Source organism: Podarcis muralis, chromosome 6 (assembly GCF_964188315.1).
Source record: "Podarcis muralis chromosome 6, rPodMur119.hap1.1, whole genome shotgun sequence".
Classification (NCBI taxonomy): Eukaryota; Metazoa; Chordata; class Lepidosauria; order Squamata; family Lacertidae; genus Podarcis; species Podarcis muralis.
Window position 1 is genome coordinate 68,405,653 of NC_135660.1, and position 144,179 is coordinate 68,549,831.

A 144,179-nucleotide genomic window follows, 5' to 3' on the forward strand; every position below is an offset into this window, starting at 1 on the left:
AAAGCAGCAGTTCATACTATCAATTTAACATTGAATACTAGTCGGTGATCTCAAGGCTTTCATTCGTCTTTGTGATCTACGCCTTCCTGCCCACTGTATTAACTTGTCTGTCACTCTTCCACTTATTTGAAAGGCTGGCAAGGCTCAAAGGCCTGCTCCACGATTGCCTATTTAGCTGTGTGAAAAAATGTGTTTCAGCCTATATAAACTCACACGTTGCTATCAAGCTTTGCTAAGAAGCTCTTGGACCCCATTGCCAGGGCACTGGTAAGTGCTGCAAGAAAGCTGTCTTTGAGAAAATAGCCCATTTGTCTGAAAGCCGGGCAGGTGGGGTGTTCAGTTTCATTACCGGAGAAAATTGCCTGTATTATTTTTGCTGTTTGTTTAAATTCGGACACCCTTGTTGATTGCAGAGATATCTCAAGAGTAAAGCCAGCCGCCGAGCTGTGTCCCTCATAGCAGCACATAGTCAGCGAGAACATACAGTAGGGTGGCACTCCGGATAGAGCAACTGAAAGGAATGGACCTCACTTAGTCATGCTCATACATTTCAATGGGGCTAGTGGTAAAACTTAGTCATCGGGCTTTCAGACACAGCTCTCTCTCAGCCCTCCCTGGAGATGCCAAGGATTGAACCCAGGAGCTTCTGCATGCAAAGCAGATACTCTGCCATTTGGATCTGGCCCTTCCCCACACACTGCACAGTCCAGCTGTCATGACTGAGGGAGGGAACCTGCCGTGCAATGCTCTATAGTGGCCTGATTTCCAGTTCAGCTGAACAAGCTGACAGGCCGGCGCATGTTTCTTAATCTGGCACGGCTGCTCTCAACATCCTCCGTGGCTTAGATTGGTGTTGGGAAATCCTCGCTTCCCCTGCTTCAGTGTTCTCCATCGTTCACTGCATTGAGTGTGTCGCAGGCATGGAGGCAGGGTGCAGAGAGAGAAAACTCAAAGTACTTTTTTTTTTAAAGCCCCAAAATAAAAACACCTCTCCCCACAAATGAAATATGATGGGGAATGAGGGTTGTGTATTCTTCTTGCCTCGGGATGTTGGCAGCAGAGACTAGGGAACTCTGCCTTCACCAGCTGGGCTTGAGAATTAGGCTGGTAGGAAGGAAACTTGAGATCTGCTGCCTTCTTTCCTTCAGTTTCAAGCAGGGATGGGATGAGTCTCCCTGAGGATGTGCCTCCTCAGACACACGTCCCTCCATGATCTCATCTCTCCACATTAGATCATTTAAACTGCGAGAATAAAAGGCCACTTACAGTTTAAAGGAAGTGGGACAAGGCTTGGGGAGGGGCATGTCTTCTCTGCTTACGTGACCTATAGTAGCCCCGCCACTCAAGCTGACTGCTGCTCAGTTTTAGCACGGAGTGGCTGTGTTGGCAGCTGGCTCCATGGAGGCCAAGCTCAAGGAACCACCCTCTGAACCTCTTCTGCACAAGTTGGACTGCTGCCATCACCAACGCATCAGTCCCTCCGCTCAAACCAGGAGGTTTCTGGTTTGAGCAGAGGACCTGCAATGGGTCTCCTACAGAGGTAGCTCCCTGTATTCAGGATGTGTGCTTTTCCACGAATGGCATTGGGAAGCCCCATGGAAACAGAAGAAGCTGTTTGCTGCATCTGCTGTGATAGGGTGAGAAAGGCGGAGGGAGGGAGAGACAAAAAAAGGTAAAAGGTGGGAAACTGTTCTGTATCCCATTGCAAACAAAACAGATGCCGTGGGCCTGGGCTTACAACTCTAGAATTCAGAGAGATTATGTCTGTTTCTGTGCTCGCGTTCTCTCTCATGCACACATCCTCCTCAGGCACACTTATTCGTTTGTAACTAAGGCAGTGGTGACGTCACTAACATGCTGAGAGGATGGCAGTAACCAAGAGAAATCCCCTAGCCGTTGGGTGATGGTTGTGTAGCAGGATCCCTCCACCCTCTCCTGCTGCAGCAAAGTGGAAGAGGCTGATCTATAGCACAAGTCCAGCAGCGGCTACCCAGGTAGGTCAACGAGCAGTTGTTTGGTTGAGCTGTTTTGGAAGGATGTCCACCATGTTGGTATACAGATGTAGCTCTCCCTGTCCGGGAGACTTTGCCACAGTATTGGGGCTTTTCATGTCACAAATCCAAGAATTTGAAGAGGCAGCACTCTGCCTGGAACTGTAGCATCACTGATTAGCCCCACCTGCTCCTCTGCCTCTTCTGCTGAGGCCTGAAGAGACTTGGATGATTGGAGACATGATGAAGCTATGGATTCTGGTTCCTCATTGAAACTCCCAACCCCAGAGAAACAGCCAGGTTTCAAAGGCTGGCGTCAGCATCAGACATCTGCCAGGACCATTGCAGGGACCACTGCTGATGACCCATGTCTAGGACTTCCCTGTTGTTTTTTCTGGCCCAGAATTCTAAGCAGTGACAGGCTGCCAGATCTAGCCACCATTTTAATATCCCACAATGCCCCAATCTGGCATTACTCCTGAGGATTGTTGGAAATGTGTAGGGGAGACTAGACTGACTTGTTTCTAAATAGCTCCATATGTGCTAGCAGTAATCCTGCTTCCGCAGGTCAGAGTATCTCTGGTTTTCAGGCTTCCCTTTTGGTATGCATTGAAATCTCACACTGGCTGAGAAAGATAGGAGACTCCAATCACACAGGTGTAACCTTATCAGCTGCTGGAGTTGCCACTGCATTGGAACATGGCAACAGCCTTTAGTGAATCAGGTCAGTGAGACATCTAGGCATTCTTCCTCTGACAGTATTTCCACCCCAAGATAGAAACTTGGAGCAGATGCAGGAAATAAACTGCTGTGTGTCTTTAAACATGGTGCGTGTTTTTTTAATGTTCTCCGTTGTTACAAAGATGGCCCACACATTCCTGCAAGGTGAGTTGATTTGCCTACAGCAAATTGTTGGCAGCTATCCACCCAGCAGAGCTGACCTTTGCAGCCAAACCCTATGGAAAAGCAGACAGATATTCTGCAGCCAAATGTCTCTTTGAGCCAACAGGGTGCTGAAACTCTTTTGATAACACTCGTTTTGTCTGTGCTTTGATGGCAGTCTTACTACAGTTGACACAGACCGTAGCTTTTGTGTCCCTGCTTCAAAAATGCTCGTCTCTAATGAGATCCTTGTACGGCTAATTGATTCCATTTCTTCTGAGCTGGAGAGGCTTGCCACAGGATTGTGCAGGCTAGTGTATTAACTATGTGTGTTAACTCCTTAGGGGAAAAAATGGGAGAAGGTGCAACAGGGGAGTGTCATTCTAGCAATTATATACAGTTGTATCTTGGATCTCGAATGCCTTGGCTCCTGAACAAATTGGCTCCTGAATGATTGAAACCCGGAAGTGAGGGTTCTGGTTTTCAAACCATTTTTGGAAGCCAAACATCTGGCGGGGCTTCCACAGCTTCCTGCAGCCAATCACAAGCCACACTTTGGTTTTTGAACGTTTTGGAAGCTGAACGGACTTCCAGAACGGATTCTGTTCAACTTCCAAGGATGGGACATGGTTCCATTGGAAGATACTGCAAGCAAAACAAAGGAACAGTGGTCAAACACGAGAGAAGAGAGTAGGCTCAGTCTTAGAAGATTAGAAATGGCAAGCCAACATCTGAGATGAAAGACGGCTTGTTCACCAGCACCCATCTTCTGCCAAGTGCAGCCCTAGGAGATTGGCGAACTGTGTTCCAGAGCAGGGAGCTCACACAGTCCTTCCACATGAAATAGAATTCCTGGTGGCCCCATGGTTTTCCATTTCACTAGTACAATTTATGGGGAGGGTCATTTTTTGCAGCTTTTGTTATGCAATTGGATGTTGGAATCCTTGGCTGATATACTGTGAAGTCCCCACAGATCTCCCAAAGATCCAGATCTACCTTTTGCACACCCCTGCTATGGAGCACAATTTCAGTATACATATAAAGACAATGAGGCACAAGAGACGTCACCCTTCTTGTGAATTGAGTGTGTGCCCAAGACCATTCCTCTTCCAAGAATCTGCAGTGCCTAGGGTTTCAATGACTGCTACATAGTACTGGCTTGGCCGACAAATTAAGTGTGGAAAGAGTTTGCTGAAGACTTAAAAGTTTGCAAAGCACTCTTGCAGATTGCTTGTCTTCTGCTAGGGTGCAACTTATGAATTCTTACTAAATTGAATCATTTTAAGTTTTTGATATGGTTGATCTTGCTTTTGTATTGGGAACTGTACTTCTTTATTACATTTTCATAAATGTGAAGTTATTTTCTTATATTGAACAACAAAGTACCAAACAACGCTTATGCATGGAACCAGCTTCCCCTAGCAACAGTTTGTGCCTCCATGGGGAATTCTCACCTCTGCGGTTTGAGACAAGCCACAAACTGATACATTCTATCATTTCAACCATTGGTGACCGAAACAACAGTGTTTCGGGTGCAGGGAGAAATCTGCAATATGAAAACATCACAGCAGAATTATAGTTAATGCCCCCTCTGCAAGAAACAACGTTTTTATCATGAGCAAGTAACATTCCTTGCAAGTCTTGATTGTCACTGTTGCAAAGACAGCTTACTCTCCTAGGAATAATTCTGTTTCTTGCTGTGCAGCCCCTGATGGGCTGGGATTCAGCTAGGACTGGTGACAGTTGCTCTGCTTGAATTGTCATACAAAAACACTGCGTGCCAGTAATGAGGCTAGGTATCCAGCTACGTCCTCTCTCTTTCACAGATGCTTTCCACCCCAAACTTCTGCCAAAGCAACTTTTGTTTTGAGTATATTAGAGCTTGTGATATACGGGTGACTCAGTGCTGAAGTGAAATTGTGTATCCTTGGTCTGATCCAGGGCTTCCCAGCTGTTCTTGGCCTACAACTCCCATCATCCCAAGCTAGCAGGACCAGTGGTCAGGGTTGATGGGAATTGTAGTTCCCAAAACAGCTGGAGACCCAAGTTTGGGAAGCCCTGGTCTGTTCCATCAAGGTAGTAAACTCAGGAACACGCAGCTCATGTTACTTTTGCCTTCCTCTGTTCTATTTTGTGACCCTCCTTTTCACTACCACATCTGAAATGTGTTCGTTAATGCACAACTTGGGCAATATATCCTCCCTGATAGCTTGGATCATGAGGCAGGAATTTAAAATACGCAAATGTGCTTGTGTTACTACTTCCAGCATAGGTTGGCAGGGAAGTACTTTCAGATGATCCAAAACAGTTTTCTGTACTAGGTTTTGAATTCCAGATTACAAGCGCTGTTGTGCTCCCCAGATTTAAGACCCAGGCCCCTAACTGCGCTAGACATTTAAAGCATTATCATGCCACTTTGAACAGTCATGGCTTCCTCCAAGGAGTCATGGGGACTGTAGTTTGTTATGGATGCTGAGAGAGGTGTGGAGACGCCTCACAGAACTACAATTCCTAGAGTGGCTTAACAATCCCTCTTACCAGAGAGTTCTGAGAATTGTAGCTTTGTGAGAGGAACTGAGTTCTCACAGCTCCAAGGATTTAGTGAGGGGAGCCATGGTGTCTAAAATGACAATCATGCTTTAAATGTGTGGTGCAGATGGGGCCCCATATTGTATTCAAGAATATAATTTGGGTTTCACTGATAGAAAGCACACATTTCATCGGCTGCATCTCCAAAATCAGATAATATTCTGGACAAATCACTCATCTTTCAGCCTAAAAGCTAAAATGTTCTTTCCCAGCTGCCCTGTGTTGAAAAAATTGCCCAAAGATAACTATGATTGGACCTGTTCAACAATATCACCATGAAATATGCCAGATGTGAATAGATGTTTTTCTGTGAAAAATACACCCTCATTAGTTTCATTGTGATGAACACAGAGCTGTTTGGATCTGCAGACATTAACTGCTTAGGGAAGTGGCTGTTACAGGCCCATCTGTGGATATGAAAACATTTAGGAAAAAATGCCATCCCATTATAAAATTGACAATTTCTTTTTCCCCAGTCAAAGCAATGAAATATAGTTAGCTCCTTTTATATTCAGAGATAGTTATAGTTGGTTATGAAAATTGGGTTAAGGGGGAGGGGCAAGGATATGCTCTTCCTTAGCCCCAACTTACAAGTATCAGGAATACTACTTTTCATTACCCCAAAAGGAGCAGATATAGCATTCAGAATATGATGCCCTAAACAGAGAAGCAATCTTTAATTCTACAAACACAGTGAAACTATATGCAAAATTGGGGAAATCTCAAATGTGTTTTCCAAACCCACAAAAACACTCTTCCTTTAAAGAATCAACACATCACTGGACTGTTGGGATTCTGTTGGTTAAAGATAAAAAGGAAAAGGTTCAATTCTGCTAAATCACCCCTGCAGTAATGTCAAGAACTGTGAATGAACTTGACAAGAGCCAATCTCATTAGGTTCCAGCAGACTGGGCATCATATGTTTAAATTCTCCCCACCTTAAGACAAGAAGACACTATTTGTGATGGAAAAATAGCATTTGATAAGGAGGAAGAGCAGAGAGATTTTGAGGTGAGGGAACATGAACATTTGGTTCCCGCACCTGCCATCTAAAATGATACATTCCTAGGAGCTGGCAACTGCATGATTATCTGTATATATAGATTTGTCCTGAAACTGCGTTATTTGGCATGAAAGAGCAACTGCTCAGACTAAGTGAGCTGAAACTTAATGGTGTTCAGCGCTGGTCCAAGGCTGATTGCTTTCCTTGAGAGAGAGGTTGCAGCCAACAAAATAGTTTTCAAACAAGTTTGAAGAGAGAGTTTCCAGGGGTCTTGGGGGTTCCTTTTCATCATCATCATCATCACCATCATTTATTATTTGTATCCTACCCATCTGGCTGGGTTTCCCAAGCCACTCTGGGCAGCTTCCAACAGAGATTAAAAATACATTATCATTCCCTCTGTTACTCATACTAAGACTGTTGAGTGCTATGGCTTAGGCATCCCCAAAAGGCACCACCCAAACCCAAGAAGACCTCAACAGGCTCCTCCACAAGCGTTTGTCCACATACAGCTTTCTGGGTCATGTGGCCAACATGACTAAACCGCTTCTGGCACAATGGAACACCAAAACCAGAACAGCGCACGGAAACACCATTTACCTATTTATCTTCTTCCACTGGTGTGCTTTCGAACTGCTAGGTTGGCAGAAGCTGGGACAGAGCAATGGGAGCTCACCCCGTTGCGGGGATTCTAACCGCCAACCTTCTAATCAGCAAGCTGAAGTGGCTCGGTGGTTTAGACCACAGCGCCACCTGCTCCCTGACTGACACATGCAGAGAAAAGGAAAATTAGAGCACCTCATTTGAAATCCTATGGAGAGTTAGATAAGGTATTAACATGAATAGTAATCGCTAAAAATGCAGCTGTTATCTTAATGATTAATATACCAACTGAAATGTAATTAGATGTTAATAAAAAATATGACCCACAGCAATATAAGAACTAGACAAAAAACATCCATCAAGGAGCACAGGAAACCACTTTGATTAAATTGTATAAATTTGGAAATAATTGGAATTATTTTGGTGTTAATTGGAATCTGTATAATTGGTAAAACTGGGGGAATATTGGGTAAATATTGGAAAATTAATAAAAAATACTATTTTTTAAAAGGCATGCTCAGTGGTAATGGAACACTGACAGCAGGAGAGCAACTGGAAAACAGGTTTTAGTGATGGGATGGAATGACTAGGATGTTAAACAGAAGCACTCCACACTGCAGTGTTTTGCTGCCCTGCTGATTGCAGCACATTTTTTGTATGCAAATTTGTCTTCTGTCGTGTGCCTCCATGTAGCATGTGTATGTGATTCCCTCTAGACACCTGCACATTTTGCAGACTGAGCAGCTTCACTTTACGTCAACACACTTCCTTGACCATAAGCCCCAGCTGCTGTGACAAATGGTGTGTTCGGTGCCAGGAGCACATTACATAAGAAGCCAAAGTCCGGACAACAAATAAATAAGAAGGATATTTTCATAGTGGAGTTGCCTGCACTGCAGCTAAAGACCTTCTTCCTCCCTGAGGCTGCCAGGACAATACAGCGGCTAGAATGATCAAAGCACTCCAAGCTGAAGGAACAACTCTGCCATCTGCCGGCCAAATGAGCTTGCAGCTCATTTCTGAGATTTCTGAGAAGATGGGAATTTGTGGCTGTTGGAATGGAGTCACGCTGTGAGACAATGTGAGGGGGGGGAAGAAGTTGCAGGCAACTTGGCAACTGTTTAATGCCACTACTCCCAAAGCAGAAGCAACGATTTAACACTGAACTGAAGAAGAAGGCCTCAAGCGATTTTTAAATTGTCAATACATTCATATTTAGCAGTGGAAATGTCATACAGGTATAAATTATAGCTTTGCTGAGATCCAAATGCTGGGCCCTGTATGCCAGAGTCTGTGGAGAAGGGGAAATCCCTCAAGTCACCATGAAGGTACCACGAGATCCTTCTGGAGCAAGACTGTTCTACCTGGAACACAGTATATAGATATGGTTCGGATAGTCCACCATTTTTATTTTGAAATCTACACATTTCAAATGGTGGCGCTGTGGGTTAAACCACAGAGCCTAGGACTTGCCGATCAGAAGGTCGGCGGTTCAAATCCCCAGGACAGGGTGAGCTCCCATTGCTCGGTCCCTGCTCCTGCCAACCTAGCAGTTCGAAAGCACATCAAAGTGCAAGTAGATAAATAGATACCGCTCTGGCGGGAAGGTAAACAGCGTTTCCGTGCGCTGCTCTGGTTCACCAGAAGTGGCTTAGTTATGCTGGCCACATGACCTCGAAGCTGTACGCCGGCTCCCTCGGCCAATAAAGCGAAATGAGCGCCACAACCCCAGAGTCGGCCATGATTGGACCTAAAGGTCAGGGGTCCCTTTACCTTTACACATTGCTATTTAAAGGTGAGTGATCTGATTCAAATTTAAGCCAGATGGTACCCTCTAGATGTTAAGAGAATCTCAAACTCCTATCAGCTGCAGCAACATGATCAAGTTGGTGGAAGTTAAAGCCCAACAACATCAGACCCTCACCTGTCTTAGCTATGGCAACACAAATGCTTGCTTCCACAACTAAACTGATACCTCGCAAACACCCAGAGCTCTAATACAGCAGCCTTCAGTCAAGGAACTCCCTCCTCCCCCCACTTTCCCTTTATTTTTACAGAAATCCACACATGGATTTGTAATGGCTTTCATGAAGCTAATAACCTTGTTTTGTAGTGAAGCTTGACTTGTCAACTCTTGAAAAATCTAGTGGCTGGGCAGAACCAGCACAAAAGCTTTATTTATCAATATAATTTGTAAATCTGTAGTTACTGGGCTAAGTTTGAGGGGCTGGTCGGGGCAGACTTTGGTCATCTTTGGTAATATGGCGCCCCAAGCAAAGCCAAAATTTGGCACCCTCAAATGGATCTTCTGAATTTTAGCCTCCTTGGCTTGGCCCTCCCCTCCCCAAATCTGGTGCTGTGCTGGTTTTGGTTTGGTTTCTATAGCCCCATGCAATTTGGGACTAGTATACCTGAAATATCATCTCACCCCTTATATACCCAGTTGACCTGTGGGCCTTGCAGGCAAAGATAGCCAGCATTTATTGTTGTTGTAGTAGTAGTTGTAGTTGTAGTTTTATTTATACCCCGTCCATCTGGCTGGGTTCCCCAGCCACTCTGAGGGGCTTACATCACATTAAAAATGGTAAAACATTAGACATTAGAAATTTCCCCATACAGAGTTGCCTTCAGGTGTCTTCTAAAAGATAGTTATTCATTTCCTTGACATCTGATGGGAGGGAGTTCCACAGGATGGGTGCCACTACCAAGAAGGCCCTCTTACCAGGAGCTTCCTTCTGCACAACGTAGGAATTGGGGCTTTAGTACGGAAGCACCTGCCCTTTGGAATCCCTTCCCCTTGAATATTAGACAGGCACCATCTCTGCTGTCTTTTCAGCACTCCTTCCTTGTTCAACAAGCCTTTTAAGCTGAGACCTTTCCTAGTCTGCATCTGCATTGGAATTGCTCTTATGATGGTTCTGTTGTTTTATCACTTGTGGTTTGCTGCCCTGGACTCCTTTGGAAAGAAGGGCAGGATATGAAACAATTAAATTTATTTGTTTTAAAGAGAACCAATGGAGGGAGGAGGGGGAACTGGGTTTACTCTTTGCTTTTCTGGCAACAGTAAATGGCGTCTACCATAGACCAGGTGCTATGTTTTGGGGTGGGGACACAGCGGCACAGCAAAACTGATAGTAGGAGCCAGGCTCCTGGGCCAGGGTACTATTCACATCCCTAGTTCAGAATATGGATGTTGAAATATTTGTCCCATTCATTCTCCAGTAGCAAAGTGCTGAGGTACAGAATCAGGCCCGGAAGGCTGCAAGAAATTACACTGCATCTACGTGGAAAACCATCCAGGCTGGCTGCAGGCTCATCTAATGTGCTGTACTTCTGAAACACTGGAGGCCAGAGCTTGATTGTTTAGGTAATTGTGAAATACTCTAGACTGTATAGCAGGGCATAAATCTCCCTCACGCGGATTCAGTTCTGTAACTTGCTTGCTTCCCTAGGCTCTCTTCAAAGCAGGATTCTGGCCTACATCCGTAAACAGACACAGGCCTTTTTCTTCATCCAACATTCTTCCCATATTATTGTTTTTACAAGCAGTGCTCCCCAAAGTCTTAAAAGGCAATTTAAGATTGTTGATTAAACACAGTTAGCTCTGAAAAAGAGGATATTGCCAATAAATTGGAATGAGCTGAAGCAGGTGTAAGGTGCCTCAAGATGTAAACTTGTCTCTCGCCCCAGTCTTGCCTACCTCTCTTCCTCCCACCACCACCTCAGCTTAATCTGTTGCATGCTCATGTATTTAGTAATTACACTGGTGGTGCTGAAGAGAAAGCCCCAGAAGGGACAGCTCTGGCAAAACCAGAATGCATTGTAGAATGAGAGGGGCTCATCCACACTTCTGCTAGTCCTATGCCTGGAAAGCACAGGTCTGATGGGATTTCTGCTTGCCCTGTGATTTCTAAGGCATGGGTCCAAGCAGTTTTCTGTTTGCCTCACTGCCTTCCCCAGGAAAACATACTCTTTACTACTGAATCAGAGCAAATATTAATTTAGGGAGAGCCCGATTCAGCGGCAAAGAGCAGGTTTTCCCTGGGGTAAAACAGCGGGACGAGCAGAAGTGTGGAGGAGCCCAGAGCTTCACAAACCTTGGAACTTAGGATAACTTTCCATAAAGCCTAAGCCAGCTGCTAAATATAGGACATATACATATCCTATATACATAAACACGTAAGGCTGTCATCACACACACTTGGTTGCAGGATTTGCATGAAGTCAGGTCAGGGAAGAGAGCAACGCAGAAGGCTGGCTTTTGAATGGTTTAAGACAACAGCAGAGGTTAGAATGGGACATGGGTGGCGCTGTGGTCTAAACCACTGAGCCTAGGGCTTGCCGATCAGAAGGTTGGCAGTTTGAATCCCTGCAATGGGGTGAGCTCCCATTACTCAGTCCCTGCTCCTCCCAACCTAGCAGTTCGAAAGCACATCAAAGTGCAAGTAGATAAATAGGTACCGCTCTGGTGGGAAGGTAAACGGCGTTTCCGTGTGCTGCTCTGGTTTCGCCAGAAGTGGCTTAGTCATGCTGGCTATATGACCTGGGAAAACTGTCTGCGGACAAATGTTGGCTCCCTCGGCCAGTAAAGTGAGATGAGCGCCGCAACCCCAGAGTCGTTCGCGACTGGACTTAACTGTCAGGGGTCCTTTACCTTTACCTTTTAGAGGTTAGAATAAGGCAGAGGCTTGGATAAAGGAAATGGGGAAAGTGTGAATTTGAGCCATGGCAGAGGTGTGAGTAGTGAGCAGGGTGTGATATAGAACTCTGTGGCAGTTTCAAATAAGGTTTGAGTCCAATGAGAAAGGAGCTCAGTATTTTTAAAATGGTGGGTGCTGCAGGCCCCTTCCTGTACCTCCTACATCATCATCCATTTATCTATTCATATTTATTATTTACCTCATAAAACAATTTCCTCTAAGCGACATACAATACATCAGATCGAAAACAGAACGCAACAGAAGTGCAGTCAGTTCAGCCGTGAATCTAAACCCAGAATGAAAAGAATAGAACAAAGGCCAGCCACAGCAATAGAAATGTTTAACACATCAGAAAAGAGCTAAATGCCACCTTTTATAGGAGCTAAAGCCAGCCAACCACCATCAATCAGCAGAGACTAATGTTAAAATGATATTCAGTGATGTTCAATGGCCTGGGAGAATAGAAGACATTTTACCTGACACAATAAGGTTATTAATGTGGGTGCCAGATAATCCCCACGAGGGGCCTCCTCCTTTATAGCCTTTATACTGAGGTGGCACTCAGAGAAGAGCCTCCATTAAGGATCTTAGGGCACAGGGATGTGAATGTGGGAAGAGGTATACAGCTTTATAGCTTTATAGGTCAGGCATTGTGGAAATAAAAAATATCTGGGCAGGTAAATGGGTCAAAAGGGAGCCAGTAGTGCCGCAAGCTGAAAGAATATCTAAAACAAAAAGCCTGCTTTGGAGATCCAAGACTCTTTGTCACTCAGGCACAAGGAACATGGTGTGAACATAAAAGAACACACAAGCTGCAGCCACCTTGGCCTGGTTGGTGCCTAGATGGGAGAGTGGCTGGATTATACTGGGCTCATGTCAGCGTGGGGCCAGTTCTCTGAACTGACAGTGACCGGTGCTATTTTTCTAGAATCTCTTAGAATGTTCTCTTTTCTTGTTCTTAGATGGCAATGGTGCCCACCTGAGAGGGGCCGGAACTGAGTTCCGGCAAGTTCCGGCTGGAAAAAAAGCCCTGGCGGTGACAGACCAGGAACAAGACCTTGGGTTCATAATAGATCAATGAAGATGCCGACCCAGGGTGTGGCAGCTGTGAAAAAACAAGATTCCCTGCTAGGGGTCTCTAAAGGTAAAGGGACCCCTGACCATTAGGTCCAGTCGTGACCGACTCTGGGGTTGCAGCGCTCATCTCGCTTTATTGGCTGAGGGAGCCGGCATACAGCTTCTGGGTCATGTGGCCAGCATGACTAAGCCACTTCTGGAGAACCAGAACAGCGCACGGAGACGCCGTTTACCTTCCCGCCGGAGCGGTACCTATTTATCTACTTGTACTTTGCCGTGCTTTCGAACTGCTAGGTTGGCAGGAGCAGGGACCAAGCAACAGGAGCTCACCCCGTCGCGGGGATTCGAACCGCCGACCTTCTGATCGGCAAGTCCTAGGCTCTGTGGTTTAACCCACAGCGCCACCTAGGAAAGGAATTAAAACAAAACTGCTGGGTGAAGAGTGGCTTGGTAATATTTCAGATAAAGAAATAAAGCAATACGGATGTCAGCACATCATGTTCCCATTCTGTCAGCAGAGGCCTCTAAGGAGGGGCTGTGGCAGAGCACAGGTATGGAGAAGGTCCCAGATTCAAGCTCTTGGTACCTCATGGTGGCAGGTAAGGAGAAAGATTGGCTTGAGACCCTGAGGAGCTGCTTCCAGTCCGAGTAGACAAGACAGGGCTAAACAGTCTGACGGTACGTCCCCCTTCCAAATGTATGGAAACCTCCTCTGCATACCAAGCCCCCAGGTTTTAAGAGAATGCCGTATTATCCACAAATGACAGGCATCTGATAGCAGCGGAGACAAAAGCCAGGGAAAGGGTTATGATTTCAGTGGCATATGGCAGGTTAATGGGCTGCTGCTCCCTCGTTATCAGGATATAAAGGTTATCCAAATCCTAAAAAAAGGAAACCAATTTTGCTTCCATAATACCAATGCCTCTGTGACATGCATCATAGTAATGGGACCTGTACAGATAAAGCTTGGATGATGGGAAATATATGGTAATGCATCATTCCCATGAAGGGCTTTATTTCCTACAGAGAAGGGAGCTCTTGACAAGCAGGCTGATGTATGGCTGTGTGTGAAGGTGATATAGGTGTAATTGTAATGAGGCAGCGGCTGAGTCCCTGGGACCCAGTTCTACAGGGCTCATCATACAGCTTGCTTTGCTGGGAGGTGCAAGCACCTTTCCTTGTGGGGGGGGGGTCAGAGGTGGGGCCAGGAAGGCCATGTGACCTGAGCCTCAGGCTCAAATGGGGGGGGGGTGATGACTCTGATTTAGACACGTGATCATTTTTATTTTGGCACTTGATAAGTCTCTCAACTGGTTTTATGTGCATCAGACCAAAATGTGGCATGTACACACTCTCAGCTTAAAGCTGCAAAACTGAGAAATGTGTTTTGGTAAAATGCATGTGTCGTTCCCTCCCCCCCCCCCCCCTGTTAACTGATATGCATTTTATCATTTTAAATGGTTAAAAATATTTATAAATATTAATTTAAAAATGCCAGTTCTGATGGCATCATCATCATCATCATCATAATTTATTATTTATACCCCACCCATCTGGCTGAGTTTCCCCAGCCACTCTGGGCCGCTCCCAATCAAGTGTTAAAAACAGTACAGCGTTAAATATTAAAAACTTCCCTTAAGATGTCTTCTGAATGTCAGGTAGTTGTTTATTGAAGAAGTCACACAATATCCTGAGAGATCCCACCCATCCTGCTCACAACTTCTTTGAACTGTTGCCTTCGGGCAGAAGATATAGGACAATGAAAACACGAACCACACGCCTTTTGAATAGTTTCTATCCAAGAGCTCTGATTGCACTAAATAATGATCTCAGGGCCAGTTGCAAGAAATAGCAAGCAGGGAGTAGGAAGGAATGAGATAGGTTTTAGGTTATGTTATGCCTTTAATAGGTTATGTTATATTCTGGATTATGTTATGTTTTTATAGATTATGTCTGAATAGGATGAGAGTGTTGGAGATACGTGCAAATGTGTATGTGAACCCGGTCTTTGGGTGGGTGTTTGATTTTCGTTGTTGTGTATACTGTGTATATACGGACAATGACAATAAATTTATCTAATCTAATCTCTTTGACACCTGATGGGAGGGCGTTCCACAGGGCGGGCGCCACTACCAAGAAGGCCCTCTGTCTGGTTCCCTGTAGCCTCACTTTTCGCAATGAGGGAACCTCCAGAAGGGCCTCGGCGCTGGATCTCAGTGTCCAGGCTGAACGATGAGGGTGGAGATGCTAATTCAGGTATACAGGACCTTCAGGTATACAGGTATACAAGATTAGATCTTGATGAACTCAGATCAGCTTATTATAGAAATAAATCACTCACTTTTTTTCTTTTTTCTTTTTTGGTGCCTTACCTTGTTTTTGTGTGCCAAAAGCTGGAAGTGACCTACACCTCTGAAAGGGCCTGGCTGAGCTCAGATGCCATTGTCAGAACCATGGATTGTAGACACAAAAGCTCACTTTGTCTTGATGCTATTTAAAGAACCTCACCTAAGAGGACTGCAGTTTGAGGAGGTATAGAGAGCAAGCAACAGCTGAGGTTCATGGGAGTTGGAGCCCAAAAGGTTAGCCATCCAGATTTACATTTTACATGTATTTAGACCAGTGTTTCCCAACCTTGGGCCTCCAGCTGTTTTTGGACTACAACTCCCATCATCCCTAGCTAGCAAGACCAGTGGTCAGGGATGATGGGAATTGTAGTTCAAAAACAGCTGGAGGCCCAAGGTTGGGAAACACTGATTTAGACTTCATTTTAATTGGACATCAGGACTAAAGAGTGGGCCAAAATGCTTATGACGTAAAGGTTTGCAGATTTTGAGGAGCCATGTGAAGGAAGATTGGCAGCAACACAATGGAGGACTCTTGGGGAAAAGTTCCCAGGAATAAGGGGACAGTGTAGTAAAAGAGGGGCAGTAATTTGAGGGAGGTTGGTAATTCTGGTAGCTGAAGGTGGCAAGGATATTTGGAGGGGAGGGGAGGAAGTAGGCTGTATGAGAGACCCTTCTAACCCTTGGATCCAGCAAGTGTTGAAATATAAGCTAGTCTAGCTTCCTGTGTTGAGGTAATAGCCTGGGTGACGGGCCATTAAAGGAAACAAAGGAAAGGGGCTTCTGTATGAGATGGAAAATGGACCCCACCAGAATTTTGAGTAGGGCATGGCAGCAGTGGCGTAGCGTGGGGGGGGCCGGGCGCACCGGGCGCAACATCTGGGGTTAGGGCTAGGGGGCGCAAATCCACGGGTTAGGGGGCGCAAATCCATGGGTTAGGGGGCGCAAATTACTTGCCTTGCCCCGGGTGCTGACAACCCACGCTACGCCACTGCATGGCAGTGATGTGACCGAGAAGAAAAGCAGCAAGCTGGAGAGAGTCAGAGCAGTGTGTGTGTGTGTGTGTGTGTGTGTGTGTGTGAGAGAGAGAGAGAGAGAGAGAGAGAGAGAGAGAGAGAGAGAGAGAGAATGTGTTAGTGTTAGGAAGAGAAAGGGAAGGAGAGCCAGTATATGGGTTTGAGAAGGGGCAGGGATAAAGGCACAAGATTTTGGCAGTGGAGTGTTTGGGTATAAGGGAGAAAGCAGCGAGATGCAGTAAGAAACAGCAACTGCATTTGCCAAGGCCACAGAGGTCAATCAGAGTATGGACCAGGATTTTGACCAAGGAGATAAGAGAGTGGGGAGCCCAATTCTGCCGTGTTAGTTACGGTAGACTGAATAACTGGAGCAGAGGATGAATTCAAGCCAAGGCTTCATGCTGGGAAAACCAGTTTTCTTATAATAAATGCTGTGACATTTGATATAAGGACTCATTTACAGAATCTAGCATGTGACAGAGCTCATGTTTTTTTTTTCCAACGCAGAAGGCACAAGCATTTTCTGAGGCATAAATCCATGTGTACAGTAGGTATGAATGTCAACACAGAAAATGCCTCCAGCATTTTGAACATTCAGAGCTGACGACTGGGTAAATAGGGTAGCAACCCCACATACATCATGGAGATGATAAGTGTAACTTTCCCCATAGCTCCAGCAATGAGCAGGAGAAGCTGTTTACACTCCACTGAGCTCCACATCGCTCAGTTACTCCTTATTATATATGGTCAATAGTTATGTAGACCAAAAAAAGCATCCGATTGAAGGTGCCTGGATGATTTCAAGGGTAATCTAAATGAGGCAATTCAGTGCCTCGCTGTCTCAGTTATTTGTACATTCTCTGTCCAAATGCAAATGTAACTTGATATTTTAAGCTGTCAAACAGTTTTGTGCCTGATAAGGAACGACTGAGAGTCAGGAGGACAATGTGCTTCTGTACATATCCGATAAACAGCAGTCACTCGCAGAATCGGGAAGCTTTTTAACAGAGAACAGAAGTTATTTTTCTCTCCTAGATTATTGTTATTTTTTAATAGGTGGGTTTGTGGTGTGGGAAAAGGAACTGCAAGAGTGACTTCTTGGAAGTCATTGACTTGGGGCCCTATTGGGTTGGATCCAGATAAGTTGTCCTGTTGACACAAAGGACTTTCACCTGAACAACAGGACTTCCTGTCCCCTGTGTTCTCCCCAAACTGTACTGGGTTTTCCTCTAACCCTCTGGAGCAGATTGGGTTGGGAGGACAAAGTGAAAAGATAAAGTCCTATTGTGCAGGGAGAAGTCCTTGCACTGACAGGACAACTTTGCAAACCATTTTGTTTTCCCCTCCCAATGGAAAATTTAGGTTGAGCATATACACCATACTTTTACAGCACAACCTCTCCCCCAAAGAACCCTGGAAACTGTCATTTATCCTCCATATAGCTGCAATCCCAGCATTCTTAACAAACTACAGTTCCCAGGAATCTTGCAGGGAGAGGCATGCAAGTGTACGAAGTGACAAACCTGAGGTAAAATTGGAACAAAAAGTTCATTTGGCTTTTGCAGGAAGACAATGTCTATGGCTCATTCCCTCTGACATATTTCCCCCATGTTGTCTTTCTTGTCAGAGGCGGTGTTGAGGGTAACAGTTTCTTTCACAAAGTGTTATCTCTCAACACTGCGTTGCAAAGCACACTTCTTTTAGAATAAGATGGCATGCTTGAATACAGATTATCCCTGTTTTGCCCCTCCCTCCTTTCTTCTTCTCAGCATTCGCCTCACACTTCTGTTAAGTATATTCCTCCAACAATGTTGGTCTCTCGCAGACTTAAGAGCTTCACTTCACCCTGAAATTATTTAAGTGCCTTATGAAAACCCATACGTCAGCCCCTGGCACCAAGCCCTGCAGCTGAATTCTTACACAAATTAACTGCTTTGGAAATTTCTTATTTCCTCCACAGAATGCTGGATAATAAAAAAAAAGCCATAGTAACTATAAGGTGACTTTAAGAGCTTATCTCATTACTGTGTGAAATTGCCTCATCTTATCAGTGTTCTGTCAGGGCACTCATCACTGCTATCACATGTGTTCATTAGCAGAGATGGCCCAGCGGGGAATTCCAAAACAAATTGTTAATTTCTTCCACTGTGGAAAATGCTAAAATAGCCATGCTTCCATATTTCCTGCGCATGAATGGCAATGAAGAGAAACTCTGACAATGACAAGTCTGCCATTTTGTCCATAAAATCACTCTTTGTCATGATTTGACCAGGACCTTGACCATTTAAAAAAACAACTAAACAGCTTTGTGTGTGATCTCACAGCTGCTATATTTTGTTCTCCTCTTTATCTCCCTCATACCCCAGCATATAGATAGTTTCTAGACTTTAGTCTAGAAAGGACATCCTTTTTTCACTTTACGGAGCATCCTGTGAACCATGGCACATCTTTCAGAGATTTCCCCCCTCTCCCCAATATCTTTAAAGCAGGGCTTGCCAACCTTTTTTGGGCCCATGGGCACATTTGCAAACCAGAGAAACTGTTTTGAGCACTCCACACACCCCACAACCAAGTATTTTATAGGCTACAACGGAATGCATATGTCAAGCCTAATTTCCCATGGCTGCCCCATTGGCAACCCCTGTATTAGAGAGACCTGCCTCTCCAACCCAAAGTAATGCTGAAAGGAAGTAGAAAAGAAGAGATGAGCAATGGGAAGAAGAATCCTACCAGTAAGATTAAATGCAGCACAATCCTATGCATGTTTATTTGGAAATAAATCCACTGTGTTAAGTGAGGTGTCTTTCCTGATAACTCTGTGTAGGGTTGCAGTCTTACAGTAGGAGGGGAAAAATGTGTTCCAAGATTCACATAGAAAGAGCTTTCACATAGAAAGAGTGCTGTTATGAGACAAGAGCTTTCCCCTTTTGGAGCACTACAGCCTTCATCTGCCCCAACTGCAACAAAACATGTCTCTCCTGTATCTATCTCCACAGCCACAGCAGGCACTGTAACCTTCCAACAGTTTGACTTCACCCCCAAAGGCGCTCTCCTCCATTGTCTCCCGAGATAGACGGAAGCCAACATATGCAACAATCTATTTGTGAATTCCGTAACTGACTCCATAACTTGTGTGAAGACGTACTTTCTTTTTTTGTTAGTCCCACAACTACTTGAAAATCAATTTCTCTCTCTTCCTCTCTCCACATAGTTGATAATGTTATAAATCTCTCTCATGGCCTCCCTTAGTCATCTTTTCCCCATCAAACTATAAAGCTCTGAACATTTCTCATATGATGGATGCTCCAACTCTTTGAATCGTTTTCATTTCCCACCAATATCCTTTTTGGGACGGCACCATCTGAGAAATGTACACAGTCTTCTGACAGGTTTAGAACAATGTCCTCATATACTTGCCCACATGCAGTATGGAAGATAATAATGCTGACTTAAGGGCAATGTGATTCCCCACAGGTGTTGGAGTATCATCCCTGACCAATGGCCATGCTGGCTGGGAGTTGGGAGTCCAAGAACATTTTCCACCTTGGCTAACCCTGCCTTACAAGAGTGTAGAAAGTATTACAGCTAAAAAATGCATGTGAAGTGCTTTGAACACTTGAAACCGCTATACAGATGTTGCATATTATTATTTAATTCCCGTCTTAATAATTTCCAACATTAATTTCCTTTTGGGCTTTGTCTATTATTAATATGGCATGCCCACTCTGTATCCTTGATGGCTTTTTAAGTGGCTCTCACTCAGACATGACTCCAGATAGGCTCATCAGAGCTGTGTGTCTTGTCAGAGGCGTTTGGTAATCAGCACTTCAGGGCAAGGTCTGTGCTGGCAAGGTGGTGGGGCAGCTGATTATTTCCTTATTACAGATGATAAAGCTAACAAATCCATCAAAGCTTGAAAAATCTGCTGCTAAGTGCTTGTAGTGCCATTAACAAACTGTTCTCTTTCCTCTGTTCTTGGAAGTGACCTGTTCTGGTTGGACTATAAGTTATCTGCTGATGGCACTGCTTGGCCACACCAGTTCTTGTGATCCTCTTCAATCAGCATGATGGGGCTTTATTGGAAAAATACATCCATGTCATAAGTTTGGGTTCAATATGGTACCTTGGTTCTCAGACTTAATCCGTTACAGAAGTCCATTCCAAAACCAAAGCATTCCAAAACCAAGGCACACTTTCCCATAGAAAGTAATGCAAAATGGATTAATCCGTTCCAGACTTTTAAAAGCAAACCCCTAAAACAGCAATTTAACATGAATTTTACTATCTAATGAGACCATTGAGCCATAAAAATGAAAGCAATAAACAATGTACTGCAGTCACACAATCAATCAATCAATCAATCAATCAGTAGCTGAACTGGGTTCCACACAGTCGCAAAAACAAAAACAGATGCAAAAACAAAAACGCAAAATAAATAGCAAAAACAGACAGACCTCAGTGTGGCACTCAAGTCGCCAGCGTAACACTCAAAACGGAAGTGTGGCATTCAAAATGGAAGCGTAACACTCAAAATGGAGCATGTTCAGCTTCCAAAAAAAGTTCACAAACTGGAATATTACTTCCAGGTTTGCAGTGTTTGGGTTCCAAGTTGTTTGAGAACCAAGGTACCACTGTATTCACACGAGAGTTAACATAGTGGTTATATTAATTAGCAGTAGTAGTAATAGTAGTAATTGTTGTTGTTGTATATGTTGTATATGGGTTGCCCCAGCCACTCTGGGCGACTTCCAACAATTTAAAAACATTAAGCACAGCAGCAATTACAGTGGTACCTCTGCTTACGTACTTAATTCATTCCGGAGGTCCGTTATTAACCTGAAACTGTTCTTAACCTGAAGTACCACTTTAGCTAATGGGGCATCCCACTGCTGCCACTGCGCAATTTCTGTTCTCATCCTGAAGCAAAGTTCTTAACCTGAGGTACTATTTCTGGGTTAGCGGAGTCTGTAACCAGAAGCGTCTGTAACCTGAAGTGTACCACTGTAGTTTCTGCTCAAGCTTCTTCAGCCAGTCAGGCTCCACACACAATTCTCCAGAGGTCATCTCTAAACTCCCATCTCCATGTTTCTTGTTTCTTTTTTTTAATGTTTCTAAATTACTGCAATCCCTATAATCCATTTTGGTGATGCTCTATCTGACAGGCCAGCCTGAAAAGGACATACAAGCAATAGTGTTCTGTTATTGTTTGTGTTGGGAAATAACTGGGGAATACCAATCAGAGTTTTCTTTCAGCGGGAACTCGCCAGAACTCAGTTCCATAACCTCTCTGGTGGGCGCCATTGCCATTCTAAGAGAACAAGGGAGGCGTTCATGGTTAGTTCTGGCACATCTTTTTCTAGAAAAATAGCCCTGATAACAATTAATCCTGAAGTTCTGTGTGTGTGTGTGAAACTACAGAAGAAAATCAAAAAGCCCGGGGCTTGACTCACTTTCTAGTCAAAAGAGGCCCTGGTAGAGTTTAAAACAGAAATACATGCAATGTTTGCAAAGCATGGGAAATATGTGTTGTTGGTCCTTTAAATGTCCTGGTATTAAGGGTTAACAATTGTGCACCCCTACCCTACCCATCTCGGATTGAATAGAACACACTCTTAAGTAAGTTTAAATGCTTTACTTACAGTAACTGGATGTCTCATTCATACATCATTAAATGCTATAGGAGAAACAATACAGGCAAGGTAGTCTTGGTTACAAAATACAGATGTTAGTCTCAGACATGTAGTCTGAGTCCGGAGTCCCAGCCTCAGATGTCTGGTTAGTTACATGGTTCAAAGATGAGAGAGAGAGAGAGAGAGAGAGAGAGAGAGAGAGAGAGAGAGAGAGAGAGAGAAGGGAACAGGAAACCCTTACTTATGTCCTCCCTCCCTCAAGTGAGGCATGACCTAGCCGAGACTTCTCTAGCAATTTATAGCTCTGTGATCCTTAACCCCTCCATTTACTAACCAGCATAGATATACATTGTTAGGCTTGACTGCAAAATCTCCCCCAGTTTGCGTTCCACAACCGGTCCTCAGAGGCATATTTCCTCAGAGGCATATTTCCAATTTTAGCTATCATGGTTAATAGCCCTGATAAACCTGTTCACCATGAACTTGTTTAATTATATTTAAAGCCACTTAAACTAGTGCCTATCACCACGTCTTGGGGCTATAAGTTTCACAAGCTTATATAAACTATCATGTTGTGCCTGTCCTGAATCAATTACCAATATATTTTGTTGGGTGACCTTGAGATCTAGTGTTCTAGACTTCTGCAATTTGCCTTGGAAACATTCATGGGTGGATTTCCCCCGTTCCTGGTTCAAATAATAATTTCTTTTACAGACCTCTTGCCCCTCTGGAAACTCTTGTGAGTTGTTCTGGGGCAACAACCTTGTGTTAGCCTGGCTACAAGATGAGCCGGCAAAAATCCAGCTTATTGCCTCATTGCATTAAGAGTGGCCAAGTCCTAATTAATCTCTAGGACACAAGGGCCTCACACACTCTCCCTTCTCATTTGCCATTTGGCCTCTATTGAATTCAGTCTAATAGGTTCCAAGCTTCGTCAGCTTTGGAATTAATTAACCTCTCTGATACAATAGCTACAAAATGAAGGTGCATAATTAAATTGTGGCCTGTTGCAAACAGGAATGTCTTGGGCAGTTGATTCAGCATGTCTAATGGATGACCTTTCAGCAGAGGGGAAAACCCAAAAAACCTCAACCTGATGAGAGTGAGTGACTCTCACATACCGCCCCATCTGCTTGGCAGGCCAGATAGATTCAGGTGATCTCCCCTTTCAAAGGCTGTTCAAGCTTATGGACAGAAGTAAACCAGGCATAGGCAAAGTCGGCCCTCCAGATGTTTTGGGACTACAACTCCCATGATCCTTAGCTAACAGAACCAGTGGTCAGGGATGATGAGAATTGTAGTCCCAAAACATCTGGAAGCCTCTACTCCGCCCCAATATAATCTGGGCCAATATTGGCAAATAATGATTTTTGAAGTATTTATTACCATATTTGCCTAGAATACACACAGCTTGAGCACATGCATTTGGAGCTCCTCACAGGCCTGAGTCCATATGCAAACACTAAATCAGTCGGACGCCATCTGCTGAGTTCTGCAATGTGTAGAGTTGGAGTGGGTTATCATGTTTCGCCACTGTTGTAAACTCAGCGATGAATGTGCATAGAACATTTGGCAGACCTCCCTTATGTTGTCTGCCTCTTCTTTCCGCTTCTTTTCCCCTTTCCCCACAGGCACGCTTAATAAGGCTTGACCCTGACCATCATAACTGGGCCTTAATTTTAGATAAAAGGCAGGCTTTTAAAAGTAAATGGTTGTAGGTGTGCAACAAACCTAGTTTCCAGGCAACTAACAGAGCAATCCTACAGCCGTTGGAAAGGAGACGGAGTCCGTGGTAGAGGAAGAACTACTTCCAAAGCCCCGTTGGAAAAATAAAAACAAGATCAATCCCATTTGTTTCTGTTGGGGTGGAAATTAACTACAACTGCTTGGTGGTGTAGTTGTCAATTTTGTCAAGGGTGTTTGTGCTGGGAATGGGATGGCTTTGTGACAATGAAATTAAGAAGCAGAGACGACAATGAATTTAAGGAAGAATGGAAGATGTTTATTGCATGTATACAGAAGCATTGTACACAGTATGTATACAGAAGCATTGTACACATTAGCAGGGTTTTAAAAGTACTTGTAATTTTACAATGAATGGATAATAGTGATTTGAATATGTTATAAATTTAATAATGGACATGCAGCATGTTGACAAATAATGGAACCAGGGAAGGGACTAGAGGGAAGTCAATTTGTGTTGTTGTTGAAAACCAATAAAATATTATTTTTTTAAAAAGGGAATTGGAGGGCTTTGGAACCTGTGCATTCAAAAGCCTCCTCTGATAGGATCTTTTTTCCCATACAAACATTATCCCAGTGAACCTCTTGAACCTCTCTAAAATTATAACTCCAGAAAAGTATAATACTAGAGCAAGATCAAACATAAGAAGTTGTTACAGCCATACACAACCTAACAAGAAGAAGAAGAAGTAGTAGTTATTATTTATACCCCGCCCATCTGGCTGGGTTTCCCCAGCCACTCTGGGCGGCTTCCAACAGAATAATAATAATAATAATAATAATAATAATAATAATAATGCGATAAAACATCAAACATTAAAAACTTCCCCATTAAAAACAGGGCTGCCTTCAGATGTCTTCTAAAAGTCAGATAGTTGTTTATTTCCTTGACATCTGATGGGAGGGTGTTCCACAGGGCTGGCGCCGCTACTGAGAAGGCCCTCTGCCTGGTTCCTTCCATCCAGAGATTTCAAAGAGGAGCCTACAAGAGGTTTTGAGCAGTCTCCCATTCACTCAAAGGTCCAGAGACACACCTGCTTAGCTTCAGCAGCCTTGTTATATATAATGTGTTGTCAGAACACGCTGTGGGAATTTAGTGTCTGAAACTGTTTGGGAGCCATCTTAATTGCCACAGCATTTGTTCTTTTCCGTCAGATGCAAGGTAATAATTTGGACCATCTTTGTGGATTGAAAAGGAAATAAAATCAAGTACCGGTACTGGAAAACTGTGTGGCAGAACTATCATTTTGTCCAGTGATCACTAACAAAAAGAAATGAGAGAGAACTCAAAATTACTTGAATTCCTACAAGGGGTTAGGTACTTGTGTGTCAAAATTGCTTTTATTTTATTGGGCACATTAATCTCACACTTGAGAAAAGTATCCAAGCTGGAAGAAATCAGATATTAGTTCTGTAACAGGAGATCAAGGGAACAATACTGTGTATGCCAAGTTATCATACTTTAATGCTCACTGTTTGTTTTCGGCTTTCCTTCCTCTGGGTGGGTGTGCTGGATCAAAATTGATTTAAACAAAAATTAGAAAGCTTCACTTATATAAACATTTTCATTTAAAAATAATACTGGTTAGATATGAAGTCTGAATTTAATGCAAACTTATTATCTCCTAAAACTGAATTTAGGATTATCTTCTAAACTTTCAGAAGGCTGCTTTTTATTGTAAAGAGAACTGTGGAGAGAATACCTTAATAGCCCATGAAAGAATCAAATAATTGTAGAATTGGAAGAGACCCTGAGGGTCATCTAGTCCAACCCCCTGCAATGCAGGAATCTAAACTAGAACATCCATGACAGATGGGCATCCAACCTCTGCTTAAAATCCTCCAATGAAGGAGAGTCCACCACCTTCTGAGGGAGTCCATTCCACTGTCAAAGAAGCTCTTGCTGTCAAGAAGTTCTTCCCAATGTTTAGTTGGACTCTCCTTTCTTGCACATGTGTGCCATGTGTCTAAGAGTGTTTACGTGCCTGTCTAAGAAGCCAGAAAGTGCTGGTACTACATGTGGGAAAGGTCATAGCTTAGTGGTGGGAGCACATGTTTTGCAAAGAGTTTCAGGTTCAGTCCCTGGCCATCTTCAGCAAGGGTGGGAAAATTCGCCGCCCTGAAATTCTGCAGAGCGACTGCCAGTCAGTGCATTGAGCTAAACAGAGTCAGACCAATAGTCTGACCTGATTTAAGACAGTTTGCTATCTTGGAGACAAATTGACTATGGCATGGGTTTTCATATGCAATAGCTCATCTTATCAAATGCGTAACATAATGAAACTGGTACTTTCTGAAGGTGGTATATCATCACAGACACACATATCCCAGTCCCCAATTATCATGGAACTGCAGTTTTAATTTTCAGCTAAGCTTCTGATTCTGAATGATCATCTCATGAATTATAAAGAATGGAGAGAAAGCCCATAGCTAGAGATTTAGAGCGCTTAATGTGCTGGAAAATTAGTGCCAGAAAAACATACACAGAAAGAGCTACTGTGTTTATGAAATTGTCAAATGTTAAAGCAACTAGTTACATTTCCTGAGCAAGCATGCATTCTGTGAATATCAAATTGGGGAGCTAGTTTTAAATTTTAGTTAAGATTTGACATACACTCAAGGCCCAGTGCTTGTCAATCATTCCAGTGACTTTGCACTCATTGGTGAGAGCACTGATGAAACAAGTTTGGGTAGAAGCTTGCCTGCACTTTTCCTCATACAACCGCATATAACAGTGCTAAAAACTTTAAAAAAAAATTTTTTTTTGCAGACTTCCATTATACAAAATGAAAGGCCAGCTTTTTTTTTTTTAAAGACAGCCCTGAGGTCTCTCTTCTGTAGAATTGAGTAGAGAAGCGTCCCAGGAAGCTAAATGATATTTGGTAACAATGGTAAACACTGGAATTGTGCAACTCTGGTTGTTTGCTATTTAAAAGGATCATGAAAGCTGGAATTTGGACAAAATAAAACATCCAGCATGAAAGTATCCCTTCGTTGTTGCCATCAAATCTGACACAACACAGCATCCGCAATGCAGGGATAACTGAGCAATGCACACACCAAGAGCGTATTACGCAGTTTGCAGCACAATCTTAGGCGGGTTTCCTTAGAAGTCCCCTTGTATTGGCCATAGAATCGCGAGCTCAGTGCTAACAAAGCTTTTCTCAGCGGGATCCTTTTTCTCCGACCCGGCGCGAACCCTCAAGAGCAGATTTCCAGGTACTCTGGCTGGTTTTCTGCGCAACCGCCACAGGTTCCCTATCCGCTTATTGCCCGGCTATTCTGGTCAATACGGCACCAAACAACGCGGCTACCCCAAAGAGTTCGGTAGAGCCTCTAGCGGGCGCAATTAGGGAGATTCCAGCAGGGGCCGCTGCGCCATCGGCGCGTGACGACATCACCGCGCGCCGGCGCTTTCCTCCGCCGCTGCCGCCGCCACCATGGAATCCAACAGGGACGAGGCGGAGCGTTGTATCGCTATCGCGGTGGGCGCCATCAAGGCCGGCCAGGTCGAGAAGGCGCGTCGTTTCTTGGAGAAGGCGCAGCGCCTCTACCCGTCTCAGCGGGTCCGCGGTGAGCGGGGGCGGAGAGGGGCGGGAAGGGCTGGGGAGGCCGGCGGGGCCTATGGAAGCTGGGGAATGACCTCTCACCCGCACTGCGCGTGCGCAGTGAGCTGCGACGCCGGGAGGCACCGTGGGAGTTGGAGTCCCTGGCGGTTCTGTTCCGCGAGCGGGATACGGGCCGCGAAGCGAGTCTTGGAGGGAGACTTCCCGGCGGGCGCGGGGGGTAAGGGGAGACCTGGCTGGGAGAGTCGCCTGGGAGTCCTGAGCAGGAAGAGTCAGCCGCTGGTCCTTGCGAAGCTGGGCTGGGGAGACTACAATTCCCAGAAGCCACCGCGCCGTGTGTGGAGGGGGGGCAACACCTCATCAATAGAGGGAGCGGAATAGTATGCCCCCCCGGCCCCCATTGCCCCCTTTCTCTGCTGCTTCCTCTGTTAGATCTGACACGCTTAGGCTCCCCCCGCACCCAAACCAGTGGCTCGCTATATCTTTCCCCTAGGCCTTAGTTTGGGGTTTCGCCCCCCAACCCCCTTCATCATGGTCCCCCAGCCCTTCCCCGAAGCCCCCCGTTCGCTCTTGTATCCGCAGCAGCTGATTTCCTTCAGCCCCACAATTGAGCATCTTCCCCCGTCCCCTGTTTAGCCACTTCCTTTTTAGAAACGACGCCAAATCCATACGGTAAGCAGAAATCTGCCACCGTTGGCCCCCAGTATATCGCTGGAGATCGCGTGTGTCTCAAGTATACTAGGTTGTTATTGGTGGCTGCTGCCTTCATGCCCTCCCTGATCGTGGGCTTCAGCGAGAGTCGTTTTGCTGATCACTGGGGTGGAAGCAGGACGTTGGGCTACCGTTGTACGGGTTGCTTGGGCTGATCCTCAGAGAGAGGCTCTTTATCCTCTCTGAAATGGTGTTGAAATAGTTACACACATCCTTGCCCACTGCTTGCCCCCCAATCTCCTGGTCTCAGGTTGACCCCAACTCTTAAGCAACGTGTCCAGCTTTAAGCTAAGATGGCAACACAGAATCTTTGCTTTTTGTGGCTCTGTTTTCTCAGCTTCCTCTCTCTTTCCCCCGGATGGAGTGGTCATCTCATCTGTTCTTGCTTCGCACTTTGCCACCCATCTTTCGGAGCATTACAACTTTTCAGCCCCTTAACTTACAGCATTGTTCTATATTCTTAGTTACAGCACAGAAGCCCCTCTACACTTTACAGAAATATGGGGTACCTCTGTCTTGCACTCAGCTGCCCCCAGTCTTATTTCCCATTCCTACAATACACGTTTTTGTAGGGAGCCAAACAGATGCAGGGGACGCGGGTGGCGCTGTGGGTAAAAGCCTCAGCGCCTAGGGCTTGCCAATCGAAAGGTCGGCGGTTCGAATCCCCGCGGCGGGGTGCGCTCCCGTTGTTCGGTCCCAGCGCCTGCCAACCTAGCAGTTCGAAAGCACTCCCGGGTGCAAGTAGATAAATAGGGACCACTTACTAGCGGGAAAGTAAACAGCGTTTCCGTGTGCGGCTCTGGCTCGCCAGAGCAGTGATGTCACGCTGGCCACGTGACCCGGAAGTGTCTCCGGACAGCGCTGGCCCCCGGCCTCTTGAGTGAGATGGGCGCACAACCCTAGAGTCTGTCCAGACTGGCCCGTACGGGCAGGAGTACCTTTACCTTTAAACAGATGCAACCTAGTAATATGGAATTAGAGTTGCTGCTTTTTCTGTCTTTGAAAGTTGAGTAAACAAGTGCACTTTCTAGTTGCTTCATCTCTAGGGATAGATACACGTATTGAATTTCTGTTTGTCATACAACTGTTAAAAAGAAAATGTTGCAACCCCTTGCTCTGTTGCTGTCAATTTTGTGATGTGGAGCAGAGAAAATTTCTCATAGTGTTTTCTAACATCTATTTATTTCACCTTAGCCCTCAGACATGGAACAGGAATAATTTACAACTTTGAGAGAAAGGAAATGAATATTAAGAGACCAATTTTTAAAAGCCGTACCAAGAAAGACAGAAATAAAATAGTTACAGAATAAGGATGTATTGAATATTCAAATGTGAAATTATTATTATTTTGGCCTTAAAATATTGTTGTGGGGGTTTGGCCCTCAATCTTGCTTTAAGAAAACTAAAGCAGCTGATTCATGGAAAGTGATCCCAGCCAATTGGGAATCAGGTAGTCAGCCTATCTCATAGCCAATCAGATTTGGTTACACAGTGATGTCATGATGTTCTTCCTGTTTTCACTTTGAATGAGGAAATGCTTTATCCTGTGTTGCAGGATAATACAAACAATAAGCAAAAGAGGAGGTTTGTTTTTGCAGATGGCCCTTTCTATATTTCAGCTTAACTTTATACAAGAATGCCTGTGTGGGGATTGTGTTTACAGATTTTGGTGTGTGTGACTGGGAAGAACTGCTCGGCTTCAGTTTTTGGCGTGTACACACTTAGGATTGATGTGGTAATCCACATGTGGATGCTATGCTTATTCCTATGAAGAAGTGCTTTCTTTTTAAGAATTTTGTATGATTCAGAAAATATAACAAACTGCAATGTCCTACTGAAATCACTTCATTTTTACCTGAACTTTCTTGAAAGTCATAAGCGGTTGAATCCCATAATTCTGCTTGTGGATATGTTCCTTTCCTTTTTTGTTTCTGTCGTAGTTCCTTGGGTTGGAACACTTTTAAAAGTTTGTTTTTAACCTATTTTTCTTTAATTAAAAATGGCTCGTTAAGGCTGGACAGGAACAAAACAAAATGAAGGCTTTTGATAAGGTGTCACTTATGTCTTCTGTAGTTTAAATGTATAATTAAGTACCTAAGAAGAACTTACTAGATCACTTCAGTGGCCCATCTAGTCCAGTATCCTGTTCTCACAGTGGCCAACCAATGCCTATGGGAACTGTAGATCAATCTGCGCAATTGCTTGCAATAATGTAGACTTGCAATAAGTGCTTATTTCCCCACTGCCACCACCACCCAATTGTGAATCACCTCTTTAGGTTTATAATCCCTTACAATTTATTATTCATCCTCAGAGCTAGCTACCCTGTGAAATGGGTCTTTTTAAAAATCCCATTTGCTGATAGGGAACTCAAGCAAGGAGGCAGTGGCTTCCCTACAGCCATTAGGTCAATGGATGATCTGGTGTTTAAACTGGGGAGAAGGGGTGTCCATAGTGCCAGTGACCACTTTGTGACCACTTTGGCTCACCTATAAATGTTGCCAGAACAAATTATTGTATCCACTCTCCAGATTTGGTGCTTGTTTTGTTTTGCAAGATAAGGGTAAAGGGACCCCTGACCATTAGGTCCAGTTGTGGCCAACCCTGGGGTTGTGTCGCTCATCTCGCTTTATTGGCTGGGGGAGCCGGCGTACAGCTTCCGGGTCATGTGGCCAGCATGACTAAGCTGCTTCTGGCGAACCAGAGCAGCGCACGGAAACGCCGTTTACCTTCCTGCCGGAGCAATACCTATTTATCTCCTTGCACTTTGAAAGCTTTCAAACTGCTAGGTTGGCAGGAGCAGGGACCGAGCAACGGGAGCTCACCCCGTCGTGGGGATTCGAACCGCCGACCTTCTGATCGTCAAGTTCTAGGCTCTGTGGTTTAACCCACAGCACGTCCCTTTGCAAGATATAGAAGCTTACATTAGATTTGATACAAAACTTATTTGCACTTATCTAGAAATACTTCCTTTATTTATGGCATTTATAACCCACCTTTTCTTCCAAGGAGCTCATGGTGCATGCATGACTCTCCCCCTCCTCAGTTTGTCCCCACAACAACTCGGTAGGGTAGGTCAGGCTGAGAGGCAGTGACTGGCCCAAGGGCACCCAGTGAGCTTCATGACCCCAAGTGGGGATTCAAACCCTGGTCTCCCAGGTCCTAGTACAACATTTCAACCTCTACGATATAGAGAGATGATTTTCCCCTGCCCAAGGGTAAAGCATACAGCAGTACTAATCTGAAGGGAGGCGACATGACTGTGTTTGAGAAATTGCATAAAATAAAATTGAGGAGTGTTAAGATGTTAAGGAACCAAGAAATAGAGAATTGCAGCTGTAATCAATAAGTTAAAGAAAAAAAAGATTTAAGGAAAGTGAATTAAATAATTAGTTAATTGGAGGAGTTGCTGAAGAAATGTAAAACAAGGATGCAGAAAAGGGGAGGTATGGGGAAGTCCTGGAAATAAGGTGTATGAAAATAAGATTATGAAATTATACATGTTTATATGTTTGTATGTTCTTGTTTTGTGTATTGTTTGTTTTTATTATATGTTTGGAAAATCAATAAAAATGTATTTTTTTAAAAAAAAGAGAAATTGCATAAAATAATTGTGACTGGATTTAATGGTGATCTTTTGACTGGCTTTTGGCAGTGCCACTATGGCAAGCCTTTATTTGCTCTAAAACTGGGGAAATAGACGCATCTGTTTGAACAGTGCTATTGGGCTGCCAACTGACCAGGGCAAAAATACAGCCTGGTCTGCTCTTGCACCTCGAACAGCAGTTTGGTATTGAAAATGTTTCATAGCATGGAGATAAATATTTCCACTTGCTGATGTCTGCATATTTAGCTATAAAAGACACAGCCCAGGCCGGGTCAGATCTATAGCTGGCAACCTTAGCTTCTTGGGCCCAAGAACTTGGGGGAATTGGTGATGGATATTGATCCCTTTGTTCTTTCTTTCCTCCCAGTAGGAGTTCAGTGCTGTCCTGTGTTGAGCAGTGGACAGAGTACAGTCATCTAGCCACATGGCTGCGCTTCTTGCTGTTGTAGCCTTAAAGGCTGCTAGCCTAAAAGAGAGAAAATGAACAACCACTTAGCTTATGCTGTTTCATTATCCCATGTGGGTAACTACTACTCACTGTCAGAGGCTAGCAAATTATTTTTAATTGTTATCTTTTACATTTGTATCCCACCTTTTCTTCAAGGAGCTCAAGGTGACATTTATAGTCGTCGCCCCCCGGTCCCCTCCACCATCCATTTCATTCTCAAAACAACGCTGTGAAAGAGTGACTGGCCTAAGATTACCCTGTGAACTTGATAGCTACCTCAGATTTGTTCACTCCAACCATAGTATGGCTAGCTGGTTGGAGTGTGGTGCTGATAACGCCAAGATTGCAGGTTTGATCCCCATATGGGAGAGCTGCATACTCTCATTGCAGAGAGTTGGACTAGATGATCCTCAGGGTCCCTTCCAACTCTATGATTCTGTGATAGTAAAAGCAGGTCAAGGATACAATATCGTAGGATGAGTGATAGTACAAACAATATTACAACTAATCCAGAATGCGGCAGGTGGACTGGTGACTGGGAGCAGCCGCTAGGACTACCTAACACTGGTCCCGAAAGATCTACATTGGCTCCCAGTATGTTTCCGAGCACAATTCAAGGTGTTGGTACTGACCTTTAAAGCCCTAAATGGCCTTGGCCTTGTATACCTGAAGTAGCGTCTCCACCTCCATTGGTCAGCCCGGACACCGAGGTCCACCTCTGAGGGCCTTCTGGCGGTTCCCTCACTGTGAGAAGCGAAGTTACAGGGAACCAGGCAAAGGGCTTTCTTGGTAGTGGCACCCGCCCTGTGGAACACCCTCCCATCAGATGCCAAGGAAATAAACAACTGATGTTTAGAAAGCATCTGAAGGCAGCCCTGTTTAGGGAAGTTTTTAATGACTGATTTTTAATGTATTTTTAATCTTTTGTTGGAAGCCGCCCAGAGTGGCTGGGGAAACGCAGCCAGATGGGCGGGGTACAAATAAATTATTATTATTACTATTATTAGCAGAAGGATCTTGTTGGCATGTGGATCTTGCTAGCAGTATCAATTTGGGGTGGTTGTTCTGCTTATTATTGAACACTGTCTAGTTTGATGCTTTCTTTTAAATATTATAATCACTTTATATATTTTATTTTAATCACCAGGTTGTTTTTTTCTAATTTTCCTCTTGTCTTGTGCCCTCTGAATGAACATGAACCCACAGATACATTCAAAGCTTAAGGGGTTATTGATTTGTTGGCATAAGTAGATAAGACAACAAATGATTTCCATCAAATGGTGTTCTTTTCTGTCTGGATGTAAAAGAGTGAACATCTCAGCTGCCTAGATTTATTTAAAATAAAATAAAATTGGATGAAAGTACTGAAGCTTTTTGGAAGAGGACCAGCAAAGGAGGGGGGGGGGAAATATGAGAACATTTGGTAGTAACTATTAAAGAAATGAAAATATTGAAAGAGCGGAATAAATTTGACCCATTGCTGTGTTTTCTTCCTTGCAGTGCTGCTCGATTCTCTCACCAGGAGTGAAAAATCATCAAATGGCCATTCGCAAACCAAGGAATCCACAAACCCCCACCTTAGAAAAATGAGTGGGGACATCCCTGCAGCCAATGGAGAGGCAGGTGGGGATATCAGTAAAGGTTACACTCAAGATCAGGTAGATGCAGTTAAGAGGTAAGTGCACACATCAGATTTTGTTTGTGTATTGGAGGGCCCTGGCTTGCTATCGCAGAGTCATTTTTCAGTCACATTTGGGAGGTAAGTTCAGGGTGCAGGTGCTGACTTACAATGAATTATGGCAACGTAGTCATGGAGAGCAACATCTACGGTAAGACAGGTCTGTTTACCTTAGAAATTGTTTATTTGCATTCACCATCATGAGAATTAAGAGGAGCTGGGCTGCTTTTGCTGAAGATGCTGAAATTCCACAATAAGGACTTATTATTTTATTTGGTTCCCAAACTTCCACTCCCACAGACCACTTGAAAATTGCTGTGGGGGGGTGTCTTGTGGGATAACTTATTGGTTATGATTGTAATTCAGTAAATTACAACAGAAGAAATAGAAGACGCAATAAAAATGCAGTTAAAAAGAAACATGACTATTTAGCGTGGTGGCTGCGTCTCCCACCTGCAACCGCAAATCCACAGGCAGGCTGCGGACTACCTGAATGAAGCTCATGGATCACAGCTTGGGAACCGCTGGGGTAGACAATACAGAGCTAGATAAACCAGGGGTTTGATTAAGGCAGGCCTCCTTTTGTTCCTGTGTTACTTTGGAACTTTATACCCTTCCAAATAGCTCAGATGAGCTCCCAGGGCTGCGTACAATATATGCATCAGTGAATAAAACATGTATTAAAATACAGTACGTTAAAAGCATTATTATTCTTTTATTTATTGCTTAATGTGCAATAAAGTCTTAATGTGACTTACAAGAAAAACAACTAAAAATGTGTTTTAAAAGCATGCGGAAAACATTGTTTTAAAACCCACGATCCTAGGCAGAGACCTAAAAACAACAACATCCGGTTGTAAAAGCTGGATGAAGTAGAACAAAACCATAAAGCTATAAAAATGCAGTCAAAGTCCATCAAAACAACTTAATATTCCCATTAAAGTCTCCTAAGGAGGCGTGGGCAACGGGTAATTTCTCTCAAAGTTTTCCAAAACAAAAGAGTCTTTGCTGGCTTCTAAGAATCAATTCAAGTAAACCCGCCAAGCTTCTCTGGAGAAGTTGTGTAGCAAGGTAAAGGTAAAGGGACCCCTGACCATTAGGTCCAGTCGTGACCGACTCTGGGGTTGCAGCGCTCATCTCGCTTTATTGGCCGAGGGAGCCGGCGTACAGCTTCCGGGTCTTGTGGCCAGCATGACTAAGCCGCTTCTGGCGAACCAGAACAGCGCACGGAGACGCCGTTTACCTTCCCGCCGGAGCGGTACCTATTTATCTACTTGCACTTTGCCGTGCTTTTGAACTGCTAGGTTGGCAGGAGTAGGGACTGAGCAACAGGAGCTCACCCCGTTGCGGGAATTCGAACCACCAACCTTCTGATCGGCAAGTCCTAGGCTGTGGTTTAACCAACAGCACCACCCGCGCCCCCGTAGCAAGGATGCTAACACCGAAAAAGTGCCACCGCTTGAGCCAGACAAGCTGAGACCTATATATTGTATTAGCAGGTGGACTAGGGCCTCATTTGATGACCTTAGCACCTGGGGAGGCTGAAACGGGAAGAGGTGAGCCACAGCGGGTGGCAGGACCATTCCCAATAGAGAACCCTTATCCTTGGGAGGAGTCCATGCACACCTTTCAGCACCAGAGATTGCACACCCATTAGCCTTACAACTAGAATTTAAGCAAGCTTTGATCTAAGGGCTAGAGCCCTGTGGTTTTTTGTCTTTTATTATGGGGGTTAATTACTTGCTGGGCATTGTGTATGGTTTCTAAATTACACTTGCAATCCGCTCTTCCTCCAGAGAACTCTCAGTGGCTTACATGTGATTCCTAGATGATCTCTCATTAGAGACAGACCCCTTTAGCTTCAGGAATAGAACTGCATCATGTGGCTTCAGACTTGGGAGGTAATCCTTTACACATTTATCTCAGAGTAAGTCCAGCTGAAATCAGTAGGCCTTACTGCTGAGTAGACATGTATAGGATTGCACTGTGAGCTTCAGTTAACTTTTGGTTTCTTATATACGAAACCAGTTGTCTGTTTGGTCATTGACCTTCAGCGAGGAAGGGTATTTCTTTATACAAGGCTATTTAGTCTTTTGTGCTTTTTGCCTAAAATGAAGGAAGTTCGTCTTGAAGCCCTGAATTTTAAAGCTAACAGAACATGCCTAAAGTTTGGGTCAGGATAAAGGCAAGCTGTTTCCGAGTTTTTTTTCTTTAGCGTAATGCACGGTTGCGTCACTTGGGGGCAGCATTTTCACTGCATTGCATCTGATCTTGAGGGCCAGTTCTCTAGAAATGAACCCACAAGTCACATATAAGTCGCATACAAATTCTCATCCGTAAATTGCTTTCTTGCACTTTGTATATTTGATTTGATTTATTTATTTTTTTGTAGCCAAGCTTTGGATTCTCACCTGTATTGTAGGAAACCAGTTCATCATGTGCATAATGTGTGAACATGGTGTTCCTGTGCGTACAGACTTCCTCATTCCTTTCAGTATAGGGAGCAGACATCTTCCTGCACCAATGAATGTGCATGTAGACCTGCTTATTCCTTGGGGATGGATAGGGAAGCCATTGAGGGTAGCGGCATCTCCACAGCTTTTGTGACCATAGAAATCTATTTTAATGTAGACTTCAAATGTACAGTGGTGCCTCGCAAGACGAAATTAATTCGTTCCGCGAGTTTTGTCGTCTTGCGATTTTTGTCGTCTTGCGAAGCACGGTGTCAGAAAAGTTTTGGAAAAGCTTCAAAAATCACCAAAGTCTTTAAAAACCTCAAAAAAGGCTACCACACCGCATGCTATGAGTTGCTCCTCGAAGTCAAGTCGCAACTGTATTAACGGTGTTAAGAAAAAGGAAACAAACTTGCAAGACGTTTCCATCTTGCGAAGCAAGCCCATAGGGAAAATCGTCTTGCGAAGCAGCTCAAAAAACCCTTTCGTCTTGCGGGTTTTTTGTCTTGCGAGGCATTCGTCTTGCGAGGTGCCACTGTATCTGCTATGGACATAATGTAGGCAACTTCTGCCTGCATTACTGCTGCTGCTTAGAGGGAGAATTTGTCCTGCCACCTGAGAGCTGCTGCTTTAGATCTAGAAAAGACAGAAGTGGAGCTGATACTCTATGTCACGGTGGCAGCACTAGATGACTGGAAGCAGTGCACAGTCTGGAGAGTGAAATTGCTGTTGCAAAGGCCCTTCTTCCCCAAAGTGATTTCCATGTCATGAAGCCTGACTATTCTGCATCTTGGAGAGTAAAAGAAACATTCCTCCTGACAACAAGACATTGAGCTTTGCAGCCTCCAGACACCTCGTAAAGGGACAGGGAATATATGGCCGTTTAAGGTGGCGGCAGAACTTCTTCCCTGGTTAGCTGGTTTTGGGAGAGAGACGGGGATGCCCTGTTCCTCTTTGAAAGCTGGCGCTGGATTAGTGTCCAAGCCCACAGATCTTTTTACATGCATAGCAGCAGACTGCATACATGCAGCTCTGTGTGAGGAATCTGTGCCCCTTCCTGCTAAAGAAGTAGTCGTCAGTGAGCTGACACAGAAGAGTTTAAAAGGTTCAAATTCAGAAATGTTTGAGAAACCTTGCTTGCATCCCTTAAACACAGCTCAGGGCTGAGCCAGCTTGCACACACAACTCTGCTTCTCTCTCTTCTGGCCTTAAAGGGACAGTAGAGCTTGAAGGCTAGAAGAGAGAAATCCTGGTGTGTAAGGCAGGTGCAGCTGGCCACTTGGGATTTGCAAGGGGTCAGGTGTTGCTTGCTGTAGGTGAGTAGCAAATGGTTAAGCTGGGTAGCTGAACCTCTGATGGGGAAAGGGTGAATCGATGTCCCAGTTAATGGTGTAGCATCAATGAATGCTTTTGAACCAGCTGGGGAAATAAAACTAGAGGGCAGTATTAGTCTGAATTGTAATTTGGGGGAAATGGAAAGTTCAACTATTTTGTAAATAGGTTTTCTGTCTCTTATTAACAGCTGCTATGTGCTTTTCTCTTTACTTTTTAGGGTAAAACAATGTAAAGACTATTATGAAATTCTGGGTGTAAGCAGAGACTCCTCCGACGAGGATCTGAAAAAGGCGTACCGGAAATTAGCACTGAAATTTCACCCCGATAAGAATCATGCACCTGGTGCAACGGAGGCCTTTAAAGGTAAAATGTAGTCTCTTTTTTGTGAGCCGTCTCTCAGGACCATGAAAGTTAGTACCTTGGGGTGGCAGAGGTCAAGAGATGAGGGTTAGTAGCTTTTTGTTGGTTAGAATTAGTGGGTTTGTTGTTTATGTCTTTGCATTTAAGTCTTGGAGAGTTAGTTTAGTGGCTTGCTTGTTGCCACTCTAAACACCTTGAAAAATCCAGGGGAGAGAGAGAGTGTGTGTAGTAGGAGAGGCCAGCTTATTTGTCCCATTCATGGATCTGATGCTGAGACTTTTCTATCACATCTTAAAATTGCAGCATGTAAGCTGCATTGCACATAACAAGTTTAGATCCATTTCTTCTGCACACAAAAAGTTATCCAGCATAGGGGAATGCCAATTTAAACAACCATTTGAGGAACATGGGTGGATTGAATGAACACGGGTTTTTGCTTGTGGACCACAAATGAAAATTAAGCTGCTCATTGATTTAGGCTTTGCACATTAAATCCTATCTTTATGCAAACTTGGCAGTGCATTTTTGTACATGTGTGTTTGGAAGTAAGTCCCATTCACTTGAGTGGGGTTTGCTCCCAAGGTAAATAATCAGCCAGTTCTCTCATTAAATTAATAAAATGTGGTTTTGCAATGCACAGTAATTTAAATCCAATGAAACATTTGTCTTAGTGAAGGCACTAGAAGAGATGCCACATACTCATATATAAAATAGGGGGTGATTTCAGCATACAGTTGGCACTTCACAGTCCTAAGCCCACTTAGTAGGATGTAATCCCAACTGAACACAGTGGGCCTTGAAATAAGATTATCCTGCAAGCCCCCTTGATTTCAGTGGGAGAAAGTTACCCTTCCACTAAGGGGGGTTAAACTACCTCTCTAGGTCCTTAATAGCTTCTTTACTACTTCTAATTGTAATTGGAAATCATCATGGTGGCTGAGTTCAAACACAGCTTTAAAATCCAAAGGTTCTGGTTGGGGGGTCCCTCCTGATTTTCAGAATTGGAACTGGATCAGAGCTCTCATTTGAGTAAAATAATGGAGTAGTAATTATACAGAATACAGAATGTGTTCCCATATGTTATTGGAAAACAGAAAGCAAGTCTGTTCGGTCCCTTTTGGGATCCCAAATCTAGGCCAGTTTCATTTGACAGGAAAAGGGTCTAATTGACCCTTTGTGTGCTCAGGTTATATTAAAACTGCACTTGTCTAGACATCTGTCTAGCATCTGGCACAAAAAAAGCTCTTCAGTAGTGTGTTCTTCAGGGTGGCGAAAGGCAGGTTTCTTCACCTGTAGACTTTGTTATTATGTTTACTGAAGGCTTTACTAAGAGTTGCATGTCACAACTGGGGCATGAAGCAAGATAATGCTTTATCCTCCCTAACTGGGCCATTTTCCAGGAGGTTATCTTTACCAAAGCCCATTTCATTGCTCCTTTTACCCTCTCTGTGTTAGCACCCACGTGCCCACTAAAGTTCACCTCTTTACCTTTGGGGAATGGAAAGAGGCATGCACTCCTTTCTGGAAATCTCTTGGTTAATATTTTTCCAGATGTTAGCTGGTGCTTTAGTGTTCCTTTTCCCCAGTGATCTCTGATAAGTGTGACATTTTTTGCCTTCGGACCTTGTTTATGGTCCTCTTCTTAGGAGTGTGCTTGCAAGAACAAAATGACTGCTTTGCATAATGTAGAGCCCCTGACAGATACATCCTCAATAAAATTGAACCAGGACATAAGAAAATGTCAAGTCATAAAGGTGATCAGGATGGGGCCTAATAGCTTATCAAATTCTTGGCATACCCTGTTTGGAACGCTTGGACTTCGTTCATCATTCATGAACTCCCTTTCCAATAAAAGCAGAACCATTATGAAAAGGCAGACCATTAAAACAAGAACTTATTATAGTTATTCAATTGGACTAGTTGACTCTTGGGGTTCCTTCCAACTCTACAATTCTGTGATTCCATGAACTTAGCAAACCGGTTGCACCCATTGCATCAGTAGGCCAGATTTTTCTTTCATGCACATTTATCCTTCAGATGCCTTTTAAAAATGGAGATTTAGTAAGGGCTTTAAAATCAACTAGAGAAGGATGGAAAGCAGACAGAAGAGAGGCTGCTGTTATTACAAGTATCGAAAACACATTCTTTTAAAAGCTTGAGGCACTTCATAATGCATATGTAGGGTATATCTGCATTCACTATCCCCATTCTACAGGTGGGCTGAACGAGACCACCCACTTACTTCCTGCCTGATGTGAGATACGAACTGGGGACTTTTCCAGTTTGCTGGCTTCAGGCCACTGGCTGACATTTGCTGTCGCTGGAGGCAAAAATACGAATCCTTTCTTCTTTCTTACATTTCAGCTATTGGTAATGCATACGCAGTATTGAGTAATCCAGAGAAGAGGAAGCAGTACGACCAGTTTGGAGATGCAAAAGTCAGTCCCACACGGCACGGGCATAGCCCTACGGACTTCAACCGAGGGTTTGAGGCTGACATCTCTCCTGAAGACCTCTTCAATATGTTCTTTGGTGGTGGTTTTCCTTCTAGTAAGCCTTTTGTTTTAAATCCGGGGGGGGGGGGGAGAGAAGGTTGGGGAAATGAGGAGTCACCCACTCAGCTGGTCCACAGTCACTTACCAGAACCAAAGCAGGCCCTAGATAAGGCAAGATAACCCTCCCCCCCCCCAGTTGACCAGGGCTGATCGAAACAAAGCTTGTTGGATGTGCTAATAGAATCCAGATGTTAGAGCAACACTCGACTTTCTAGCAAGCAGTGTGAAAGACCCTTCCGCAAGGTATTTGGTGGCAGTTCCCTTTAAAGTTGAGTTGGAAAGAGACTGCTGTTTGAAGGAAGCTTCCTTTCTCTCCTGTCTAACCTTGCATGAAAATGAAAACCATTCTGACCCAATACACCCTCCTAGGTTTCCTTATCAGTGCAACCAGAACCGGCCCTACTGTTAGGCAACTGCCTCAGGTAGAGGACATTGGTGGGCAGCAGCATTCCCTGGCGGTTCCTCCTCAGCCATTCCTCTCTGTTGTTACAAGGCCTGATATGACCTTCTGCCTTAGGTATGGTGGAGGACACGATCCTGTCACTGGCGTTGGCGCAAGAGTCGCCTGCTGGCCCCGTTGGCTTCTACACATGAAATGAAGAGGGGGCGCCATCTTGTCCTTTGCCAAAAGCACCCAAATTCCTGAGCGCTGCACAAATCCAGCCCAGCACCAGTGCAGTTGCCTGCTTGGGCTGCACAGGCAAAAATGGAGCTCTTGATGAGAAAGATTCCCTCAGGGGCTGTGTTGTGCTTGAAGTACGCTTTCCCTCCCTGTAGGTAGAAGACAGGACCTGTCGCCCTCCAGGTGTGGTTGGACTTCCATCATCCCTGCTCAGCATGGCCAGGGGTCAGGGATGAAGGGAGTTGAGGTCCACCAACATCAGGGGGGCAACAGGGTCCCCATCCCAGGGGTAAGGAAAGGAAAATCATTGCTGCCTACTGGACAGATCATTTGGCCAGCTGAGTGGAAGTGCTGTGGGCCTCCCCCTCTCGTCCTGCAGAACTCATATCATAGAGAGGTGCTGTGTCTGAGGCCCAATATGATCCCCATACTTGGGACTAGGAAGGCCTTTTCCTTGGGGTCGAAATTGACTAGAGAGGTGAAGGATGGAGTGTTTGGGAGAGGTTGCGTTCCCTGCAGCATGTGCCTTGGCTCCCTTGCTTGAATCCTTTGGAATTAGTTGCCGTCCCGGTTCCTTTTCCACAGCGTACACTGTTTGTGGTTTCAATAATTGGTAGAGCTGCTGGTGACAGATTGCTTAGTCCGCGGTCATTTGCCCTCGGAGGAGCTCCTTCCCGTTCTTCTTTCCGCACTAGATAATTCGGAGGCTCTGCCATCCGCCAGCCTAAATTTCAACCTTGTAAGGGTAGCAGGTTATATAGGAAATGGTGCCGTAGGCCTCCCAACACATTAACTAGTTCTAAAGTCACTCTTGGGTTCACATAAGCAGCAGAGGAGCTGGCAAAACTGTTCCTGAACTGTACCACTTCAAAGTACAGGTGGGGGGTTGTGTGATTGAATGATCCTTGAATAAAAAAGATCTCGGCACATAGAAAGCGGACATATCAGAGAGAGGAGTTCTAGCCTTGAATTCTAGCATGTACGCATGCACACACGCGCACACACACACAGATATATATATACATATACATACAGGGTGAGTCCTTTAAAAGAGGCCCCGTGGATACAGAGTACACATGTTCCACAGGCCCTCTTTTAAAAGACTCACCCTGCATATATGCGCTTCCTATGACCTGCTACCTTCAGTTCTGTACTAGCATTTTGATCCAAACTGATGCCATGAAACAATATTTACTCAGCTCCCATTTGACAGCCTACTCTCCTAAAACATGCACTATGGTGTGATTACGCATGGGGAAAGAGCACCCCATTTTTTCTCTATGGTCCCTGGCCATTGTGGTTTTATTATTTTTTTTCCCCTGGTCACTTTGCTGGTGTTTGTGATCAACGAAGTTTGGTGTTGAAACAAGACTCTGTGGCTTTCTAAATGTTTTGCATGCCACAAAGAAAGGCTTTGCGGTCCAGGGATTGGATTAAACCACCATATCTTGCTCTAGTTTAAAAAGTTGCTGGTGCTTTTGTGCTGCCTGGACAATAGTCACTGTTAACATATCTCCGCTCCTATCTTTACCCGTGTGAAATATAAGTCTGCTGTACTGTATCCTAAAGGCAGAAAATCCCAGGCCTTTGCAAAAAGCTTTATTAGTTCCATAGCTGTGTGTTATAAAAGAAGTGCATGTTTCAATGGAAAAAGCCCTTCAGGTAGATGAGAGAAATGGATAGCGGCCCATTGATGAGAAGCCCATTGTAGGAATTCGCAAATCTTCAGGGCATAAAAACAATAAGCGTGTTGCTAATATTACAGCTTGCAGCTGAATGGAAATAACAAATGGAAAAAGCAAATGGAAAATTACAGCTTTAAAAAAATCTTTAAAAATATTTATATAGCATCAAAGCCAGTGTGTTAAATATGCACATTTATGTGTTGATAAAGACTCCTAGATGATATACAGGTGCAATATTAGGGTGCTTTTCAAAGAAAAACACACATTGGCCAAATTACATTTATTTTCAATGTTTCCACAGCACAGATCCTCGCCAAAATGTACTCCTTGAGCAGTAATGTCAGATCCAAAGGGGGCAAGCACATGTTCAGTTTCCAAAACATCCATGAACATGCACTGTTTACTCTCCAGTGTGTCTTATGCCTGATATGCATGTTGGAATTCTGAGCTTTAAAGGCACTTAAGAAACAAAAATTAGGGACCAGACTGATGCATGTACTCCTTGCCCTCCACTTTCCCAAAGCTTTTGGCTCTCTAACCTATTGTGATCCCCAGCAGGTTGCTGTTCTCTATCATAAGCTTTGGGAGGGATTTTAGCATGCCTTAGAGCCTGGCTATTGAAAGCACTAAACGTCCCTTAAAGATTGGAAAGCTCCGTAGTGGCAGATGTGTGACAGATGCAAGGGAGCCTAGCCAAGAAATCAGGAGGCAGATTTCCAGGAGCAAAGGTGTCATTGCCTGCACCAATCTTAAGAAAACCCCTGACCTCTCCCTCCTCTTTCTAAGGAGTAATTTCTGACCGGCGTGTCGGTGTCAGTTTGGTGCCAGCTCCTGACTACGTCTAGGAGACGATATGGTGAACAGGTAGCCAGAGCAGGAAAGCGGGGGGAAAGAAGCAAGGGGGAACAGATGAGACTGAGGCCGAGTGACCTATAGGGCTCTCAAGAACTGAGGAAGGGCTTTTGAGGAGAGGAGGGGGGTTGTACTTATCTGAGTCTCCCTGGCAGGCCCCACCCTTAATAGAGAGCCCAAAGGAAGACGACACAGGGAGTGCACCGTCTCTGCCTGCAGCAGGAAGCCTCCGAGAGTGGTGGAATCTGCCTGGAGGGAACATCGGGGAGAGCCACGTGAGATGATGAACCTCCTGGGATCCAGAGCCCCCCCGGCTCAGGGAGTGGGGTGGCTGAATAGCAACCGCCTGGGGATCCTTTGTCTTAAGAGCCACAAAGTGGGACATGCAGGAATGAGGGGAACAGGCTTGTAAAAGTAACACCAGGGGACACTGAAGGTCCATTTCTATGACCACTGCCCATCTTTCCTGAGCGAGAAACTCACAACTCTGTGCTGGGTGATCTATCTGCCAGGTGGCATATGCCCTGCGATAAAAGTAGAGTTGCAAATAAGACAAGGTTTTGTCATTCTTCTCTCGAGCCAAACTGCACCCATGTCAATAGCCTAGGCTATTTTTGCAGTTGTGACTTGAGCAGTTCTGCCGCTTACTTTTTGAGAAAGCCTTTAAAGTTGCATTGTTCTTCCATGCATATTTCCTTTGACGCACCAAGGGGTTAGTTGCTAAAGGATTAGAACCCTGATCGTAAATACGACCTACCTATTAGTGCAGTGGAACGCATCTTCCACACATGAGCGTAACTCAGTATAAAGTCTTGGTTAAGCTGGTTTCTCTGTTGCAGCCTTTGGAACAACCCAGCCTGTCATCTCTCCCATTATGGAGTTTCTCCTGTCATGGGGCTCTTACTATCACCTTCTAACCTGTTGCTGCACTTGTTAGGGCCTGGTTAAATTCCATTCCAGCAGTGAAATATTCCAAATTTTGCTGTGACCTTGGCCATACGCTGTCTCAGTTTGCTGACACCGTATTATTAGTTGCTCTTAACAACTCCCGCTTTCACCCACAGGTAACGTTCACGTATACAGCAACGGCAGGATGCGATATACCTACCACCAGAGGCAAGACAGGCGGGAACATCAAGGCGATGTAAGTTGCGGCCAGAAGGAAGAGAAAGTAAAAATGCTTCAAAACATACTGACCTGTTCCAGTAAAACATTGCTTCTCCATACTCCTCTGTCCCAGCTGGTTTGTTAACTGTTAATTAACTGAAAGCTAAAGCAACCCCATTGGGTTTTTGCTTTTATATTTGATTGCGATTTTTTTTTTCCAGGATGCAGCTTTCGCCCTTAGGACTGAGTTGCCAAATAGAGGACGAGTGACTACTTGTCTTCAGTTGCGTTTAACTACCAGTACAATTGCATCCTCCGATGCACTGCACTGTGTACCTTTTTAAAGTTTCATAATTCAAATGCAGAAAAGCCAAGTGCCAGGCTGTGAACTAGGATGTTCACCTCTTGCCTCTGAACTTGCTTGGGGCATTAGGCAAGAGAGACACTTTTCTCAGTCCCTGCCCCCATCTGTGGTACAGGTACGATGATGATACTGGCCTACCTTACAGCCATGTTAAAAGGCAGGTTTGGGGGCCCTGTGGGCCACCGAATGATGTTGGGCTCAGAATGCCTGCCACCCCAGCCAGTATGTCCAACAGTTGTGGATGGCTGTCCAGTGAGACTTACCAGTGGCTACTAGTTATGATGGCTGTATATTTCCTGTAGTATTGGAAGCAGCGTGCTCCGGAATAGCAGTAGCTAGGGAGCGCAAGTGGGAAAGCGCGACTGCACTCACATGTTGCTTGTGGGTTTGCCAGTGGAATCTGGTTGTCCGCTGTGGAAACAGAATGCTGGGCTGAAGAATTCCTTGGTTTAACCCAGCCTTTCTCAACCTGTGGGTCCCCAGATGTTGTTGGACTACAGCTCCCATCGTCCCTGAGCTCTGGCCTTGAGAACCGCTGGCATCAGAGCTTTCCTTGTGTCCTTATGATTGTAGCTCCAACAACATCAGGAGGGCCACATCTCCGTTACAATTATGGCTGAGATAATGCCTTCAAAATAACTTTTGAGTACTCTTAATGTGCTGTGAAAGTGCTTGGTGTTACTACCGTGGCAATGGCTGGTCTTTCAACATCAAGTCCCTCCTTTCCTCCCCTCACCCGGGGCTTGGTCTGAGCAAGAAGGATGAGGCCCTTCTGTGAATGCACATGCACTGATGACATTCCCTTCTTCCTCCCTAGGGTGGCCTTGGGCTGTTTGTCCAGCTGATGCCTATTCTCATCCTCATCATCGTTTCTGCTCTCAGCCAGATGATGGTCTCCAGTCCACCTTACAGTTTGAGCCACAGACCGTTAGTTCCCTTTACTCTTCTACACAGTTGGCTTAAGTCTTTTGCCAGTTGCTGTTTTTGTTTGATGCATTCTTTCCCCTGTGTTGCTTCTTTTCCTTTCCATCTCTTTCTCTCATGCTGATTAAACTCTTTAGATTTGCACGTGGTCAGAATACTTCAGGAGGCATGGGGGGCAGGACTCTTTTGTGTGAAACTTCCCCTAGATCAGAATCTGTCTGCACATGTCTTCTGTAGAAACCCGACTATATCTGTTATCATGAAAACGGTTGCTGTTTCAGAAAGAGACATTCTGTGGCCATTGCCCAAATGAATGTGTTACTTAACAAATCCCTTGTGTTGCTTTCCACATCGGCAGATCTTTGGTTTGGAATTTTTCATGCATTTATTTTATAAATTTTCCAAGTGACATTGGCACAAGCTTCTAGGATCCAACATGGTTTGCATGGGTCAGTGTCAGGTGGCATTCCAAGTTATGCAGGGGTTAAGAAAAAACTATTCTGGAAAAAAGCTTTTACAGGAGTGAAGAGAACCCTTCCCCTCTTCCCACAGGCTTTCCCCTGTGGTGTCAAGTTGAGGTTCTGGATTCCTGTAAGATGCTTATCAAATCTGGGGGGGGGGGGGGAGAAAACCTGTATCCTCCGTAATAATTGGCGTCTTCTCTGCCATGTGAAAGGTTTCAGTAGTTGTAACGTTCTTGAGACTATAAGCTCAGCTCAGCTCTCATGGTGCAGTGACCAAGTTGACCAGCTGATTAAGGTGCTATCTGGGAAAGAACTCAATATACTGCAAGGAGAACATTTCTGAATGTTTAGTCCATGGACTCCCCCCCCCCCCCCGTGCTTTCTCTGCCAGCCACAGGCTGGATCTGATCCTGTGATGATTGTGTCTCCTCTCTCATCTGCTACTTCCACTTCTAGAGGGAAAGGGCATCTGGACACCTGAGCCCATGAGAAAGAGGAGGTGTCCTTCTTTTACTGGTCTGTTTTGGTCTTTCCCTTCCATTCTGCCTTCCAGGAAGGAAGGGAGGGATGGCGAGGAGAACGAGATGCCACGGACGGAGAAGAGTGCTCCGTTTGGGCTTGCCCTTTGCAATGCGCGTTTCTGGCCTAAACTCCACTTGGAGTGGCTCACTGGGAATGTGCCCGTGATAGGAAGCTGTGGCGCTTATCTGTGAGATGGGATGTTTGAGGATTAGGCTGAGTAGGCAAGGGTAGCTTACTGCTCAGGGGCTCAGCAGGTAGCTCAGGTTCTGTATGCCCAAGTGAAATCTGTCTCTACCCTTATTCAGTAGGTTGGAAAACCCCAGGGATGTGCTGTTATTTCTTGGAAGATATTCCCCTGACAGAAGGGAGCCATCTGAATGATTTGGAATATGTACAGGAGCCCAAATATGTAACACAGGGAGGATGGTTAGATTTAAAATATTACCACCCCATTTTACAAACTGCAACATGGATGTATGCTACATAGATATATCACTCTAATTTTTGAGCAGTGCATTATAAGGTTGCAAAAGAGATATAATAGACACAATAGATTCATACAGTTGAAGTCAGCTATAAAATTGGGGGCGGGGGGCGGGGACTTCCTTAAAATACATGCTAGTTTGTTGGCTTGTGTTTTTTGTGTTGTTGTTTTTTAAAGAAAATGTCTTCACCCAGAATCAGAAGTAGTTCAACAGGGAGGGAACTGGTCTGATCTGAGGAGGGAGTTCCGCAGAATTGGGCCCACAGTGCTGAGTGCATGGCTTCTGCTTGATACAAGCCATGGGGCAGGGGTAGATTTTGAATGAAAATCCACATCTGCACTATTTGCTTCTCTGAGCAGCAAACGTGCATTTGCTGCAGCATCATATCAAAAGCAGTTACCAAAGTAGCATCGAACAGGAGGAAGCTAGTAGCTTGTAACACAGGCTTTTCCTTGTGTATATTTATTGGCTTCGTTGCTAAGGTTTGATACTTTGTTCCGGGTCCCTTTGTATATTTAGTGGTCTGGAAAAGGCCAGGAAAAGGGTCCGAACCCTTAAGCCTGTGATTTCCCCTTTGTGCTTAGGGCCCTTGAGCTGCCTCCTTTCTCAGACTCCTTTTATCAAACTGCATATCCTTCCCCCATAGAGATTTGGATGGAAAGCCAAATGCATCAATTCCACTGTTGGCTCATCACAAGCAAATTAGCTGCCTCATCCAAGTGGCAAACATCTTGGCAGCGATCCCATCCCCTGTCTGAGCAACTGAATATAATATAAACGCATTCTGCTAGCGTTCCGTCATTGCAGCCGCAGCAGTTATGACTGACAAATGTGCAGTGTCAGCCAGCAGGGGGCGATGCTGACTCGCCAGCTACTGCTTTGCACTAGACCCTGCTGCTGTTGGGGAAATCTGGTAAGCTGAGCTCACCATCTGTCTTGGCTGGTAAAAGGAAGTGCATTGCTGCTGAAAAGTTCAGAAGCCATCTAAATGCTTCCAAGTGATCAGTTTAATACTCTTTGTAAATCGTCACCTGTGTAAATAAACCCTTGAGAAGAACCTCTAGCATGTTTTTTTTGAAAGTCCCCCCTTAATATTTGCTACTACCCTATGCTCTGGGTACAGGTAGTCTTGCTTTTTGCATTTCCCTTGGCCTGTTGCTGGATTTTGATGCAAGGCCAAGTGACCTCACGCTCTTCATCCTAGTGTGTCTGTTGGGGGTCAGTCGGAGAGATGGAGTCACTCCACAGATGATCACTCAAAATTCCTCTTCCAGGAGTACAAGCTCTTGTAAATGATAAAAGGCAGCATTTTTTTTAAAAAAAGAAAATTGAATGTATTTTGATTTTGTTTAAAAGACACTGAAATTATACTGTGTTCCCTAGAAGAAGAAAAATGGCAACAGCTTATTAGAGACAATGTTAGGGAATATTTTCAGGAAAGCATATCAATCTTGCCAGCAGCCTATTTTAGTCTGGCCTCCCGTTGCTTTAGGGGAAGAGCAGATCTTTTCTCTTTCCAGGTGAATAATGGGACTTGAAAGTCATTTCTTGTTAGCACAAGCTGGTGTTTTTAGGGTTGGTTGCCATCAGGAAGGGTGAACCCTTCTTGCCATCAGCCATATTAAGTGAATGTCAGCTAATGGGCACATGCCTCTTCTGCTTGGAATCTATATCGGGAGTTCGCTTGCAGAGCGAAGAGGCTTTCTTGAAGATGGCTTGCCTGCCTCAGTTGGCAGCCCAGAGGTCCCAAGCTGATAAATGCGACCAAACATCTTTCAGGCATAGGGTGATAAATGTGTGGGGAGGAAATGGCAAAAGAAGGTGCAAGAGCATGCTGCTGGGTCTGAGGAGAGACTGATGAAGTCAATGACACTTTTTCTGTTCCAAAACACGTGTACTATTATTCACTTTTCAAAGTACTTCAGGGCAGTAAGTGAAATTGTAGTTGCTTAATAGATTTAGTATTATCCTGCTGGGAATGCCTCCCGTGTCCCTAGTCCATTCTGCCCTTGCAGTTTGTGTCCCATTGAGCAAGGTACTGTGGCCTGCAAGGTACTTCACAACCACTTTGGTTTTGCTAGACAGGGGGGAACAGAGGTTGTTGTTTTTTCCACCTTACAGGCCACCGTACATGGCCGAGGGTCCTGCATTTGGTTTGGGTGGGCCTCACATTTTAGCAAGACTGATCTATGGCTTATTATCTCCTTATTCAAACTAATTTGTGTTGTTGGTTTAGATCTTTCTTTTTCTTCCCCTTTCCCAGGTCGGTCGGCCATATATACAAGAGAACGACCGAACACTTGAAAGTATCTTACTTTGTAGCTGACAACTTTGCAGAAGAATACACTGGGACAAATCTGAAAAACGTGGAGAGGAGCGTGGAAGACGACTATATTGCAAATCTCCGAAATAACTGTTGGAAGGAAAAACAACAGAGTGAGTGTCCCAACCTTTGTGGAATTATATCTGGTTTTCAGGCTGGTTATTGGGCCATCCCTTAGAGAAAGCTGTCTCTCCAAGTTGACTTTTCCATTCCTAGAGCTTGACAAAGGTGTTGGAAGGTTCTGATCTAAAGAAAAGACAACCCTGACATATTTACAAGTCTGGTTCACGGAAGGACCTCGGTCCAGTGTATTCAGATGCTACAGTTTTAGACAAAGCTGATCATCATCACCTATGGTCAGCACAATAACTTTGCTGATATAATCCTCCAAAAGGTAGAGACAAAGACAGGTTCTGATGTGCTTTCAGTAACGACCAAGCTGTCTGCCCTGTTCCAACCCTAAAATAAGCTGTAGTTGCAATGTCTGAGGCAGGTGCATAGCAGTAGATGAATGTTTTTGTTGACTCCCTTACAGCTCCCTGCTCAAAGGGACTCGCTGCAAAATGGGATAGGTGATGGGAAATGTCCTCTTTCCAGAAGCAGCTAGGAAGCAAACCATCTCTCCAGTGAACTGCATGGGGAGTACCTGGGAACAAGTATTATACAGGCCCAAGGGAATAATTATGCTTGCCAGCCTTCATGACAGTTGCTTCAATGGTAATGGCTTTCTTTTGCAGAGGAAGGCTTGCTGTACCGGGCACGTTACTTTGGAGATTCAGATCTGTATCAGAGAGCACAGAAGATGGGCACGCCAAGCTGCAGCAGGCTGTCTGAAGTTCAGGCATCTATGCATGGATAACTATTGCGGAAACAGTCCATAGAGAGCTAAGTAAGAGCTGGTGATTAATGCCTCCCTCCCGTCCCCCGTCCCCCCCATGATTCTCAAGCACGGCACCATAGTCCTTATTTGCTGGCTTAGTCTAACTTATAGATGTAGGTCTCCTTTTCCATGCACAGACATCCCTTAATCAAGAAGTCACACGTAACGCCAGGACATTGGGCTTGGTTTGTACTTTGGCCTTTTGGGGTCCTTTCAGCTTCTCCTCCATAGCATTTGGGATCAAAACAAAATGACCTTGCAGCTGATTGGCCTGTCACATGTTTATATGAGAGCATCCTCCTACTTTCTCATTTAGCTGAGAATTTCAGAACTTAACTGAAAAGAAAGTGGTTCCAGCTACTACCACGGAAGCGCCGCAAGCGGAATGAGCCGTTTAGTAACTTCTCATTCCGTTGAAGGTGCTTCTCTGACATCTGAAGCTGCTCCGAGCAACTGGGCCACTTTGCCCACCTGTGATAAGCCCGTTTGTACTGCCTGCTGCCTCTTGAATGGGAAAAACGGTTCTATGGTACCAGCACAGAACTCGAAAGAACTAGGAAATTGGGGGGGGGGGGGATCTCTTTAAAGAGGAATTGCGATTTTCATTGTGTTGTTGCAAACAACCAAAAAAAGCAGTTTTTGCAGCAGCATGGTGACATCTCCGGAACCATTTGAGGAGCTGCTTGGTGTACAGATGTGGCATACAATGTGTGCAAATGAGGTTGCAGAGAACGGCAAGGATTTTATCGCTTTGTGGTGAGATTTCCCTGTAAATATTGGAATAGAGAGACATAGAGGAAATTAAAACAATACAAAACCAGCGCAAAGTTCAAAAAAGATCTGTATGAAAATATGCCAGTGAGGAGTGTATCTTCTCCTTCCCCATTAAGGCCTTAGTGCTTAGGGTCAAACTGTGTAATACTCAGAAGCGCTGTGATTGAAATTTCCAGTTTCAAAAACCTTGCAAAATTTAAAAGCAGCTGTGCCAGTACGGGGACCGAGTGGATCAGGGCTATGATGCTGTGGGAACCTTTTCTCCCCAGGCCGTTTGTCCAGTCAAAATTGCTCAACCCTGGAATCTGTTATTAGGCCAGTTAGGAAAAAAGGCAGGCACCTGCCATTTTACTCCAGCCAGGCTAATAGTAGCTTAGGGGGGTGGGGGGTAGGTTTGACATCAGAAAGGGTTAACACCCCTCCCCCTCCCCAGACAACACAACACCCAATACCATTCAGATGCCCCGCAGCTGCATTTCAATTGAAGCAATGGCAAGGAGGTCAGGAGGACAGTTTGTAATTTGACCCAGCGGGGTGGTAAACCTGTTCCTGGGCTGTACCACTTCAGAATGCAGATAGGGGTTCTCATGACTGAATACATCTCCATACAGAAAGCAAATCCCTCTATGTAGAAAGCTATGGGAGTAGGCTAGGTTCATAGCTGTCAACTTTTCCCTTTTCTTGCGAAGAATCCTATTCGGAATAAGGGAATTTCCCTTAAAAAAAGGAAAACGTTGACAGCTATGGCTAGGCTACAACTCCAGTCTGAAGTAGTTTAGTGCAACCACAAATGAATTACCGTATTTTTCGCCCTATAGGACGCACCGGCCCATAGGACGCACCTAGTTTTCAGGGGGGGAAATCAAGTAAAAAAATATGATTTCCCCTCTGCAGCTCTGGGAGCAGCGGACAGGCTGCACGCAGCCTGTGCGCTACTCCAAGACCTTCTCCCTGCTTTTGTGGGAGGTGGCGGAATTCCCCCACCTCCCGCAAAAGCCCACAGGAGCCCAGCGTGACTCCTGCGGGCTTTTCGACCAGGAGGGAGAAGGGACTGAAACGGCCAGTCAGTCCCTTCTCCCTCCTTGAGGAAAAGCCCCCAAGAGCGGTGCGCTCTTTAAAGGCTGCATGGCTCCTATGGGCTTTTCTACGGGGGAGGGGGAATTCCCCCACCTCCTAGAAAAGCCGTGCAGCCCCTTTAAAGAGCGCGCGGCTTTTGCCTGCTTTTGCGGGAGGTGGGGGAATTCCCCCATCTCCCGCAAAAGCCCACAGGAGGGTTGGAGAGTAGCGGGAAGGCGTCATGCGCCTCCCCGCTGCCCCCCATCCTCTGGGGCTGGCGATGGGGGAAGCGCTGCTTTCCCCACCGCCAGCCTCAAAGCCGGGTTGGAGAGTAGTGGGAAGGCGTCGCACGCCTTCCTGCTGCCCCCCATCCTCTGGGGCTGGCGATGAGGGAAGCGCTGCTTTCCCCCACGGGCAGCCTCAAAGAGCAGACTGTCCTGGCTTCAGCGGAAGCAACGCGAAGCCTCAGAGCGCAGGCTTTGGAGGCTTCGGGTTGCTATCGCTGAAGGCAAGGAGCCTGCATTCGCCCCATAAGACGCACACACATTTCCCCTTCATTTTTGGAGGGGGGAAAGTGCGTCTTATAGGGAGAAAAATACGGTGCCTCATTTTTGGTCAGGGTTTCGGAAGTGAGACAACTCTGTTTAACAGAACGTAGTGAAGGCACACTGGTTTTCCTGGGGTAATTAAAATGCACAATGGCTTTTCTCTAACCTGTCCACCCCCACCAAACCCTCTTCTGTATTTTGAGGCATGCATGCAGACCTCTGCTTGGGTGAACCCACACAAATTGGAAGGAAGCCTTGGACTGCATGGCTACACCTGTTGTTTCGGAAGCTGTGGACATGTTTTGGTTTTCCTTTCTTCTAGTGCTTCATGCTGTTTTGATACCTCCTCTACCTAGAAAGTGGCAAGGCCTCATTGTTGACTGTTATGGGAATTTCCCCATGTACCAAGTTGTCAAATGGCAAGACTATATATATTTAAATGTGCAGATTAGTATTTCCAGTTAGTCCAGTTTATAGGGGTGGGAGAAACTGTGGAACATGCTCTCTGGGGTTATCATTACCCTTCTAATACTGTTACTGCTTTTATTCTCAGACTCTTCAGATGCCTCAAGACTTTGGGGGAAGTGCACTGAGCCAAGGAGACTTTCTATTTAAAGAATCAGACCTTAAATTAAAATGGAATTGGAGAATTAGCAACGCACAACTGCCCTCTCTCCTCTCTCTCTCTCTCTGTGTTTCTGTCCAGCGTTAAGACTCGGACATCTCTTAGAACAGGGGGGGAAGACCATGTCTTTTTTCTGCTTCCTTCACTATCAACTGTCATATGTCTCTGAGAGCAAGCGTTGAGTTGTTTTTCTTTTAAAGCCTGGAGAAAATTAGAGAGCTTTTGAAATTGCACTGGTCACTTCGAAGAGAGTGGGAGAAATTGGAAGATCTGTAGGAGTAAAAAAGAAAAAAGAAAAAAATCAATTTTAAAAAGCAAGATAAATTATTTAGAATTAACTTATAGCTGTAAATATGTTGTACTTCTAAACTATGCAGGGATAGAATTAAATTATTTCATTATTTTGCCGAACTTCATAACCCAAGATGTGTGAATTTTAGCCTTTTCCCCCTCTCTCCCTCTCTCTCTGTTTGACCCCGTGAAAACTTTCCTACATAAAGCAACCTTGTCTGATGACACACAAGTTTTGTATTTTTTAATAGCTTGGTTTTACTGGAGAAATCGTTCCCCCCTTTTTTTGTATAAGAGAATCACTAAAATTGCTAGGGAAGTTTTTTCTACACACAATTTCCGGCCCAGTTTTGGATTTGTGGTCTAAATCCGTGACCTTTCAACAGAGGGCTTGATGCTCATAGAGCGAGGAGAGAGATTCGTCCCTTTACTTCGTTGAGGTTGCTTGTGCTTTTCGCGTGGGACTTCTTATTTTTATGTTTTGCAGTCCCTGTGTTCTCTGCCTTTTAATCAGTGTTCATTCTGGTACATGGACGTTCTTCGTGGAAACCTCCTCCTGGCCACCCCCCCACCCCCCACCCCGATTATTTCCATCTTGCAGTGGTATAAAGTTGTAAGCAAAGCTGCCTCCTTTTCTTGGCAAACAGCGACTGCTGATTTCATTCCAGGAACCTGGTGTCTGTCAGCAAAGTGGGTCGCCCCCAATACACATCCTCCATTCATACTGGTGGGGCTTTGGTAGCCCAAGGAAGGGAAGTCCAAGGCATAGCGGCCTTGTTTGCTGGCTTTTGCCCTTTATCAGTTTCTGTAAGAGAACAGGGTCTTTTTGTCAGAAGAGGTTTTGCTACAGTCTCTGTTTGCTTGAGCAAGTTAAAAGAAGGGACTGGTACTATTCCTTTTACTTGACCGGACAGTATAGTCTATTTTCCATTGGATTTTTAAAAAACAGTAACCCATTTCCCTTAGTGATGCCCATCCTGTTTTTTGTTTTGTTTTGTGTTTTTAGAAGCAGATACTGTGCTTTTAACATGACTACATGCAGCTGAGTAAAGGTTAATGCTCACAGTTCTGACGAATCTAGTTGTGTGCTCCTCCTGTCTCTGTGCTGGATCCTCCATTGTCATCTAAGGAGGAAGATTATCCTGCATTCATTCCTCTTGTGTGGAACTAAATAGGTGCTCTTGACCAAGGCAAATGTGTCCTGTTAAGAGAAGACTTGGTTACGCTGAGTTACCACTGACCACACCAGTTGGATTCCTCTCTGTTTTGCTCTTCCTTTCATCCATTGGCATTTTCTATACAGAGCATTCAGAATTCCTTCTGGAAATTCGCTTGCTCAAAATAGAATACCAGGTACCAAATGATAGGTTAGGTGTAACTGGTAAAATATCCTTTTAACTCATCCTGGTCCTTTGGAGCCGACAAACTGGATATTCATTTAAGATAAGCCACTGAGTTTGCCTTTCAATCAGTCTTGATACCTGCCATACGTTTGCCCACACTGAAGGACGGATTCGCTCAGTGTGTACTTAAAGCCCCAAGAAGACCGCCCTGCCCCATGTTGTTTTGTGATGGAAGACCTGGGCCACATCTTTGTCTAAAACCTCAGTCCTGTTAACTAACCTGCAGTGATTCCTTGAGCTCCAACCGTGTTTGGAGGGTCACCCCATTCAGCATGAAGTTGCCGACGTCTCGGAAAACGGCATTGGCAATCCCGGTGCCTACCTGTCCACAAACCTTTTGATTTCTTAAGTAGATAGATAGCCATGGATGTTATGAGCGATGTGCAATAAAAAAGCATAGATCCTGAGAGATACTTGCAAAGGCTGTGTTTGTTAATTTAGAATTATACAATTGTACATCTATAAATAAAGATTTATAACATGGAAACTGTCTGCCAGCATTTATGTCATGCAAGGGTCAAAGCAAAGAGTCGTCAACTCAAAAAGGAGATGCAACGCTAGCACTGCCCCAATGCGCACTCCTGGGCCAAGTGCCCTTACAATGAACTATGCTGAGCTGATACTTGTTTTTAGTGCTGAACACATACTTCTGCCCTTCAAGACTGGCAAAACCCAGTTGTTAGCAGCAGAAGGGATTAAGTGTCCTGCTGGTACAAACAACATAAGCCAGAGAGTTTTCTAGTTCTGAGTGAAAAGCTGCTGTAGGCTGAGCATTTTTGTCAGGCTATCTAACGAAGAACACATTTTCAGCTGCAGCAACTTTCAGCCTGTGCTGTTGCCTGATATTCTGTCATACTCTAGCAAGACTAAGAATCAAAACTCAGGCCTAAGCACTGGCTAGTTGACATTTTTGGCTAAAGCTTGCAGGAAGACAAAACCCCAAAGTGGAGCCTTGTTTACTTTCGTATAAGTGAATGCCTAGCGTTTCAGCTGCCTTTAATACTTTATTTCTATAATGTTGTAACTGACCCTGGGTGAAAGGTGGGTAAGAAATATTATGAAGAGCAATAATTTGCTATTCTGGGGGGATAACTGCATTTGATGACAGTGTTGTAAAGGGTCTGGAACCTGCCCACTTTCCCCGAAGCTGGGTGGATTGGCTTTGACCAACACAGGCCCTGCTATGGCAGAGGTCCAGCGTGTACTTAACACACAGAGCACATTGTATGGTATGGAATACCATAAAGAAGGCTCTCAACACTTCAGGGACTCAACCACTGAAGAGAAGGGTGGTGGTGATGTTTGGGGACTCCCTACTGACATACGGAGGTGGCTGTGGGGCCACACAGTCTGTTAACTTCTGACGCATGCTGCTGCATATTTGTCTGGGGCGCAGCTCATGCTAAACCTTTGAGAGGACAGCTTTGGCCCAAAGTTAGCGATAATATTCAAAGAGAATGTCCACACAGTGATAAGTAGCACCTGTGGGAAAGGAAGTTGTTGGGGGTGGAATCTGAAAGTTATTTGGAAAAATATGCTTGAAGGAGGATACCCCAAGTTTGGCAGGCCTTTCCTCGCAAAAACACAGGCCCATGCAAATTTACTTGTTTCAGCAGTGCCCGATTTAGGGCAGTGTGGGTCATCCCCGTCCCCCCCCCCATCCCCGCACAGGGCGCAGAGCCCAGGGAGTATTAGTAAAAACAACAATACCTATATTTATATGGGTACCTGCAGAGAAGATCCATAAAAAAGCAGCTGTACCAAAAGGAATTATTGTGAAATTGGGGGTGGGTGGGATTTTTGCCCTTGCGCAGGGTGCCATATTGCCAAAATCTGCCCCTGGTTTGAGCATCTCCTGAAACGGTCTCTCCTGGGTGATTTACAGATTTCCCTTGGTCTGCAACTTGCATCTGTAATATGTAGCTGATAGAGAGCTGGAAGTAAAATATATTGGCCTTTACCTGGCGCTGAGAACATCATGTGCTGTTTACTCACCTCCTTCAAGCCATTAATAAAGATGTTTAAGTACAAGCGATGGGATGCTGAGAAAGAGTGAGAGTGTCTATTCCCCAGCTGCCTGGAGCTGAAGCTGCAGGCTGTTGCACCAAGCTGTTACTGAAAAACAGGAGAAGCAGATGGAATGTAAACAGAGTGGGTGTCCTTGGCAGCAATCCATTCAATTAAAGGATGGAAAATTAGAATCGAAAACAGCAATTCTACCTACAGTTGTTACAAGGGTGGCTGGTATTAAGTTCTCCCTTCTCCCCAAAAAGGAAAGTCGTTCAGATTATCCTTTTTTGCACCAGTTTTGCTGACAGGGAAGTATGCTTTCAAGCTGATAGAGTTGCCACTTTCTTTGCTGGCAGGGTTGCTGTGCCTTTAACTGGCATGTGCCAGGCAGAAATTCATCAGGTGATGCTCCACATTAAGGTGTGCAGTGAGTGGGTGGCAAGCTCCCTTGTTTAATTTTCTGCCTACGACGCTCCTCAGCCTTCTACTGTGCACAGTATTAATGATTTGTAGAAGAGACTTTACGACCTGAAAATAGAGTCAATGCACATATTTTTGCAACCCAAGAAAATCATGCACAGACGCGCAACAACAACACCACAGGAGCCTTGCTAGAAAAGAGAGAGAAAAATGGAACAAGAGAGCCACACTTATTGTTTTATGCAGAGCATTTTAAAAAGTAAAAACTAGCCAGTGTGTTATCATCTTAGCATAACGTGCCTCACAGGGTTCTTGTGAGGATAAAATGGGGAGAAGGACAACTCTGTATGTCACCTTGAGCTTCTTCAATGAAAGGTGGGATATGAAAGCAATATAAAATAATAAATAATGTCTGATTAAGGTCTTGGGAACCCATTTTAAAGGAAGATGAGTACAAATAAAGTGGTTTGCCCCCATTTTAACCAACACTGGCTCACAGCCTTCTTTTGAAAAATCCTCACCTCCTTCCAGCGGTGTGTTCAGTAAAAAAAACAAAAAAAACAACAACAACTTTCTATATCGATGGTATATAACACCAGTCAAATTAAGTAAGATGTATAAAGTGAGTAATAAATGTTGGAAATGTAAGGAGAACGAAGGGACATTTTATCATATGTGGTGGGAATGTAAAAAAATGAAGTGCTTCTGGGAAATGATATATAATGAGATAAAGAAAATATTGAAATATACATTTGTTAAAAAACCAGAAGCATTCTTATTAGGAATTTTAGGTGGTGAGCTAAAAAGGAAGGATCAGAAAGTATTTTGTATGCAGTAACAGCAGCTAGAACTCTTGTGGCCCAGAAATGGAAACAAGAAGAAATGCCCACGATTGAAGAATGGAGAACGAAATTAATGGATTATGCAGAACTGGACAGATTAACAGGGAGGATTCGCAACCGACGGGACCAAAGATTCACTGAGGACTGGAATAAATTTACAGAATATATTAAAAATATTTGTGATAATGATATAACGCTTGTAAGTTTCCAAGAAGCTCTGTAAGAAGGTTTGGTAGAAATATTGTTTAAATAACATGGTTAGATAAGATATACATAGTGCAATATAAATGAAGAAATGTGAAGATATGTAATAATTACGGAAAATTATCAGACTTGCTGATGGAAGTCTAAAAGAAAAAAGACATGTGATGAATTCCGAATGTTTAATTGTGTTATAAATTTGTTTTTATTGGAAAATTAATAAAAATTATATACAAAAAAACAACAACAACCTTCTGAGGGCCTGGCACCACAATTTTAATTTGTGACAAGGTGTGCCATTTCGATTTCCACCCGACATCTTGGGCCAGCCCCAAATCTCTCTCTCTCTTCCATGTGGCGTTATTACGGCCAGTCACTCATCACCAGGCCCTTCAGATCTTTACTGAATGTGCGACAGAGTGTGACAGCTGACACTCATCAGGAAATTGCCTTGGGACCCCGTCCCTCGCTTTGCCTGGGCCTGGATGGGTGGAGGAGAAGCAGACTTCTAGCCTGCCTTTGTTAAGAGAGGAAATATAGCTGCCTTGAAGTAAGATGCAACTTCCTTGTTGGCCGAAACTCAGCGGGAGATGTATTAAGATAGGAGCAGAGAGGAAGAAAGCAGGCGAGGCTTGGGGTAGAGAGCTCCATGAAATAATCTAAACCTGACCTGGTGTGGAGAAAGGCCACAGCGCAGACATAATCTGGCTATGATTAAAATCCGACATAGAATATAATTGGCTAGTGGTGATAAGGGGAGCGGGGACCCACAACAAATTGTTGCAGCGTATCTCCAGCCCCAAACAGGAGTTCTGCTATTCAGCCTGGAACAAGAGTTATGTCTGGGGTGTTCATACTGGTCACCTTTTTTTTTTTTTACCCTCCCCAAATGTTTAGCACAGTATTATATGGTGCTAAAGGGCCTAGGGTTGCCCAAACATTTTATTGCATTATAGCAGGGAGGAGAGCTGGGCATGAGACCTACCCAGTGAAAACAACAAAGAATCATAGAATTTTAGAGTTAGAAGGGGCTCCACGAGTCATCTAGTCCAACCCCTGTAATGCAGGAATCAATCTAGCTTGGTGTGACTGGGTAGCAATGTTGCCATTTCTGCCCATGCACACTCGGTTAAAGGAGAGTGCCTGCCTTAGCATTCAGGGTAAACTCAGAAGTTCCCTCTAGACCACGAGATGTTTGGGCGACTTACATGCCATCCATTTAAAGCACATCCCGACACACCAAGGAATGCTGGGAACTGTAGTTTGCTGGGCGTACTGGGAAGCGTAGGAATAGCAATGAGAAAAACACCCTGTATCTCCTGCCCCAAACAGCACATATTTTTCCCACAGCAAAAACTATGGTTTATTATGATGACTGAACCGCAAACCATAGTTTGCGTTCAGACTAGAGAATGAGACCAGGGTCAAGAGGACCACATCCGCCTATGAGGGTGCTCCTGTTGGCTAAAAAAATGGTTTGGCCACTGGCAGGATGATGTCCTTGTGATTTTTGTGGTATTTTGTGCAGTGCGACTTGCCATTATTTTTATTGATTATAGTTTAACAATTGTTTATTGTTATAAGTGTAAACGGTTTAATTATTATACGCTGATATTTAATTTTACTGCTTACTATTAGATTATAATGGTAAAAAGGTAAAAGGTAAAGGACCCCTGGACAGTTAAGTCCTGTCAAAGGCGACAAAGGCCAAGGGAGCCGACATTTGTCCACAGACAGCTTTCTGGGTCATGTGGCCAGCTTGACTAAACCACTTCTGGTGCAATGGAACACCGTAAAAGAAACCAGAGAGCATGGAAACACCGTTTACCTTCCCGCCTCAGCAGTACCTATTTATCTACTTGCACTAGTGTGCTTTCAAACTGCTAGGTTGGCAGGAGCTGGGACAGAGCAACGGGAGCTCACCCTGTCGTGCAGATAAGAATCACCGACCTTCTGATCAGCAAGCCCAAGAGGCTCAGTGGTTTAGACCACAGCACCACCCGCGTCCTTCTCATTATAATGGATTGTTGTTTCAATATAAGTGGTTTATTTTAAAGTTATTGTGACTTTTTTGTATTGGATCAAATTGTTATTATTAATGTTTGACATTTTATTATGTTTTTATATGTGTTGGAAGCCGCCCAGAGTGGCTGGGGCAACACAGCCAGATGGACGAGGCATGAATAAAATTATGATGATGATTATTCTGTCAACATCTACATTGTGGAATCCTTCCAATGGAATATCCAACTGGTTGGATATTTGGGTTTTCCAAAGGCATTTTCCTTGTGTAGTAGACCCCTGACATTTGATCTACTGTTTAAAGCGTCGTATTCAGTTTTTGACTCTTCTGTGTGTTTTTAATACGGTTAACATGCTTATTTATAGCACCTTGACCACTCTGAAGTGGAATGGTGACTTTAGAAAACTCTCTCCAAACTTCCTTAAACAACATTGCTGCCCAGAAAAAAAGAAATCCGCCTATAGCCAATGTATTGATTCCTGTGTGTTGAGTGTGCAAATACCCAGAAAGCAGAGAGAGGAGGAAACGTCATCCAGACTGGGGTAAATTGATAGCCCGTGTTCTCCTGGTGCCAAGTTCCCTTCTGTTGATATGAACCACATGTAAGGCCTTGCGGAGTTAACTCTGCCCTTCCCGCACGGAGCCAACTTCTTGGAGAGCTGGAGGCAGCTCGGAGAGCAGCTGCGAGGAGCCCCCTCTCCCTCCAGGCAGGAATTTGTTTGGCAGCCCTTTGCTTTTCTCACTGGAGAGGAGCTGAATCTGCTGACTGTGTGCAGTTTTCCTCTCCCCCCTCCGCCCCAGCCACCCTGAGCTGTTGCTGCAGCTGCAGTTTAGCTTGTGCTGCTGGGTTTTCCTAAGCCATTTCCTACAACCCCCTCCGCCCCGCCCCCAACATTTCTTATCTTCGCCATGTGGGACATGAGCTACGTGCCCTCTCTGAAATCCTGAAGGGGTCTCTTCTCCCCCCCTCCTTCCACAGCTGTTCTTCCCACCATAAACTCCATGCCTCTAAGGTCCCAGGGAGAAGGCATAAGAGGGCCAGCTCCTGTTGCAGATGCCTGCCCAGGGACCTCTGCTCAGCAAAGCCCTGATGCATCAGTTTTGCGTTTTATTTTAGCATGTGGAAAATCCACTCCGCCTTGACCTGAACCATCTGGGCTTTTTGCGTCCTTTTCCTTTTCCTGGTGTGTCCCTGTCCCCTGTCTCTGTCCGTGTGTGTGTGTGTTTGCCAAACAAAATGTGGTGATGTGATTACGTTCTGCTTTAAGTGATAGAGTGTCTTAAGAGGCTTATGTTGTTTTAAAACCCCTTAAGATAAATGAAACTGCTAGTTATAAGGTTACAGAGCAGAACAAAGCATAAATATCAGTTGTGGGTAATAGGAGTAGTAGTAGTAGTAGTAATAATAATAATAATAATAATTGTTATATTTATTTCTATCCTGTCCTCCCCCTCCCCCAAACTGGGAATGTCAATTTATTCTTGAATTCTACTTCGCAGCTGATGATTTTAGCGTGTGACAAAACAAAGAAAACCCAGGAGATGCGAGAGAGTTGCAAAATGAGTTTCCATGGGTGTTTTCATTTAAAATAACGACAGGGTGATATCAGAATCAGTGAAGTGGGGTTGTCATCAAACAGGGGTGTTGTCACCCACTTACCTACCCACCCAGGCCAGGGCTTGTGTGTGACAGGCAGAAACTCAACTGGTGCTGCTTCTTCAAGGACTCAGATGGTGCAATGTCAGAGAAGCTGCAACGCATGCATTTCTTCCTGTTGTGCAGCTGTCAAAAGACACAGGGAAGCTGCAATCAAAAGTGTTGATTGTTTTTCTGGAAGAACGCTCCATCTGTCCCCTCCTGTTTCCCCAAATATATTTTTTTTCCCCGAGCACACAGCCAAACCACATTCCCTTTCTTGCCATCTGGCCTACGCAGACGGGACTATGCTTGTGTCACCCCACCCAGTAAAATTATTTTGCTCTAGTGAGAATCCCCAAATTTCTTCTTCTTCTTTTCTTATTTCATATGAACCCTAGTTAGAATTTTCAGGTGCCCAAATCAACAAAAGTCTAAAGGAAGTAAGAAAATAAAAAGCTACACCTTGGAGGAGTTGTACTGACCGACATAGAATAAAGTGGGGAAAGAAGAAAAATATAGTATGGAACATGGGGCAGTGATGTCGTAAAATAAAATACAATCCATTGAGAAACAGAGATAAGATTGTCGTCACAACCTGTGATCTACAGTCCGCAAACCACGTCTGCAAAGGTACTTGGCACCCTCAGGCAGGTTTACTGATTAAGGTAGCAAGATTTATTTGTTGCAGCATCATACCTCCTTTTATCACTCACGTAAACAAGCAGTCCTCTAGTCGCTGTCCTCCACCAGTTCAGAACTGGAATTATGCTCTGATGCAGCCTTTATAAATGTATTTTAGGTATGACTTCTTTCCCTTAGGAATGCGTGATTTCTGGGATCTCCTGATTTCTGGCAAATGGTCTAAGTTATTTATGAACTACGTTTCACTTTCTGAAAACAATAAAACAACTAAACCCAGAAAAGTTTACTGAGCCCCTAGCTTAGGCCAGCCTGTGTGACTGATGGGCTCGTTTTTTGATGCCTGCTAGTGGTGCAAACACGGGGACACGGGTGGCGCTGTGGATAAAAGCCTCAGCGCCTAAGGCTTGCCGATCGAAAGGTCGGCGGTTCGAATCCCCGCGGCGGGGTGCGCTCCCGTCGCTCGGCCCCAGCGCCTGCCAACCTAGCAGTTCAAAAGCACTCCCGGGTGCAAGTAGATAAATAGGGACCGCTTACCAGCGGGAAGGTAAACGGCGTTTCCGTGTGCTGCGCTGGCTCGCCAGATGCAGCTTTGTCACGCTGGCCACGTGACCCGGAAGTGTCTCTGGACAGTGCTGGCCCCCGGCCTCTTGAGTGAGATGGGCGCACAACCCCAGAGTCTGTCAAGACTGGCCCGTACGGGCAGGGGTACCTTTACCTTTACCTTTAGTGGTGCAAACAAGCCTTTCTGGCAAGCAACTTATCCTCTTCTGCCTGTTCACTATGTCCCTTATTTTCTTTGGAGCTGACCTCCCATGTCCCCCACACATGCACGTTCAGTGATCTGACCATGTCCCGAAATGGATCCGAACAAACTCCCTGACACATTTCCCAGTTGGCTGGCGTGCAGTGCGCCACTTGGAAGGCTTGTGGTTGCACATCCCCTCGCTAGATCAGGAGCAAGCTCAGCTGCCTAGGAGTGGCAGATGAGCTAAAAGCGATACTCATATTGCCTCATCGAGGAGCCACAGGCCAAAAGGCAAACAGCATAGCCCACGCTGACCTCTCATCAAGCTATGGCCCTTAAGCCCAGGGGTCACCAATCTTTTGGGTCCATGAGCACATTTGCAAATTGTTGTGGGTGCCACACACACCCCACAACCAAACACAGATGACAGCCTATTACAGGGGTCAGCAAACTTTTTCAGCAGGGGGCCACTATCCCTCAGAACTTGGACTATATTTTTAGGGGGGAAACTGAACAAATTCCTATGCCCCACAAATAACCCAGACATGCATTTTAAATAAATGGACACATTCTACTCATGTAAAAACACGATGATTCCTGGATCGTCCGTGGGCCAGATTTAGAAGGCGATTGGGCCGGATCCTGCCCCCGGGCCTTAGTTTGCCTACCCACGGCCTATTATATGGGCTTTGAAGCCTTATTTCAGCAGGCGGAAGGGACCCAGAGGGTGCCAGGGAAGACCTCTGCAGGCACCAACAGGCGCCAGGATGGCAACCCCTCCAGTAAGCCTACAGCTCAGGTCTCTGTTGTCTTTTTAGCCCTAAGCTTTTGCCCGTTGTGAGGTTCTACCATAAGGCATATTGGCAGGATCTCCCAAGGACATGCTCGACAGGGAGCTGGCTTCAGGCACCAAGCCCGTAGGCAGACCAACTCAGCATTACAAAGTTGTCTGCAAGTGTCACATGAAGGCTGGCAGCATCAACGCTGCCATGTGGGAATTCCTTGCAGGCGACCGCAGTGCCTGGAGACAGACAGGTTGTGCATCCATAGCAGTGGCCAGAGGAGGAATGACTGCTGGGAGGAGCGCAGAGAAAAGTAACATCATGGTGCATCTGCAGCAGAACCACTAGAGGCCTTCATGTGCCTTGGCTGCAACAAAACATGTCTCTCCCATATCGGTCTCTAGAGCCACAGCAAGCGCTGCAATCTCCCATTCTTCCATTTTCTCCCAAGACAAATGGATGCCAATGAACCCTATTGCCATACAACACAGCAGCTGTCAGGCTCCAGACATTACCTGGTACAAAAAATGTCCCGCAGCAGGAAGGAGGAATTGAGCAGAAGTACCTTTCCATATGGAAAGGATATGGAACAACTGATTGGTTCAAAATTGGGAAAGGAGTACGACAAGGCTGTATATTGTCTCCCTGCTTATTTAACTTATATGCAGAATTCATCATGCAAAAGGCTGGGCTGGATGAATCCCTAGCTGGAATTAAGATCGCCGGAAGAAATATCAACAACCTCAGATATGGAGATGACACAACCTTGATGGCAGAAAGTGAGGAGGAATTAAAGAATCTTTTATTGAGGGTGAAAGAGGAGAGTGCAAAATATGGTCTGAAGCTCAACATCAAAAAAAACGAAGATCATGGCCACTGGGCCCATCACCTCCTGGCAAATAGAAGGGGAAGAAATGGAGGCAGTGAGAGATTTTACTTTCTTAGGCTCCATGATCACTGCAGATGGTAACAGCAGCCACAAAATTAAAAGACGCCTGCTTCTTGGGAGAAAAGCAATGACAAACCTAGACAGCATCTTAAAAAGCAGAGACATCACCTTGCCAACAAAGGTCCGTATAGTTAAAGCTATGGTTTTCCCAGTAGTGATGTATGGAAGTGAAAGCTGGACCATAAAGAAGGCTGTTCGCCGAAGAATTGATGCTTTTGAATTATGGTGCTGGAGGAGACTCTTGAGAGTCCCATGGACTGCAAGAAGATCCAACCTATCCATTCTTAAGGAAATCAGCCCTGAGTGCTCACTGGAAGGACAGATCGTGAAGCTGAGGCTCCAATATTTTGGCCCCCTCATGAGAAGAGAAGACTCCCTGGAAAAGACCCCGAGGTTGGGAAAGATGGAGGGCACAAGGAGAAGGGGACGACAGAGGACAAGATGGTTGGACAGTGTCTTTGAAGCTACCAGCATGAGTTTGACCAAACTGCGGGAGGCAGTGGAAGACAGAAGTGCCTGGCGTGCTCTGGTCCATGGGGTCACGAAGAGTCGGACACAACTAAACGACCATACAACAACAACAACCTTTCCACTAATTGACGGCATCTTGGGGTCCAAGCCATTGCCTGTAGTATGACCAGCAAGGCTTTTCCATGGTTAGGAAACCTCGTGAGATTTCAGAGCTCTATTAGAATGCCACATTTCAATGGTAGTCCCTGTTGCTTGAGACCTGTCAATTTACACTTCTGTTCTTCTATGCATAGCGTCTAAAACTGCCGCTGCAATTCTGATTCCCCCCCCCCTCCTCCCCAGGTAAGTCTTATTGATCTCCGATTACACAGGGCTGGCCATGCATCCTGGAATTTGCCTCCGAAAATGGCATCCTGGATTGTTTTTGGAAATATAGGCAAATGTCCTGGAAAACTGGCAATGGGAGTTAAATTGTGCTAAAAATGCCTTTAAAAACCTCCAAAACTCAACAATTCTTGTAGCTTTTACTAGAAAAAAAGGGAAAAAAGAGCTCTGCTGGAGATATGGCAACCCTAGGTATTTAGGAACATGAAAAATGGCTGTTTTGTTTTTTTATATATAAAAAAATACATTTTAAGTTCTATGGCATCTAGGGTGGCCTTTAAGTCTGCTCCTGAACTGAACAGACTTGGCGTTGGTTAGAGAATGGTGGTTACAGCATGGTGCTGATAACACTAAGATTGCAGGTTTGATCCCATATGGGATAACTGCATATTCCTGCATATTCCAAGTCTACCATTCTATGGTTCTCAGATTCTATGATTCTCATTGTCTGCAGAACAAAGAGCCCCATGAAAACACAGAAGTGGGCATTCCTACCATAAAAGATCAACACCCAACACTGTTGCCTGCAACTCTCTGCGCTCTCAATTTCTCCATCTCTCATCTTAAAAGTGGTACCACTACGATGAGTTAATTACAACCTCAGGGTTATTGCTACAGGTGCTGGAGAGGCAGGAAAACAACCAGTGGAGATTAACATTGCAACTGACGCAGCGTGTTGCGCAACCCACATTTTAAATGTCCCGGAACTGAGGGTGGCTGTAAACCATTGTTATCTAGCACTGAATGACCTCTCAGACAGAACCTCATACTTCCCATCTGCAGAACAGGTTCGCCAGAGCAGCTTTTTGTAACTCTGACATCTCTGCTAACAAGGGAAAGGCAGGAGAAGTTTGGCTTAATGGAAGGTTGCGTAGGGGAAAAAACCTTAGCGAGGAATACCTGCTATTATTTTTGCTCACTGTATATAATTAGCAGCCAGATTGCCATCTGTCTGTGGCTGTCTGGCCAGTCACCAATCAAATTTTTCTGGTAGAATTTGTAGCATGGAATTGGAATAATGGGTAAAATTTTTGACCAATTGAATTTCTTTCTTTTTTTAAAAAAGATATTTATTGAAATTTTCAAAAAATCCAGAAAAAGAAAAAAAGAAAAAAAAAGAATTTAAAAACACTCAACGTTTACAATCCTTATTTTCAATAACATATTTCCATGACTTCCCCACGCCTCCCCTTCTTGTATTCCATTTCCAATTGTTAGTTCAACAAGTTCTTGTCCCCAATTTTTAACCTTATTATATTTGGTTCATTATTATATTTAGTTCATTTTATGTATCCAATTGAATTTCTGCCTGAATAGCTTCCACTCCCAAACAACGACCCCTTCAAAACAGGACGCAGTTCTAGCAATAACCATTCATATCAGGGATAGATAAGCAACCAGTGATCTAAAAGCTGGATGTCATCCACCAAGCCGGGTGGGGGAGATGTCAACACCCCACAGAAAAGTGTAATTCAGGTGTTTCCTGAATTCCCACACTATTTCATCGGAGAATCACATGGCCATTCTTAATCACTGTATTTAAAAAGGGGGAATTATTTAATATGCATGTGAAAATGGCCTATAAAAAAAGCAAAGTGTGGATTTAACAGTACTTCCTTTTATGTTTTTGGTGAGCAGTGAACAGGATCGTTTAATTGATAGGACTGTTTCCTTAACATGGGACAAGCCTTCTGTCCAAGTGGTGTTACGGGTGATTGCAACAGATAGGAACTGTGAAGAAATAATTTGCCTGTGTCAGCACTGGGTGGTGTCAGGGAGCTGAAAGCATGAATCCCAGCAGGATCGGGACCAGCAGTGGACGGGGCAGATCTATAGGAAGGTCAATCAGAAGGCAAAGTCTACTGCTTCCAAGCCAAGAAGTCCACCCAAAGTAGGATGGAGCAAGGATGGAACAAGGAATGGTTAGGGAAGCTGGCAGACTGACAGGAAGAAAGGGAGGGAGAGACAGGAACAAGCAAGTGGACAGGCAGCCACCCAGAGCAAGACCAAGGAGACTAGTCTGGCTCACGCCCACACAAATATCTAGTTGCACCCGGAAGCATTTAAAGACATTCTAGGTCAGTAGGAGGAAAATGCCGCCTTCTCTTCTGCAACCTGAAATGACCCATCACAAAGAGACATCAGCCTTTAAGTCTGCTCCTGAACTTCCATCACCATCCCATCAGATGTATGGGTGACACCTCTGATTATGGAGTCAAATTTAAGAGCGGATTTTAGGAAATCCACAAGCTCCAACCCCTGACTCCCACCAATTTTTAGGCAAACCATGCTGCCGCCCCACTCCAGACCTTTCTAATCACAAAATATAAGGGGGCTCTTTCTCCCTCGACTCTTTGCGACCAGATTTAAGCTTCGAATAGAACAGTACACAACGCTGACAAACTCGGCGTAACTATGAAGCCACACTGCACGGGGTATGATAAACGGAAGCTTTACCAGTAAATAACCATTCTGAACTTCATTGCTATCAAAAGCTACATCTAAAAATCAATGTGTATTTTAAGAGAACGTCCTGTGTGCTGGCATAAGCCGCAGATCTATATTGGGATCTGTTTAAATAAAGCGTTCCAATGCATCTCCACGGCTTGTTTGCCTTCCACATGTGTGTGTAAGTGAGTAAGTGAGTGTGCACATCAGGATTTTAAGTAACCCCTCACTCGAGCTGACACACACCACATGACTGTGAAGCCATGGATTCACATGTGGCACTACCCTGTGGGCTAAAATCCCATGCATGTTTCCTCAGATCTGAGTCTCTCAATTACCTGGGCTTGCTCCCAGGTAATTAATTGTGCATTGCCTGGCAGCCTTAGAGACAGCAAGGCTGGGGAACTCGTTGGAGAGCCTGAGCACCTGAGACAGTGCTTCGAGTGCTCCCACTACGAGTGCTTTCTGATGGAGGCTTAATTTTGTAAAGGGTTGTTCAGATGCAGGGCCCAGCCAGGTGAGGGTTGAAGGCCTGCCCTGTCCATCCGGCAGCAGCACCGGTTAGTTGTTTCTATGACAACGCAGCCAACTCTTTAGTCATGTGAAAGGGTTCTTAGGAGGCTTGCTAGGCCCGTTAGCTTAACAATGAGACTGGTTTGATCGCCTCAGCAGTTCCTTCTACTACAGAATCCCATCTTACTGCTATAAAATCGCAGATAGCATCCAATCCAAAAGAAAATGGGCAGTTTCATGTGTGACAAAATTCCCATACAGAAAGCAAGCTCAGGGTTGGCAGATTGCAGACTCGAAATTTCTCTCTTGGCACAACGTACACAGACACACACTCAGTGTACTTTTAAATCCCCACTTGAATCGATAAACAAGGAATCAGTGGCTTCTCCCTCTCATTCCTCCCCTCCTCCTTCGGCCCCTCTCCCTCCTGTTGCAGAAGGTAGGTTGAACAGCAGGCGGGGAACATGGCAGATGAAATGACCTGGAGAGAAAAAAGAGGTGGAAGGAGCAATTACCACAGCTGCAGCTCCCGAGTCAGCAGGGAATTGAAAGGAACCAGTGGAGTCTTTTGAGTTGCCATCTGGCCACCTTACCCAGTCATGGATAACTGCGCACATAATGTGCTGCAAATTCTATGCATTTAGGGTCCATCCATATAGAATCCACCTTAAGATTTCTCTCCACAACCTAGTTTCTTCCCCATTGCCTGGATCTAGCTTGGAAGTGTGGAATATGGGGAAGATTGCAAGAAGGAGGGATGAGGAAGAGAGGTTAATTGTTTCTCTGTTCTGCCTGCAGGGATGCCCAGATATCAATTGTGGTGCCCCTGTGCCACCCCCTTTCCTCTCCCATGACAAAGACACAATGAGGTAGGTAATTAAGAACTTTCAACTCTTTTTTGGTCTGGGTTGCCTATTGTTGTATTACCGGTGCTTCAGACCAACTTTTACAATGGAAGGACAAGCTATAAATCTTTTAAATAATAACACAGGAGTTGAATCCCATCAGTGTCATTTGGGCATGCATCTGGAATCTTTAAAAGGTTAAGGGACCCCTGATCATTTGGTCCAGTCGTGACCGACTCTGGGGTTGCAGAGCTCATCTCGCTTTATTGGCCGAGGGAGCCGGCGTACAGCTTCCAGGTCATGTGGCCAGCATGACTAAACCGCTTCTGGTGAACCAGAGCAGCACACAGAAACGCCGTTTACCTTCCCGCCGGAGCAGTACCTATTTATCTACTTGCACTTTGATGTGCTTTCAAACTGCTAGGTTGGCAGGAGCAGGGACTGAGCAATGGGAGCTCACCCCGTCGCGGGGATTCGAACCGCTGACCTTCTGATTGGCAAGTCCTAGGCTCTGTGGTTTAACCCACAGCGCCACCCACGTCCCATAATCTTAGGAATCTTAGGACCACCGCAAACGTCAAGTAATTCGTAACCTGAAAAGCTATTCCATATAGGATGAAATGTGCACGTGCAAATGTCACGCAATGCCAGTGAACCGAAGAATTGTAGAGCTGGAAGAGATCCTGGGGGTTCATCTAGTTCTAGCCCAACCCTCTTGAATGCAGGAATCTCAACAGTCTCCCATCCAGTTTGAAACCGTACCAGACCCTGCTGAGCTTTGCAAATGTTCTTGCAGTTTTATTGCTGCACCACTAGGGGAGTCGGGACATCGATTGCTCAGTCGGCAGAACATCTGCCTTGCATGCAGAAAGCCCCAAGTTCAATCCTACGCGTGGATTCGGCATGATACCCAATCGGCAAGCGCTTTCCATGCAGGCACTTTCACATGTTTGAAAGTGAACTTCTGTCTCTTTGCTTTCCCACAGAGAGCTGGGAATGTGGGCCACCTCCCTGGTCTTGCAGGAAGCCATTAAGTGGCAAATGTTCCAATAGCTGTCCCCAGCAGCTCAGCCAAAGGTCGTTCTGCTGGCACTGCGATTGTATTACATGCCCTAGGTCTTCTTATTATCCAGATTCTGAGAATCACAAACGGGGCTGTGAAATCATTCGGGGAACTCTTGGCATTCTCGATGGTATCTTTCCATTTACTAGGGAGGGCTGTTCCAGAAAGAAAACAACAACAACAACTAGGCGTTGGTGGAAATATCAGGAGGCTGACAACAGGGTCTTTCTAGGAAATTCTCAGCTCACCACTTTGCAAAATACAAATGATTTATGCCTTGCCTTGGATCCCCAATATATCTTGACAGGAGGGGTGGAGGCGGCCAAAACATTGCAATCAAAAGGAAAACTGATGGCCAGGCTCCATGCTAGCTTGAGAAATCTGTCAATGGCCTGGGGGGGGGCGGTTCTCCATGTAGCCTGGCCGGTTCTGTGTTTCTTCTGCCCCAGTTCAGATAACTTTCATGCATCGCTTCTGATGCATGAAGAGGGCGAGTGCTGAAACTCTTGATCATCCCTCATTACTAGGGCAGCTTGTGAAATCTGAGCACCAAGAAGCTAAATCCAGCTTCCTCCCTATGAGAGAGGCAATATGTAGAATTGCCCTTGGACTGAAAGTGAAGTACGATAGGAATTTGGGGGTGGAGAGGGGAGATGTTGATTTTGGACTGGGGGCCAAAGGCCACCCTTTATATTTCTAAGGACTGTATTTTCCAATGAGAAGAGAAAGGATGTGTTAGGCTTGGAAAGAGGCAAAGGATGTAACTGGATATTAGTCTCCCCCCCCTCCCCCTAGCCTTTGCCAGCTTTCCTCCAAACTAGATCAGTATTCTTAAGACTCGGTCCATGTGATGCATTGAAGATTGGGGTGGCAATCTCATTTATCCCGCGGTGCCATTTTGAGGGTTTACTATTGTGCCAAGCGAATTCATTTACTAAGGAGCACAGTGGGGCATTGCACCTATATAATCTGAATGGATGAATCTGCCTTATACAGAGTCAGACATATGGTGTGTATCCAAAACACGCTTGTCTCCTCGAACCGGCGCAGTTCGCCAAGGTCTCTGGGCCAAATGAGACATGATCCCTATCCAAGCGATTAGCAGCTACGTGAATATGTGTACTTTTAAAAACGAGGCCCTGGGCTCCCAAGCTTGTACCATTTGCCCCCTGCTGTGATCCTAGTCAGTATTGGGGAGGGGGGGCGTCCTATGTCTGCTTTTTGCACCAGGAAAAAAGTTCTCCCAGAAGAGCTTTCCTTCTTTGCAAAGGCAACCAAAACTTCTGAGTCTTCCCCCACCCATAGTTTTAAGCTGGCTTGGAAGAAATGCAGCATTTAATTAACTAAACTTTCTAAGCCCAGAGGGCTTCTTCCAAGAAGGAATTCCAGAAACGTGGTGTTCCATAAATGTGGCTGCACCACAGAAAAAAGGGCTGCTATGCATCATCACCAGACTAGTAGCGGATCTATCAAAGGCATGCCCAGCAAACTTCCTTAATATTTATTACTCATTATACAATTAAGAGATAGGACTGCTCCACGAATTATGCTTTGTCGTATCAGAAAACACCGCAGTGGTGGAGAAGGCATGTAGATTATGATGGGCATCAACAGTTGCAATTCATTGACTGGGAAGTTGCAGTGGTTGATTGTAACTTCTCAGTGTGGGCGCATGCAATGAATCACACATGTGTGCAGTCACCACCAGCAGTGATTTGCATGTGAACTGAATGTTATGTCCAGAAATGCTTTGGGGAGGGGAGTGCCACATGAAAAAGCCTTCCTTTAACAGGACCCAGTAATGTCATCTGCAACAACGTTCACCTGACCCTCTTCCAAAGTGATGTATGCCATCATCCGCCAAAGATGCTCTTCTGCCTTCGACAAAGGATGGGCAGGGGAGTTCCATGCAAAAGAATACATCTGACGTCAGAAACAGCAATATTCATAAACCAGTGAGCGGACATTTTAACCTCCTAGGATGTCCTGTAACTGACCGTTCAGTAACAAAATAACTTCAAAGGGAAAATACAAGGGAAACAGCTGAAGTTTAATGCCACGGCTCTACACATGTGATGGCTTACCCAGGATATCTTATGACTGTTGCTTGGGCAAGGTTTCCTGTCCCATTAGAGGTGATGACTCTATTATCGTTTTAACAATCACCTGCTGCTTAAAAGGTTAATGGCATGCCTATTTAGCATATAATTAAGCTCTAATTATCAGAGATTTTTGCGTATCATTGCCATTTAACTTCCACCTTCCAATTTCCTCCTCGTAGACCTGCCTATTAAGATTTCACTTCATGCATCAGACAATGTGGATATGAAAGCTTATTCTCCAATAAATGTATTAATCGTTAAGCTGCCGCAAGATTCTCTGGTTGCGAGGCTGCCCTGTGAAAAAATTTACTCCCTGATAGCTCGCAAATCAAGCAAGGGTGGTGCACAACATTATAAAACAATTTACAAAGCATAATAATAAAAATAAAAGAATCACAGAGAAGTATCATTAAAAACAGTCCCCACCCTATTTCAAGCCCATAGATTGTTTTATGGCCAAAGGCCATAGGTAAAGAGGAATATTTTCCCCTTGAATCTAAAGGCATGTAATGATTGCATCAAGCGAGCCAGCATTCCACGAACAGGGAGCCACCACAGAAAAGTCTCGTTCTCATGTTGCTGCCCTCCATACCTCCTTGGGAGTGGGGACACAGAGAAGGGCTTCGGATGACAAGCACAGAGTCTGGGTTGGTTCGTATGGGAAGAGAGGATCCTTAAGGTAGGGAGGTGACCCTGAGCCACGTAAGGCTTTACAGGCCATCACCAGCACTCTGATTTGGGCTTGGAAACTAATCGGCAGCCAGTGCAGTCGGGCCAAGATTGGTATTATATTCTCCACTCGTCTTGGCCTTGTGAACAACCTGGCAGTTCAATTTTGCACCGGATGAAGTTTCTCAGCCATCTTCCAAGGCAGCCCCACGTCTAACACATTGCAGTAATCTAACCTAGCGGTTACCAGAGCATAGGCCACAGAAGTTAGGCTACCCCTGTCCAGATAGGAGTGCATCTGGGCCACCAATTGAAGCTGACAGAAGGCATTCCATGCCACCGAGGCCACCTGGGCCTCAAGTGACAGCAATGGATCTGGGAGCATCCACAAGCTACGCACCTGCTCCTTAAGAGGGGGTGTAACCCCTTTAAAAGCAGACAGTCTCCCTCCTGAGAGTCGCCCACTAACAGTGCCTCAGTCTTAATCTGGATTGAGCTGCAGTTTGTTGGTTCTCATCCAGTCCATTACCAAGGCAAGACAACGGTCCACCAGCAATCCACTGCCACACCTTTAGCAGAGCTGTGTGTCATCAGTATATTGCTGACATGGCCTGCCATATTTCCTGAATATGTCCTACCATTGTTATAAATCTGGACTGTTATTTATGTAGAAATTACAGAAGGTTGATTCAGGCATTGCACAGATATAACTGCTCTCCCCTGTACTGGAAAATTGTATTGTGGCAGCTGAATGTATGAACATCCACTAAAGAGCATTTCATTTGAGGCAATGCTTAAGTTCTTTGTGTGATTTTAAATTCACTGATGTAAAACACCATGATGCTGCAGTGTGATTGGCTGTGACCCAGTGTCTGATGACTGTTGTCCGCATGTATGAATTGATTCCAATAATAATATAAAAAGTTATACCCATGGCATTACACCTAGGATGTTCATTAACACAAACACACCATCAAGTAATGGTCATACATGTGTCAGAATTGTCACACATATGTGCAATCATCAGGACAGATCCTGAAGCTGAGGCTCAAATACTTTGGCCACCTCATGAGAAGACTCTCTGGAAAAAAACTCCGATGTTGGGTAAGATGGCGGGCACAAGGAGAAGGGGACGACAGAGGACGAGATGGCTGGACAGTGTTACAGAAGCGACCAACATGAATTTGACGAAACTGCGGGAGGCAGTGGAAGACAGGAGTGCCTGGTGTGCTCTGGCCCATGGGGTCATGAAGAGTCGGACACAACTAATCTACTGAACAACAACAACATGTGCAATCATCACACACAATGATCTAGATCCCAGTTGCATAAACCAATTGTTTTCTGCTGCCCTGGAGGCTTCAAGTTACAAGAATGCCAACTAAACCTCAGGAATAACTTCCTGGTGGCAAAAGCTGTTCAGCAGTGGAATGGTCTTCTTCGGAAAGTGGGTTTTTTAAAGCAAAGGTTGGAGGGACATCTGCCATGGATGCTTTAGCTGAGATACCTGCATTGCAGGGGATAATGACCCTTGAGGTACCTTCCAACTCCCGGATGAGAGTCGGATCAATAGACAAACAGGAGCTGCATTAGCTCAGTTTGGGCTACCTCCCCAATAAATGGGCTTGTGCCTCCCTTCTCCATTTCTGTTCCTGGTCCCTGCATTTCTTTCTCTGCTGCTGTTTCCCTGCCAGCTCTGGGCTCCGCTTCTCTCCTTGCTAATCTTCATTGCTGCATGCGCTGCTGCTGCTGTTTTTGTTTTGTGCCTCTCTCTGGCGAGGACACATTAGCTCACCCTTTTCTCAGAAAGCTGTGGGAACAGCCCCACCCTTGTTCCCTGCTCCGCGCATGTGTCCCCAGTCGAGAAATAAACAAGCCCTTGTTATAAATGGGCAGCCGGCTCAGCTGCCATTGTCGTCACGCTGCCTCTGTGCCATGCAAGCGCTGCCGGGAGGGGAACACTCTGTCTATAAAGTGCCGCGGGAACAAATTCCATTTGGAGCAGCGGTTGCGTTGGGGCCTGCAGGGAGCAGGTCAGGAGACGGCTTCAGGCCTGCCGCCTGCGCATTCCTGGTGTTCCCTTTGCACGCTGTTGCCCGGGAAACGGCACAAAGCTCCGCTGATAAAGCCAAATGTGAAAGGCAGTCCTGCTGAAGCAGTTTCCAGTGTGGGAGCCAGGAGAGACAAATTCAGTGATAGGAGGAGAGGATCAGGCACAGTTATGGATGCTACTTGTGGATAGCTCAACTGGCTAGAGCATGGTGCTAATAACCCCAAGGTCACAGGTTCGATTCCCTTAAAGGGCAGCTGCATATCCTTCCAATTCTATGATTCTACTCAATTTGCTGAGGTGTGCTCATCTCATTCAGGGGAGATGGGAACCATTTCCAACCTCAGGCCCACATTCCCTTCGGGCAACTGAACCTCCTGAGGACTACAAGCCTGTGGTGGGCAGGGCCAGAGACCTGCATGGGTGGATCAAGGAATGCAAATATTACCTTTGCACAGCTGGTTTTGACCTAGGCACCATTCTCCATTGTTCATCCAGGCATGCAAGAAGCAGTGTCAGAGTTCAAGAACACCTTCCAGCTAGGAGAAAACACCTCAAGGTGGGTGTGGCCTGTGAGAGGGGGTGTGGCCTGGAGGGACTCCTGAGGGCCAGAGCGGACTGCATTTGGCCTCCATCCCTCTTTCAATTCCCAGCAGTCCTGCTGGGGAGCCAGCCCCACTGAATTTGCCTGGAATTTACTTCTGAGCACCTGCACAGGCCTGGTCTGCAATCTGCGATCGTTGCCGCAGTGGCCCAGCACATAAAGCATTTGAGTCTGCTGCTGGGGTGGGGTGCAGCCCAGAGCATGATCAGTCATCAGATTGCGCCTCTTTAGCATTGCACTTTGGGATTCCACAAGAATATGAATTGCCTAGCCATGGTCCAACTAGCAGTCCAACTTTTATCTCTCGTCTGATAGGGAAGCGCAGAAGCAGGGCCTGAAGGCGACCGGCTCCCCTTCTTGTTTGTCCCTGGTCTCTGTATGTGGAGACTCCATTTAGCAATCCGGGCTAACACCACATTTCTCATTAAAGCACTAAAACCCATCCTGTGATTGACCTGGAAAATCCATTTCCCTTTCCATCTACGTATCGCTTGTCCCTTCTCCTTCATTATCATCATCGCCATAAAAAAACCCAAACCCCAACAATTATACTTGCAGCATGTTTTTTTATGAGTGGTGCTTACCGTATTTACTCTATTGCTCACCTTTTTCGACCAAATTATGTTTCAAAAATTAAGGTGTGCATTAGATTCGATGGCACATTCACATTTGCCAGCAAATACTTTTTTTTTGTTTCAAGGTTCTGGAAATTGAGGTGTGCATTAGGTTCAATGGCGCATTAGACTCGAGTAAATATGGTAAATTGGATTTTGCGCTTTCCAGATCTGTAAACTCTTCTTTGGCTGGAAAACACATTCAGTTGTTTCAAAAGGCTCTCTTCTATGGCTTATCAGACTCTTAACATATTAAAACGTCCTCTATTGCAGACTAAAAGGAACTCGAAGCATCACTGGAGAAAAATGTGTGTCAGAAGAGTTCCTCACATTTCTACAGCCTGGAGTCTGCGGTATTTTTGGAAGAATCAGCATGGTATGGCCGTGTCTTCTTGGTTATTCTGGAACAGCAAGCACTTGCTACTTTTAAAAGCCAGCAATGGCCTTGTTATAAGGCAGCCTTTGCCGACCATAGGTTTTCTGCTGCAACTCCCATCAGCCCTAGGCAGCACAGCCAGTAGATCTCTTAGACCAGCTTAGACCAGAGGTCCATTCATCCCAGGGATGGCGAATCTGTGACCACCAAGACACTGTGGGACTCTGGTTCCCATCAGCCCTAGACAGCAGGGTCAGTGGTCAAGGAGATGTGGTCCACTGGCACCTAGAGGACCATACTGGTTCCCTATCACTTCAGCAAGAGACAATTTCTCCCATGCAAGCCTGAGAGCATGCAATCAATGCTCCATGGTCAATGTCAAAGAAGTCTCTGCTTGATCAGTGGGGAGCCCCTATTTCACCCACGCTCTTCCCATCAAGTGGCCTCTAAGTCCTCACAAGCAGGGCATGAAGGAGATGGTCTTCACTAGAAGTTTGTCCCTCCCTAGCATCTGGCATGCCTAGAGGTATCCTGCCCTGGTATGTGGAGGCTCCATCTAGCTTTCTTGTCTGGATACGAGATGAAGCTTCCTATTTCCCCCTCTACTTCTAGCTTCTGAACTAGAAGTTGGAAGTACAGCTTATAAATTGAACTCATTTGTATCCAACCCTTCTTCCAAGGACCTAGGTAAGCAGCCGTTTAGCTTTTTACCTCGTTAACAACCCTAGGAAGTGGTGATGCTGAGAGAGCTTGATTTGCCCAAAGCCAGCCAAGGAACTCTGTGGCTCTGAATGGAGGTTTGGTCCTCCCCCTTTCTCATCAGGTCAACACTCTATCTCCACTATTGGTACCCAATTCCCCTCCATCCACCCCATAGAAACAAACAAGCTTGGAAGAGTGTTCTCTTTAAATCAACCTTAGTGCTGTTAATGGGGCAATTCTACATTTTCACATATTGAAACAGGTAAGTATTTGTTCTGCCTAGCTTTTAGCATGTATGTTATCTACTGTGGACTGAATATTTTCTGGTTTTATTGTTATTGATTTTTTAGATTGTTTTTAACTACTCTGGGATTTCTAATGGAATGCGCTGTACAAAGGATTTAATATGTATGTTGCAGTTTCCACCCCCTGCTCCAATAAGAATCAGATTTCACTGTCATGTCTGTCTGTGTGTCTCTCTCTGTGTGTGTCCATGCGTGTGTATACTTAGGGACAGCCCAGATCTCTTCCAAAGCATTCAGCTCACTCTTCCCTGACTAATTTCATCCACCAGTGTTGCAATAGGAAGACCTGCAACTTCCATCTTCTGAACTCATTGACTCATCAACATCACTAGTGGGTTAACTCTACAATCATAGAATTGCTTTCTTCTCTGTGGGACTCCAATAAAGAAAGCCTTTATTATGGGACTGTAATGTAGTTCCATCTTTCCATTGCAACACTGGTGGTTGGAATGAGAAGAGTTCAAACTAGGGCAGGAGAAATGGAAAGCTTTGGGAAAGGCCTGGCTTGACCTCCTTGCCTGCCTGCCTACACACACACACACACACACACACACACACACACACACACAATTTCTTATTAGTCCCACTGATTTCCCCAAGGACTATGCTGTTATGGCATTGCTATGGTGGAATCTAGCATGAGTCCCATGACCCATGGGGAACTGGGTATGGATTGGCAGGCTCAGATGGAGATGAAGAATGAAGAAGCAGTGAGACAGAAGTTATGGGAACTGGGGATGGAGGACAGACGTTCTCCCTTTTGATGCCAGCTACTATAGAAGTGGGAGCAGGAACATTGGCTCCTGGGGGGGGGGAGGGAGCCTCATTGGCTGAAGAGGTCCTGGACTACTGGGGTAAAGGAGAGCAGCAGAAGCAGCAACATGGTGTCCTTGGTTCACCCCTCGAGGGTCCCCAGTCATCCTCCTGGATATTGAGAAAATCTCTCTGAAATAACCTCCATCTCACAAGAGCCAGCGTTCACATTAAGGTTACCAGACGTCCCCGTTTCCTGGGGACAGTCCCCGGATATACAAACCAGTCCCCTGACAAAATCCATCTATTTAGTAGGAAGTTGAAAAGTGTCCCCGGATTCATTGGAAAAAATCTGGTAACCTTCATTCACATACACTTGCTGCTGGAAAGATGAGCAACTGCAAATAGCCCTGAGTTTGTATATTCTGCCTCACAATCCCTAATGAATGGAATACTTTGACTTACGCATGCTGGAATTGCAATACACCCCACCCCCAAGTTGGGGGAACTACTTTTTGGAACTTCAGAGCCACTCCCGTGGTTTTTTAAGGACCCTTTCTACTTCTTTACACTGAAAAGGAAAACAAGCCAGTAGAAGCTGCACCCCCTCCCTTATTTCAGGTGATTTGAATATAGTTACAGTAGAATTAGTTTTTACTTACTTTTTGCAAGCCAGCATTGATTTGGAGTCCACATAAAGCCCATGCATAGAAACACAAGTAGCTGCTTCCACACTGTTGATATTTTCAGGCAGGAATCAATCACAGGCCAGCAAATACAGGTTGCACAACTGTAGTTGATTGGGCCGTTATCCAGAACAAACCCATCTGTGGCAAGGAAAGTGATGGGGAATTGCCCTGGAAAGTGTGAGATAGCCCTTGCTTTGATGTAAGATAATCCAATCAGGATGACTGCTCAATGAACAGGTCATCTGGAAGTGCCCTACATGTCTACCAATCAGTAGCCATTCTCTGGGGTTTGAGGCAGGGACGTTGCCTAGCTTTCCCTCAAGAAGCCAGGGAATGAACCCAATATTGTCTGCATGGAAAGCCTGTGTGTTCTACCACTGAGCTGAAGCTCTTCCCCTGCACTGCTGAAATCACCTGTGGATCTGTGCAGGCGCAATCGTCCACTGGTTTGAGAGTAAACCAGTAGGCACAAATATTCAGCAAAGCAAGCGAACGTTGCAAGACTTGTCAGCAACACACACCCATACACTTTGCCAGGGTGCCAACTTGAATAAAATATTGGAGCAGGGGCGGGGGGACAGGTAAGCCCCGCCCCACTTAATTGATCACAAGATGCAGCAGCAATGCCCATCAATTTTGGGGGCCCTTGGCCCTCTCAAATATTTTTTTTTGGGGGGGGGTGATGGTACCTCCCCAGGAGTTGGTGCCTATGCACTTTGCTGCCAACTTCACCTGCAAGTGAAGGTTTGGTGGTGGTGAGTTGTCCTGCTTATCCTTTGTAATTCTAGGGTTGCCAACTGATGAGAGATAAAGGGCCTAGTTTGCTCCGGGGCTTTTAACTGTAGTACTTAGCAGATGACTTTTTCCACAGCACTGAGATGAATCATGTCTGCATTTCAAGCCATCATTAAAAGCACAGCCACAGTTGCCCAATTGTTAGCCTACCTCAGTCCCACAAATTTGCTAAATGAGCCTCAACAAGCACACCGATGTTTAACAACTTTTGGGTGGGGGACTTGCAAACCCTGCACTCATTTAAAAGTTTCTGTAAATTGCAACACTCAGGTACAACTGAGCCACTCTCATGCGGCTTGAAAAACGTGGAAAAGTCCCAAGAAGGTAGATGTTTGAAACTCACTTACACGCAGGCATCGTTTTAGCATTGCCAGATTGCTCTGAAATACCCCACTGCATTCAGGATTCTGAGTGCTGTGAAGCAGATATACTTTATAAAGGAGAGTCCTCTGTTTTGAAGGGGTCCTTCATTCCTTCATTCATGCCTTAGGGCCCTCTACAGCAATAAAATGCAAAACACCCCCCAAAAACAATACAAATAATCATTAAAGTGCCTTGGCTGGTCAGTTCAAGTCTGCTTTAAAGAAAAGGAACCATAAAAAGGAATAGCAGAGGCTTTGATGTTGCCTAGATGTACTGAATTTCAATTTCAATTACAGTAGCTAGGTTGTATTTGGCATTAGTCATACTCAAAGTAGACTCAGTGAGATGGGCATGACAGGTCACCCTAGAGAGGTGGCCATAGATCTCCAGTCATATTTCAAAATCCGGACAGAAAAGTTTGTTGAGCTTTATTTTTGCAAAATTGCTGTGAAACAAACAATTTATATGTCTGGATTTTTATGACGTATGGCAACCCTATCTCCATTGTCTATTTTCGCCTCACTCTCTGAGATCTTTTAACTGAAGGCTGACCCTCAAGACTTTGTATATTCAAAGCACTGAGCCTCACCACACAAATGCTAGGGACAAACACGGTCAGTTTCTTCAGGTGCAGTAACTGGAAATGAATCCAAATGTGTTGCTTGCCTGTCATCACAATCAGGATTGTTGCCTGACTGGTATCACAAACACCCTTCCTGGCGAATGGGAAGGGAAGGGCTCACGTGAATGGGACTCATTCAATCCTCACCTGTTGAGACTTCGGGTGACTAATTTCCTTGCAGGGGTTTGTTTGTTTTATTCTAAGTGGCCAATGCCTTGACTCAAAATAGGCTGATGCAGTGTGGCATGACTCTCGGCTGGCCGAGCTACATTTCGATCCAAGGCAAACACACACAAGCCCCGCGGCTCGGAGCCTTCTTGTTCTTTTTTAGAAAAATCAAAATGACAATAGGCATTTAGCGTTTGTCAAAGGAGTCAGTGTTCCAAAACTACCTTTAGTTAAAGATTTTAGGATACAAGACAGCACCCAGTGGGATATATATATATATATATATATATATATATATATATCTCACAGCCTGACTCTTCACCCTCAAGGCAGTGCACACTGTTCACTGATACAGTGGTACCTTGGTTTATGAACTTAATCCGTTCTTAAACCAAAGCGTCCTTAAACCAAGACGCGCTTCCCCATAACAGCGTGGGACTCAATTTACAAAGGGAACACACTCAACTGGAAGCGGAACATGTTCTGCTTCCAAGGCAAAGTTCACAAACCAAAACACCTACTTCCGGGTTTGCAGCGTTCTTAATCTAAGTTGTTCATAAACTAAGCTGTTCTTAAACCAAGGCACCACTGTACTATGGGCTTAGCTACACCTCCAATTCCTGCCCCCCCCCCCCCCGCAGGGAAACCCGCAAACAAATGGCAACTGGGTTTGCTGTTCTGATTTACAGCAAAAGAGCAGGTTTTCTGAGGGACGGTGGCAGGCAAAGGGAAAAGTCCTTGAACCCATGCCTAGAAAGCGCAGGGTAAGTGGAAAACCCTATTTTCCCCGCCAGCGCCACTGCCACCAAGCTCGGAGAGGAGGATGAGCCAGCGTTTGTCCTAAGGGGCAGCAGCAATGGGAACATCCCATTGCTCTCTCCGTGGCCACTGCTGCTGGCCTTCTTCCTTGGGCAGCTCAAAGCAGAGAAAGCAGCCAAGAAGGCAGAAGAGAGACTGCCACCACCAAGGCCCAGCCCCACAGGACATTCTGGCTCAGGGGGGAGGCAGAGGGCAGGGCCACCCTGGGTGGGGAGAAAGGGGGAATGCAGCAGGGCACAAGGAGTCTTGATTTAAAAAAAAAATGCTTTGTGCGTCCACATCTAATCTTGCCCCTTTCATTTATTGCTGTTTACAAGAAGAAAACCTCCCAAAGAATAAAATGAAATAACACAAGAATTAAGGGGTTTTCTCACGACAGTGAAGAACATTTATGCTGAGTCCCATTGATGAAGGGGCGGTGACACTTGTCCTCTTTCTGATAGGAAATGCTCCACGAGAAAAACCGTGGGTTGAGGAGCATCACTTGGGGATGGGGGGCAGGAATGAGAAATGTCCCTGTTTTCATTTTAAAGGGTATGCCCCTTAGTCCTGACAGTCCGTAACTGACAAGAAGCTGAACTCAGAAGGAACAGGACCGGTGCAATTTACACCGAACTGAACTGAGGTGCCGCAGAGCCTGGAAGGCTTCAGGCAAGCTGTGATCTGAGCCTCTTCTCAGCAGGAAGCGACAGTGTGGCCAGGATGTGATGTCACTGATTGCCATATTGCAGGCAGAAGAGGAGTGTTTCAGTGGGACTCTACATCAGGCGACTGGGCTTAGCCCTCCCATCTCTACTACACCTCCAGGGTTACACCAGCAATTAACTTTGAATCATCAGATGACATGAACAGGCTGGAAGACTCAAGCAAGGCTGACTCAGCAGGATATCTTACTTTTTCGTGAAACCACACAGCCCCCAGAGCCAAAACGCCCCAGAAGAGCTAGCACCTAACACGAAACATTGCTGAAACAATGACACAGAGTATCTACGACTACTGCCTCCTCCATCATTTTGTGGGAGGGATACGGAATTTGCATACGAGGTTTGAAGGATTAAAGTGGACTTAAGCGCTCTGGTGCAACAGACTCCCTTTTTGAAAAAGAGAAAAGTGACAAGGAAATGCACTAAAAAGTGTGAGATAAACAACTGATTGGCAGGACAAAGTATTACCTCCACACAAGTAAATTATGACGGGTGCTGATTGTCGTATAACTTCCACAGATTAATCACAATGCACAATAAAGAATGGACTTCATATAACCTCCATGTAGGCTTTGGGCAAAGAGATCAGGACGATGAACAGCTCACCCGTAGGAGCCTTGAGAAGCATCCATTGGATTAGTCCCAATATTATAAATGTATTTACTTATTTGTTAAATCCCTATCTCACCTTTCCTCCTAAAAGAGCCCAGGGCAGACAACGAACTAATAAAACAATACTGTACATTTAAAAATAAAATAAAGATACGTTTAAAATAAAAAACAAAACACTAAGAACATCTAACAACATTTCAAAACAGTCACACACCCACACAGCTAATAATTTCAAGGTTGCCAGGAACAATATCTTTCAGCCATCAAACGACTGGATGAACAGGAACGGTTTTTTTTAAAAAAAAATCCTGAATGTTAATAATAAGGGAAGCGACAGAGAAGGAACAAATTGCACTACACCAGGGAGGGTATTCCGCAAACAGGGAATTATCACCAAGAAAGTCCTGGCGTGGGTTAACACTAACTGGGCAGCACCCAACACTACAACCACCCAAAGGGTCTCCCCTGCCAATCATAAGGTCCAAGATGGTTGATACTAGGGAAGATGCTCCTTTAGGTATTTGGGTCCCCAGCCATTTAGGGATTTGTACGCTAGTACTATATTGGGAAGGGGCGTTTCCGTGCGCTGCTCTGGTTCGCCAGAAGTGCTGGCCACATGACCCGGAAGCTGTACGCCGGCTCCCTTGGCCTGTAAAGCGAGATGAGTGCCGCAATCCCAGAGTCGGCCACGACAGGACCTAATGGTCAGGGGTCCCTTTGCCTTTACTATCGGGAAGGACCATCTGCATCTGCAAGGTCCCAGTTTCAATTCCCTGCATCTCTAGGTAGGACCAGGAGAGAACCCTATCTGAAATCCTGGAGTTGGGAAGCTACTTGAAAACCCCTTGTTAAGTGAAGTCACATGAACAACACAGCTGGAGTCAAGAGACAAAAGTCTTGAGAATACTTTACTGAGGAAACTGAACAAAACCATACACAATTTAAGGAGAAATTAGTCTTCCTTAGTTCAGGCCTTGTACATAACAGGAAGACATTCAGCAAAAACATACCACAGGAAAACTCCCTCAGAACTACAGGCCAATCAGAGCATGTGCCACCTCAGTGCAGATCATGCTACTCAGCCTGTTTGCTAAGCAACACCATCACCACCCATGGGTAGCTGAGTGAGAACAAAATCAACCCTTTACATTACAGACTGAATGATCCCTACCGTTGTACTTCCCATTGCTCCTAGGGAAGAAAGCTGGGAAATAAATACCTTAAAAAAAAATAATGGAAAAGAGCTCAGTTCTCAAGACACCCAAGTAAGATCAGAAACAGCTATGTTATTCATTTATTTCCCCCTTGTCCAGGATAAGAGGGTCCCCTGAATCTGGCAGCAAAATTGTCCACCCATAGAACGACCTTTATATAAATAATCCCTCCTATTTTAAATGCTCTACCTAGCAGACCAGATAAGCTACGTTGAACAAAAATCAGAAATATAAGAGCATTAAGTAAAGCGTCTGTTTTTTGAAAAGGACATCATAACCAATGTACTGGAATTGGAAGACTTCAGTTGGTGCAAGTTCCAGACAGTGCAGGAGAGTCAGCCTTAATGGCCTCGGGTAAAAATACGTGATGAATGTCACACTGACCATTCTGTTCAGAGGAGGGTTAAAAAAAAAAGTTCTTACTGCACCTCTTGCCTCTGTTGCTTCATAAGCTCCTGCCAGTTACAAGCCAATTCACAGGCTTCTTGTGACTCATGGGGCCACCTGGGGAGTGTTTAGAGAACCCTGACTCCTCATTATTCACTTTTTACAATTGCTTCAGATGCTATGAGCCAATGTCCAGTAAAAAAAAAAGGAGGAAATCCCAGGCTGTTCCACGTAGACAGGAGACACTCCACACACACCCCTTGACCAACACCCATTTCACACATGATAGGAATTGGCAGCTACGTGCCTGGATCCTGCATACAAGACTTAAACTCTTAGCTATTTATTAACTGAATCTATATAGCTGCCTCTAGATGGGCCACAAAGCAAAATAAATACAATATAAGACAATAAAAACTAACAACACAACTAAAGCAGGAAAACATCGCTCTTTCACTCTCTTTTCTACATATACTTCCTGTTGGATCCCAGAGCCAACTTTTAAAGCAGGATCATATTACTTTTGAAATAAAAAAAATAAGGTCTTATATATATAATAAATGTTCATAAATGTACCAAGCAAACACGTACATAAATATATAGACCACATGTCTGAAACAGCACAGGAAAACCACCCTGAAACCATTTTGACTCCCAAATTGACCTCAAATATTTCTCTGCAAGGTCAAAGGAAAATGGAAAAGCCTCCCCATTGTCTTTTCATTCACAAATCCTGTCTTAAGGGTATGCCTGTGTATGAATAGGGTGAGCCTGTGACCTGGCTCAGGAACGAAGTATTTATCATTACAAAAGACTGGCCAGGCTCCCCAGGGTATCCAGTCAAGTAACCATTAACAGGTAACCTGCCAGACAGGAGATAAACAATGCACTCAGCTTTCTGTTGTGGACCGACTCTTCTGTGATGTAGGTATGATGTTTCTGGGGGTGGTCTTGGACTCCAGGGCGGGCAATTTAAAATATCTGTATAAGGGCGGGCACACCTTTGTTCTGGGTCCTCCTCCTTTCCTGCGTGTGAGGGGAGCACCCTGTTGCAACAGTTCAATAAAGATCAAGCTTATGAGCTGCTTTGCTTCTCAATATTCTCTGGTTGGCTTCTGTTATTTTCTCTGACCGATGGAGAACCTACAAAGGACTCTATAAGGGCTCTTGTGTCCCCCAAACGGGAATAAGGGCAGATTTTTGTTTATTACACTTTAAAAAGTCATAGCTTCCCACCAAAGAATCCTGGGAACTGTAGTTTATTAAGGGTGCTGAGAGTTGTAGGGAGACCCCTATTCCCCTCACAGAGCTACAATTCCCAGATAACTCTGCACAAACTACAGTTCCCAGGATTCTTTGGAAGAAGCCATGACTTGTTTAAAGTTGTATGATACTGCTTTAAATATAGGTAAAGGCCTCAGGTGGCCCATCCCATTTTACCGCCTGAAGCAAAACAGGAATGTGCTGTCCCCTTGCTGCCCGCTTTGCCCAAGTCTCACTTACCAGGGTCATGAAGCAGCAGCTTCTGACAAGATCTCGCAAGAGCTTGTGAGATCTCATGAAACCTCACTGGAAGACGCCATCGCTGAGGTGGGTGGGCACCCACGGTGGTGCCACCCCAGAGGATTTCACCATTCAAGTGTGCTTCTACAGTCCGCCTCATGAGTGGACACTGGTGCAAGGAAAAAACAGAGAGTGCAGATGAGGCCTCAGTGTGTGGTCCTAGAAACAGCCTCCTTAAGAGGCAGATATTATTGGATTGCAGTTCTCATCATCCCTGCCTGTTGCCTATACTGGCTGGAGCTGTTGGAGGTTGTAGCCCAAAACATCTGAGAGGAAGCAGGTTGGGGGAAAGGCTGCACCTTGCCTGGAATGTCACAGGTAATTTGCCTACAGGCAAACAAACACTACCTTGGGGAAAATGTTAATATAGGAATCTGCCTTAAGTGAGAGCTGGACCATAAAGAAGGCTGATCGCTGAAGAATTGATGCTTTTGAATTATGGTGCTGGAGGAGACTCTTGAGAGTCCCATGGACTGCAAGAAGATCCAACTTATCCATTCTTAAGGAGCCCTGAGTGCTCACTGGAAGTACAGATCCTGAAGCTGAGACTCCAATACTTTGGCCACCTCATGAGAAGAGAAGACTCCCTGGAAAAGACCCTGATGTTGGGAAAGATGGAGGGCACAAGGAGAAGGGGACGACAGAGGACGAGATGGTTGGACAGTGTTCTCGAAGCTACTAACATGAGTTTGACCAAACTGCGGGAGGCAGCGGAAGACAGGAGTGCCTGGCGTGCTCTGGTCCATGGGGTCACGAAGAGTCGGACACGACTAAACGACTAAACAACAACAAGCCTAGAATGATCTTTTCCAAGCACATGCTTCACATTCAGAAGATCCCAGATTCATCCCTTAACAAAAGTGCATAAGTGGTCCGAAGTTGTAGAGGGTTGAAGACCCATAACTATTTCTTCAGTACCCAGCAGTGTCCCTTTCTCCATTGTCCTAGAACTGCCTAATTGTCATGAAAGGGGGGCTTTTTAGACACTTACGGTGCAATAAGCATTAGAATCATATAATTGTAGGGTCGGAAGGGACCCCAAGGGTCATCTAGTCCAACCCCATGCAACGCAGGAATCTTTTGCCCAACATGGGGCTTGAACCCATAACTCTGAGATTAAGAATCTCATGTGCTGCCAACTGAGCTATTATTATTATTATTATTATTATTATTATTATTATTATTATTATTATTTACTACTACTACTACTATTCTATTACTATTATACCACCATTTATCTGAGGATCACAGGGTTTTTTAGCAGTATAAAAACACCAATTATATCCCCCTTTGTGCTGATTGGCGCCAATGACAGTCAATGGAGGTGTGTCAGTCACTGAGAATTGGTTCCTAGGGTCACTCTGGAGAAAGTACATGGGAAGAACACGGAGGAGTTGTTCCACATGCTCCAAAGTTTAGCGTTTAGGAACTAAAAATACAAGGGGCTTCCATTTCGAGAGAATAGCGTGCAAGTTCCGTTACGTGCAATGGAACTCAAAGGGAAACACAACCAAAGTGACTTCAAAATAAAATATGCACAGAAAATAGCTCTCGCTGAAAGGGAACACATGGAAATCTGCGCTAATTGTTGCAACACATCCCTAATAAAAATTATTGTATGATGACAGGATTATGGTTTAACTTAGAAGTTTGCAGAAGGGCCGTGGCTATCAGGGTGTGTGGCTGTGGGGGCGTGGCTACGGCTGTGCATTTCTGAATTTGCCACTACCATCCTGTTCCTTACCATCTTCATTTTAAAAAGTTGCTGTCATATAGACTTCTGCTTGAAACCCTGGAAAGCTTCTGCCGCCAATCAGAGCACATGGTGCTTTGCTAGATGGACAAGGAATCTGACCTCACATAAGGCAAACCGTCATTTGCATGTAGCCTAGAAAATGCTGGCTCTGAGCTATAGGTCTTCCCCTTTTTTAATGTTTCAATTGGTGTTGTGTAATCATCCGCTCACACTTTTTCTTTCCCGGTACTATACGACTTTATGACGCTGTCTTACATTGAGTCACACTATTAGCCTGTCTAGTCCAGCATATTTTTTTTGCTGTAGCAAAGGGACGCTTGAGCAATTTGATATCTGCAAACTGGTGTATCCAGCTGCAGTCCCGGTACTCGCTGCATTCCTCACTTGCTTAGTGTTCTTGGCTCAAAACTACCTGAATCCTTAAATCCCATAGTGGGGTGGGAGAGCTGGGGGGGGGAGAGAATTCACATCTGGCAACCAATGTGCCCCTTTGGTTTCAGATAGTACATGGGTAGATGAGACGCAAATTTTTGCAGCCCTCTAGCACAGTGTTTCTCAACCAGTGGGTCCCCAGATGTTGTTGGACTACAACTCCCATCATTCCTAGACAGCATGACCAGTGGTCAGGGATGATGGGAGTTGTAGTCCAGCAACAGAAGCAATTAATTTAGTGTTAACTCTAGAAGTGTATATTCAATTCTGACCAAACTAAGCCTCCTTATGTATACAGTGGTACCTCGGGTTAAGAACTTAATTCATTCTGGAGGTCCGTTCTTAACCTGAAACTGTTCTTAACCTGAAGCACCACTTCAGTTAATGGGGCCTCCCGCCGCCGCCGCTGCTGCTGCCGCCCAATTTCTGTTCTCATCCTGAAGCAAAGTTCTTAACCCGAGGTACTATTTCTGGGTCAGCGGAGTCTGTAACCTGAAGTGTCTGTAACCTGAAGTGTCTGTAACCTGAGGTACCACTGTATTGTAGTTTGGTCAGAATTGAGTATACACCTCTGGAAAATGAGCTACCATAGCTGCTAGAGGTGCATGAAAATGTGTGTTCCGGGCTTTTTGGACTCATCTACCCATGTACTATCTGAAACCAAAGGGATGCATTGGTTGTCAGATGTGAAATATATTGATATTATTTTCAGCTCTCCAACTCCTCTAGTTAATGCTGCTGGTTTTTTTAAGGAGTATTCGAGGGTTCCTGGACGTTTAGAGGGTATTTGCAGGCTTCCCCAATGGTGTTTCAAATACAGTGGTGCCTCGCAAGACAAAATTAATTCGTTCCGCAAGTTTTTTCGTCTAGCGAATTTTTCGTCTTGCGAATCACGGTTTCCCATAGGAATGCATTGAAAATCAATTAATGCGTTCCTATGGTCAAAAAAAGTCCAAACAAAGCCAAATTTGGTACAACAAGAGTTTATTAAGTGCTCTTTAAAGTCACACATACTGTAAAGAGCATTTCAAAAATTGAAGGAACAATAAATTAAGTTTCTAAACATGACAGAAAAACATTTAAAAATCAACAAAGTGTACAGTACATTTTCTAAGACTCTGGGGGACAACTCGAAGAAGGTTCCTCTTCCACTCTTTGCTTCTTGCTGAAGAACCTGTCCATGGTCTGCTGCTTCATCCGCCTTTTCAGCACCTCCCTGAAAGGCGACATGACCCTCGTATCAAAAGTGTTCACAAGGTCATGTGCCACGTGCTTGTCAGGGTGGTGCCGCTGTGCAAAAGCCTGCACATCCTTCCACTTCAGACAAATGTCCCTCAGTTCTTTGGAGGACAGCCGTTCCTCAGTTGCTTCCTCCTCTTCCAGCGAGGCCTGCTCCTGCGCAGCCTCTGCCTGCAGTTCGACCAGCTCCTGGGTGGTCAGCTTGTGGTCGTGCTCCTCCACCAGCTCGCTGATGTCCTCCTCTGTGACCTCCAGGCCCATGGTCCTCCCCAAGGCAACAATGTCCTGCACCACTGTTGACTCTGGTGCATCAGAGTCACTTGGTGCCACACAGTCCGGCCACAGGCTGCGCCAAGCGCAATTCAAATTTCTCTGGCTGATCCCGTTCCAGGCCGTGGTGATCATCTTCAAGCAGGTGACGATGTCGAAGTGGTCCTTCCAGAATTCCCGCAGGGTGATGGTGGTGCAATCAGTCACCTCGAAGCATCGCCCCAGCCCCTCCCCAACTGTTGCAAACCCCTCCCCAACTGTTCCCCCAGCCCCTCCCCAACTGTTGCAAACCCCTCCCCAACTGTTCCCCCAGCCCCTCCCCAACTGTTGCAAACCCCTCCCCAACTGTTCCCCCAGTCACCCATCACACAGAAATTCAAATCCAGAATTTTTTTAAAAAAACAGCAGAGTGGCCCAATGGTCACAGAAAATCATAAAAATGCAGAAAAAAACGCACAAGTTTCCAGATTCTTGCAAACCCCTCCCCAACTGTTCCCCCAGCCACCCACCACACAGAAATTCAAACCCAGAATTTTTTTCGTCTTGCGAAGCAAGCCCATAGGGAAATTTGTCTTGCGAAGCAGCTCGAAAAATGGAAAACCCTTTCGTCTAGCGAGTTTTTCGTCTTGCAAGGCATTTGTCTTGCGGGGCACCACTGTATACGTGATTTCACATAAATACGCGGCACCTCAGAACGTAACCCCCCTGTAAATGGGGAGTTGCCTGTATAGGGTTAGGAATAAAGGTTGTTAAACCTTTTTTATCCTGTTCAGCAGCACACAACAGCTGACTTCTTTCTACCCCTCTAGGAATGAGCAGGCCACACACTGTGAGGTAAGGTTAAAATGATTTACTTACAGATTTAAGGTGTCAGTCATGCATTGTTCCATGCAGCAGCAAGGATAATACCGGGGAAATACTGTCAGGTAGAAAATACAGAATATAGTTCCAAACGCTTGTTGTAAGCTTGGAAGCAACCTTACACATGTCCTCCTTCATTGGTTAAATGTTGCAGGAAGAGAAAGGAAGGAAGAGGAAGGGAGCTTCACTTCCTCTCTGGAGAAGAGGGGGCGTGACTTAACTGAGACAATCTAGCAATACTACTCTGTAGTCCTTAACCCCTTCATGCATTGACTAGCAGTTGTGGATAGTTATGTTTGACTGCAATCTCCCACACAAGCAAATCAGAATAAGTGTTCCTTGTCCACAAACATAAAAGAATGAATGCTCAATAAAAGAGCAGATGTAGTCAGACTCTGTGTAAGGAAATCAGGATGAATTGTCAATAAACACCTTTCAATACCTTTTCCCATCACTTTCCAAAGCACAGAAAATCTGATGCATTTTAAAGTGGATTTGTTGCACTAGGGTGACAGAACGTGTCCATCCAATTTAATTGCGTAAACCTATAATTACGGCATGTACTTGAATTTATCCCACAAAATACTGACCAAGGTGAGAAAGCATACCGTAAAGCACATTCAGTGCACATTTAAAGCACATGGCTTTTCCCAAAGAATCCTGGGAGCTGTAGATTGTTAATGGAGCTCTGTGAGGCATGAACTACAATTCCCATAATTCCTTGGTAGGAAGCCATGGGCTCTAAATGTCAGGTGTGGGCAATCCTTTTTTCTGGGGGGATGCAGGAGTACGCATATCCCTAAACATTTTGTGAATCTAAGTTTGGCCTCATTGAGGGGCAGTATTTCAATGTGAGTAGGAAAATGAGAGTACCCCTAAACATTCTTTTAAGAAAAAAAGCATTGGGTGTGAGTGTATCCAGAGTGGGTTTCAAGCACAAAATGGCTGTACCATGTGCTTTCACTCAATGAGAAAATTGAGCCCAAGACATACCTCTGTCATAGAGGCAGATACACATTATGTGATAGCCATAAGTCAAAGAAAGCAAAAGCTTATACAGCTCCACAAACAGTCATAAATTGACACAGCTCAGAGTCAAATTCTTCTACTTAAAAAAACCTTTTAATGCAGTTTATATTTCCCTGGATACATATTTTAAATATATTTAATTAGTATATTGATTGTTAAATTCCACTCTGACCATTTTAATGTTTATGTGAAAATTATGCTGAAATTTTGGTTTTACTATGCTGGCTGTATAGCCACAATAAACTGCAAACTGCATTTACATTATGTGGAAGATGTGGAGATGGTCATTTTTAAAGTTTGCAGGGCTTAAGCCATTCCAAGCCTTGTTGGTTAAAACTCCATATCTTTACTTGTCTCTGTGAACACACAGAGAAAACCAGCCCTAATGCTAGTTATAATGCACTTATAGAAATTATAATACCTTGTTAGTAATTTTTCATTATTTGGAATAACTGTGTTACTTATATACGTATATTGCGTATTGCAATTTCAAATATTTTTTACTTTTATTTTTGTTTTGTTTTTTTTTCTTTTACTTTATTTTCTCACTGAGAATTTTCAGTAAAATGTAACAACAACAGTAAAAAGGTCTGTTGTTGAAGGCATTGCTTTAAAAGGATCCCATACTGTCCCCTCCAACCTTACGGAAAGTGATAGTCTTGTTTATCATCTTGACGTTCCCAAGATGCCTTGCAGCTAACCTAGCCTGGTCAGCCTTTCACTGCTACAGTTACTACCCGTGGAAGATCCCCTTTCATTCATAACAACTAGCAGGGGTCAGCAAACTTTTTCAGCAGGGGGCCGGTCCACTGTCCCTCAGACCTTGTGGGGGGCAGGACTATATTTTGAAGAAGAAAAAATGAACGAATTCCTATGCCCCACAAATAACCCAGAGATGCATTTTAAATAAAAGCACACATTCTACTCATGTAAAAACACCAGGCAGGCCTCAGAGAATTTTAAAGAAAGGACACATTCTACTCATGTAAAAACACACTGATTCCCGGACCGTCTGCAGGCCGGATTTAGAAGGCAATTGGGCCGCATCAGGCCCCCAGGAGCCACAGCTACACCTCGGTGTGCATGGGGTGAATGCCTTTATAAGGAACTTACCCCTCCTCTCCTCGTGAACTTTCTTAATAAGTGGGATGAGTCAAGACTTTTCACTTCTGAAAATCAGATACTGCCCATGTCAGTGCTTACCGAGTATGCCTTCGTGATGCAACTGCTGCGGCAAAAGCGGTGGCCTGTGTTGCACGGAATTGCTTTGCATTGCAGCATGCATGCCAGCGCCACATGACTTCAACTGTTGGTGTCATGAGAGACAGGAGGCCTTTCCTGGGTTGCTCTGCTCACTGCTGACAGCTCATCCTATCTAGCTGAGTTATGAGTCAATGGTTGCCTTAAATACCCTGCCTAGCAATCCTGGTTCATCTTGACCTACAACTGCTAGATGGCTGCTGTGACTTCCTTGATTGTACTAAACTCTCATTATTATTGTTAACATCATAATCACAGAGTTGTAGAATTGTAGAGTTGGAAGGGACCCCCAGGGTCATCTAGCCCAACCCCCTGCAATGCAGGAAACTTTTTGCCCAACGTGGGGCTCAAACCCACGACTCTGAGATTAAGAGTCTCATGCTCTACTGACTGAGCTGAATATTCTCCATCTGTTTATCAGTTGCCTTCTAAACAACCATCCTAAAGTGATTTACTCTAAAGATAATTAAAAACTCTAAAACGGCGAATACATGTTAAACCATACAAAATAGGCACTCAGCGATGGCCCATTTATCTGGCTCCAGTGGCGTAGCGTGGGGGGTGCAGGGGGGGCCGGCCGCACCGGGCGCAACATCTGGGGTTAGGGCAAATCCACGGGTTAGGGGGCGCAAATCCACAGGTTAGGGGGCGCAAATCCACGGGTTAGGGGGCGCAAATTACTTGCCTTGCCCCGGGTGCTGACAACCCACGCTACGCCGCTGTCTGGCTCAGAAAGCCTGTTGCAACAAAAATGTCTTCCATTGTTTCCACAAACTGCAGGCAGTGGGTGGCTGCCATATCTCAAAAGGAATGCTATTTCACAGAGCAGGGACAGCTGCACTTAAAGCCTACACTGAGTTATTGCAGAGTGGGTTTCTGAGATATTTGGGATTTGCAGCAAAAAAAACCCTCTCTGCAGCAATTCATTGAATGGTCTCTCGGGTTGCCTGGCCCAGAACTGTATAGAGCTTTATATGTTAATACAGGGGTAGGCAACCTAAGGCCCGGGGGGCCGGATGTGGCCCAATCGCCTTCTCAATCCAGCCCACAGACGGTCCAGGAATCAGTGTGTTTCATGAGTAGAATGTGTCCTTTTATTTAAAATGCATCTCTGGGTTATTTGTGGGGCATAGGAATTCATTCATTATTTTTTTCCAAAATATAGTCCAGCCCACCACATGGTCTGAGGGACAGTGGACCGGCCCACGGCTGAAAAAGGTTGCTGACCCCTGTGTTAATACCAGCACCTTGAACTTGACCAGGTAGCAGATTTTCATCCAAGCTGCCTCAGGGGTTTTTGAGGTGTCAAATGGTGGTGTCAATCATGTGACTGATCCTTGTGTGCTTGCTTTTCGTTTACTAAATAAGAGTTGCTGGAGGAGGCTCCAGATTGGGACCACAGTCCGAAATAATTTAACACTAGTCTCTGCTACAGTTCCAATCTGGTGTCTTTGTGGTTGCTATTTGCCTTGGGAGGAAAGTTGACACTGGTGTTAATTTATTGCTCTTAAGATATATCAGAGTAAACGTAGCATAATCACCCCTCTCTCCATTGATGGGCTGCGTCCAATATTAGTCCTACTCAAAGTAGACCCACTGAAATGAATGGGCATGAACTCGGGTCTATCCATTTCAGTGGATCTGCTCTGTGTATAACTTAGCTGGATGCAACCCAGTGTTCCTTAACTCAGGGAGAATATTTAACTCTGAGCATTCAATTTCTAATGACCTATCTTAACAATAACAAAGGATTGGAAAGCAAGTTGGCTTAAATCCAAAATTTTTGGTTTAATGATTTCTGGTTCATGGCTGCTCATTGCCTCAAAGTCAAGGTGGCACCTTGCCTCTGTAGTATTCTGTGGGTTTGTGAAGGGTGCTCAATATGTGGGCAAACTTTCCAATGGGTCTATCCTAATACCAGGAGTCAATGAAATTTCAATAGCTGTACTTATTTGTTAAAAAAAAACAGCTCAGCAAAACAACTGTGACTTATTCCATAGGGAAGAAAATAAAGGTTCCAACTGGTTGCCACTGAGCTACAGAGGGAACCACACCCAGAGTCTCCATCACAGATCAGGCATGTCTCTGAAAAAGACAGGCCACACATACTTTCCCCCCTCCGATCCAACATTTTAGGATACGTTGCATCAAGGAAAAGCCAAACGTTTGTCTCAAATCCATTCCTTTTTCAGCTCTGGTCAAATAAAGAGAAAATGAGTTTTTTCTCATAAATATGCAGCAAGGGAAGAGACACATCATTATATTTCTACTTCCAAAGGGAAAGGGAGGTTTGTAGGATCTTTTCTGCCACACGTGCAAAAATGACTTAACCAGCTTGGGTACTATTCACTTTTATTTAATTGTTGAGTTAAGTCCACACTGTACACTTAAAGCACACGCACATCACTTTAACAGCCCAGGCTTCCTGCAAAGAATCTTGGGAGCCATAATTCACCCCTCACAGAGCTCCAGTCCCCAACACCCTTAACAGACTATAACTCCCAGGGTTCTTTGGGAGAATGTATAGTGTGGATGTGACCCAGCTTTGCCACAAGGTCACAGGGCAGGTTACAACAATAGAATTATGCAACAAATGCAACATTTTACAACCACAAAGCCACCTTGACCTTGCAAGGTGGAGAGAACCATTTCCTGCCCCTACAGGCAGCATAATGTCTTGGGCAGGCCCTGACCAGGAAGGTGACTTTTTTTTTTTTTTTTTTGGTCCCTTTTCCTCTTTTTGATCAGTTCTCAAAATGAGGGGAAAGGGCGAGGCTGGGTTTCTCCTGCCTTGCATTTCAGTGCTCAAATTCCCTGAACAAATTATTGACGCTGGCAAATTGGCCCTTTGAGCGGACTTTGCATTAATCAGTGGGTGTGATTTGGGATCGCAGCACACATTTTCCCTCAAAAGTTTTGTTGTTTTTGCTGGCTTCCAAGGCTTTTTCATTTGAGGGAAAGAGCAAAGGAAGGAAAAACCTGCCACTTCTTTCGGCTCAGATAACCTTCAAAAGTGTGACTGTGGACTTCTTGTCTTTGAGAGTCTCCAGAGAGGCTATAAAAATAAAAGCCAAGAGAGGTATGAACTTCCCCCTGCACAGTCAACTGTGGGATCAGATGTGATGACTATTAAATGTCAGCGTTCTTAACCGTTTCACCACTGACCCACACAAAAGGAATCAGGCCTAGTTTATTAGATTATCTTCCTCCACCATGTTTCAAACCTTTAAAAAAGTACACAAATGATGGCATATCATCAAGGCACATGGGTAAAAAGAAAGCTGAACTTTGAACACTAACAGATTTGACACCATAAAAAATTCCTTCCAGTGGCACCTTAGAGACCAACTAAGTTTGTTATTGGTATGAGCTTTCGTGTGCATGCATCTTTACTTTGATGCAAGTCTAAAACACTGAGCCTCTTGGGCTTTGGCAGTTTGAATCCCCACAATAGAGTGAGCTCCCATTGCTCTGTCCCAGCTCCTGCCAACCTAGTAGTTTGAAAGCACACCAGTCCAAGTAGATAAATAGCTACCACTGCAGCGGGAAGGTAAACCGCGTTTCTGTGCTCTCTGGTTTCCATCACAGTGTTCTGCTGTGCCTGAAGCGGTTTAGTTATGCTGGCCACATGACCCGGAAAGCTGTCTGTGGACAAACGCCAGATCCCTTAGCCTGAAAGCGAGATGAGTGCCGCAACCCCAAAGTCACCTTTGACTAGACTTAACTGTCCAGGGGTCCTTTACCTTTACCTTTTATAAGGTGATTACTGGTAATTCATAAAGGAATAGTAATAACCACAAACAATTGATCCATCCATCCATCCATCCATCCATCCATCCATCCATTAAAAGGCAGCTAACATACTAAATATTATTTAGTTGGTTGACAGCCCTATTTTTAACCCATAAATATGCATAGATGTCCTCAGGCACATATGCCACCCATCCCCAATAAGCAGATGGTGTTACAGGAAGCACAATGGAGAGTTACAACTGTTTGGTTGCCTGGTAAACCTGATAATCTAAATGCTGCCACTGCTGTCATGTGATGGAAACAGGCTATCCTGGGACCTGCAGTCTGTTATGTGAAAATCCCTATGGGTACTTTCAAATGTATTTTAGAAAAGCTGTGCCAACCCGGGTCAAGTTGACCTGCCCTGGACTGCTGCCCAACATGCTGAGTGCTGAAGAAGCCATTCATAAAGTGCTGTCTAAGTCTTAAGCTATGTCACTGTTCTTGACAGGAGCTGACTGAGGTCCTCTTTTGATTGGTTCCTGGAATTGGAATCATGGGGTCCAGCTCTACTAAAGGTTCCTCAGGGCAGATCCATTGAAATTAATGGATTTCTCTTAGCCATGCTCATTGCACCTGGGTTTTTGTTTTTGTTCTTATTATGTATTTTGTGTTTTCATTTTGTATCTTTATTCTGTGAACCGCCCCAAGATCTTCAGATGAAGGGTGGTATACAAATAAAAACAAACAAACAAACAAGTTGAATACCAACCATGTAGTGACTGGAAGAAACAATTAAACTTGGCACCATCAACTGTTTTATTCTGAATTTTAATTAAATGGATTTACATTTGTTTGATATAGTTTTAATACATGGAAACAGCTAAGAAACCATTAAGCTGTATATAAATAAACAAATGCATAAATTCATTTATTAAAAACTATAACCGCTATTTCATAAAAATATCAAAGTGGTTGACATCAAAAATACGTAAAGACATACAGGAAAAACATATAAAAAAGTTAAAGCGGATGTATTATTTACAGGAATGATGATGTCCAAACCACTTTATTTACAACAGGGGTTCCCAAACCCCAACCACCACCACATCACGTGAAAATTACTGAGGGTCTTGGGGGATCACTTAATAATTTTTCTGTCTACTGCAGCAGTTGTCACGTGCTGTACTAGATGCTGTATGATTTTTAATTGCATTTGTACAGACCTCCTGAATGAGGCTCACTGGATTGGGGTGCCCCTGATTTAGAAACAAACTCGGCACAGACTAGGCCTGAGAAGAGGCCACCAGATCTCTCTCTCTCTGGCCAACTGCCTCAGGGCTTAGTCTCTAGAGCTGCTGAGCTTTGTGTAGAACCCTGCAGTATCTACTCTAGAGGCCAGTGAACTGGAATGCATAAAACATGGACTCCCTTAAACATTACAGCATGGTGGGCCAGTGCAGTTTGTGTGTATCTTGACAGCTCGGAGGAGTTCAGCTGATGCTCAAAGGCATCTTTGGCCGGTAGAAGGGCATAGGTGATTTTTGTGGGCTCACATTTGACCAGATTTGCTCCGTTGGTACTCTCTCACAAAGTGTACCATATAACGTGCTGTTAATACTTTAATAACAAATTCTCAGGTTCCAGAGATTTCATATTTCCTCCAAGAACTTTAAGATGGCACACACACATCCCTTTTCTGACTTAATAAGAAAAAATATCTGTGCACAGGAACTGCTGAATGGTGGGTGAGCAATCCTGCAGCGCTGTGTGTGTGTGTGTGTAGCAGCAGAAGAAAGGTAATCACTACCATGTGTGAAAATGAGGCAAGAGCATGACATGAAAGGTGGGGCAACACAGAGAGCAATGAATGTTGGCTGGAGAGAGGCCTGGGTGTCTCTGGTTTGAGGAAGAGAGACTGTGCAAAGCCAGCAGTTTGGGGTTTTGGGTTTCATTTAGCTGACTGAATTGAGTGGTAACAGCCATGGCCCTTCATATCAGGGGGGAGGGCTGCGGCTCTGGGGCAGAACAAGCTGCCTTGCATGCAAAAGGTCTCAAGTTCAATTCCTGGCACCTCCAGCTCGGGCTGGGAGAGACCCTAGTCTGCAATCCCAGAGAAACGCTGTCAGTCAGTGTGGATGATGTGCTATGTGCCCCAGAAATATTACTTAGCTGCTTAATCAAATCCCTGTTAAATTGATTCATTTGCCAATTAATTGAGCATATCGAATATAATTTGCACAGCACCAATACCTCCATCTAGGCAAGTGCCCTTAAGGAGATGTTTGGCAGGGGCTGGTTGGATGCAGAGGAATGGTGGAAAGAACCAGCTGGGGTGTGGTGGTCGGATGACAATGAGTGGTCAGAGAGGAAGGAGAAGACTGGGAGGAAGAGATGTTGGAAGTTGAAGAGGCAACAGGCTTGGTGAGCTGGGAGAGTCTGGTCTCCAAGAACCAGAAAAGGCATGAAAAGGGCAGAGGGGAGGGTTGGCTTAACGTAGGCACAGTCTCTGATTGCTTGGGGGGAACCCTGGAGAGGATGGAACTTAGATGGCTGTGGGGAGGCAGGGACTGATCCATGGGGTCAGACGTACCAGGGATGAGCTTCTGTGCTCATTAGACTTAACACTCCACCAAGTGTGTGCAGATTGTGTTCTTGCGGATAAAGAGTTAACTTCAACTTGCACAGTGTGATTTACTGTCGGCTCGCTTTTGACAATATTGCGAGATAACTTAATATCTTAGAAACCACACACACACACTCATTGTTAGAAGGAAAGTCTGCCTTAATGTTTTATTTTTCATAAATGTTTTATTTACAGCGGGGGTGGGGAACCTGCAGCCCTCCAAATGATTGCCAAGGTTAAATCTTGGAATCCGCTTTCAGTGCCAGGCTTTTGGAGCATGTAATAATCAAGTATATATACAGTTAAGTTGGGGCTACCCTTGCAGAACTGCGACTACCATCATCCCTGACCACTGGCCACATCGTCTGGGAGTGATGGGAGTTGGAGAACAACTCAAGTGGGTAGCTCAGTTGGTTAGAGGTTGCAGGTTCAATCCCTGTATAGGACAGCTGTATATTCCTGCATTGCAGGGAGTTGGACTAGATCAGCCTTTCTCAACCTGTGGGTCCCCAGATGTTGTTGAACTACAACTCCCATCACCTCTAGTGAGCAAGGCCAGAGCTCAGGGATGATGGGAGTTGTAGTCCAACAACATCTGGGGACCCACAGGTTGAGAACCCCTGGACTAGATGATCCTCAGGGTCGCTTATAACTCTACAATTCTGTGATTCTAACATTTCGAAAGCCACAGGTCTCTGAACTCTATTACAGTTACTAGAACCAAAAGGGGTCCAACCCTCCTCCCCCAATTGCAACTTTCCATCACAATCACCACAATTAAAATTTACTGCTATTAAATAGTCAACTAGGGACACATATTTGCTCAGGGGAAAAGTCCCGCCAAGTTTTATATGGCTTACTCCCTAGTACATTATCTTCATGGGCGTAGCCAGAAATTGGGGGGGGGGGCCCAGAACCGACGTGATTGGTCTGTTAGTTAAGTATTTCTATTATTTTACTTGATCTGCGGGGGAGGGCAGCTGCCCCCACCTTGGCTACGCCTATGACTTTCTTAGCATAGCATTCTGGCACAGATTTAGTCGACCAATCATTTGTTGTTATAAAAAAATAAAATAAGAATCAGTACGCATACACATTTTTAGCTATACGGTTCGTACACTTTTTGTCAAATGTTTTTCAAACCATCCGCAGCAATTCGCACAACTATAAGAAAATTATTCAAAGGTTCCTCTTTCTAACATATGCATTCCAGAAGTTTCCAGAGGGAGTCCACTCTGCTTCAGTGTTATTGATGGCACCTCTTAGGTTTCTAATGCTTATTGAACTTGTCAGTGTCACCAACTCTGCTGAGGTCCAGGGTTCTCACAGCCTTTTCCACTTTACTGAATGTCTGGAGCAATCCGTCTTCTCGCAACTGCTTCTGTTCCTGCCCTTACTGTAATACTTAAAATTAATTCCAGATCTCCTTCATCTACTAGGCTTTGCAATTGTTCCAACAATAACGTTAATGGCTCTCAATATGTCGCTTTTATGGAGCAATTCACCGGCCTACCAGTTAAAGCTGCACGTGCCACACCTCAGGAAGATGGAGCATGCTGCCATCTTATCTTTGAAATGAGAGGTGCCGGGCTTCACTCTTTCAATGGGGAGTTTGCGCACTTGGAAAATCTACTTTAAAAAAGAAAACCCTGAGGGAAAGCCAGAACAGTCAATCACACGGAGCTCGCATTGTACCATTTTAAAGAGTAATGGCTTTGTTAAGGCGACTGACAGTTGTGAGGGGACCCTTATCTCCCTCACAGAGCTACAGTTCCCACAGTTCCCTGGGAATCGTAGCTCTGTGAGGGGAATAGGGGTCTCCTAACAGCACCCTTAACAAGCTACAGTTCCCAGGATCCTTTGGGAGAACCCATGACTAAACAGTGATACGATACTGTTTTGCATGTACCCCCCATAAGGGAAAGGGAGCAGTTTTTTTCTTATAACACATGTATAGTGCAGAAGGGGCCAGTAATACAAAGAAAAGCCTCCCGTGCGATGGGTCTTCTATCATCCCTTAAGCAGAGAGTCTGTGATGTACTGCATTAAAGGGTGCAGTCCTCATTGCGGGAAACCCAAGCCAGGGTAAATGTCAGTTCCTCAAAAGCAGACTTTGGGGAAAGGATCCAGCATTTCCCTGCAGAGAGCTTGGTACTCGCTCCAGCCCTTTGCTCAGGAACAATAATTTGGCATCTGCTCAAAACCACACGAGGAGCTGGACTCCATACAAGCAGGGCCCTTTCTCAGATACTTTGGAGAGATCAAGATCCCCGTCTCTCTTAAATTCCTCGGATCGCTCCAGAAAATGCCCGTCTCCAGGCCGCTCCCTCCTCTGCAATCGCAACCCTCGCCAGGGTCGTGTCTCATGTTACGGGCCTGAAGTAGTAAACACGTTTGGCTCTGTGTGCAATCCTTCCTGGCAGAAGCCGAGCCAAGGAGATCTTGGCACCCGTCGCTTGCGTTGTGTGTTCGGCCAGAATCTGATGTCAGCCTTGCCAAGTGCCTGTTCTTGCCACCAGGCCAATCAGATGCCTCTGCTGAACTCTCCCAGCTCCTCAGCAGCGTGAAAACAACCTTGTGCGGCTTCTGGCTCCTCTCCAACTGCTGAGCTGGCTAAATAAAACTTAGTCGATACAAAGAACTGCTGGTGGCTCCTAGAAAAGCCACAGAAAAGCTTCCTTTTTTTGGAAACAGCTCCCTGCTCCCTCAAATTTAGGGCTTAGGTACAAACAGGTAAGGACAAGTAGGAGTCTGTCTGTCTTCCTTTCTTTCTGGAATTCTACCCAGAGTGCTCCCATGTATATTCCCAGCAATCTAGTCTACCCATCAAGAGAATGTGGTGGTAAAGTCCTGGTAGTGGTCAAATGGGCAATACCACTTCAGGCTGCTGGTAGGGGGTCAATTTTTTCCAGGACCCTCCCCCCTGTCAAAAATGCCCTGCCTGCAGGAAAACAAACAAAGGACCTAGAGCTTTTAGCTCATGTCAAACAGAATGAGAACTTGTAGTTTTTTCTTTTTTCTTTTTAAGGGTTCAAAGTACTTTACATCCGTTATCACAAGTATCCTTACAGCTGCCCTGTAAGGTAGGTAGGTATTATTGGCCTCAGAGTGTGGGGCTGAGGGATATCACATGCCTTAAGACAATGAAAAACAATGGTGTACCAGGCCTGAGAGTAAAAGGCACATGTGTGAAAACATCAGGAGCCTGTAGCTAAAATGAACAACTGAAATGCGTGCAAACAGAACCAGCCAAAGTTCAGCAGCCAGGCCAATCTGCTCTGGGAATCTGCAGCTGAGGGTGCACTGAGAATGTGGTCCTGCTAGCAAATCTTTCATTGTAAAATGACTTTCATGCATCAGAGGCGCACTACTCCAAATCAGGGGCTCCCAAACATTTTACTTCCAATGGCTACCAGTCCTGATGCCTGTATTGGATCGGAAACAGCATGCCTGAATACTGTACCATGGAACAGGGCTCATTCTTGCCCTCATGTACTGCTTGTGGGCATTGAATAGGCATTTGGTTGGCTAGTGAGGTCCGGGTATAGGGTAGTATATAAATTCAATTAGTAATAATCCAGCCTTTTTTATGTTATTACTATTAGGAAGATGCACTCAGGCAATTTTATTTTCAGATTAAGCTTCCCTGTTCTTCTTTCCCCAACCCAGAGTTTAATTACTAAAAACAAAGTTGCTAGGCTGGAAGTTTCCCTAGATATACGACTCTGTGGTCTGAAAGTCTTTCTACTATATCACGGGAGAAAGTTGGGATTAGCTCGTAGTATAGGAAAGGCACTCTGCACATTCACAGTGCCTGCCTACACTCTTCCAAGCTATCTGAACTGCTTCATTCCTGGCCGGTTCTTCTAAGAACTGTAATTTAAGAACTAATGCCTGATATTGTTTTTCAGCTCCTGAGAGGCGTATGTGTGTCACGCCTTTTCGACTGTAAGCCTGCAGGCAGGGACTGTCTTAACTCCTGGTTTTTGCAAGCTGTTCTGGAGCCACATCAGCACTCTGCATTTAAAGTGGTAAACAGTCATGGCTTCCCCCAAGGAATCTGCAGTTTGTTAAGAGTGCTGAGAGCTTGTTAGGAGATCTCCTATTCTCTTCAGAATGCTACATTTCCCAGATTTCCCTGGGAAGGAGGTTTCATTGCTAAGCTGCTTTGAGAATTGTACCTCTGTGAAGGGAAGAGAGGTCTTCCAACAGTCCTCAGCACCCTTAACAAACTACAGTTCCCAGAATACTTTGGGGGAAGCCTTGACTGTTTAAAGTTATATGATTTAAATATATAGCTCAGGAGGGGCCTGGGGGTGGTATGAAGATACTGTAGCTTTACAGATGCATATTGCTCACCCGTCTCGATTTAAGTAGGACATCCTGGAATTACAGAAGCCATCCCAGCTTCTGATTGAATCCAGGAATTTCCCATTTTTTTGGTCCAGCACTCTGGTGCGAGTCGCCAAAAGACACTCGTTTTATGGTCTTGCACTATTGCATGAATCAGCTGGCTCCTGCAAGAACTCGGGACCAAAAAAACCTGAGTGTCCCGATTTTGGCTAGAGGGATTTTAGAGGGTTCCTGCCAACCTAGCAGTTCGAAAGCACGTCAAAGTGCAAGTAGATAAATAGGTACCGCTCCGGGAGGAAGGTAAACGGCATTTCCGTGTGCTGCTCTGGTTCGCCAGAAGCAGCTTAGTCATGCTGGCCACATGACCCGGAAGCTGTATGCCGGCTCCCTCGGCCAGTAAAGCAAGATGAGCGCCACAACCCCAGAGTCGGTCACGACTGGACCTAATGGTCCGGGGTCCCTTTACCTTTTTTATTTTAGAGGGTATGCCGATGCTGTGGGACTCCACCTCCCATCATCCCCAGCCAGCAGAGCCAATGGCCAAGAATGATGGGAGTTGGAATCTAACAACATCTGGAGGGCTGCAAGTTCCCCAGCCCTGCTTGCACTATACATATACTTGATTATTACATACTCCAAAGTTTGGCACTGAAAGCAGATTCCAGACAGGCGAAGCATTAAGATGAAGACACTTGTCAAATCTCATGTAATATTGTGGCTGAAGCATCTCTGTGGCACTTAGCTTCTCTTCTCCATGGATTCTTCTTCCTTTTTTTGTGGGTTGGGGGTGGGGTTGCTAATGGGACAGCATTTGTGAGTTGTTTATTCTTTTGCCTCTCCCCGGCCTCTCCCCACTCACTGGCAGTTTTTCTGCTTGTGGGCCGAACCTGACCACCTGTGGCTTTGGCAATATGGAAAATAAACGGGATGGGGGAAGGTGGTGAGAAGGCTGGATTAAAACTGGGCTTGCTTCTAGTGGGAATGTTTGTTTCCCAAAGCTTCCCACAAAGCCTCAGCATTGCTTTTTCAGAAGCTATTGTTGTAAGAGATTGCATATGATGCATGTTCCAGCCCAGCAGCTGCCAGCAGCAAATTCACATCTCTCCAGCTAAACATGAAGCTTCCGGGGAACATTTCCACCCTCCATGGGGTGATATGCCTCCCACGGAAGAGGCAAAAAAGCAGGCTGAAATGCAGGGCCGGCCCTACCATTAAGCAGAGTGAAGTGGCTGCTTCAGGTAGCGGGTGCTTGGAGGTGGCTTCCTGCCACATCTCCTAAACTACCCTGCCCTGCATTCCCTGAGCTGGTCTGCTGCCTGCAGGTATGATAAAGGGCACTGTCTGTCCTCTTTCCAGTTTAATTCTGTATGGGGAAAGTGGGGTCGCCATTTTGTTCCTCTCTCTCTCTCTCTTTCAGTTTTCAACAAGCTTTCATTATAATTTCGTTCCTACTGTGCAGAAGGGCATTCCAAATACAATAAATTAAGAACAAAACAGGACGCAGACATAATACTTGTACATAAAAACCAGAATGGAAAAGTCAAAAGGATTAACAAAGCATTGAGGAAAAAGAGGCAGGGGATCTCTAGGATGTGTGGGGTGGGCAGTGACCATCTGGGAGTTATGTGGCATAAGATGGAGGGGCATCAGATAAGTAAAATGGCCTTATAGGCAATGCATGAAATTCAATTTAACAAATTTATATTTATTTCTTTTCAGGTGTCCTGGACGGGAGATCGATGATCGTCTTCTCTCGTTGAGATTGCCTGGAGAACGGCCTGACACCACAAGGGTCTCGAGACTTCTTACATGAAATCATGGGAAGCAGGAATCATGGTGGGTATTTAGTCCCATCACTAGCATTGCCTCCAAGAGCTTTTCCCCGTTAAGCAATCCTGACTGGAAATAGTTGCTCCTCTCAGCCTCCGCATGTCACACTTTTAAAATTGTCAGTATATATTTTGCTGACCCTAATATATTGCTGCCCTAAGCACTCTGCTGCAATATTTCTGTAATCTCCCAACTGCTTAGCTTGTGTCAAGCCTCCAGAAGACTAGCGACGTATTTGTCTCCCCTCCTCAAAAAGTAAGCAATATTCCTTGACAGGATCAGGCAAGGAATATTCTTTTTTTAAAGAGGGATTGCTAGTCTTAATGTACACCACAACATACACCACATGCTGTTCGAAACAGATTCTGGATTGTAAAACTTACATAGGCTTAGCCTTACAAACCCTGGTCTGGAATATCTGTGGTGGCAATTCTGGCTTCCCCGTAGTCTGAGGCTTCCTGTGAGAACCTTCTGCATCTATAATTAGGGCAACGCTGCCTAATTACGTTAACTGATTCTTCCCAATGTGATTTCCCTTTCCTGGGGCAGCCATATGCAGTTGTTTCAGCCATATGTAAATACCTATTGTTCATAAGGACTTCAAACGAATATCGGGCTCCTTGTTTCCAACAAGGCATTGTAGTGGCCTTCCCTTCGCAAGGAGAACATCCTATGTGACTCAAGGTTGTCAGGATCTTGACTCATCACTTTCCTTGGACTAGACACACACTGCTCAGCAGTATCTGCCAAAAGCTGATACGACGCCTTTTTTGACATCGTGATCCTGAGACCTTTAAGATATTGACCCTAATTCCTGTTTATTGTCTTAGAAGGGCATTAGTTATTAAGAATGTTTTTATTCAGAGATCATACGTGCACGCACATAGGTTGCATGCCCAAGAGTGTGTCGTGTTTTCTTGCATAAACCTTGTTTTGGTGTAATAAGACTTTGGCTCTTTTTTATTCAAAATACCGGTACTTGTCGTCCACAAATAGGGGGACATGCTTTACACCATGGCAAACTGACAAGATAACTTGGAAGCAAAAGCAAAAAGTGAGGAAGATTTTGTTATTGTTATCAAGGGTCACAAGATGGGCACATAATAGAGCAGGGCAGATGCCGGCAATGGATGGAGCCACAACCGGAGACGGCTCCCTTTCCCCTCTCTGCCAATCACTTTATACCTTGTTACCAGCATGAAATGAGATTGAGAGAGACACGTGGTCCTAGAACAGAGGTTGCCCACCCCTAAATAATAACAATGACAATAACAATAACAATAACAATAAAATTTATTATTTATACCCCGCCCATTAAAAGCTTCCCAAACATTAAAAGCTTCCCAAACAGGGCTGCCTTCAGATGTCTTCTAAAAGTCTGGTAGTTGTTGTTCTCTTTTGACATCTGGTGGGAGGGCGTTCCACAGGGCGGGTGCCACTACCGAGAAGGCCCTCTGCCTGGTTCCCTGTAACTTGGCTTCTCGCAGTGAGGGAACCACCAGAAGGCCCTCAGCGCTGGACCTCAGTGTCCAGGTAGACCTCAGTGTCCGGGTAGGCCCTTACTCTCACCTTCCCATGTGAAGAGTGAGGAGGCAGCAGCTAGGTTAATTCTGGCTTTCCCTGTCTCACTTGTAAATGTCCAGTGTTCTGAAAGCTTGTGGAATCACATCCAGGGCAGTCTCTGGACCACAACGCTTGCATAAATACACGTCAAACTAGATCTGCCCAGATGTGTGTGGAAGACTAACCTTCCCTCTGAGGAAGTGAATTTCATTCAAGTCAACCGATCCCATTCCAAACAAAAATTAGGTCCGGGCTAGCAGTTGTCCAAGGAGATTAATGAGAGAAATTCAAAGTGATTGTTCATTTTGCTGAAACAAAGAATGTCTGAAAACCGGTTTGGCTGGTTAGATATACCTCATGTATAGGATATTCTTGGAAATTAAGAGGTGGAAGTGTGGCTTTGCAGATTCAGTCTGTAGATTCAGTCAGTAGAGTGTGAGACTCTTAATCTCAGGGTTATGGGTTTGAGCCCCATGTTGGGCAAAAGATTTCCTGCATTCCAGGGGAACTGGATTGGACTAGATGAACCCCCATGCTCCCTCCCAGCTTTATAATTCTATGATTCTATTATTTCAACTGGCTGTCGTGGAGCATGAAGGCCAAGGATTGTCATAGCAGCTTATTGTGCTCTGTGTGCTGGGCCTTGGAGACTTGCACCAATTCATTCAATTGTCGAAGAAGGTCCATAGCTTAGCATCTGCTTTGTATGCAGAAGGTCACATGTTCAATCCCCAGCATTTCCTAATAGGGCTCAAAGAAAACTCTGCCTGAAATCCTGCAGGGAATTGCTGCCAGTCCATGTAGATCACAGTGAGCTAGACAGACCCGTGATCTGACTGGGTATGAGGCAGCTTCCTATGGTCCTAACCATTTCCCCGCCATTTTCTTTCCAGAGAATTTGTTAAATGCCCATTTGTAGACACTCGTTGGGAAAGTGTAACTACATGGTTTCAAACAGCATGTAAACCGCTTTCTTGAGGTAATCCTATGAGTGCCCATTGACAACAGTGCTTTTTGACTTAAATGCTTTGGATTGATGCGCTGTCTTCAGCTTTTGGGGTAGAAACTCCTATCACAGCTGAGTTAGTGGCTAAAGAAACTTTATTCTTGATGAGGCCTCGAAGCCTACACAGAGTAGGCAGCCCTCTGAGCTAGCTGCTTCTGTTAAAGGGGCCACATGCCAGGTTTTTAGTCAATAACACCTACATTGCATGTCTGTTCTAAGCATCATTTAACTAAATAAAATTCCACGTTTCTAAATGCTGCAATAAGCAAGCCATTCGCCTTATTCTCCAAATTTTTTAAACAGTTTATTCTTCTATGCTGGAGACAATCTTAGCTCTGGTTCTTACCTGGGTGCACATAATTTGATTTCTCATACAGTTCCGTGTGAGTATGTGAACTGACTTCAGGTTCAAGTGACTGACCTGAATATTCTGTCTGTGGTTTAGTTCACATAAGCCTGAACAATTATTTGATGACTTCAATGCCCAGAGACATTGACTTGACTTGCATCTGTGAATATGCTGGCAAGGCTCTGATGGAACCAATATACCTCAACTGCAAGTGCTTCTCAGTGGAATCTGTTTGCATGCGCAACTGCCCATCAAATGTACATTAAACAACGATAGCAAAATCAAATAATGTCTATGCATACATAAATAAGCACTCCATGCAGAACGTGAAGTGCAAGCTGTCATTGCTGCATTGTGACACATATACCAGTATATTTTTTAAAAAAAATACAAACTCCTGGATTGGGAAGTTGGTATATGCTATAACTTCCTGGGTTTTTATCCTAGCAAAACTCTCTTACACAAGTTTATATTCACTGAATACTAAAAAAGTAAGGGTTTTGAAAGTAAAGTGAGAGGCTTGCTTGTTTCAGCATTTTGTGGTGGCATATCTGTTTTTCCTCTACAACACAGAAGTTATCTCTGAGTATGAAACAAAAAGTTGTGTCTGAAGTGGCCTTCTGACCTAGGGATTTTTATTTATTTTTTACTTTTTGCTTTTGGACTAAGATTTGATCTTTGTGCCTCAGTCTTATCTGGGGGTCTCATTTCAACACGGTACATTAGAAAAGATGTCAGCACAATTTTTAAAACTCAGCAGTGCATAGACCTCTGCTTCTGAGACTGTTTGACTAAGGAGGGAAACTTCAACATGAGGAGAGGGGTGCTTAAGAAGAGGGGGAAGGGGGAAAGGCTGAACTGACTTATCAAGAGCCAGATACAAGGTCTTTTATCTGCCTGTGAAAAGGATAGTTGACAGAAGACAAGCTGGGTAAGCAACACTGTTGACAAGGTATCAAGGCCCCCAGGCAATCTTCCTTCAAACAATTAAAGGCGATAAAGCTCTATAGCTTTCGGGACCCTAAAGTGATATGCCCTAATGTTTCAGTGGGTTTGAAATGGATGGTAAAACAAAGGAGCTAGGAGCTAGCCGCCTGCTATCAGCACAACAATTCAGAAAATTGGAGGTGAAGCATTTTTAAATGATGCCCTGATGAGGAAGAGCATGCTGATAGGCTATGCCCGGGTCACTGTAGGTTTATCTACAGTAAATCAGCTTTATTCCAGTTTAACTGCCATCACTTTCGCAAAATAATAATAATAAAAAAATAATAAATCCTGCAAAACTGCACTTTAAGAATGTAAGAATAGCTTGCTGGATCAGGCCAATGGCCCATCTAGTCCAGAGTCCTGTTCTCACAGCGGCCAGCCAGAGGCCTGTGGGGAAACCCACAAGCAGGGCTTGAGCACAAGAGACTCTTTTTCCTGTGGTATCTAGCAACTGAATAATTCATGGGTAGGCAAACTAAGGCCCGGGGGTCGGGTCCGGCCCAATCGCCTTCTCAATACGGCCCGTGGACAGTCCGGGAATCTACTTGAGTAGAATGTGTCCTTTTATTTAAAATACATCTCTGTGTTATTTGTGGGGCATAGGAATTTGTTCATTTCCCCCCAAAAAATATAGTCTGGCCCTGCACAACTTCTGAGGGACAGTGGACCGGCCCCCTGCTGAAAAAGTTTGCTGACCCCTGGATAATTACTGCAAAACACAGCCATCATGGCTAGTAGCCATTGATTGCCTTATCCTACATGAATTTGTCTAATCCTCTTTTGAAGCCCATTCAAAATGGTGGCTGTCTCTTGTGACAGTGACTTCCGCAGTTTAACCAGGCATGTTGTGAATCCTCTGTTAGATATTCTTAGAGACGCCTAGGACAACCCCTCCAGGGATTCCCTGAGGACAGGGATAGACTGTTAAACCAGTTTAAGGCCTCGATCCAGTCAAAATTAGGCTGAAACAATTTATCGCTTGGGACTCTTCCTCCACTCAAGTGATCACACAGTACCACTGTTCTCGTGTTAAACTGCATGTCACCACAGCTAATGTAGAATAAGACACTCCCTCCTTCACCTATCCTGGGTGTTGATCTGCTGCACTAATGCAGAGGAAATTCCACAGGTATATTTCGAAATAAACTGTGGAAGATATATTCCACCACAACCATTTTCTTCGTTGCCTGCCCTCACGATGCTTCCATGAGACAGCAAAGAAGCTGAGACAATGAAGGAAATGGGCACTAGCCAAATTAATACTGTCTGCCCCTGATTTGGTCAGTTTCACTGGAGATCAGAGGAAGTCGTTATTTAAGGGAATCTGTGCTGGCAAAACCATCAAGGATAATGTGCCATGTTTCTATACAGAAAGAAGACATGAACATTAGAGATGGTGCCACGCTTAGTATTTTCCAGCTCAGAAATCCAAATCTTAACGATCACCTCAAAAGTCATTCCCCAGTTTGGATTTTAATCCAAACCAAAAAAAAGAATGAGTTATTCCTTCCTCCCACCCACTTGTCTACCTCACTCATCCTGAGCCAGGAACCTTCCTTGCTTCCCCAATGGCAACCCGACAGAGTAAGGGAGAAGTGTCTTTTAGGAACACAGGGTGAACTACATTTCCCAACACCCCTCATGTTAGGCACCAAAGAAGGAAGGGGAAAGCGCGCGCGCGCACACACACACACACACACACACACAGAGAGAGAGAGAGAGAGAGAGAGAGAGAGAACTCCTTTGCCTCCTTCATCCCTGCACCATTTCTGCCAGTTAAACAAGTTAGGTGGTTGAGAGGGAAAGGTGAGAATCAAGTGGGAGGAAGCAGGAAAGCTCTCAATGCAAACTTATATTCAGGCTGCAAGACCTGGCTTTGGAGGAGTAGAATTTATGTTTCCTTGGTTCAGGCATTATTATTATTATTATTATTATTATTATTATTATTATTATTATTGTTATGGAGAGCTTTTGACACAAATAATTATAGTCATGAACACACCTGTCAATCTTCCAAGATGGTCAGGGCAATGGATGGTGTGGTTCACCTTGAGAACTAACAGGCTATCCATTGATAACAAAAATAATTTTCCTGAGCGAGCGCACACATCGCCCTCTGACAAGCAATATTGGTTTGTTTAAAAACTGCCTGGGGTTTATCTTGCAGCAATAAACTTCTGGATTTCCAAGCAACAATCTGATGCTGGTGAACTACTAATGGCTTTTCTCAGCAGAGTAACCTCTGCCTCCAGCTTTAATGGAATTTGCAGAAAAGATTCAGAGGAGACAGTGCCTGGGGATGTTTGTTTATTTCTGTATACCATACAATTGATTTTTACATCCAGGTAACTTGATTAATGGAGAATGACTGGTGCAGAGTAATTCAACATTGAATCGTTGTATTTATACAACATTTTAAAGAAGGGCTTCTCATAACTACCTCAAAGAGGCCAAAATTATGTTCCTATATTGCAGCTGGGGAGCTGAGTAAATATAAGAACTGCAGAGATTTGCATTCATTCGTTCATTCATTTTATTTGTGTGCTACTTTCCCACACAAAAATATCATACTCAAACAAACACTACACAAACACTTTTCTAAAAACATAGCACAGCAATAGCATAACAATTTCCTAATGACTTTGCAAAACAATAGCAATTATAATAATTACGTACTTAAACAACAAGCAGCACCCAATAGCAAAAATAGCAAGATTTTAACCAGGGACCTCCTGTGTTTATCAAGAAACAAGAGCTGTAGCAACATAAGTAACCCGAGTGTGAACTGTAAGCTGGCAAACACTGTGCTTCGAATCTTGCCTGAGCTGCAAACACAGTGGGTGGCCTTTAGCTAAGTCACCATTTCCTTAGCTCCTCAGGCACCCACACAGTCTCAGTGACATGAATATGCAGGGCGAATACACAGAGACATTTCTTAAGTGGTAAATTATCACATGCTGCATCTCGCCACTCAGTGAGCCAATAGTCTGTGCTGCCCTGGCAAGCAGTGAGAAGAATCCAACCTGATTGCTGAGACTTTCTTCCCTACCTGACAGGGCATGTCAGGTGATCAGATTACTGAATAGATAGATAGATAGATAGATAGATAGATAGATAGATAGATGATAGATAGATAGATGATAGATAGATAGATAGATAGATAGATAGATAGATAGATAGATAGATGATAGATAGATAGATGATAGATAGATAGATGATAGATGATAGATAGATAGATAGATAGATAGATAGATAGATAGATAGATAGATAGATAGATAGATAGATAGATAGATGATAGATAGAGATAGATAGATAGATAGATAGATAGATAGATAGATAGATAGATGATAGATAGATAGATAGATAGATAGATAGATAGATAGATAGATAGAGGAACCTTCCCTGTGTGGTTTTTGGTGCGTGCTAAAAATGTTCTAGTTGGAGCAAGCCTGTCTAGATATCTAATTTTTATAATGTATGTTGTTGTTTAGTAGTTTAGTCATGTCCGACTCTACGTGACCCCATGGACCAGAGCACGCCAGGCACTCCTGTCTTCCACTGCTTCCTGCAGTTTGGTCAAACTCATGCTGGTAGCTTCGAGAACACTGTCCAACCATCTCGTCCTCTGTCATCCCCTTCTCCTTGTGCCCTCCATCTTTCCCAACATCAGGGTCTTTTGCAGGGAGTCTTCTCTTCTCATGAAGTGGCCAAATTATTAGAACCTCAGCTTCATGACCTGTCCTTCCAGTGAGCACTCAGGGCTGATTTCCTTAAGAATGGATGCGTTTGATCTTCTTGCAGTCCATGGGACTCTCAAGAGTCTCCGTCAGCACCATAATTCAAAAGCATCAATTCTTTGGTGATCAGCCTTCTTTATGGTCCAGCTTTCACTTCCATACATCACTACTGGGAAAACCATAGCTTTAACTATACGGATCTTTGTTGGCACGGTGATGTCTCTGCTTTTTAAGATGTTGTCTAGGTTTGTCATTGCTTTCCTCCCAAGAAGCAGGCGTCTTTTAATTTCGTGACTGCTGTCACCATCTGCAGTGATCATGGAGCCCAAGAAAGTAAAATCTCTCACTGCCTCCATTTCTTCCCCTTCTATTTGCCAGGAGGTGATGGGCCCAGTGGCCATGATCTTCGTTTTTTTGATGTTGAGCTTGAGTCCATATAATGTATATTTATAAATATACATTTTACATTATTATTTATAATGTATATTTATTTCAAAACTGCTCAGTATCTCTATTTTGATTATTTTTATTTGTTTTGCAAAGTTTGCCTTTATTAGTATTTTCTTATCCATTGTATTGTTTTATGCTGCTTAGAGGTCTTTTGCTGATCAGGCGGTATATGCATACAGAAATACATACATACAGGGCCATTTCGGCAGGATCAGGTATCTGCTGAGGCCCACAGCCCAGCAGGTGACACAGGGCAAAACCACAGAGGCTTGTGACTGGGCTACTTCCTTGCCTGTTCACCTGTCCTCTCCAGGTAGGAGAGTACTAACAGGGGCAAGGAGGAAGAGTTGCAGCCTCTGCCCAAATCTTGCTCTTTCCTCCTGGGCACTGGTGTCGCTTTGGCCTTCAGGGACAGGACAAACAAAACACCAGCAGCCATCACGAGGAAATGGTGATGTGGGACTATTGAGAGGAGGAAGAGCCTGCAAAGATTTCTTAGCCAAGCGGTTCCTCCCCTTCCCTCTAAAAACCTACCCTGGAACTGCAACCGGTGAAGTGTTTTTGAACACCTGAACTGGGCTATATAACAAACATTTGAAATGTGCCATGTAGAAACTGAGTGAATTTATGGTGTTCATGAAACTTTCCCAATGCGATTCTGAGCCCAGCCCACGCATAGGTAATCTGGCTGGATTTTGTGTTCCCAAAGCACCGAGTTGGTAAGGCTGCCTTAAACTGAGATGGTTGACTTTTCCCAGCTGCGGCAAAGCGTTTGAACTCAGCCAGCTTACTAGGCGTGAGTGATGGTGCAGAATGTAGCCTTTTCGTTTTTCATGGCTTTGTCTATTAGCAATGTGGTTGTGGCCATGTGCTCTGAGAGACCCAGTTGGGAGGTGGTGGTCTCTACCACAGGGGGGTCGAAATGACCCTATCAATCTCCTACCTGACAAAACTGAATGGTGCCTACATTCTGCCGGGGAACATGGACAGCAGCACACAAGATGCAAACACAAGATCCACACTGATCAAAACTGGAAGCTTCTGCGTGTGGGTATTTGGGCATGAGCTTACCATTTGCTTCCTTTCAACCTACAGAAGGGGTAGGCATGTGTCAAGGGCCATAGTCCCTCTGGGGTGATCAGTTGGGGGCCTCATGTTGATGAGCGGCCTAATTCAGCAGCCCCAGAGTCAAAAGGGTCTCTCTCTCTCTCTTTGCTTCCTTCGCTGTCGTTTTCTGCCACCGATTTACTCTCTTCCCTCCTCCTCTTCCCCCCTGCTCTGTTCATTGCTGTGCCAGGGGCAGCACCGATCACATTTTCCAGAGGTCTGAACTGAATGCTTGCAGAGGGCCACTTGAAATGAGGCTGGGGGCCGCAGTTTGCCAACCCTTGCCTGGAACCTGAGCTCAGAAGACCCGTCCACTCTAAAACACCTCCCTGGTGAGAATCCTTCAGCAGGATTTTTTATTTAATAATGTTTCTTCACTTCTGCATGCAATAGAATGAACATCTCTATTATTATTTTTCATTGCCCCGGCTTTTCTTTTTCCAAGGTCTATCGATGTGCCAGTCACACGTTTTCAAACTCTTCCCCCACAACCGTGAGGGCTAGTAATGTACTATTTTGAGATTATTATTTTTGTTAAAGGAGAGAACACTGAGTGTCTCAGGAAGCCACATTCTGCACCAGATTTAGCACAGCACAGGATGTCGATGAGCATGCAAAGTAGGCAGAGTCTTGCTCACAGGTGGCTGCACATAATATGACAGAGGTTCTCACGCACCATGGCTGCTCATGCACCATGCATTTGGAGAACACGGCCTCAACCCCCCTCCCAAAGAATCCTGGGAACTGTAGTTTGTTAAGGGTGCTGGCGATTGCAGCTCTGCAAAGGATAAACTAGGGTTGTGGGGTATTTGGAGGCCAACCAAGACTGACTGAGTACATCTAGTTTAGTATTGTCTACTCTGACTGGAGAGTGGCACTCGGGGTTTCAAAAATATATCTTTCCCATCACTTGCTACCTGAGCCTTTAAATCAGGGGTCGGGAACATGTGTTGCTCCAGATGTTGCCAAACTGCATTTCCCATCATCCCTGCCCATTAGCCATGTTGGCTGAGGCTGAGGGGAGTTGGAATCCAACAACATCTGGAGGGCAGCTAGGTTCCCCAACGTTTCATTTCTTCCTTTATTACATTTCTATACCACCTTTATCTTCCAAGGAGCCCAAGGTTCTCCTCTTCCCCATTTCATCCTCACACCAACCCTGTGAGGTAGGTTAGGCTAAGAGATGGTGACTGGCCCAAGGTCACCCAAGGAGCTTCATGGCTGAGTGGGGATTCGAACCCTGCTCTCCCAGGTCCCAGTCCGATACTCTAACCATTATGCCACACTGGCTCTGAACATGGCTTTCGATGGAGATTCCAGGGATTGAACCTGGCTATTCAAAAAACCCCAAAAAAACCCAGCCTCCTGCTTCTGTTTCGATACCGGGGTGCAGGCCTTCAAGAGATGAAGTAAACGTAATTCTAAAAGCCCTCAATTTCAAGTACCACAGCACCATCTCTGTGTAAGATTAGGGGGGCTATTGGCATGTCTTTGAGCCTGCAAGCTCTATCTGTCCCTAGAGTAGGAGTAGCCAACGTGGTGCCCTCAGCTGCCATCAGCCTCAGCCAATATGGCCAATGCTCAGGGATTATGAGAGTCGTAGTCCGCATATGGAGGGCACCACGTTGGCTACCCCTGCCCTAGAGCTCTGATTCCAATGAGTATGAACGAATTGATACTTAGCTCACTCTCTATTCAGAGAAGGCTCTCTGGATACAAGACGGGGTTATTCGTAAAAGTGTATGTTTTCCATATTATAAAGGAAGAATTAAGAAGTGCCCAGATGAAAGGGTCGCGGAATAGGGAACGATTTGTGGCATCAGGGGTTTTATTATTATTATTTCTCAAAATGCTTGAGTGTGTTTAAAAACAACAACAACGAAAAGCAGACCAGAAAAAGAACAAAACAATAAAATTACCAGCAAAAAAACCAGTTGAAACAACTATTTAAAACATTCAAATCATAATAATTAAAACCAGATTAAAACATGTGTCAACATCTGTGGGTCTGGATAGGCTTGCCTAGACAAAAATGTTTATCAGCTGCTGGAAAGAATACAGCCAAGGCACCTGCCTAAGGTAATGAGGCAGGGAGTTCCGAAGTCTGAGTGCCGCCTCACTAAAACACAGAACATTGTGTTTTGTCTATCTTTTTTTTGTCTTTTTTGTGTCTTTTTTGTGTGTCTTTTTCTCTGCAGCAGGCCGGGCAATAGAGAGCTGTTAGTGGCTCACTTTTACAGCCAGAGAAACCGAAAAAGGCAGTCACCAAAGACCAGGATGACAGCTCACCGGTCTCCAACTCCTGTTTGCAAGCTGTAATTACAGCACCTCAGGTGATGGCTGGTGTCATTCTAGCAACGCCTCTCCGGTGAGCAATTAGGATTGCTCCACTGCTCCAGCCTTGTTGCGGGAGGCGGGTGGAGAAGGAAAAGGCAAGTTATTTCTGTGATCAATAGGAGCCTAGTGAACACTTGCCCCATCTGTATAATTAAAGCCGTGACTCAAGAGGAGTGAGAATGCCATCGCTGTTCCTTGGGGGTGGCTTTCTCAAACGCTCTTCATAATGAGAGGCTGGAAAAAAGCAGCAATATTCAGGCTCTTTAAACCAAGAGCCTCAGCAAAGGGTGTCATTTAGCATTTCACAGAGGAAGGGGAGGCATGTTGGGGTGAGGGAAGAGAAGCAAGTTTCTCACAAAGGTTTACAGGCCCTCTTCTCTGTATATATTTGAGGTAAAATTAATGGCAGAATGTAAAACAACATTCGAAAGAAAGTGGCAGATGCAATACACCGCACACCCAAGGACCCTGGGAGCTGAGATTTGTTAAAGAGAGCTAGGAATTACAGTTCCGTGAAGGGTAAACTATGATTCCCAGGATCCAGGAGGGGTGTGCTTTAAATGTTTGGTGTGTATCCAGCCAGGGAATCTGTGGTGGCAAGCCAGCTCTCGGTGTGAAGGAGCCTCAGCAACATGAGTCTCTTCCTACACTAGTCACTCTGCCGCAATTTAAAATTTCCCACAATGCCCCACAGCACCCGACCTAACAGTGCTACAGGGAATTGGGGGATTTTAAAATGGCAGGAGCCAGCGCAGGTAAATAATTTGTTTATCCCCATGCTATGATTTCTAACCATCAAACTGCTGTCTTTTGACATAGGGGGCAGCCCTCCCCCCTAAACCCTTGTCGTTTGGTACTCTTAATAGTCAGTGACAGTGTCATACACTGGAATCTAGTGCATGTCTGCTCAGAAGTAAGTCCCTCTGAATTCAGTGTGACTTACTCCCAGGTAAATTTATAGAGTAGGGATAGGGAATTTTAGATCTGGCCATTGTCTTTTAATCTTGAAACTCTTCCCCAGATTATATACCCCTTCACCCCAGGCTGCACCCCTTCCCAAGCTAAGTCCCCTACCTGTCGAATTTCAAAGAGGTTTTTGTTTTGTTTTTTACATCTCATCTCCCCTTGTACCTAAACCTGTATTTTCAGTTGAACAAGCTGATTTCAACATGTCATTATTAGTAATCCTCCGCATGATCTGGTTATTATGGACCTTGACTCATTAGTCAAAACATTTGTTCATATTTCATATTATCGGCCACTATGTTGCTAGCATGATGGACCACTCTAAAACAGGGAAACTTCCTCATGCCAATCCATTGTTTGGTTCATCTTCCCCTATTTTAATATAGCACCCTTCTGTCCAACACAAACCTCCAGGATAGCCTACAATGGAATTAAACAGATAGTTAAAACAATCAAAATAAAATTATAAAACAATGCCCAAGGCAGCAGTACAGACTGAAAGGATCCATAGCATGAAACAGATTGGGGGGGAAATGATCAACTGTGTAATCCTATGCATATCTATTCAGAAGTAAGCCCCATTGAAGGAATGATACTTCCAGGTAAGTTGGTATAGGATATTTGTTTGAGAGTCCCATGGACTGCAAGAAGATCAAACCTATCCATTCTGAAGGAAATCAGCCCTGAGTGCTCACTGGAAGGACAGATCGTGAAGCTGAGACTCCAGTACTTTGGCCACCTCATGAGAAGAGAAGAATCCCTGGAAAAGACCCTGAGGTTGGGAAAGATGGAGGGCACAAGGAGAAGGGGACGACAGAGGACGAGATGGTTGGACAGTGTTCTCGAAGCTACCAGCATGAGTTTGACCAAACTGCGGGAGGCAGTAGAAGACAGGAGTGCCTGGAGTGCTCTGGTCCATGGGCCACGAAGAGTCGGACACGACTAAATGACTAAACAACAGCAAAATTTGTTTACCTGGCACAAGAAATACATGATAGGTGAATCTGTCTGGTGAGAGAATTCCACAAACAGGGAGCCACCACTAAGAAGGTCCTTTGCCTTTTCAGCACCAGTCTTGCCTCCAAAAGCAGGAACACCCATAGAAGACAATTTCAGCATTCAGGCATGTCCATGACACTCATTCCAAGTCTAAGGGAAAACCAAAGGAAATGAGGAAGATCAGGACAACATGTTCTCAATCCTTGTCTATTTTGTATTTATTGTATTTATTTATATAGGCATTTCTGTGCCATGGTTTCAGAACCATGTTCTGGAGAATTAGGAATGTTGTTGCACTGAAATTGACAGAGGGTGTGTGTCATTACTATCCCCAGCAACCTACAGCTACAAGGACATACTGGGTGTCTTCTAGGCTGAGAATGCTCTCCATTTATGATGGTCAATGGTGAAGCCTAAGAGGCTTGGCTGTTAACTTAGTGTGTCTTTAGAATGGTCCCCAGAATCCTTTGCAACATGCATGGATTCCATGACAACTAGACAAGACAGGTGGAGCCGCTGTGGCACTCTCATGATGTTGCCAGCTACAACTCCCCATCATCTCTGAGCATTAGTCATACCTGCTTGGAGCTGATGGGAGTTGTAGTACAACAACCGGAGGGTGCACAGTGGCTACCCCTCACATGAGAGTTCCTCAATGGACAATTTTGTTTTGGAAAGGGTTTACATTGACTTTACAAAATTTGGAAAACACCACCATGGATTTATTTCAAGAGTGACCCTACAGAGTTGAGTTATTCTGATCTGGCTGGTCCAAAAGGAACAGCTGGTATCTGGCAGAGGGATGAAGGATGTTTGGCTGGTACTACCTGTACCTACTTTCTTCTCCAGAGCAATAACTGTGGGTTTTGAATTACATTGTGCAGCAGACTCCCATCCGCCTGTGAGGATCGTGTGATCATGTACTCAGTTAGCCTGACTCACCTCCTGCAGCCAATCGCCATCTCATCTGCTCTCCTCCTACCAGTCCCATTCCAAAGCCAGCGTTCTCGGAATTCTGCAGAGCAGATTCCTTCTTTCTCAGAAACACACCGGAATGTGTTTCTTGACATTTCAGAGACTCCAGAAGAAGAGCAGGATAGCAAAGGAGAAAGAACTTTGTTTTCATCTATGTATGGGATTTCGGTGTCTTCCTGAACAGCTGTGATTGTCCAATGAAGTAATTTGGGTTCTTTTATTTGTCACACCTCACACTGAACTGCAGCCTAGCGAGGAATTAATTCGTTTAGAAATGACTGGTGGTAATATGTGCGCCAGTCAACTGCATGGAAAACTAAATTCCCTGAGTGCAATCTGCAAGCTTGATTCAGAGGTAAAGGTAAAGGTCCAGTTGTGGACCACTCTGGGGTTGTGGCACTCATCTCGCCTTATTGGCCAAGGGAGCCAGCATGCAGCTTTCAGGTCATGTGGCCAGCATGACTAAGCCGCTTCTGGCGAACCAGAGCAGCGCACGGAAATGCTGTTTACCTTCCCGCTGGAGCGGTACCTATTTATCTACTTGCACTTTGACGTGCTTTCAAACTGCTAGGTGGGCAGGAGCAGGGACCAAGCAACGGGAGCTCACCCCGTCGTGGGGATTCGAACCACCGACCTTCTGAGCTGCAAGCCCTAGGCTTTGTTGTTTAACCCACAGTGTGCAAAAGGAGTGGCAGTGAATATGGACTTCCTTTTCCATAGACGGAGGAATCCCATGGTTATATGTGCACAACAGCTGATCGTGCAACATGCTTCCATGTCCTTGCATGCTAAAACGTGAAGGCAGGAGAGCTGTCTTTTCAGCCCCTTACTTGGCTGACCTTACTGAGTTTTAATTTGCAAACAGCTTGATGTTTTTGGTGAAACAGCTCAGTTGGTTAGAGCGTGGTGCTGATAGTGTCAGGGTTGCAGGTTCAATCCCTGTATAGGAGAGCTTCATAGTTCTGCATTTCAGGGGGTTGGACTCGATGATCCTCGGGGTCCCTTCGAACTCTACAAATCCATGATTCTATGATATAATTGCACATTTAGAGAATTACCTATTCCTGAGCCTTATTCTTCACGATCGAAGCACAAGGTTCAGGAGATCTGACTGGCCTCTCCTTGGATTCTTTGCTTTCCATTCAGCTCCTTTCTGTGAGCCTCTGAATGAAGCTTGTACATTGTACCCAGGTGTTGTTTTTATGTGCTTCAAGTCTTTTGGCTGAACTTCTTTTTGAACGATTTGTGTCGCATCCCAGAGTTGGGTGCAGAAGTACTGGTCAGCAAATTCACAGCTTGACCACAGAAGACTCCCACACACACACTTTGCAGGAGCAACATTGAGGTTTAGCATCATAATGTGGGAAGAGGGATTATTCTGCCTACAATTATGGCATCTTAGGCATTTTCCAGTGGATGCACCCAAAATCACATCCCGGAGACTTGCTCCAAGGAAGTATGCAGGCAGACTTTGTTCGAACGGCCCAGCTGCTGTGGTAGGACACACATCACCTTGAATACCAATGTACAATTCTCCGTCAAGGATTGAACTTAGGGGTACCGGTTTGGCCAGTTTTCTGCATCAACTCTTGGGATTTGTGTTGTGACAAACCTATCTCTTCCCCCCACTGCTCACAAATCTCTAGAGAGCTGTTTCTAAGTGGGTGCTTTTTATCTGTTTTCCTCAAAAAATAAAGCTACAAATTAAATTTTAAATGAATAAATGTCACTTAATGCATCTAAACGCCGGAAGAGATGTAAGCAAGACAGGTGATTGAAATCAAGCTTTTTAATGGCTGGTAAATACATGTGCTGAATGTGTCATGAAGGTAGAGGGAAGTCTGGACAGGGGCAGGTGCATAGACCAGTACTCTATAATGCTATGGTTCAATATTTCCCTACTTTCCAGCACCAATGAAGGGCCATAGCTCTCAGGCATAGGACCTGCATACAGACCCCTGGTTGAATCACCAGTATCTCCAGGTCAGGACAAGAAGGTTCCCAGTCCAAAAGCCTGGAGGGCTGCTTCCAGTCAGTGCAGGCAACACTTAGCTAGGTGGGCCAATGGCCTGTCTCGGCATAAGGCAGCTTCCTAGGTTCCTATGGAAAATGCAATACTCCCTAGGCAGAGGATCAACAGAAAGGATCCTCTGCTGGATTGCAGCAAGCTCTAAAACAATTTCACTCGAGATTCTGCTTAAGAATCTCAAACTAAGTCAGTTTTAATGGAACACCTAAATCCTGATTTGCCCAAGCATTCCAAAATGCAGTGTCCCAAACAGCAATTGTTGTTTTTAAACATTTGACTGTACTAGAATGCTTTTGAGGGATTCTTTAAACATTTGTTTCTGTTCTATCCATCTCCAGCAGTTTTCCTTGAATAAAGTAGCAATGTTCTAATTTAAGAGAGAGAGATGGCTTAGGATGGTGGCACAGGTCCACCACAGTTGAAGTTTGTCATATTTCAGGGACATCCCTAGGAAAGAATGTGGATTATACCTGTGTTGTAGATTGCTCTCATCCTTCCTTTAAAATGTAACTGAGCCCCATGCAATCCGATGCACTTACCTGGAATAAGTAACACCAAAGTAAGTCTTAAGCTAGTCTTCCCCCACTCACTAGAAGGAATGAGTTTGTGCATGTGCTTTTACTAATAGCAAGGAGCCTTTTCTGGGTATGTCATGGTGGGGTCTTACACTCTCATAAATATGTAAAACGATAGCTGTCAGGGCCTCACATCATCCATGAGCAGATAGACCCATCCTGGGGAAAATATGCTTGTCTAGCAGCACCATATGCTGCTTCTGCAATGCATAATGGAGAAACGGAAGCCTGTTGCCCATTCCGCAATGTGCTGACATCGAGCTGAAGTCAAACATTCGTGGTCAGCACTGTGAAACGGAATGCACTGCTAGGCTTGTTAGGCGATTCTACAAACTTTTGTCGAGAGGCCACTTGTAGAATTCAGCTCCGCACATCACATATTCTGTGTATGATACCTATCAAATAGAACTCTATAGCAAAAACAGAGAGGTAGTGTGTGCCACTGTCACCTTCACAACATACATATGATCAGGAAGACACTTGTCTGCAGACGGTTATGGAGCTGGAGATTGTGAGGCTGCTGGGCTGCCGTCATCCGCAGGTGTCACAATGCAGCAAGCATATCCCCATTTGCAGGAGTTCATGGTCTCCTTCCACGTTTGGGTAGCATGGGGCCATTATTGGCAGCACAGTCCCTACCTGGTGGGCTGTATCCATGTTTGCAGGGATGCTGCGGGTGTCTCTCTTTCCCATACCATGTTGGTATAATTGCCTTTTGTGGTCCCCCCCCCTTCAGTCCCAGATTCTACTTAAAGACAGGTAAAGGATTACTCAGCCAAGTCTTAAAATACCAGTTGGTGGGACTCACAAGTGGGAAGAGGGCTATCGCACTCATGTTCTGCTGTGGACGTTTTTCTCCGACTGGCCACTCTTGAAACAGGATATTGGGCATTGTGGGCTTTTAGCCTCATCTAGCAGGGATCTTATGTTTGCCTATGCCTAACATTTCCACCAAAATTGATGGCCCTTCAACTGGATTACGCTCTCAGATTTTTCCCTTTTTACTCTTACGTTGCAGGGGCTCCAGGCCTGACTTTAGTACACTTCCCCAAATTCTGTATGTACTAGGTGTTATCTGCCAAAAGTACAACTCATGAACCTGACAAGATGGGCTCTGCATTACAGCAGCTTATGCCACTCAGTGGCTCAATATTTATTTAACTTTTACTCAGTATTAGCCTTTAACTTGCCACTTAAAACAGAAAACCTACAGCTGACTTGCACACAGGACTGGTTCCTTTTGTTGAGGTTTTTGATTTGTTTCCCCAAGTAACCTTCTTAGAGCAAACACACCCTCTATTGTACCACTGATTTCAGCCATTAGGGAAGAATTCTCATGCACATTCACCACTGGAGGAATACCAATAGCTGCCTTCCTGCAGCAGATACTGAGACATTGGCAACTTAAAGCCAATCCCTTTGCTTTCAGCAGAGGGAGTGTCCCTAAGGACTGATAACCATACTTAAGAGTTCTATTCACCAGCCCCTGCAAGGAGAATGGCTAACAATGGAGCAGGCCCCAGCAGAGCATCTGATGCAAGGCCCCTTCTGTGGTGGCTTTGGGAGTAGCTGCGGGGAGGGAAGCAAAGTAATTCAGATAGGTACAACACACAAGGCCTTCTGCCCTTGATGGAATGATCTCCATTGTACTGGTAGACATGCCCATATCCTTTTGAGGCCTATAGGCTAGTTGGTTTAAACCCCATTTGACAACCTGGTCATGAACAGGCATTTTCGGCTACAGGTCAATTGGCACCCTAGGCTTAGCAAATTTGAAGAGGCAACCACAGAACTGCTGACCAAGGCGTCCATTCCAATCTTACATCAAAGCAAGGGGCTTTTCTCTCCAGCTCGCTCCCAGCTTCCAGGTTCTTAAGACAGTACAATCTGAAGGAAGGAGGTATGTCCAGAAGATGTTTGAAAATTGGGATTCGGGTGGAGAGAGGCACAGTGGGAACAACCGAGTGCATTGTTTTCCCCTCACTCAACCGTATTTGAAAATAGAGGCCGCAGGGCAAATCTGATTCTAGGAAACCTCCAGTGTCCCAAAGCCCATTTCAGAAATCAATCATCCAATTTCAGAAGTCAATCATCCAACTCCCATCACCTTTTTGCAGCCCCAGTTAAAACACTGGCAAGGAGAAGGAAGGACAGAAGCAGATTATTAGAAATGTTTTTATTAGAAAAGTAAAAAAACCAACAGTTGCATAGGAGTCTTCAAAAACTTGAACATCAAGTGTATTCCATGTGAACTGTAACCAATGGAAGCACTACAGACCGACTGCGAGGGTTCCTGCCCCCCCACCCAACCCCAGCCCAGCATCACCTCACACCTCCCTCAAACATACATCACCAGGATACCCAACCATGACAGAGCACACTCCACCTAGTGTGCCCTGTGCCTCCCACACTGGTCTCATTCAGGAAAAAAATAAACATGAACAGAGCTGCATAAATGATGCATGGTGGATTTAACGCCCCCATTCATTCAGAAGTCCTTATATTTAGCTGCCCTAGTGTGTCAGTAGTGGAGCTTCTTCATGCCCTTCTGTTCAAAGCAATGCAACACATTCTTGGGTCCCTTTAGACCTTAAAACACATATAAACAATTTTCCATGCACCTCACCACTCACCAGATATCCATTGATTACTATCTAAGTTTTTTCTTTCCGATTTCTAAAAAAAGAAAAGTTTATCACAAAAAAGCAGGCAACCTTCATCTATCCTTAGTGGCAGCCCTGCTGTTATGTCATCAGCTGTCAGGGGAAAAAATACTGCTAAAGTTGTCCCACGTGTCAGACAAGGATTTTTTTTAAAGCTAGCACATTGTTTCCAGGGGGCTTTTTTTTGTCAGTTACTAAAAAGCAGAGTGCTGTTGTTGTTGTTTTTAATTTTCAAACCTTGCCTTCCTCCTCCTCCTCCTCTTTGGACTACCTGCCTAGGATCACTTGTTAAGTCAATCTTCCATCTAAATCTAACCTACAGTGGCTCAAGAGGACAGCCGCGTCTTGGAAACGGCTTGTGTTCCACAGCCCTTTAAACACGCCTCCTCCCCACTTTGGACCGGTGCTGGCCATGATCTTTAAGAGAGTAAATGCTCAGTTTTAGTTCCAACCAGGAGACACTTCTCAGCACTCTTCTATGAGCAACTGCTCAGAGCTATACAGTTTCTTTTTAATGACCCTGAAGCCAGTGCTGAGCTTCAGCGATTGGCTGAAGCCTGGAGAAAAAGCAGAGCCAGAGCTAAAGAGTCCCTGGATTTTAGGCCAGAGGCGGGAATCCAGTCTTAGAACGAGAGTCAGCTGGAAGGTAGGCACCAGGCCGGGGTCCACAGCAATCTGCCCCACGCTATGGCAACCCTTCCCTTGTTCCACGCACAAGTCGATGAGGGCCCCCCTCAAGCCACAGGGCTCCCTATAGGCCAAGTGGAGGAGCTCCTTGCCAACTTGGGCGATCAGCTGGCTGGGCATGAGGAGCCTGGAGGAGCGGTTGGAGTTGATCTTCGCTTTATTCAGACTGACTTGGATTAGCTTCATGAGATTGGCACACAGGAGCTCATCCTCCGGATCATTTAACAAGTCAAAGTCTGGCAAGGACACTTCATCCAGATATTCCTGGGCATCTGCAAATGAAGGAGAGACAACAGCCCCGTGACTACTCTGCTGCTAATGCCGCTGCGCTACCTTTATTGCCGCCACCCGCTGCCAAGAAATCAAAACAGCTTTGTGCGTTTCGTTGTTTTTAATTGGTAGAAGCCACTCTGGGCAACAAAAAGATCACATTATAAGCTTAAGTCAGCCGCTTCTCAGCAACCCCTCTGCTAGAGAAGGCAGGCAATAAAGGCAGTGGCTGCTTGCTGGTTTGCCCATGAAACATACATAGCACTTTAAATTCCTATTTTGACCTGTAGTTGCCCATAATGCTCACTATCTCCCCCACCCCCATCCTCCTCCAAGGCTTCATTAAAGTAGGCCAATTCTGCATGCACTTAAATGGGAATCACTGAAGAGCTCATTTTCTGCTTTAAAGGGGTGGGGAGGGGAGTTTTTAAACGGAATTAAGTAAACATGATAGAACTCCACCCCCACCCCGTCTATGTATGCAGGTCTCCAAAGCTCCCCCTACATCAGCATCCCTAGTCACCTCCCCCCAATCTGCTTAGACGTGGTACCCATTACAAGCAGCTCCCCGGCCCCAATTCTCCCAGCCCAGACCCGCATATGGAGGCCTAGGAGCCCGTTTTGCAGACATGTAAGAGACACCCCCGGTGAGATGGAGAAACCCCGCTTACCCGCTTCGGAGCTCAAGCTGCTATCCAGGGACTCGCAGTCGGAGCTCTCCAGCCGGGCGCTGCGGCCGGCGGCCCCTTGGTAGGCGCTCTCCTTCTCCCAGGCGAAGGCGGGCGGGTTCTCCCTCTGCTCCGGGATGGGAGGCAGCGGGGAGGAGAAGCTGTCCCACGAGACTGGCATCGCTGCCCTTCTTCCCACGGCCGCTTTTCCACACCGGGGGTCGGAAGACGGGTATCCGCTACTGGGATCGACGGCTCTGTAGCAAAGGGGAAGAGGAGGGCGCAGGTGAGGATCGGAGTGGATCGGATCCCTACGTCTTAAGAGCAGCTCCAAAAGATAAAGGACAGCAGAATAGACCACGGGACCCTTGCAAAACCGGCATCTAATGGAAAACCCATCTACTTACCGGCTTCAGGGCGCCCGTCGAGGAAGCTAGTGGAAGCAGAAGCAGCAGCGCTGAGCCGTAGGACCCGTAAGAGGCGCGCAGCTGCCCGAGCGACCCCGCTGCCACCCAACCTCCCTCCTCTGCCCTTTCGTTGGCACTGCGGTTCCACCCCCCGTCGCTCCGCCTTTAAATAGTCGGGTCAGGGGGTGTGCGCGCTCGGAAGCCCCGCCCCATTCCCTCCACCGCCTTCGCCGCTTCGGCTCTCCTGCTCCGCCGCAGCTCATTGGCCGGGAGCGGGAGCTGGGCCGCTCCAATGGAGAGGGAGCGCACGTTCGCAACGTTCTCTCCTGCCCGGTTACAGCAGCCTGGGACACGCCCCCTCCACCTTCTCCTCCTCCTCCGCGCTGTTCTTGTTCTGCGGCTGCACGGGGATGGGGGCGGGGGGAGGCTTGTGGCTGCGGCGAGGGGGTGGCGCAGGCTGCAGAACAATAGGCTGGTGTTGGAAGTGGGGGGAAGGGGGGAAAAGGGGCGCATAACAATGTGTGTGGCACCCTCCCCTAAACTTCGCACCCCTCGATGCCCGATTGCAAAACTGCGCGTTTGCAATTGCACCCGGGTGCAAAGCCTGCAGAGTTCAACGGGACATCGCTCCCAAGTAAGCCCGAGGTGCATGCATGCATCTTAGCGCTGCGTGCAAGCAGAAGGTCCCACGGACGCGTTTACCTGGAAATCAAGCCCCCAGTTGTGTGTGACAGAAAGAGAAAGCCGTGTAAATAACTCCCCTAGGGATGGGAAAGGCTTACGGCTGCCAGTCAGTGTAGGCAGCACTAAGCTCGATGGAGCAATAGTGTGTCTCAGTATAAGGCAGCTTCCAAACTGGGGAGAGGGGGGTTGCTTCTGAGTAAACCGCCCTTCAACGTGCTTGGGATTCTAAGAGTGGGGAAGGCAAGCGATGGATCCGTCGCTGGGCGCCCATATCACGTAGCGAGCAGGCTCCGCTGCAAACCAGTAGGGCCTGTCCTCCTTATAACGCGCGTTAGGATGGACGAGGAAAGGATCGGCGCAAGCCTACTGAAAAGCCCGTCCTATTGTATTCAAGTGCGGCTTACACCCAGGTAAGTGTGGGTTAGGACCGCAGCCTTACAGAGTCAGTGGCGAGGTAGTTTTCATAGAATCAAAGAACTGCAAGGGACCCCAAGGATCATCCATTTCAACCCCCCCCCTACAATGTTGGAATCTCTCCCCCCCCCAACGTGGAACTCGAACCCGAGACCCTGAGATTAAGAGTCTCTTGAGTTCTACGGATTGAGCTACCTGCTTTGTTCTCAATCCCAGTGTTACGCACGGCCTGCTCTTTCTCTCTCATGAAGCTGTGGCTCCTTTTGCATGTTGTTTTCCCCAGACACACAATAGATCTGTAGTTAAAAGGAAGGACACCGGTATCTCTCACACACCCCGATCCTAGGTCAGAGAAATATATTGGATTTCAAGGGAATATCTACATGATGCGCACGTAGAAACGGTTTGGCATCTGTCTGCCAACTTTAATTATAATATACCTCGGGACACTTCCAAAGCTTAAAGGATCCGTTTCCTATTTACAGTGTGGTCTCCCAAAGACCTTAACCGTGTAGGTATATGGCCACGAAAGTAACAGTTGCATTAGCAGTCAGGTTACATTATTTTGACAAGCAGCCGAAGAAGTGAATCTTCCACAAAGCGGCCTGTAGAGGGATGTGAGCGTGTTTTGTTGCTGCAAAGATCAGGACCCACCCCCACCCCCGCAAAAGTACTTGTTATTATGCGCATTTTCATCGGGCTTTTCCTTGCAATGCACAACAAGAGGAGTGATGTAAAAGCGGGTCGGGACCCGTGTCGGACTCGGGTTCACACGTTAAGTGTTGGCCACCCTGCCAGCACTTTGGATCGCCAAAAAATAACACGGGTTTTATTATTATTATTATTGCGCCTGCATTGACGTCAGCTCATGTCTGGGCGCCGGTGCGCGCAGGGCCGCGCTATCGACTGACCGCCGCGGAGCTGATAATGGCGGGTTTTGTTGCAATTCCTCGGGCAGAGGAGGAGGAGGCCGGTCGGTGCGACGGCGAGCTCGGCACGTCGGGGAGCTCCGTAACTCGAGCCGAGCAGTCCAGCCGCAGCCAGAACTCACACGGCGAGCTCGGCTGGGTCCTAGCGCCTCCCGGGTTCCCAGCCGTGTAAATTGCTGCGGGAATTGCATCATGAGCGAGGGGGGAGGGAGGGGAGAGGAAGAACCCGGAGCTGCTGCAAAAAAGCATATCGTTTCATCAGAAAGAAGGAAACTCCATACTGTATAATAAACTGCAGGACCTTTAAGAGGGCTTAAGGCCGGACTGACTCACCCGAGGTTTCTAGAAGAGAGGGCACTGAGTTTAGATCATGGGTGGGCAAACTAAAGCCCGGGGGCCGGATCCGGCCCAATCAACTTATAAATCTGGTCCGGGAATCAGCGTGTTTTTACATGAGTAGAATGTGTGCTTTTATTTAAAATCCATCTCTGGGTTATTTGTGGGGCGTAGGAATTCGTTCATTATTATTTTTCCAAAATATAGTCCAGCCCCCCACAAGGTCTGAGGGACAGTGGACCGACCGGCCCCCTGCTGAAAAAGTTTGCTGACCCCGGTTTAGATAAAGATGGGTCCAGTCCAATGCAAGCTTCACACATTAATTAGAGTGGGGGGGGGGATAAATGAATTCTGAACATACTAAGCGCATCGACCTGGGGTCACAATAAACTATTGGTTAGGTTGAAAGAGCAATGAGCCAGCGTTCGAATTTCCCAAAACTTTTCTTCTTAAGTCAAGCAAAACCAAAACTAAAACTAAAACAGCTGGCAGTCCTGGGAAATGGTAACTTGGGAAAAGGTAACTTCTCTGTCCGGCGCACCAAACCTTTTCTCCCATCTGCTGATGGTGGCAGCAGGCCTTAGCAGATGGCTAGCCAAGTTGCATATATTTTCGTTTTCTCCCCCTTCCCCCACCCTTGCTACGCTTTCTCCGGCCCATAAGTTTGGCTCCTGTTTTTATTTGCTTTTATATCATAAATGCTTTCAAATAGGCAAAATAAAAATATTCAGTGAGAGCAGATACATTTTTAAATGAAAATAACCGGGGGTGAAATTAAGCTTGCCAAAACGGAGAGGAAGTTTGAGCAGGTATGGGAGTTCTGTGCCCCATGGGACGCGGGTGGTTCTGTGGTCTAAACCACTGAGCCTCTTGGGCTTGCCGATCGGAAGGTTGGTGGTTCGAATCTGCACAATGGAGTGAGCTCCTGTTGCTCTGTCCCAGCTTAGCAGTTCAAAAGCATACCAGTGCAAGTAGATAAATAGGTGCAGCTGTGGCGGGAAGGTAAATGGCGTTTCCATGCGCTCTGGCACTTGTCACAGTCCTCCGTGCACCAGAAGTGGTTTAGTCATGCTGGTTGCATGATCCAGAAAGCCGTCTGTGGACAAACGCCGGCTCCCTCAGCCTGAAAAGCAAGATGAGTACCATACCCCATAGTCGCCTTTGACTGGACTTAACCATCCAGCGGTCCTTTACCTTACCTTACCCCTCTTTTTTTAATCTACCTGTGTGCCCTATCCTGGGTTTCAGTTCACAGCGCTGCATAAATTGAAAAACAACAGAGGGAGGAATGCAAAAGAGGCCTCTGCCTCTTCCCTGGCGCCCTCCAGAACTTGACACCCTGGCTCCACTAGCTTCTATGGGTAAGACGCCCCTGAGAACTGGTCCCCGCAATCCATTTAAAATGTGTGTGAAGCTGACATAGGTTTATTTCCATCCTACTCACGCACATCAGTGGCTGTGTTGTGGTACATGTCCAGACAAAAATCCACCATGCCCTGACAAGTTTTAGGAAAGTGGGCCAATCCAAATCCATGTGTCAGGAGATTTGCCTTAGTTTTGTCTCCCCCATCTTGGTGCTCTCTAGATTTTATTTATTTATTTATTTATTTATTTATTTATTTATTTTTGTTACTACAACTCCCATCATTCCTGACCATTGGTCATGCTGCTTTGGGGTGATAGTAGTTGTAGTCCAAAGCATTTGCAAGGCACCAGGCTGCCATAGCCTGTGCATTTTTGCTTATGTTCCCCACATGCACATAAACAGTGAGACTGAGATGAAGAAGAAATCTAGAGAATCCTAATTAAAATGTCTCTCAACCTGATAGTAATAATGCTACTCAGCATTTTATAGAGTGCTTGAAGACTGCTCAGAGCACTCAATGTATACTATTATCTCAATTGTTCTTAAAAGAACCCTGTAGGCATGCCAGTGTTATTACCTTCGTAATGCCAATGGGAAGAATGGAGGAGGGGCAGACTTCAAGATCCCAGCTGGCCTAAGGGCATCTGCTGAGTTCAGGGATGAGGTGAGATTTGAACCTGGGGAATTCCCAGCTCACATCCTGAGTCATTCAGCTGCTCTTGACATGTCCGTCCTATCCCAAAGTGACCAGATTTCCCATCAAAGGCAGGCACGTTTATTTAAACGTTCACATGTTGCTTTTCCAACATTCAAACTGATTTCCACCTGTATTTAAGATTTTTATTTAAAAAACAAAAAGAAGCAGTGTGTGTTCCTTATTTCAACAAGTTACTGTTTTCCTCCATCCTTCTCCAGAATGGCTGTCGTGATTTAAACTAGCCAGGTCCCATTGTTGCCTCGCAATGTACCCCAAATTGCTCATCATTCAATTATTTTCCTGGCAGCATCTCGTTTTGCCCTTACATATTTATTTAGGAAGGTTTCTAGATTGCTCAATCACACAATGCTCAGGAACAGTATACGTAACAAAAACAGCCATAAAACACAGCCCAAACCTATAAAACACTCTCTGGATTTATTCACGCTTACCTTTTGCTTCGCTGTTTCCAGGCAGCGGTACAGTGGTACCTCGGGTTACATACGCTTCAGGTCACATACACTTCAGGTTAAAGACTCCGCTAACCCAGAAATAGTGCTTCAGGTTAAGAACTTTGCTTCAGGATGAGAACAGAAATCGTGCAGCGGCAGCACAGCTGCAGCAGGAGGCCCCATTAGCTAAAGTGGTGCTTCAGGTTAAGAACAGTTTCAGGTTAAGAACAGACCTCCAGAACAAATTAAGTACTTAACCCGAGGTAGCACTGTACTTGAAAGCTCTGTGTCCAGTGGTTTTGTTTGTTTGCTTTGCCCCAGAGTCCGTCCGTCCCCCCCATGAAAACCCACTCTTTAGCACTCAATCAGAGCAAAAGTCAATTTTTGCTTTCCACAAATTTGTTTGTTCCAATTCAGAGCTAAAGAGCGGGGGTTTTCTTCTTGTGGATAAGCCCCACCCTCCTTCACATAAACGTCTATTCCAAGATAATCCAGATTCTGTGGTTTGTGGATTGCAGTCACAGAAGAATTCAAGTTGCATCAGTACTAGCATTTCTGCATGCCCAATGGAATAATCACACACAGACACATATACACACACGTCCTACAGCTTCTCCTGATCCTGTTTCCCCAGCCAATTTAGTGGTGCATTAGGGTGGGGAGAGAGGAAGACCTACTGTGCTAGCAGTAGTCCTTGCATGGTTTTATCCTAGCAGGACCAGAATTTTCCTCCACCCCCCATCCATTCCGGTTTCCAGACTGCAATGCCATTTTGGCCAAGAAAAAATTAAGTGACTGCAGCTAAATCAAAGTCAAAAGTCTGGTGGTCTAACCCAAATCAAGCCATAGAATAGAGGTGCAAGTGATATAGGCGCCACAATAGGGCAATGAGAATGTCGTTTGTATGACCATGAGTGATGGAGCGTTCATCCACCATTCACCCGGATCCACTTTTTGGTGCATTTCCTAGCCACTTTCTAGAGATCAAAAGGTTGAGTTTCAGAAGTGGACTTGTAGGGTGACAGAGCACTTTAATCCGTATTAAGCTCTGGTAGGTGCTTAAAACCCTCCAGCAAAATTCAGCAGGCTAGAACTGTACAGAAGTGGAGGATCTCCCCACCGTTGTCATGTCAGTGGCTGTATATGTCAGAAGTGGAGAACCTGTGGCTTTCCCGAGGGTGTGCAACTTCAGATCCCAGCTTGCATGGCCTTCGTGTCAGCCTTCGCTCATCCTTCCCCACATTGGTGCTTTCTAGATGTTGTTGGCCTAACCATTCTCACCATCCCTGACCACCAGTCAGGCTGTCTTGGGATGATGGGAGTTGTAGTCCAAAGCATTTTGGCCCGGGGCTGTTTCATGGCTGTATTTTCCCACAGTTCTGCAGGGCAATTTTGAGTTGAAGAATGGCAGGAAGGAAGAGCTAAACATCTGCTTCTCCCAGTGCCACTGCCCCTGAACAAAACTGGAGCCCCGTGTCTGCTTTAAAACAGTTGTTGTTGAAAGTCAGGAAATTTGATTACAGATCTCCTGTGTTGTGTCTGTTTAGCCTTTAATATGTTCCTCCATAAAATGTCCCAGAATCATTTGCAGCATGATAGGGTTCAGTGCTGGAGCTCTTCAACCAAAAACTGATGTAAAAAAAATTATTATTTAAAAGCAGAAAGATGGAGGGATTAAGTAGGCAATGACTTAATGATCAGATTCCTTTTATCTTCATAAAGCCAATGTTTATCAGGCATTGTAAACCAACAAAGTGCACCATTGAATGTAGAAGATTATCCCCTTCATCTGCCCAGCACTGTTTCCTCTCTCATTTGAACATGACATCCTGGTTGTGACTGTAAGCAATTGCCTTCTATTAAGATATTCCCCCGGTTTTTTTTCCTCTATGCAAGCAGACACTGGCATTGCTACAGAGGCTTGATGTCAATGGAGGGGTGGGTGGGTTCCTAGGACAGCAAATGAGAGAGGAGGTGGATTCGTGAATCAGCCTTTCTTTCCTGGACAACTCTGAAGGAAATGATTGAAAGCCTCTTCCAATGGAAATTTACAGGTATTTTTATTAGCTGCCATAAAACGAAAGGTAGCAGCCCTCGGACCACACTTAGAACCATGTGGTTCTCTCTATGTGGTCATGTGACCTTGTGTGGGAATATCGTGGCACCCTGGGTTGTGAAATTGACCAGTAAGGGTGTATAACCAAGGCTGTGTGGACAATGTTTAGCATCATTGCTGATAACACGGACACACAAAATAGTTCAACCCACAGATTCATTTGTTCAGTAGAATGTATTTTCAGTAGCAGGGAATTCACTTCCTTAGCCTTTCACTGTCACAAACTAGACTGATGGATGTTAAAATGGTGGCTTCTACTGAGGAAAAAGACCCCTTGCAGCATCCCAGCCCAGCCTTCAATGATGATGAGACTTGAAAAATAATGAATCCCACAAACTTTTATAAGCCCTTCCGCTCACCGCTCCTGTAGTGCTTTTTTACTACTATGACTTCAAAATCATCCCTGCAATAATGAGGACTCAAAATCTGTTTTTCTAAGAAACTAAATTAAAGGTTTTATACATTCTCACAATGTTCTGTGTGTGGGACACACAAAACTGCTTTGCGGACTGTCTCATGGGACCTGCAGGATATGCATTACAAACCCCATATATAGTGGCTCATAGATTGTAAAGTCACTTCAAAAAAACATATACACTGCAGAGAAAGGTGTGTGTGTGTGTGATGTTGGCAATACATTACAGCTATTTATGTACATTGCATCTGTTAAAATACACGTAGTCCTTGTTTAAAAATCATTATTGTCTTGATATGTGGAAGCTTGCAAAATAGTGTGTGGTACTCAAATAAGTTTTACCTGTTGAAATGAATAAAGCTAACTTAAGTCCTATTAATTAACTTCAGCAGATGAGTAAAAATGAGCACATCCTTTGGCTGGAATTCAAAGTCATGCTTTGTTGAATGTTCCACCTCTACAAACCTATTAGCTTGCCAGACAGAACAATCCCTCCTCAACCCTGTGTGCTGTTGTGGGGGTTCTGCCATAGTTAATTTTGTGGGGTTCAGGGGGCAATCAGAAGGAGGAGAGGGATTCATTAGGTTAACCCCACCCATTGCTTTTAGAAGAAAAAAAAATGATGGTAAAATACAGTCTTAAAAAGGAAAGCAGCATTTCAAATCCCCCCTCTTGAAAAAGCACATGCCCTTGCATGGCTGTGAGTATGGAGGACCATAAATGTCCCAGTCCCTGAAAAGCAGTGCAATCATTTATATGTTTTCAGTTGAATGCCACCCTTTTTTCTGGCTGGTGGGGGGGCTTGCCCGCTTTCTTTCTCTTCCGAGGGTCCACAGGTTGCCTCGGGTCATATCCAGTAGATCCTATGAAGATTTTATTTTTAAAACGTGCACCCTGGTTTATCTTCCTAAGAAATCAAAGCAGCTAGCCACATGAAGACCAGTGACACAACATTGCGAATCATGTCAAGAAAGTAGCCCCAAACAGGAGCAGACAGGAGCAAAAGCAGCCAAACAGATAGCCAAAGCTAAGCAAGCTCATAAATGTCATAAAAAGTAGTAAAATCAGAAGCAGAACATTGAAAAGAAGAGCCTAGCCCCATCAAGGCAGCAAGGCAGCAAACAGAAGGGACTGAGACTGATAGTAAAAGGCCTCTCTGAAAAAGGCAGGTTTTATTTAGGCAACTGGAAATATTCAGGGTAGTATCCAACATTAGTTATTCTCAGATTAGGTCCATTTAAATCAGTGGAGTTATGTTGCTTAAATCCACTGGTTTATTATTAACACTGGGTATGATCCTCAGTGTTGGTGCCACAACTGAAAAGGCCCTGCTTCTTATGGGTAGACTGCCAGGGACGGTTTTGTAAATCGTGTGTGCTCATGTGATACACCATCACTGCAAAGGCTCCGATGCATTATAAAGTCAGTCTATTCAAATAAAGTGTCGTTAATGTTTAGATGCAGGGAATACAGCATTTTCTTTTGGTCTCATATGGTGCTCCTTTTATTTTGGAACTCTTCAGCTGGCAGCCCAGCAGGTGAATGAGGAGGCAACAGCAGTGAAGGGGATGAATGGCAGGGCCCCTGAATCAGAGCACACCTTGACAGATGCCTCAATCATGCTGGTCCCAGGCATCATCCCTGGTTGGTGAGAGAATACGCAGCAGAAACTCAGGTGTTGAGTGGAATGCAGGCGTGGGGTGGGGGGAGATGGGAAGACATATGGAAGATGGTGGTCTTTAAGTTGCCCAGGTCCCCGAACCTCTTAGGCCCTTAAAACTAAGAACTAGCACCAGAACTCTTCCCTCCCAAGCTGTACCTGTACTGTTCTTGAAGCCAGTAATTCAGCTATAACCTGACCATTTCTCTACATCTAACTTTAATAAAAAATAAAAATGTGGCATTTTCTGAAAATGGTTTCTTCAAGCATCCCCTGAAAAGTCTGGCAAATGCTCTAGCACTGCGTTTACCTAGGAAGCATGCTGTATTAGCCGGTTTACGTTTTGCAAAGTCAAAGAAAAGGAACTGGACAAGTTAAGCATTTGACGCCACTGGACCCTAGGATGCAAATGAGTTTTATATGCTACAGATGGCGCACCATCTGTGCCCTGGGCTCAGCCTCGGGATCTGTTTTTAATACCAGGGCTCTGAGTCCTGGAAAATGTGAAATAATCCTAACGAAACATGCCTTTGAGCATGTGCAGAGTGTCCCCTGCTCCCCACGGCCAACAAATAACTACAGCCTTTCTCCACATGCCTAGGGCTATGGAACGGGGGCTTCCAGGACAGACGGCATCCTTGACCCCAGGCACACCTCTCCTGTTTGAATGTAAGCGCTGGTTAGAGAAAGAGGGAAGGAATTAGGCCAGCTAGTTCTATTTGTAGATGCCACTAATGACTCAGCATGTCACCTTGGTGGCAACAAGGAGGAACCGGGTTTTTGCTCCAGTGAATCAATCTATAAAAGATTTTAAAACTGTGTCTGATGCCTGCGCGGTGCTCTCAGACAGGTTTATACCTGAATGGTGCTCTTGTATGTCCAAATCTGCAATTTATTATCAAACAGCCAAAGATCAGAATTTGTTAAAGGCTGGGGAGTATTTCCCATGGAAATGTAAGCATCTGTATTAACTCATTGATAGCACACCCTCAATGTTTATTTTACTGCATTACTAAGGATAACTTTGATCATTGTGGAAGTCAGTATATATTTTTGAGCACTGTCCCTTCCTAAGGGATTAGTTTAGGAATGATGGAGCGGAAGAGACATACTTCTAGGCAAAGGCTTCAAGTGGCTGAGGGACACAGATTTAAGCTCAACCTGTTATTTTGCCCATGATTCTTGTGCCGGCCGCAGATTATTTGTGGGGGGACTCGTACATCATTTGACCTCAATTTTCTCAGGACAATCGGTCCACTGCAGCTGACCTCAATTCCATCCACTGAAGTCATTTGTGTTGACTACAGACAAGCTGGCGACAATTCAGGGGGGGCTTGATTCGCGTTCATCATCGCCGACAGCATAGGTGACCTGCGAAGCAAAATGGCGAGAGGCACGTTGTGAAGGGAAAGGTGCTGAGAACAGGAAGGGCGGTTGCAGTCTGCACAGGACTACCTGCGATTACTGAATGTGTCGATAATACACAGGATGGCTCTCTTTGCTGCCTGGGGAGGGCACTGTTCAGTATTGGGACTCCAGCCTGCAGGGAAAAGGCTAACCCTTTACCACCACCCCCCCCGGCACCCACCCAACAGCTTATTTCTCCTTGTTCAAATAGCAGTTGTGGGTGGGTGGGAAAGCAGTATTCATTAGGCCCAATGGCACAAAGAATGAAAGAGATCTAAGAAGACCCCACCCTAGCCCTGCTTATTCCTGGGGAAGAGGAAGGAGACACTCACAACCACAACTTTCTCTTGCCCGTGGTTCTGGCAACAAGGATTTCAAAGCAGTCAAAAGCTTACCCTCCTTTCCCAGTACAGTCTCCCACACTGCTCTCAGGTTTCAGAATTGCTGAATCTTTTAAGTGGCCGAAATCTTTCAAGTGAAGATTTGCATCCCAGTCTGTATCCATATCAGACTCAACAACGATGTTGTTTTTTTTAGTCAAGGCTTTTTCATTATTGGGTTGGTTTTTTAACTGTCAAATTGCCTTGGGATAATTTTTTATGAAAAGCTATCCGTAAATTAAATAAACTGATTGCCCATTATATATTGTCAGCGAAATAATTTCCTCACGCGAAAGCAAATTCATGTAGATTTTCATTCTTTGCGAGGAGGCGGGGGCGGGGGGGGGAAGAGATGGTGTCTTTATGTTGATTCACATTTACTTGCATCATATTAGGAGACAAAGCAACATTTTGTGGGGGGACGGAGTTTTGTCGATTATTGGTAATTGTCAAGCGGCTAAATAAATGAATAAAAGCAACAGCTGGGGGGGAAACCAACAGCCTAAAACTAATGAAACATTAGCATAAAAGCCACATAGAACAGGGACTGATCTTATGGGTTAAAGCATGCTTCCTCAGCCTCAGCCCTCCAGATGTTTTTGGCCTTCAACTCCCATGATCCCTAGCTAGCAGGACCAGTGGTCAGGGATGATGGGAATTGTAGTCTCAAAAACATCTGGAGGGCCGAGGTTGAGGAAGCCTGGGTTAAAGCCTGGGCGAATGGATAAGTCTTTGCAGGATGTCCTCAGCACCTGATGGTTGCTACTTCACATATGGCAGAAGGAAGGGCATTCCATAATACAGGGGTAATGGCAGAAAATGCCCATTTTTCAGGTCTCTGCTCAGTAATATTATTTAGGGGGCGGTGTCACACGTAGAATTTCCCCACAAGTAGAATGTTGGCTGAATGTCCGCAACAGACCATGGAGCTACCTAGCAGGAGGTTGGATGGAGTTGGCTCTGAGGCCGTCCACCCCCAAAGGATTCAGAAGGATTCTAGCCTGTGATGTTAGAATCATGACTTGCAGGTCCTTCTGGTGCTCCAGGAAGGAATAGGGTGTTGGTGCCTTACCTGCAGGGTTCCTGTCATTACACCTCACAAGAGACCACCTGAGGAGCCCATCTTGCCATTTCTCAGTCTCACGGTATAAGGCTGCTTGTGTAGGCAATGAGAGGGAGAGGTGGGGAAATAGAAACATCCTACCTTTTATGTTTTTAAGCAGAGGTCGGTTGGCCATTGGTCATGTTTGATCTAGTTGACATTGCGGTTGCATTAGATGACCCTCGGTGTCCCTCTGCAATTCTATGATTCTATGTATTTGTTTATTTTATCAACTTGGATGCCCCTTGCCAGCTCTACAGCTCCTAAAAGTGGCTGGCTATGACATTAAAATAACAAATAGTCATCCCATGTCTGCCTTGATAAAAAAGTCTATCCAGGTTCTAACTGGGAAAGAAGAGAAAGCTGAATATAAATCTAGATACAGAAAGAAATGTAAATCCTGGTTCTCTAAGCCCAACATCAGTTGATATACCTGTCTTTGGACCTTATGATTTACTGGTGACCAGTTTTCCTTCATTTCAAATTTCATTTCCCCCCGCTTCCTGCAACTCTTGATGGCTGCATCCAAGAGATGTCTTTCCTCAAAAGCTGAAAAATAGCATTTTATTGCAGCTTCCTGTTGTTTCCTTCCTGTGAATGGGCCTCTGTGCCTTCAGTCTCTAGAACACTTGAACCAGTCTTTCTCAGAACCATCAATGGCAGCATAACACTGTTTCTGTTTTCACCTTGCTTTTTACCCTGTGCTGTGGTTCCGGAAAAAAAAAGTCCACTGGAACTGAATATAATCCCTGCATCAGATACACACTTGACTGAAGGCAGAGCTGAGAGCGTGGGTTTAGACTCCTCACAGGGATCTTTGGGAGGAGGGGAGGGGCTGAGTAACAGTTAAGAGTTACTGCAAATTAAAAACAGCTTTCCTCTCCAAGGACGTCATCTAGACCAGTGTTCCCCAACCTTGGGCCTCCAGCTGTTTTTGGACTACAACTCCCATCATCCCTCGCTAGCAAGACCAGTGGTCAAGGATGATGGGAATTGTAGTCCAAAAGCAGCTGGAGGCCCAAGGTTGGGGAACACTGATCTAGACAACAGTTGAAGCTGCGCATTGTGGAAAGATAGAGTCAGTTACAGAGTAATGTTGGGATCCTATGCCCACTCACTTGAGAATAAGCCCCATTGAACCGAAAGCAACTTACATCTGAGTAGACTTGCATAGGATGGGGTCTTGCAAGGGCTGAAAAATACTTAAGTATGGATCATAAATTTAAACACTGCCATTGCAACCCTCTGCACGCTTGGTGGCAAGCAGGATTTACCCCCTAGCCAGGGTGCAAGCAATTTATTATGGTATTATTCTGTAGCTATAGCTTCCCCAAACCTTCTTCATTTAAAAGCAAATTTGAAAAAAACACACAACAGCACTATGTTCTGTCATCTTTTGTAGAGTTAAGTAAAATGCTGGGTATTTTTGTAAAAGAGGATTCAAACAGTCCTGACCTCAACTTTAAAACCAAATGCAAAAGCTACATTTATTGCAAAACAGTTTCCATTTCTTTTCTACTTTCTACCCCACCGTTGGTGGCCTAAAGACTAGTGCTACAACAGTGGAAGGAACACATGTCTCCACACACCCCGGCCAATTGCTCAGTGATCAGAAGACGTAACTTCTTTTGTGATTTATGAAAAAGTCACCTGAAGCAGGTGGCAAAAAGGGAAGAAACACTCAGATAGTGGGGACCCGGACTTGGGATTGTTTACAGGCTTTGCTGGAGCCTATTTTTCCTTTTCTCTCTTCGCTTCCCATTTTGGTTTTGTTCTGATTGCATTTACTTTTACAGTGGTACCTCGAGTTACATACGCTTCAGGTTACAGACGCTTCAGGTTACAGACTCCGCTAACCCAGAAATAGTACCTCGGGTTAAGAACTTTGCTTCAGGATGAGAACAGAAATCGTGCGGCGGCAGCAGGAGTCCCCATTAGCTAAAGTGGTGCTTCAGGTTAAGAACAGTTTCAGGCAAAGAACAGACCTCCGGAACAAATTAAGTACTTAACCCGAGGTACCACTGTACTATAAATCAATAACATTTAAAAACAAAAACAAAAAACAGTTTCACATTCCATCTGAACCCTAAACTGTGGTTTGTCTCGGGAGTTTCGGGCAGGCGGCCATTGCCCAGTTTTTTAAAAACTCTGCGCATTTACCGGTATGCGGTAAAGGGCTTTGCACCTTTATACAATATGCATGTATGCTTGAGCCCAGGGTCGTTTGCCTCACCATCCCCACTACTGACTCCCTTTTGCTACTCAGCTTAAAAAAAAAAAGGGGGGGGGGTCCCCGGATTCATTGAAAAAAATCTGGTAACCATACACTACTATCCCTCAGATTTTAGATTCTTTAAAATCCTGCAAAGCTGGTTTGACCAGAGATGAGGGTGGCATTTAACTAACATTTACTCATAGTAGATCCATTGAAATTGATGGACCTAACTTAGTTATGTATATTCGTTTCCAGATGTCTACACTGAGTAAAACTTTGTTGAATTCTATCCTGAGTATCACATGGGGAAGAATGCCCGTCTTGCGTTACTTTCACCTCTCGGGAATGATTGCTTGTCTCCAGTCTGAGGAGGATCAGATCATACCTCACTTTACTTTGAGGAAAGTACAATTAGGAATTCAGTTCTGGTGCTTGATCTTGTGCAGAGTAAAGAACACTGCGCGAACCAGCAAGTGAAGCTTTTCTCAGCATGGAGATCAACACAATCACTTGTCAGTGCCTACAGATCAAAATGTTTTTAAAGGCACAGCTACAGTGGCTGGCTGAAAAACTGGCAAGCCAATCTTCATGCAGCTTTAAAGGAAGGGGAGAAAAAAACTCCAATGTTTGCATGCCCAGTCAGATCTAGCATACCTACATCTACTGCTCCATAAGAAAAACAACAGCAATTTGACTTTTTTTAAAACTGCCATTAAGTTCTTCCTTATACATACAACTTTCTGGAAGAAGGGAGCAGGGGCATTTCAAAAAAAAAAGGGGGGGCTATATAGAAAGAAGAGGCACCCAACGACTTTAATTCCAAGAAATGGGCAAATAGAAAAGAAAGCAGTCTGAAGCACTGAAGGTGACTCATCCAAGCTGATGGATGCCTCTTTCCCTTTGGGGCAAGTTGGGGCATGTGTCTGCCGTGGTTTCAACCTGCTCTTACCTGTGGCTTCATTTGGTCTTTTGGATCATTAGGCATGCAGAGATCCCCTGCGAGCATGAAGGCCAGATTATCCACGGTGTAATTGGAGTAATTGCAGCAGGGCCCATGCCTGCAAGGGGTCCTTGCCGTCTGAACTTTCATTATATATGTATATGTCCCTTCCTGGAGGAGAGATATGAATTAAAATGTGTAACCTGACAGGGGAGCAGGTTTTCCAGAAGTTGGTGACACAGGTTTCATGCAGAACACTTCCAGAAGTCTGAAGGACCTCCCACCCTGACTGGCCCTGAAGTCATCGTCTCCTGCTCTCATTGCCTTTCAGAGGCAAAAGGTGGCAAAGGAGCATATTCTGTTGCCTAGGAGGAAAATGATGCCAGAGGTCGCTTCCTCCCTCACCAGGGCTTTTTTTGTTTTCAACTGGAAATCACTGAAACTCAGTTCTGGCACTTCTCAGGTGGGCGCCATTGCCCTCCAAGTGTCCCTATTTTCCAGTGACATCCCTGATTTAGAGAAGCTGTCCCTGTTTCTGATTTGATCCCGGAATGTCCCACTTTTCCTTAGGACGTCCCTATTTTCTTTGGAGAA

General features: G+C 45.1%; 2 protein-coding genes and 1 long non-coding RNA gene across 6 annotated transcripts; 1 reads left to right on the forward strand and 2 right to left on the reverse strand.

The window, feature by feature from the left end:
• The first annotated feature begins 26,969 nt into the window (after positions 1-26,969).
• DNAJB12 (DnaJ heat shock protein family (Hsp40) member B12) lies at positions 26,970-55,704 on the forward strand. 3 transcript variants are annotated; one of them, XM_028729595.2, is made up of 9 exons: positions 26,970-27,152; positions 33,412-33,586; positions 37,595-37,740; positions 40,102-40,287; positions 44,516-44,595; positions 45,740-45,849; positions 49,581-49,753; positions 50,378-50,529; positions 53,452-55,704. In XM_028729595.2, the coding sequence occupies exons 1-8, from the start codon at positions 27,020-27,022 to the stop codon at positions 50,497-50,499; spliced, it is 1,125 nt and encodes a 374-aa protein (XP_028585428.1). In that variant the 5' UTR covers positions 26,970-27,019; the 3' UTR covers positions 50,500-50,529; positions 53,452-55,704. The 3 variants fall into 3 exon arrangements, with proteins under 3 accessions (XP_028585428.1, XP_028585427.1, XP_077786632.1); XM_028729594.2 differs by lacking the exon at positions 26,970-27,152 and adding an exon at positions 27,200-27,365; XM_077930506.1 differs by lacking the exon at positions 26,970-27,152 and adding an exon at positions 27,670-27,817.
• Positions 53,690-92,029, reverse strand: LOC114597253 (uncharacterized). Of its 2 annotated transcripts, XR_013393260.1 has the most exons (6): positions 91,861-92,029; positions 87,246-87,414; positions 62,374-62,496; positions 57,442-57,755; positions 57,213-57,332; positions 53,690-53,793 (listed from the first exon to the last, which is right to left on the reverse strand). It is a non-coding gene; the product is annotated as an uncharacterized LOC114597253 (long non-coding RNA). The 2 variants fall into 2 exon arrangements; XR_013393259.1 differs by lacking the exons at positions 87,246-87,414; positions 91,861-92,029 and adding an exon at positions 63,066-63,346.
• Positions 92,030-125,938: 33,909 nt separating this feature from the next.
• DDIT4 (DNA damage inducible transcript 4) lies at positions 125,939-128,631 on the reverse strand. The gene is made up of 3 exons (XM_028729591.2): positions 128,473-128,631; positions 128,069-128,322; positions 125,939-127,399 (listed from the first exon to the last, which is right to left on the reverse strand). Exons 2-3 carry the CDS (start codon positions 128,244-128,246, stop codon positions 126,906-126,908), a joined length of 672 nt encoding a protein of 223 aa, XP_028585424.1. The 5' UTR covers positions 128,247-128,322; positions 128,473-128,631; the 3' UTR covers positions 125,939-126,905.
• Between the last annotated feature and the right edge of the window lie 15,548 nt (positions 128,632-144,179).

Bases quoted from the DNA above. Each gene is read 5' to 3' on its own strand.
- DNAJB12 (XM_028729594.2), top strand. From the start codon at position 27,218: ATGACCTCTCACCCGCACTGCGCGTGCGCAGTGAGCTGCGACGCCGGG. The intron at 27,366-33,411 runs GTAAGGGGAGAC...TCTTCCTTGCAG, and splicing joins CTTCCCGGCGGGCGCGGGGG to TGCTGCTCGATTCTCTCACC. The intron at 33,587-37,594 runs GTAAGTGCACAC...TTTACTTTTTAG, and splicing joins CAGGTAGATGCAGTTAAGAG to GGTAAAACAATGTAAAGACT.
- DDIT4 (XM_028729591.2), bottom strand. From the start codon at position 128,246: ATGCCAGTCTCGTGGGACAGCTTCTCCTCCCCGCTGCCTCCCATCCCG. The intron at 127,400-128,068 runs GTAAGCGGGGTT...CTTCATTTGCAG, and splicing joins CAGCTTGAGCTCCGAAGCGG to ATGCCCAGGAATATCTGGAT.